The sequence below is a fragment of the Brachyistius frenatus genome, unplaced genomic scaffold (genome assembly GCF_029030835.1).
Source record: "Brachyistius frenatus isolate BFR_SWC_R1_liver_20210118 unplaced genomic scaffold, ASM2903083v1 Contig_174, whole genome shotgun sequence".
NCBI classification, from domain to species: Eukaryota; Metazoa; Chordata; class Actinopteri; family Embiotocidae; genus Brachyistius; species Brachyistius frenatus.
Window position 1 is genome coordinate 430,001 of NW_027210773.1, and position 132,500 is coordinate 562,500.

A 132,500-nucleotide genomic window follows, 5' to 3' on the forward strand; every position below is an offset into this window, starting at 1 on the left:
CTGCTGCTCATTTGTTGGACAGATATCTGTTTCAGAAAAAGTGGTCCGGAGCAACGTGGGCGATAAGTGGCTCTTCAGTGAGCTGGAAGAGATCAACACCTTTCATTTCTACCTTCTCTGATCTCACTGCTGCTCCTGTTCACATAAACCTGGAGATTCTTAAAATACTTGCCATTCTCAATTGGATCATTCTGATTCAAAGATGGTGGTCGTCATTAAATTCTCTTCTGTTTTTTTTTTATAGACAGTGCTATGATACACAATGTCTTCGCTCTGTCCTCAGAGCTTTTAAATGGAAGAAGACTCTAATAGACAAAGAGGGAATAGTGTCATAAGGGTGTGCTTGATGGATTATTGCAATATTTTTCCAAGGCAGGTTCCAGAACTCAAGACCACTTATTGGAAAATTAAAATGGGTTATTCAGTTAATGAAGTATAGACTGCTCACCACTTACTTGATCCAAATGAGCTCCGGGGGGCAGAGGGTCTAATCCCACCTGGCTTTATGGCCTATTTCTCCCCGGCCATAACGGTAAAGAAGAATAAATGGGATTCAGTCCGACTAAAGGCCGTCTGCTCGGAGGAGTGTTCAGAGCTCCTCTTGGGTCTTTGGTAGGTCAAACAAACAAGATTAAAGTCGGGTGGTCTCGGTGTGGAGGTTAGAGAAACACGCTGCGACTGAGCGATGCTCTCCTGAATGCTGATTCATTGCACATACCTAAACGTTCTGCATGACTTTTACTGTAACTTAATAATATAATCCATTTTCTATTAGAATAATTATTTTATTTCTATGTCTGTTTTCTCAGCTTGTTTCCCTTAAGACGCAGTCGAAGCAGCGGCGGTGAAGCGCATCCATCCATCATGTACACCAGCTTTATCCTGAACATGATGGGAGGGGAGGCGACCTATTCCAGCTGATCTTCGGTGAAGGCGGGTTTCACCCTGGACAGGTAGGGGACGTTTTTATCTGTGTGCCTGCCGGGACGTTTTTCGTGTTCCTGCTGGCAGCAGAAGGGCTCTTCAGGCCTCAGTATGATGCGTCCATAGTGCAAAATAATATAATATTAGTTTTTAAAGAGATAAGACGGAGTCCTCTTTTCTTTGTGTTTATTTTGTACTGTGAACCTGATCTCTATAGAATCACAAAGATTGATTGAATCAAAAATGAATCAAAATGCAACACATTTTTATTTTTAACTTTCTTTAACGTGTGAATCAGTTTGCATTTAGTTGAATATGACAGAAATGAAAATAGAATAATAAATCACTCCATGCGGGGTGTTTTAAAGTATCTGAATGAGTCCAAATCAAAATGTCGCCACATTTGGACTCTTTAAGCGACGAGTCCTTTCAGAATTTCAAGTACATCTCACAATGGATGTTAAATAGTGCAGTTCCTGTTCAAAACAGCCTGTTTGTCATGATTTCCTGCCTCGTGGTATTGCTGTGTAGCTCACTGCAGACGTTGGTGATGTTTTCTGGAACTGCGGCTGCACGGTGGAACTCTGCTGCAAAGAGCGCCAGTTGCCTCTTTAATAAAGCTGATTAATATTAAAGGTATTGCATGTTTAAATCCCGCCAAATTTACCAGTGCACCTCCTCGGGTCCTCGGCAATACGCTCAGCAAGTTTGAAGCAGATGGAACAAATGGTTGTCACGATACGCGTGGGACAAACAAACATACAAATACACAGACAGAGATCTCTTGAGTTGTATATAGTAAAATAAAGCAGGATTAATGCAGCAGGAGAACCACTCAAATTATGTAAAAAATAATGTGTATTGCAAAATATAATTATTACCTGCAGGGCCTCAGGAAATTATGTTGATATGTAACAGCAACTGCATTTTGAATATTTATGTCAACTAACAGTTTTCTACATTATTGCTACTGGAAGTATCTTACATAACGTGAGCTGCAGCATTATGAAACTTTTTTTTTTTTTTCATGTTTAGCGTTTGGTTAAGGGAAGAGAAAAAACGGGTTGAAGTTTAATGTAGAAAAATCTAGCTTGAGACATTAGGTGTACAATATAATAACAATTAATGAAAACTTCAGGTATTCAATTCTTGGCCTTAACCAAAGCCTGACTCGACCTCGATAAGAGACTGGATGTAAGTCCTTGACGCTTTAACAATGAAGTAATATATAAACATAATTAGGTGACAGCTTCAAGGATGCCTTATTTATTTATTTATCGAGACAACGATCCAGTCTTAATTAATGTCTGCTTTTTTACACTTTTAAAGATTTCGACCCTTTTTTCTCTAAAAGCACCAGCATGTGGTGACCTGTCGCCTGGTGATGTAGAGCAGGGTGATAATAAAGGGGAGTGCTTAGCTCACACATTTTTGTCAGTTCATCAGTAATTCCTACTTTAAACCTTGTGGCTACGTTAAACTACATAAATATACTGTGAGGTTTTTGTGACACCAAATGCCAACGGTGACCAAGCTCTGAGTGAAGGCGGCTATTTGCTGCAACAAATGATCCTGTAAGTCGAGAGTATTTTTCTCTGCTTTCAGTGTGTGAGGCCAAATCGGAGCGGCTATAATGAGGCCTGCTGTTTACGGAGGTGGTGAAACCTCTCTGACACAACAGCAATCGGCACAGTGAAAAACAAAAGAGCAAAAAAACAGATGAATCAGACGAGCAAACACTCAAATATGAAGGTAGTCTGTTAGGTAATTATTTAACCTCGCAGATGCTGCTGCTTTTCTGAATAGCCGTTTTTGGAGTCTGCTTGTGAGGGTGACTATTCATGGAGATGTGCAGAGAGTGCAGAGTGCTGTAAAATGAAACATGAGTGTTTTACACAATGAAATCACCAGACATTTAATTTCTTTTTTTTTAACTGAAACCCATTCCAGAGAGCTTTAATGTGACAGCGTAGAGCCGCTATTAATTACCCACAAGTTACATAACTTTAGTTATAATTTCCTTCCTAAATGAAGTGAACAGTGTATGAAGAGGCTGGTTCTTTCTTTGGAAAGGTTCTATCGTAAAAAGCCTTTTATTCCTTCAATTACACCAGAGGATATCGACTCAACAATTTCTTCCTGCGCTTGTATTACACTTAGACTTGAAAACTTCCAACACAACCAGGTTCAGCGGGGGGGGGTGGAGCATCTGCCTTTGATTGCCTTGAGAGCAGAGAGAAAAAACAACAGCATCGAGATACAAGACAATGAACTGTTGGTGGGGCCAGTAATGGCAGACCAGAGATATTGTTTTATTTTTCTGCTTTTATTGATGAGTCGGTAGACATTTATTGGCAGCCTAAAATTGGCTCAAACTTAAAAAAAATTGTGTTGTTTTTGTAGCAGCCATGTAACTTACTGATATGACATGTTTTTTATTGAGGTAAACTATAATTTTACATCGGTGCCCAATGCTCACCGTAGCCTGGTTAAAATCTACTGGCCTCCAGACAGACTAAATTAGATTAAACAGTAGAGAAATCTTTAGATCCACTGATACAGTGTCGGTCCAGATTTATATAAAAACAAAATAAGGCAAAAACTACACGTGATATTGGCTCTTGCAAGTTGTTTTCTTTTCCTTCACATTTCATTGGGAAGAAATTCGCCGGGTCAGCTAATTATGTCAGTGCTGGCTGCGTTCCATGTAGGTCTGCCAAGTGTGCCGTCGGACTTCCCCGTTAGCGCCGGCGTACCTGATTGTGACCATTTGGCATTTCTGCTCGGAAAAAAGAAGGAAAACTGAGTGAAAACCAACTGATTTTCTGATCTTTTTGTTTGCATTTTTCCACTCCAGTAAGATGCCAATAAGCTAGCGTGCATGGTAACAGGTTGCCGCTCGCTCTGGCACACCTGAAGGGAATGCAGCCACTGATGTGATAATTGCAGCCGCTTGACAGAATTTCGGCCTTGAAAAATAACAAGATGAGCTGCTGCGGTTCATCGAACTCCGATAATGAAACTTGATGTTTTGATCCCATCGAAACGTTGAAACCCGACAACGCAGACGACGCGGTGCAACGTCGTCGGGCTTTATAAAAGCCATCAGTACGATGCCCAACGTCATTAAAATGCATTTCAACTCTCAGAAAAAGACTCGTATCGATTTAAGTCGGGACTCTGTAGCCGTACCGGATCATAAAAAGCTGCTCATTGATTACTGCCAGTGTATGAAGGAGGTTGAGTGCTGCATGACATTTACTGCCGTTAAACCCAAGACCTCTGAGATTTCTACAACATCGTCCGTGAATAAACCAGAGTTCCTTTTGTTTGTGGTACTTTTTTGAAGTCATCCTCTGTTTCCCCCTCCCCCCTCCTCCTCCTCCTCCTCCCCCTCCCCCTCCCCCTCCCCTCCCCCCTCCTCTTATCTCCCACTGATTTGCATGTTCTTTTTGTCTCGTTCTCCTTTAAGGCCTTTTTGTCTTCACAACTTTGTGTTCAGTCTTTGAAGAACTTCCTAAAAGCTTCATTCACACAATAAGTGCGCTCTTCCTCTTCTCTAAACATCCAATAATCTTCTCGGTGGTTTCAATTAAAGCCGCCAAAGTCCTCGTTGTCGTAATTCATGAGTTATAAGTTGCTTATCTGAATAAGAACATGCAGTTTAAACGAGGCATCTTTCACTTCTCTACGGCGACCGTTCATCTCGTATCCCTCCGTCATCTCCTCCCTCCTCCTCCTCCTCCTCCTCTTCCTCTTCCTCTTCCTCTTCCTCTTCCTCATCCTCTTCCTCTTCCTCTTCCTCTTCCTCTTCCTTCCTTCTGCAACCCTCGCAGACGAACATCCGGCGGTGTGTATTAAGTTGTGGGTATTTGAGGATGTGACGGTGTTGTGTTTTAATAACCTTCGCTTGTCAGAGTCGATCCCGATCTCGTCAGAGCGAATGGGAAGTGACGTGGAGACGGAGGGAAGCAGGCGGGTGTTTACGGCTGTCTGGGAGACGTCCAAAACAATTCTTTGAACCGTCCCGGGTCAACTTCCGCCTCATTACATCTCCGCCTCTCTCCGACGTTTCTCTCTCCGTCTCTTTGGATGAGCAGTCGTGTTGCGCGTTGTCATTTTGGCCTAATTGTTTCTGGCTCCATTTCACCTTTTTTCTTTTGATGTGCCGAAGCCAACAGCAAATTGAGCGGATCAAATTGTTTTTGTTGTTGTGCTAAATAGAAAAGCTGAAAGAAGACAAACATTTCAGAGGTGGAACTAATGAGTGTTAATCATGATTTGATTTGGATGACCTGAAACTGTGGAGATGCCTGAGCTGCTGAAGTTGGCTCTGAGGTTACAAACACTTCACAGCCCAGCTGCCAGTCCTCAACTTCCCATTTGACTCATGCATCGTTTGTGTTGAGATGTTCTCAACACAGGAACATAAAAACATTGGTTGTTTGTTAAATGCATGAAATGACAGGACCAGTTTGGTATGGCTGGAAGAGTTCATACAAAGACAGGCTGGTTTTCAGTGAATGTTTCCCCTCAGAAGGTCCCAGTGGAACTCAGTGTTGACAGTCTGACTCTGGGGGACAAATTCAACGGTGCACAACTCTGCGAATGTCAAAGAGAACCACCAGCATCTTGGTCGAGCTCCTGACCCGACATGACTTTTTCGGTCTTGGACAGTGCAGTTTTTTCCGCCTCTTAAAAAGCGAATGCCGCTTAACACACCTCGCCCGGCTCGTCGCTTCATCGCCGTGGACTTTCTGAAGCATTTCAAGCATCTCTGTTGACGATTTCCAAAGTTTGAAACAAGATACGATGTCCCCTCTTTGCTCAACGGTGAAATACAAAATGTTCACACACCTGTCGTCACAAAAACACGTGCAACTCAGGAATACTTAGTCATGAACGTTGTTACTTCCTCCTGCTCCTGTAACATCATTTCATCCCAGTCCTTAACTTGCCAGCAGAAAAACACAGAGGAAACTAAAGTTAGTTTGGATCCTAAGTTGTCGTGCTGTGGAAACAGCATCAGACAGCTCTCACCTTCGACCGGGAACCGAAGCCACCTGTTTGTGACACGGACGGCTAATTTCAGTGTGACTTCGCTGTAATTGCAGCTGCCATTATCACGGAGGACCGACTCAGTCAGGAGCCACTTCCTGACTTGTTGTCACAAAGATTACATTAAGATTGTGTTTGAATTTAGGGGATACAGATTTATTTATAACCTTTCAGCGTCTGTCTAGAAAGCGTCTCGGCAGATCTGCTCACTATCCGATCCCATCAGCTGACAAAGTGTAAAATGCTATAAATGCAATAGCAGCAATCTTTTATTCTGTCTCTGTCTCTTTCTTTGCTATTTTTCTATCAACAGAATCTCATCTGGGTTCAGCAGCAGGAAATCATTTTATAATGCATTTTTTTCCTTCTTCCTTCTATACGTCGCCTTTCATTTCTTTGACACTTTGACTCGTGGGAGCAGCAAAACACACACCGCCCTTCCTCCATCCCTCTTTCCTTTCACAGTAATCCCATTTGAGTTGCAATAATAATAATAAAAAGAAGCTCTTAGTTTTGGTTTTTCTCTGCCCTCCTCTTTCAGTAAAACACTCCTGCTCTTGGAGTTCCTACGTCTCATTCAGCCTGCCTGAATTACAGCAGTAATAAACCTCCCTCCGTCAGAGACAACTGCCCACTCACCCTGTTGTGCTTTTCAGTTTGCTGCCATCACTTTTTGGAAAGTGCAAATTAAGTGCATGTTATGGGTTATATTTACCCCTGAAAACTATTTTAACTAGTAAAATGTTCTACTCTGTCGTGTTCTACAATATTATAATAGTTACTGTGATTTTCTACAGTAGTTTAATAGCTACTGTGATTTATTTTATGATTTTAAACCTCTTACACAGTACTATACTGTAAAAATACTTTTCCAACAATTAACTGTTCAGAAACACAGTAAATTACTGTGGATTTCACATCTGTTTTTTTACAGTGTACCTAAATCACAATAGCACCAAAGTAGCTTCCCCTATTTCCCATGTTTTCAACCATTATACAGGAAAGGCCTTTATCTTACTTTATCTTTAATATTCTCTTTCCCCGTCAAGAACAATACAGAAAGGTACAAGTTGTTATGTTTTGTCAACAACTTACACAAACCTTTAAAGAACAAACAGAGAAACCAGCTCTATTTCTCTTCTATTGTTCTCATTAACTGACTTGTTATCGGAGTCATAACAGACATTATGTCTTTTTCTTCTCCCAGTCTGCTGAAATCTCAGCGTTATAGCCAGAAAATGCTCATGTTTTTTCTCTCCTATCCTGCAGAGCTATGGGAGCAAAAACCTTGAAAATGTACCAAAATGCATGTTTCACATGTGACACAATCACATGTGAAAACCATGTGTTGTTTCCATAAAGGTGTTCGTTTTTCCTGCTCAAAGAACTGAGTGTTTACTTGAGACTGTTTAGCTGCTATCTGATCATTAAAAAGTATTAACAGAAGACAAGACATGAATAACATAAGAGCTAAAGATTGGACTAACGTAGAGCAGCAACAGGAGAAATACAAAGGATGAATGAGTACATAAGTGTGTGTGTGTGTGTGTGTGTGTGTGTGTGTGTGTGTGTGTGTGTGTGTGTGTGTGTGTGTGTGTGTGTGTGTGTGTGTGTGTGTGTGTGTCCCAGTATGGTAATCAGTGTGAATGTTGAGGCATCCCAGATAAATTTAGCATCAGTGCAGAAGGAACGCCCGGCGTCTCCAGGCTTCGGGCCGCTCTGACAATTAGCGTCTTCACTCCACTCTGCTCCGTCTCTTCTTTTTCCTCTCCGCGCTTCCTTCCTCTTCCTCCTCCTCTTCCTGCTCCTCCTCTTCCTCCTCTTCCTTCTCCCTCAGCTTTTGCTCCCATTTTCATCTATTTCAGTGTTTTTCCTGGGGCATGTTTACCACCAGATATCACCTTTATTCTCCTTCTCTATTTCTTGATGTCTTATTTATGACAGTCGCGATAAACAAACACAGATCGCGGCTCAGAACGACGGCGGGACTGTTCGCCAGGCGCTCCACATTCTAACACCACCAGCTACCAGGTGTCCTCCATGTTTCCACAAGAGTTTCTCGCTGTAACAGATGGCAAAGTGAAAAAAATCTATTTCAGCGTGTTTAACCTCATCGGAAAGGCAAACAGACGATAAAGCGATGACAGTTGGTGAAGTTTCATCTGTGCAGGAAGAAGCGAAAGGAAAGCATGGCGATAAATGTCACTGTTGATAAATCAAATGCATCTCATTAAATATACATTTTTATACGAGGCCATATGGACTTTACATAAACGATCATTTAATGTCCACTAGCGTCTGTTTTAATCTGGTATCACGGAAAAGCGTGGAATAGACACGCCCGTCCACTACAGCACAATGTGAGATAGCCACGCTTTGGCCTTTCTTAGGTGTAAAGGTTGCACGTTTTGTAAGTGTGAAACTTACACGCAAGTAAATGTCTTGTCCGTTGAGACCAAGTACAAAGGACCATTTTGTCTATTTCACGCTTTGTCATGAAACCAGTTTGAATAACGGATGTAACTGGTCTTCATTCAAGTCCAGTGAACGTAAACCCATTATTAAAGAGACAATATTCTTATAATGTACATTGTCTGATTCAGGATTTATTGCAGGTTTCAGTTGAAGCTGAATCTAACTGCAAACTGTTGCACAAGTAGATTCAGTTCATTCAAAGCACTTTAAAGATATGCATCACAAATTTAACATTCTGCCTTGAAACCGAGAAAAAAATGAAAAACTGCAGCACCATAGGTTCCTCTGATGATCGTGCATCAACACCGCATTGACTTCTGTTGTTCATGAACAGAATGTGCAGGTTTAAAACCAAAGCAACTTAACCAGCCATCAGACTGTTCACCACACTACCTCCCTCTGCCTTTGGTTAATGCTGTTATTTTTTCTCTCTGTTTCTCATAAATATTTTACACACTGAAATAAACATAAGTCACTGCAGTGAAATATATTAAAGTTCAGGTTACAGTGCAGTTTTTTAGCTGCAGTGAACGGTCAGCTGAGCAGAATAATAAATCATGTCTGCGTTACAATGTCAGTTGCTGATAAGTGGATGTCAGTAAAGTCAGTTGACTGCAGATCTGCATGGTTTGATTTGAATGTTTAATGTTGTTTTGTATATCTTAAACTGGCAGTTTAAATATTCTCACAACGTAAACTGACACATGCTTTGCCAATGGAAGCATTTACATGTTGTCACGGCAACAACTGTAAAAAAAACCATTCTGTAGGTGTTCAGGAATCAGCAGACAAACACAGCGTTGATGTTTAGAGTTTTTTGTTTTTTTTGCTTTCCTTTGGGATTTCTGTGTTTTTTGACTTCGGGACTCTCGATGACCTCCATCTTTTGCATCCTTTTTATAACTCTTGAATTGTCCTTGAGCAAAGATTGGATTTCTTCCGCGTGCTCCTTTTGGCACTTTCCAGATGTTTTTAGAGCCTTGGCAGAAGTGAGGCTTGAAATTTGTAATTTTTCGGGGCAGCACTTGAGGACTTCCATCCTTATAATCAACAGGCTTCATCTACTCGTTAGACTAATTGAACTCACTGAGCTGTCAGCCCAGTATATTTATGAGAATTTTTCACTCTAAGAATAGCACTATAGAAAAGCTCATAAAGTGTTCAAAATTAAAAGGGTTCATCCTGTGGAGGGCATGAATCTGTTTGGTATAACTCCTGCTGGCAATTACAGGCATGGTTTAGGTTTGACGACCGTTGACTGTATATAAAAGTGGACGTAGCTTCCTGGTCTGAAAAGTTATGCCAGTGCAGAAGTGCCTTAAACTGTAATAATGCCGAGGGCCACTAGGGGCTCCGGCTCCTGTTCCATGGACTCCCATTGGACTTCTCTCTTGAAATACAAAGTCAATAATTTTTTTACGGAAGTCACAATAGTATTATCTACTAAAGTTACTCCTTCTTATTAATTTTTGGCGGTCCATCTGAAAATAATCCCATCAAATAATTAGATATTAGGCCTAAAAAAACTATGATTTTGGGGGATGTTTGTTTGACTGTGGGCGGGGTTTGTGTCCAGCTTGCCCAAATATGGTCACTTCTGGCAATGACTGATATCTAGACTCGAGGTCTCATAACAGCATCACACAAATCAATGTGTGACGTCACCGTTGGTGACAAGAGCAACGATCTGATTGGTTAAAGTTAGCCTGTGACAGACAGTAACAACGAGATGGTTTATCCAATCACGTGTCAATCAAGTATTTTTTGAAAGCGCCTGCCCTTTTCTGAGGACAAATTCTCCGATGGGTCTGTGTAACAAACCATCAGTTCATATGACTGTAGCAACCAATCAGAATCAGTCTTGTACTGAAGGCAGGAGCTGATGTCTCCTTGGAGTCCTGATGGTCCGTAAGGTGAGGCGCTGTAAGAGTACTTCAGTGAACAACCAACAATAAGTGTATCCTTCTCTACAATATTAAAACTGATCTGATTCATCATCAGAGAATTAGCATCTCTCAAACATACGAGGATAAGTTATTCTATAGTTCCTGAAGCAGGTGATAAAAAGGGCCATCTTTAATTAGATGTAAATGTTCAAGACATTTTCCAGCAGTATTCCTGAGGCTCCATTAGCTCTATCGGTGAGGACGGCCTTTTCCTGTTCTTGCTGCCGAGTCAGTAGCCTGTTGAGTCCAGAGATTGACGGACAGACTGACAGATGAGGTCTTCCTCCTCTGAGTGGCCCCTGTGGCTGAAGCAGCCAAACACTTTCTCAGCCGGAGTAATGGAGTGGAAACGGATCAGATGGGTTGTGTTGTTCTGTCAGGCATGATCCATTTAACACACAACATTCAGCCTGGGGAAGAGATTTATCTTTTTCTTCTTACAGGTAAAATATATTGTCTTAGTGGCCGAGACATTTCTTGTTTCAAACATCATCTTAAAACATTAATATAATCTCAAATACTTATACATTTTGCATCTCATATTTAACACATTTATGACTTGTATTATAATTTCTTCTTGCACTGAGATGGTAATTAGCACTCCTGCAAGCTGTTCCTTCCAGATTTTTGTAACCAATGCAATCTGTTGTTCAGTTTCAAATGATAACCGGCCATTTTATTAGGCCGAAGTTCAAAGAGATGCTGCAGCAGCTCTAATTTTACTGGAATTTGTTTCATGAGGGTCATAAATATAAACAGAAGGCTGGTTTCAATCAAGCAGCATCCAGCAGTGACGTCACCCGTCAGTTTGTGAATGGCCGTTATGATGCTTCGAGTTCGGAATTTGGCTGCCGTCATCTTGCTAGTTCAGAGCAGGAAGTGACCAATTTTGGGCAAACTGGGGGAGGAGCCAGCGGTGGATCTGACCGATCTGATCGGAAACCTGACGATACTACGTCCCGCCCACCGATAGCTGTAACCTGACTGCACCACAGGCCTGTCAATCAAACAGACACGCCCCCAAAAACAGGTCTTCTTGAATCTTCTTTTCTAATGAATGAGGGATTATTTTCAGATGGACCTCCAGAAAACTAATAAGAAGGAGTGACTTTAGCTAACAACACCGAGATAACTGATGGACACATTTTATTCACTTTGGATTTGATGAGAGAAGTTGAATGGGAGTCTATGGAGCCGGAGGCTTTTTGGAGCCGACCTCTAGTGGCACTCGCTGGTATTGCAGCTGAAGACACTTCTGGATCAGAACTATTTTACAGACCTGAAGCTACGAACACTTTTATAAACAGTCTGTGGTTATAACGGATATCCAGTAGAGATCATTGGTGACTGTAAGCTGAAGGACAACAACCAGCACTCGTAAAGTTAGACTTCCACGTCTGGTTGTGGCGCAGTGGGATCTTTCAAAAACAAACCGTGGTAACTTATTTATGCACCAGTTGTTAGTAAAAAGATAAACAGTCCCACATTTCCTAAATCCCTTTGTTAAGCTGTCTTCTTAACATGTAAAACCAGTCAATAGTGCAGCTAAGCAAGTGTACTTTGATAAAAAAAAAAAAAAAGATTGTGTTCAATGGCCCTTCAAGTTGTTGACCTTCAGTACTTGTAAGGTTTTCTCTGCTAGTTTCTGTATTGTGCGACGGCCCTGAGAGCTCATCTTGCTGCCACTTAAAGTCTTGTTCCTACAGTTCAGTTTTCGAGCTTCATTGAGAAAAATCTGCACAAAAGTTCTAAACTGGAATTTGTGTTTGTATCTGCTTCAGTGAAAATCTGATATTAAGAAGCTGGATATTTGACAAATGTTTTGGAAGCCGGTCTTGGTCCAGTTCAACTTACAGAAATATAATGTGGAGACTTGAATGTATAAATTGGAAGAAATTCTGTGTCCTGCAGTTAAACTTTAGAAATTGAGTAAAATTTACGTATTTATAGATACTGGAATTTTTAATGAGTGACAAAAAGAAGGTGTTATTTTAAGATAATTTTCATCAATCTGACAACACAGATGCAACAAGCAGTCAAAAAACTCAACCAAACACTGACACAAACAGAAAATATAAAGATAACATTACTGAAACATGCTGCAAAAACAGAAAAGTGTTCATAAGATGATCATCAGCATAATATTGAATATATATATATATATATATATATATATATATATATATATATATATATATATATATATATATATATATATATATATATATATATATATATATAGACACCTTAAACTTGTACTTGGGTACATTACTTGAGTAAATGTCCTCCCTTGCCACCACTGTTGACCACAGAGCTATGATTAGCCAGGCAGAGCGCTGTGGGTAATTTGAGCAGGAGATGATTAGCTCTTATTAAAGTGACTCATCGAAGTTCCTGTTGCCTCCGGTCCGACCCCCCGGCTGGCCGCTGGTATCACAGAGCGCCGTGGAGTCCGGAGGAGTCCCAGCTGGAGCGATGAGGTGAGCCGACTCAAACAGCTCTTCGACACGCGTTAACAAGGCGGAAGCCGGCAGCTTCTCCACGTTGTTTGACCCAGTAGAATATATTTCTACCGCGGCGTTGTTCGTCCCCCAGAAAAGCAATCGATTCAGGTTTATCCCCCTCCCCCACCCCCCCAAAAAGGAATTGGGGTGAAATTACAGCCCCAAAAATAGACCGTGGTGCTCTGTAATGAAGAGGAGCCATTTCAGATGCAGCAGTCTCACAGTCCATCCGGCACTTTTACACACCAGATTAAAATACACTAGTTTTTCTTTTTAGAAAACTTCAGTTGCTATGGTTACGTCTACTTTAATATGTGGTATATAGGTGTTTCTGTTTTGTAGCCTGAGCCAACTGATTAACATGGGGCTGGACAAAACAACAGAAACACTTGGCAATATAACCTTAATGAAGATATTGCAGGACAGTTACATTCTCAGACTGGATATAAAAGTGTTCGTAGCTTCAGGTCTGTAAAATGGTTCTGATCCAGAAGTGTCTTCAGCTGCAATACCAGCGAGTGCCACTAGAGGTCGGCTCCAAAAAGCCTCCGGCTCCATAGACTCCCATTCAACTTCTCTCATCAAATCCAAAGTGAATAAAATGTGTCCATCAGTTCTCTCGGTGTTGTTAGCTAAAGTCACTCCTTCTTCTTAGTTTTCTGGAGGTCCATCTGAAAATAATCCCTCATTCATTAGAAAAGAAGATTCAAGAAGACCTGTTTTTGGGGGCGTGTCTGTTTGATTGACAGGCCTGTGGTGCAGTCAGGTTACAGCTATCGGTGGGCGGGACGTAGTATTGTCAAGTTTCCGATCAGATCGGTCAGATTCACCGCTGGCTCCTCCCCCAGCTTGTCCAAATATGGTCACTTCCTGCTTCAAACCGCTCCGAATCAAGATGGTGACGGACAGAATCTGAACTGGAGGATTCATAACAGTCGTTCCCTTACTACTGTTCTGAAAGTGCCTTTGAACCGTATGTGTTCATAAAACTATTTAGCTTAGGGGGGAAAAAAAGAAAATATATTACACAGTCAGTGGAGTTTGGAAAGAATATTGACAACAGTTCATCACATCTTCAGCGTTCTGTTTGTTTTGTTTTGCGATATTGGAGAAATCCCTCTGATTCTTTTGGCAGTTACATTGTTGGCTCGTGGAACAAACTGGCAGCGAGGCTGTAGTGTGCTCGACATCCAGCGGCTATGTGTGGATTTCCACCGGGCACGGCTCCCGTGTTGGCCCAATGATTTGATTGGTACCCCGCCTCCACCAACCAGGATAAGCTCCACCCCCTTCCTCACCATTGGTTATCGATAACGATTGGATCGCTGCAATGACCGGTGATCAAATACAGTTTCTTTTACACAAAATTCAGGCTGTTAAAAAAATGACTTTTTATTTTTTCTCCTCTTCACTGTCACCAACCGTTCATCTGTCTACATGGAATATCTCTGTACACACAGAGACATCATTAGTCTTTCGAGACTTCTTCAGAGACTCTTAATTATCCAACGTGGCTGAGAAGCACATAAAAACAGGAGCAGCAGGTCGCCCTCTGCATCTTTCCAGTCTTGCTGTGAAACCATCTGTCAGCACGCCGCCTGCAGTGTTCAACTCGGGTTAGTTACACATAAACCAACTACTCCATCACTTCCATGTTTCCGTGTCCATCCCCTACTTGATCATTATTCTTGTGAATGCATAAACCACCCTATCCGATCGTCCATCTCTTTCCCCCTTTCATCCCACTAAGGCTGAACATTAGCGCCCCCTATGTCCAGTACACAAACAGTAAATCTCTTTAGGTTCCAGCCTTTTTCTCCTCTACAAGAGTCCCTCGTTTTTGTTTTTCCTGTGCTGCAGTTGAAATGTCGACAGGACTCCTTTATCAGTCTTCGCTGGATTAATGGCCACTTCTGATGCATCACTCGAGCCCCTCACACATTAGAAAACCCCTCGAGGGTCATAAGGCCAGCTGATTACTGATTTGTATTTCAGTCAGAAGGAAGCACTTAGGATCCTGATTTTTTTTCCACAAAATAAAATGATAGTTTAATTCTTACAGCTTAAAGACAAAATTTGTACATTTGCATTTTATATCTACATCTGAAATGTCATCAATTTGGAGTCTATTGTTCTCTTAGATGATACAAACTGAACTGCTCGCTAAAGCCTCGTGATATAAACCCCAAAGCTCTAAAGCCTGCAAAAAAACAACAAGAGGAGATATGCTGAGAGACTGGAGCTGAACATGATGTTTGATTACGGTGTGAGTCACTCTGGAGCAAAAATGTCTCAAGTATAAAATGTGAAAATGTTTTTATTCTTGCTTTTAAAAAAATTATATGTGATACACACGAGTCCTCGGGGGTATAAACAGGGATATTGTGGGACCGTATTTTTACAGTTTTGTTCGGTGTGATTTATTTCACCCAGTGGATAAAGAGAAAGCCCACAGAGGCACACAGTTAATCTGAGGCCAAACAAATGGGCACCGAGGAGAGTTTGTTTAATGAGGATGGTAGAACAGATAGAATCCATGCAGTTTATCACTTTAATTTAAGATTTCTTTTTATCAGACCTTCATTAGAACATACAGAGAGCACAGGAGTGGTTTTGTCCAACTATGTGTTGAATTAGTATGATTTAAAAGAAAACTTGAAATCCCTATTTTTACATATGATCTAGCCTTTATGTTCAATATTACAGTCACAGAGTGTTTTGCAAAGCTTTGTCACTTTTATAAAAAAAAATGTTTTAACTGAGTTCTCTAAATTCAAAAATTTCAGAACTTAAATATTTTTGGGATGTGCAGTTGATTATTATCATAAGATTCAATTCAATTCAATACAAGATGTGATTACATAGGACCTCGAGGAATTCCTTTCACACATAACTTAAATGGCTACAGTCCTGTTTTACTCAGCTCTAGCTAATGTTGATTCTGCAAGTTGTTAAAGAAAGTCTTGGCTGTCCGTCTGCACAAAAGATGTTAATAGACTGCAATATGCAAGCCTTAATTCATAGAAAATAATTGCAATTTAAATCCCAGCTGCCATCCACTGACCCGTTAACACTCTGGGGACCCGAACCTGGGCCACCTCCACAAGTGCTGACATAATGTGTACAGAGCATTACTAATCCATGTTTCATATTCGGGATGACAATGTCGGAGCTGCTTGGGGTGGTGGGGACGGGGGTGGGCTGAGGGGGTGGGCTGAGGGGTTTGGGCGTCGGGATACGATTTGAGTCAGCAGAGGTGATCTTACAAAAGAAGTGTGTTTAATGAGCCTTCTGGGATCCGTTGGTTCCTTCAGCCTTCAGAGTCTCTGGAGCCTTCAGACAGCACCAATAAATAACTGACACTGCAGAGTGAATATTACCCTCCTCGCATATCTGCTTCTTCCTTATCTGGGCATGATTCACTGACTGTGTGTGCGACTTACTTCATAATAATACTGAATCTGTTTCGATGAGTCGAGACGTTACTTGAAAACTAAACTCTGAATGTGTTTATGTTCACTGTTATTTCTTCATTAATCTGCTGGCCAGCGTTCCTATTTTGCATGATTACTACTTTAGCTGCAGCTGCAGAGAAATGATGCTCGTTATGCTGCGTTCAAATGAAACTCGTGGTTACAACATGTAAGCTTACCGTTCAAGTTGTAAAGACACCGTTGCTAGGCAGCGGCACCATGGAAGGCGTCTTGAAGCCACAGAGGCTAACAATTTAGCAAGCCAAAAGATGAGGCCGTTGGGAAGATCAACATTTTCTTCAGATGTAGGCTGTTATATAAGTTATGAAGAGAAACTCTACATGACTGGAATTACAATATATTTGCTTAACATCCAACCAAACAAAAACCTCCACGACCACATTTGAACGCAACACAAGCCTCAGCAGCAAGGTGAGAGTGGGCAGAGTCTCACCGGGGTTAGCGGGGAATGACTAGCATATACGCTATAAGCAGACAGCTCAACCTGCAGCCACTTTTCTTTCACCACCTGAGATGAACTCCATTAAGATGGCAAACGGGTTCATGAGTGTTTTTGAGAGTTGAAGGACTCCGTCTGTTCCCAAAAAAAGTTACCCCAGCAGAGACCTGAGATTACTGCTTTGGCCCGACATCAAACGGACAGAGTTACAGCCCTGAAACACACACACACACACACACACACACACACACACACACACACACACACACACACACACACACACACACACACACACACACACACACACAGTAGTTCATTACCACCAATTTGGCTGATAAGTTGACTGGTGTCACAAAAACAGCATCTGAGTTGCAGAAGGAGAATTCCACTTTAAATTCTGCGAGCGTTAATAAAAAGACCTGATCCCCGGTTCATTTTCTCCTTTGGTTGTTTTGTTTTCTTCTGTGAATATATGGCGACTTTGAAAACAACTTTGAGTTTTACAGAGAAATATTTTCAGAGTCGGTTTTAGTGCAACTTTGGTTCACGAGTTGCGATGAAAAAGCTTATAAAAACTAAAAATCCTACCTGATTTAAACCCCAGACAAATCGTCCCTTTAAGCACACTTGGAACACTTCAAATCAAATTTACTAGCCAATTTCTTCTTCTTTTCTTTTTAAATATAAAGGTCAGGTTTTCTTAAGGGTTGAAAATACGTCACAATTTCTATTAAAAAAAACAACTAAAAAAAAACAACTAAAAAAAGACTTTCTGGCCTTGAGTTGAGAAGAAATGCTGATTTAAAATTTCTTTCATGATTTTCATGTCAAACAACTGAATGTGAAATGTCCAGGCACATCCTCTACTGTTGGCTTTTTGGGAGTTGTGGATACAAACTAAGGGGGAATATTAGGATGTGTAGTTTGAAGGGTACACCTGGAGGATTGTTTACACTCGTGACTGAAGAGTTTGATTTATTTAAGAGTGACTTTAATGTTTCAGATGTTTAATCCAGGAGTGACATGTTAAAATGACCTCGAATTACATCAGTAAACACAGTTAGAATAGGAAACGATTACATACTTTTACTTAAATGAGTATTTTGACGGTCTGGTATTAGTACCGTTACTTAAGTAAAGGACCTTCCGGATACTTCCGCTGCTCGGTGTAATATAAGTTAGCGGGATGTAACTTTGAGAAGATAAAGTTTACTATACTTTATAGTGTGAAGCTTAATGTTAATGTCTTTTTGCCAAACATCAGATTTTTTTTTGCCGTCCAGCGTAAAGAGCTCTTTTCTTCTTCTCCATGTTTCTTGCAGCTGAGCTTGTAAAAAAAACACCACTGTAATCATGAACTGATTGCAAGTGCTGCGTCGGTGCAGCTATCAGACGGTGCCATCATCATATTATTTGTTGGTTGTGGATCTGGGCTCTTTTGTGTTGGTTGCAAAATGTTGTTTATTTTGTGCAAATGATGCCTTCAGATCCTCCAACAATAAAACCACCTTCACTTCCTGTAAAAGGTCTGAATAAGTGCCTGTTTCACACTAAAGCGATACTTTATTAAAGGTCATATATATGTAAGTATTCGGAGCCGTTCAAGCGTGGTTTCCCTTTTTGTGCCGTCTGTGTTCAGACTGGGTCACAATCATTCTGCCAGTCTCACAATGAGGCCACACAAACTGCAGCACTGCTCCCACACTGTTTAATCTCTGTTCTAAAGGCTCTTCATTTATTACATCACAACAATGACATCAGACTTTTTTTTAAATTTATTTATTTTATTTTATTTTTTTTGGGGGGGGGGGGTGCGGGGGGACTAAGTATGGGAAAATTTCATTGCACAGAAAATCCACTGCAGCTGTTTCCTCGTTAATGGGAAAACATAATGGGATTACAGTCTCACAGGTTGTGGTGCGTTGACGTGTTCCTCGTGCTTCATCATCATCATCCTCATCCTCCTCCTGGGATAGAGAGCAGCGAAAACACAAGACTGGTGCCGTCTGCTGTTGCACAATGTATAGACTTGCAGGGTGCGCGCGCGCACACACACACACACACACACACACACACACACACACACACACACACACACACACACACAGGAGCGCGTGCACAAGCAAATTCAAATTGCGCATACGAGATGGGTTACTGGCGAAAGGATGGAGAGGAGAGGTGTGGGAGGGAGGGGGAGGGGGGAGTAAACCTTCATCGATCTGTCAGAGAGAGAGGGAGAGAGGAAGAGGAAGAAAGCGCAGCGCGTGCTGCCTGCATCTTCATCTCAGCCAACCCCTCCTACCCTCCCTCCTCTCCCTCTCTCCCTCCTCCTGCCAGCTGATGCTGACTGGAGGTGAAGCGAGTTTTTTTCCCTCTCCTCTCCTCTCCTCTCCTCTCTCCTCTCCTCTCTCCTCTCCTCTCCTCTCTCGGCTCGGCATCCCGGGAAAATCCGGACGGGCTGTTTTTGAGGTTTGGGATTTTTTTTGGGAGACACTACATGGCTACTACTACAACTACTACTACTACTACTACTACTACTACTACTTGGTGATGGCAGCGGGAGGGAAACTGTCATTTTAGAGTAAACTAAACGAGGCAAAAAGCGCAGACTGCTGCACAGTCGACGCAGAGAACTTCCAGCCTGCGTCCTCGGGGCGGTCCGGATCTGTTAATTGAAGGTAGGACGCTGCCAGCCTCCAAAGCAACAACCCCCCCCCCCCCCAGCATGTATCCACACCTACAAAACACGCGTGTAGACGTGTATAGCCTGTTGTGTATGCTGTGTCCCCTTGGACCTCAGCCACGGCGCGCTGCGTGAGAAAAACACGCCTTTTCGTCCGTCTGTAGTTTGTCACCGTGTTTATGTTACGCTTGCCATAACACGCCGTCTGGATATGGATGGTTGCGGCGCGTGCGTGACGTACTTCATTTAAAGTATATGCGCATTTATGCAGCATCTGTGTGTGTGTGTGTGTGTGTGTGTGTGTGTGTGTGTGTGTGTGTGTGTGTGTGTGTGTGTGTGTGTGTGTGTGTGTGTGCAAGGGCACGTGGCGTATTTCAAGTGTGCCTTCGCACTTGAAACATGCTTTCAGCTCGTGCTGCGTTCACGTGGCAGAGAAAAGGTGCAAGTTTGGTGCATTTTAGGTTGAACCAGATGCTCAGATTGGACCGCAGCATCGCTGGTGTCTGGTTGTGTGTTGTGTGTTGTGTGCGGCAGTGGGTTTGTTCACGCAGTGTGTCTATGTATGTGTGTATGTGTGACGCTTGTGTTACTAGTTTGAAGAAGATCTGCGGGATAAACAAGAGAAAAATCTTGGTATTTGAAGCATTGCAGCAAAGTCCTCTTCAATCATTTCACAGGATGACACCAAACTCCTGATGGGAGAAATGCAGAAGGTCTATTCGTATTTAAAAGAACACGTAAAATCACAGTTTCTGACTCTCACATGCTGAGTTTCTTTTAACCAAAAGTTAGATCGATATTCAACCAGAAAACTGTAACAGACAGTTTTCATTTGTTAAGAACCTGTATATAGTTCAACTTTCCATGATTCTGATCAGCTTATTGTTTTTGTGGAAGGATACGTGTTGTCTCAGTGTCCAGACCTCCACAGACGTCCGGTGTTGTCGTCCCCTGCGAGACGAATGCAGTCACGCGGAATCATCTGTGAGTGCTTATTAAAGATGAAAGCATATTTGTAATTAGCACTGTGACTGGACTAAATGGCTCGTTACTAATCCCACAGAAACACAATAACTTGGTCACGAAACAAAAGGAATTTGTCGACAGACCCGAAAACGCCGTCAGCTGATGAACAGAACAGTTCTGAGCAGCATGTGTTCTCCACTCATGATTAAAGAACAGGAAGAGTTACCGCACAGCGACTCGGAGGAAGAAATGTGCCTCGGCTCTCGAGTTTGTCGTCTTGACTCGTGGAAGCAGACCTGTTGCTGACGTAGAGCCCGCAGAGGAACCGGTCCAATACCGACATGTGCAACAAGAATGTAACACAATCCAAAAGAGGAGTGTGTGTCAGCATCTCTTCATGAAACCGTAACCCATAAATACCCACGATGCACTGCTGTATGTTTATCTCCTCGCTGCATGCGTGTCTGCAGTCGTAGACCTTTAAAGGGAAGCGAGCTGCTGGTTTAATTTACGAGTAGAAATGATGTTGAATAACCAACCTTGTTCTGTGTATATATGGCCTGTTTGTGTATTTTACATTCATGAGAAATAGAGATGATTATCTACCAGAGCAAACTTGTCTGTTTATAGGGCATGCCCTCTCAACCAATCTTTTTATCTGGACTTGGAGCGGTGTTATTATCTCTGCCAGGTTTGCCTTGTAGTTTATTGCTATTTCAACGAGGAACGATCATCCTCAGAGGAAAACCATTCATTGAAGTAACAACAGTTGGAGAGTTTGAATTTTGGCGGTTAGACTCCGATGATGAGAAGTCACTTCGTTGAGCGACGTCTCAGATGGATGTAAGAACAGGACAGGACGTCTAGGAGACCAGACGCTGGGATGTATGGATTTCAAAACTTGTGTTCATGTCGCACCAAATCTTAACATAAGACATCTCAGGGCACTTAAGGAAGGAACCAAACAAATCCCACAATGAGCGACAGCTGGAAGGAAAAAAAACTCCCTTTTAAAATGAAGAAAAACCTCCGACAGCATGAAGGTGGAATGAAACCATGACGCCAAGTATGAAATGTGTGTAAAAACCTTATTTACAGTGTAACTCTAGAAGAGGCCTTTGGTGTTTCTGCAACCAGAGCGTTGAAGCAGCAAACTACAGCGAGACTCTCGAGCACATGCAGCATCAACATCCCTTTACAACACGTCATATTTTTGACAGTACAAATCAAAAAGTAGCAGATATCAACTGTATTATTGGTGAATAAATGTCTGCAGCTTGTTCTGGGTTCCTCACAGACAAAATGAAAGCAGGATTGTGTGTTTTTATGTAACTGTAAGTTGTTGGACAACCGTGAACAAGCTGGAAGCTTGAAAGTAAGCAGAGACCTGTGGAACTTCCTCCCGACCGAACTGTGAATTTATGAAGTACTGTTTGTACTACGGGTTTCCTCTGAGGAGCCGGCAGGTATCCAGCACCAAGGAGAAAGCTAAACTAAATCTCAGAGAGTCTAATGCAAGATTTGGAACAATTTAAACCATACTTGAATGGAAACAAAAAAAGTTTAAAAACGAGAGAATCAAGTTCAGTCATCTTTAAAATAAAGACAAGGAAATTTATATCAGGCAAAAAAACTTTCCGGGCATCAACTTTGCCCTAAAAGTTGTTTTGGTGACCAACAAATATATTCAAGTGCACATTTGTGACAGTTAACGATGTCTATTCCTACCAAATGTCATTAGCACACACAAAAAACAATGTTCGGAGTACTTTTAGTAGATTTATTATTTTACGTCATTTCAAATCATTTCAAATCTATAAAGTCTCAGTTTGACTCCAGTTGCTGACACTTGTTGACTCTGTCACTGTTTTGGATGATAGAAACAACAGAACATAAATCAGAGAAGACAAATTCTTTCATTAAAATAGCGTGAATGCTATCGGAGGTCGGAAACAGTTCCTGCTCTTTAATTTAATCAATGAAATCAACTTGTTGCGTCCTCTTGCATGTGTTCATTATTGTAGTTAACAGCACAGGTGGACGTGATGCTCCGCCACTATTTCTTTCAATTGAGGAAATAAGATGTTCACATTTTTCTTGATTCGGTTGAAATTCACATATTCACAGTGTTTGAAGATCTGAAGCGTACGTCCTGCTAGAGAGTCAGTAAGAACAAATGAAATGGTCAAATTTGTCTTAATAAAGTTACTGTATTACGCTTTTATTAAAAAAACTTAACACTTTCTGTATTATTTCAAATTCGAAGCCCGATAGCGTTTTATTAGAAAGAAACCCGTCTTAAAAAGGCTTTTATTATGAAACATTTGCAGGAAGGTGTTGCGACTGAAGTTGGACAATTACAGTTTAGATAAATAATCCAGAAAAAACGTTGAAAATAGCAGAATTCTCTTGTTGAGCGATATAAATATACATGATTGACTCACCAGCGTAGAAACGATCTGTCGGCGCCCCACGTCGTTCAGAGTTTTAGGAAATTTACTTAAAACTTGACATTCGGATGGATGCATAATTCTGACATGAGGTACCATAACTTGCGAACATGGAGACATTGAAAGTGTAAATATTAGCTGCTGTAGTTTATTTGCCTCCATGTGCTGTTGGAAGCAGCAAACAGGAGTCTCATTAGTGCTTCTGTCCTCTTGCGGCGCGGCGGCCTTACATGGACACACACTCCAGCCTCTTACGTTTTAACTGCTTATTCATCAAAAGCTCAGGCAGCCAAAACACACACACACACACACACACACACACACACACACACACACACACACACACACACACACACACACACACACACACACACACACACACACACACACATGCTGCCGCAGAGACTGAACCTGGAAAAACAAACTCATGTTGCGATGAAGAGTTTGGATGTCGGGAGGAGAGGATGAAGAGCTGTTCACAGAGATGGAGGGAAAATGAAAGGGAGGAAGATGAGATACTAGAACGTATATGAAGGCTTGCAGTGAAACAGGAAACTCAGCAGCACAGTACAGTTCCTTTGCTGTTTTGATTTGATGAATATTCATGATTATGCAGAGAGAGGGGGTTCGTGTTTTGTTTCTTTCAGGGGGTTGCCCTCAACAACGGGACATCCCGCCCTCCCAAGACAACAGTAAGGGAAACACTGATCCACATTGAGGGCTAGAATGTAGCTCCACCAGCACAGGGAGAGTTTTATCTTCATATGAGAACCGATGCAGAACCAAACCACCTGTCAATCTCCCCGACTCAGGAACAAGAATCTTCACCTGGCTGATGGACCTGCTCCCGACCCGGAGCGAGCAATCCTCCACGTTACAGCACCAAATCCAGGCGTCAGACTCCGAGCTGTCGACTTTTTATTCCTGCAGTTTCACACTTTTGATGCAAACAGCTTCACAGTCTGATGAAGCCGAACCAGCAGGACGAATAACTAACGTACCGAATGTGAGCACGGCTCCAGATCTCTGAATCTGACCGACGCCCACTTGTTGGGCTCAACAACTTAAATAAGTCTGCTTCCTAATTCATTACTGTTACAGCCATTAAGAGGTGGGATGAGGAATAGAGTCATCATCGTCACCTCAGAGAGCGCCCTCTAAAGGCAACTGAGGAGTTTACGGTGTGAGTCGGCTGAAGGGAGGATGTCTGGGTTGAAAGATGGGTAAAGAAATAACAACTAACAACAGTTAGTTATAGCTGATAATAAGAACAAATATAGAAAAACATATCATCTTCTTTTAAATGTAAAAAACTAAACAACGTCTAATTTCTGCTTTTGAAGTACTCAGATAAATAACCAAGTATTCAGCTGCTGTTTTCTCTCTTTTCTCACCACATTAACACCCATAAATATTGATGTGATCTCGCCGCCTCTCTTCTTCCAGTCTTCCTGGAATCTCTCGCTCTTCTCTTCCCGTTGATAAATTCCTCACGTGGCGTGTTCATGGAACACAATGTTCTCCTTCATCACTACTTCCTTCCTTCCTTCCTTCCTTCCTTCCTTCCTTCCTTCCTTCCTTCCTTCCTCCATCTCTAAAACAAATGGTTGCCGTATTGGTGGAAGTGTGTTTTGTTGTGACCCTAACCACGCCCAGTAGTGATGTCACAGGGAAGTACACCTGTCCGTCCACACGAGGTCAGCAAAACCTCAGATTTTGCAGTGGGTTGAGTTCCTCTTTGGTTCCAGGCTTCACGATGTTTGTTGATCGCCCACGTTTTTAACCATGCTTTCCTCGTCTGTCAGGTGGGTGTAAAACTGCCCCCCCCCCCCCCCGACCTCGGTCAGAGATGGAGTACCCGGACGACTTCCTGATCGCCGAGCTGCAGCTCTACAACGAGTCGTTCTTCAGGAACAACTTCAGCAGCGGCTCCAACGAGACCGACGCGTTGCTGCCGACCGGCGTGAAGGTCACTATCGTCGTCGTCTACATGATCGTCTGTGTCATCGGGCTGGTGGGAAACTTCCTGGTCATGTATGTCATCATCAGGTAAGAGGAACTGTTTCCTTAAATCTACACGGTACACTGAAAACAGTTTCCAATATAAATCAACAGGCTTCAGATCCACAGATCAGAGGCTCATCAAGATGACATGATCTCTTTCATCTTTTATTCAAAGAGTTATTATATAACTCTTTAAATGATGGTACAAACAATCAAGTCCAAAAAAAAAAATGTCATTGGATGTTTTTTTGGGGGTTTTTCTCTGCAGACTGACTCCTTTTGTCAGGACTTCAGTTTTCCTCTTCGCAATGGAAGACACGTCCATAAATCAATACACAGATTAACAGAACTTTATTCGCTGTCAGTTTTTGGTAGTTATTGATCTAATTCAAAAAAATTACAAACGGAAAAACTCCAGCGAGCCTCCAGCCAACAAGCCTCCAACGAGCCTCCAGCCAACGAGCCTCCAGCCAACGAGCCTCCAGCCAACGAGCCTCCAACGAGCCTCCAGCCAACGAGCCTCCAGCCAACGAGCCTCCAACGAGCCTCCAGCCAACGAGCCTCCAGCCAGCGAGCCTCCAACGAGCCTCCAACGAGCCTCCAGCCAGCGAGCCTCCAGCCAACGAGCCTCCAGCCAACGAGCCTCCAGCCAACGAGCCTCCAGCCAGCGAGCCTCCAGCGAGCCTCCAGCCAACGAGCCTCCAACGAGCCTCCAGCCAACGAGCCTCCAACGAGCCTCCAGCCAACGAGCCTCCAGCGAGCCTCCAGCTAACGAGCCTCCAGCTAACGAGCCTCCAGCCAGCGAGCCTCCAGCTAACGAGCCTCCAGCCAACGAGCCTCCAGCTAACGAGCCTCCAGCTAACGAGCCTCCAGCTAACGAGCCTCCAGCCAGCGAGCCTCCAGCTAACGAGCCTCCAGCTAACGAGCCTCCAGCCAGCGAGCCTCCAGCAAACGAGCCTCCAGCTAACGAGCCTCCAGCTAACGAGCCTCCAGCTAACGAGCCTCCAGCTAACGAGCCTCCAACGAGCCTCCAGCTCATCTCTTCTTTTTCATGCTGAACTCAACGGCTCTTCTTTTTTGCTGTACATAACTCTTCATTGCTTGCTGGTATTCACTCTTTAATTTATAGTGTTGATTCAAAATTCTAAAATTAGCCCAAGAGTAATTTTGGAGTTACAATTGTGAAGCTGTTGCTCACTGAAATGAAGTGTGTTTTCCTTATAATTGGAAATTTCACCAGTTTATTTGAATAATAAATCATGTTTGCAGCAGACTCAACGTCAGGAGGTGAACCACGGCTGTGTTTGTGTGCGAGTCGCGATCTTCCTGTGAAATGCCTGGCGGGGAACTGTCTGGTCATGTATGGGTCATGCAAGCCACTGTGTGTGTGTGTGTGTGTGTGTGTGTGTGTGTGTGTGTGTGTGTGTGTGTGTGTGTGTGTGTGTGTGTGTGTGTGTGTGTGTGTGTGTGTGTGTGTGTGTGTGTGTGTGTGTTTGTTTGTTTTCGGTGCACTCCTTAGCTGTATTTTTGCTCTGTAGTAAAGCCCAATATTTCTTTGCTGATGTCGAGTGGTCATGTTGGCTCTAAACACCTGAGGTTGGGAGGGAATTACTATAGTTTGGATATTTTGGTGTGTGTGTGTGTGTGTGTGTGTGTGTGTGTGTGTGTGTGTGTGTGTGTGTGTGTGTGTGTGTGTGTGTGTGTGTGTGTGTGTGTGAGAGAGAGAGTTTGTGTTGATGTTAGTGTTACGATCTCGTCTCCATATTAATCTCCTCTAACCCGTTTGTGGATACGTCCTCTCCTTCTTCCACTTGCTTTCACTCTCACATCTTCATGGACTTACTGACAGAAATATGACTCACACACACACACACACACACACACACACACACACACACACACACACACACACACACACACACACACACACACACACACACACACACACACACACACACACACACACACACACACACACACACACACACACACACACACACACACACACACACACACACACACACACTTGAAAACATTCCTTTCTTTCAGTGTTGACATTTGCACCCACACAATCAAACAGAAAACATGGACAAACACAGTCGTGTCGAATCACTTCACCCTTCCACTTGTCAGCTCTCAGCAGGTGGCCTCACTATAGATACCCCCACCTCCCCCCCACCCCCCACACACCTCCCCCACCCCCACCCCCCCACCCCCACCCCCCACCCCCCCCACACACCTCCCCCACCCCCCCCACACACACACCTCCCCCCCACCCCCCACACACCTCCCCCCTCCCCGACACCTCAGCCTCATCAAAAATGTCAGAAAGCGACGGACTCCATCTTTTAACTCCATCAGGTTGGATGTAAGGACGGACAGGTTTCTGCCCTCGTTAGTGATACTGTTACTCACACAGCTACAGGTTCACCAAGGTTTACCAAGGTTTATCAAGGTTTATCAAGGTTTACCAAGGTTTATCAAGGTTTACCAAGGTTTACCAAGGTTTACCAAGGTTTACCAAGGTTTATCAAGGTTTACCCAAGGTTCACCAAGGTTTATCAAGGTTTACCAGGGTTTACCAAGGTTTATCAAGGTTTACCAAGGTTTACCAAGGTTCACCAAGGTTTACCAAGGTTTATCAAGGTTTACCAAGGTTTACCAGGGTTTATCAAGGTTTACCAAGGTTTACCAAGGTTTACCAAGGTTTACCAAGGTTTATCAAGGTTTACCAAGGTTTACCAGGGTTTACCAAAGTTTACCAAGGTTTACCAAGGTTTTGTCAAGGTTTACCAAGGTTCACCAAGGTTTATCAAGGTTTACCAGGGTTTACCAAGGTTTACCAAAGTTTACCAAGGTTTACCAAGGTTTACCAAGGTTTATCAAGGTTTATCAAGGTTTACCAAGGTTTACCAAGGTTTATCAAGGTTTATCAAGGTTTACCAAGGTTTACCAAGGTTTATCAAGGTTTACCAAGGTTTACCAAGGTTTACCAAGGTTTATCAAGGTTTATCAAGGTTTACCAAGGTTTACCAAGGTTTATCAAGGTTTATCAAGGTTTACCAAGGTTTACCAAGGTTTATCAAGGTTTACCAAGGTTTACCAAGGTTTACCAAGGTTTATCAAGGTTTACCAAGGTTTATCAAGGTTTACCAAGGTTTACCAAGGTTTATCAAGGTTTACCAAGGTTTACCAAGGTTTACCAAGGTTTACCAAGGTTTATCAAGGTTTATCAAGGTTTACCAAGGTTTACCAAGGTTTACCAAAGTTTACCAAGGTTTACCAAGGTTTACCAAGGTTTACCAAGGTTTACCAAGGTTTACCAAGGTTTACCAAGGTTTATCAAGGTTTACCAAGGTTTACCAAGGTTTACCAAGGTTTACCAAGGTTTATCAAGGTTTATCAAGGTTTACCAAGGTTTATCAAGGTTTACCAAGGTTTACCAAGGTTTACCAAGGTTTATCAAGGTTTATCAAGGTTTACCAAGGTTTATCAAGGTTTACCAAAAGGTTTACCAAGGTTTACCAAGGTTTACCAAGGTTTACCAAGGTTTAGTTTCAAGGTTTATCAAGGTTTATCAAGGTTTACAAGGTTTATCAAGGTTTATCAAGGTTTACCAAGGTTTATCAAGGTTTACCAAGGTTTACCAAGGTTTATCAAGGTTTACCAAGGTTTATCAAGGTTTACCAATGTTTACCAAAGTTTATCAAGGTTTATCAAGGTTTATCAAGGTTTATCAAGGTTTACCAAAGTTTATCAAGGTTTACCAAGATTTATCAAGGTTTATCAAGGTTTACCAATGTTTACCAGGGTTTATAAAGGTTTATCAAGGTTTACCAAAGTTTATCAAGGTTTACCAAGGTTTATCAAGGTTTATCAAGGTTTACCAATGTTTACCAAGGTTTACCAAGGTTTACCAAGGTTTATCAAGGTTTACCAATGTTTATCAAGGTTTACCAAGGTTTACCAAAGTTTATTAAGGTTTATCAAGGTTTACCAAGGTTTATCAAGGTTTACCAAGGTTTACCAAAGTTTATCAAGGTTGATCAAGGTTTACCAAAGTTTATCAAGGTTTACCTAGGTTTATCAAGGTTTATCAAGGTTTACCGAGGTTTACCAAAGTTTATCAAGGTTTATCAAGGTTTATCAAGGTTTACCAAAGTTTATCAAGGTTTACCTAGGTTTATCAAGGTTTATCAAGGTTTACCGAGGTTTACCAAAGTTGATCAAGGTTTATCAAGGTTTACCTAAGTTTATCAAGGTTTACCAAGATTTATCAAGGTTTATCAAGGTTTACCAATGTTTACCAGGGTTTATAAAGGTTTACCAAGGTTTATCAAGGTTTACCAATGTTTATCAAGGTTTACGAGAAGTGTTGTTGATCGAGAAGCAGCCAAAGAACAGTGTAACGTTGTGGTGTTGGAGTCGAGTTATTTGAACTCAAAGATAAGTTGACTGAGAAAAATCAGAGCCCCTAAATCCTGAGCAAAGACTGTATATAAGAGAAAAGGGAGGTAGAAACATGTGAGGTGTGCAGACTGTATGAGGATAAGTGCTAATTGGTGGATGGAAAAAAAGAGATTATTCTTACATGAACATTCTCTTTCATATAGATGTGTTACTTTGATAAGATAAGATAAGACTTTATTAATCCCGCAGTGGGTAAATTTAGTTGTCACAACAGGGAGAAAAAAATTAAATACGCACGCAATAAAAAGGAATAGGATAAAAAAGATATTTTAGAAAAACTGTAAAAATAAATAAAAAACCACGTATAAATACACACACAAGCTATTTTACAAAATAAATAGATACACCTTTATATGTACAGTGAAATGTAAAGAAAAACGTTAAACTATTGCATGTAGGTGATAAAAAAAAGAATATTGTTCCCGTAAACTCCTTCGATATATTGTATATTGCACAGAAACTGCACATCAGTCATATGGATTACTTTATGAGTAATGTGCATCATGTCTTGGTCCTTTTAATATAGATGGGTCACGTTCTATATTTCTGTTTGTTGGCAGTTCTGGTTAAAATCTGTTCTACATGGTGTATTTCTACCATATACTTTTGTTGTCCGGCCAATCAGAGACATTTTTTCTATCTGCAAGTAAACACCATAATAGTTGTGACCATTTTTTTCATTTCACACCATTTGTTCTCAAGTGAAGCGTAAGTGCTCAAAAATGTGTTTTTTAATTGGCGGTAATCGATGCTTCGACTTCACTCCGTATGAAAAGTGTTTGTTTACCAACAAGGAAAAGCAGGAAATGATGTGCAGCTGGAGTTCTCGTGACTTTGCATAAACCTGGTTCATAAAGTGTATGAGTAAGACAAGTGTTTTCTGCTATGTCGACGACTCATACTGCCTGACATCGCTCTACACCCTCATTACTGGCTGCTTGTGTTATTAAACTTATATAGCTTGTGTCATGTTGGAGATATAAAAAAACACCCAAATGAACCTCAGTTCTTTACATGTGAGAGCACCTAAGAGAGTTTTTCTCGTCAGCTGGTAACTTCTGTTTGCAGTGTTTACTTCCTGTAGAAAACATGATACATACTGTACAAACTTAAATAAATACCTTAACTAACTCGAATATATAAATTAAAGTAATGAATGACAATTCTGGTACTAATATAAAAACATAAATTGGTGCTTCTATTAAAAAAGTTGAGGTACCAATCTATCAAATTAGAACACTATATCAAAAACCAATCTGAATATGTGTATTTTTTTGCTTTGCTTTCTTTAAATCCAAGATCTATAACTACATTATGTATACATCAACTCAACAGCTGAGTTATACCGGCTGTTAAAGGCGCCGTAAAGAGCTCGGAAAGCATGAATGAATAATGTCGGACTCGGTGCAGGTCAGAGCGTCAGCCGAGTGTTTTGAATTTAAACGTGTCCAATTATGCCGAGGACTTAAGGAGCGGAGTCCGATGGGGACTCTGCCGGACTCGGTATTAAGGTGATGGATTGTGGGTAATTACCTGGGATAAAGTGAAATCTTATCCAGGACATGGAGCAGGTTTCTGGGAGTCTCACAGCGGCGGGCTGCCAGACCAACTCGCTAATTCAGAAAGATGCTGTGAGAGAAAATATGAAGAAAAGAAGAAGAATTTAAATGCAGTCTGTGTTCAGTGCGCACTGGATGTGACATTTGGATGTCATTTTTAAGAAGTACTCACAGCTACGAGAGTCTTTTATTTTAAGTAGATGGGAAGTGGTGACATTTAATCTACACATACGCCCACACACACAAACACACACATTTCTTTTTCACCACTACGCCCTCACAACAAGGTTTTCTTCAACATAAAAGGCAAAACTATAAAACTTCATTGGTTTGTTTTCTGCCCGAAAAACATTCCAAAAAAAAAAATCCAGCTATAGAATATTCAAGTGTCTGAAGGTTTAATAGTATAAGAGCCGTTACAGTGGCTTCTTAGAGACCCGTCAATCAAGCAAATGTGACACAAAATATACTTTGAACAATGGTTAAGACTTCCTGTTGCGTGGAAACAGATGGCAGCAGAGCGCTGCAAGTGGAGCAGATTGAAGCAATAACTTTCATGATCATGTTTGCCAAGTTACGTCACTCGATCAACATCAGCACCTGAGTTACGTCCATTTCTGTGACCGCTGGTACGTGAACATTTGTGATTTCAACAGGGACGTAAAACGTTCAAATTTAGAGTTGAATCTTGGAAATTGACCCTTAAAATGCTTCAAAATGTCGATTAAGCAGGTGAGATGTTTTGAGTGAGTCACGTTTCAAAAGAAACAGAATTCCTCGAAAGGCAAACGTTTCGGCTTGACCTTCCTTTTCGGGGAGATGACGGAGAGCTAAACCTGGCGATGTCGGAGAACCATTGCGTCACTGTTTGGGTCGTTTGCGTCGAATGTTTTCCCTAAAATGCCTCCGAAGCGTCCCGGTAGAACTCGGTGGTGACGGTCTGACCCGGTGGGGGACGAATCGATGGCGCTTCGGACCTGCGGGGCCTTTTTTGATCTTGGACAGGTTGGATTTCTTGTGTGATGGAAGCTGGTTACGAGAGGTGAAAGGTGCTCTGGAGCGCTTTAACAAAGAACTTCGAAAGAAAACTTCTAATGCCAGACTCGGGATTTTGTCCTTCATCTTGTGCTGCCCTTATGTAAAGAAGGGATCACGTCAGGGCCAGTATGGACAGCAGCCAGTTCAAGGTACAGTTGTGTTGAGAGTATTGTGTTAAATCCATGCGGTAAGTGAAGTTTTCCAGCACCAAAGGTTTGTGTATAATGAGCTAAACTTTGTCTGCAGGCGAGCAGGTTTCAGTGATGAAAACCTGAAAGGTAAAAACAAAACCTCTCAACATTCAAATTTAGTTAACTTTTCGAGGAAGGAAGAAGTAAAGATTTGTTTTCTTGCCGCACACATATTATCATTCAAATGTTACCGACAGATGGAAAACGAAAAAGCGACACGCAGTTATGGTCCAATTTACCATCTTCCTCGTAAACAATAAAAACGTCAACGATTAAAGACGCAGAAGAGAAAGTCATCAAAGCAGCATGAGACTGCTGGGAATCTCTTCGCTCAGCGTTTTTGTTTTACTTTTTGTTTCTCCCACACAAACATCAGCACTTTCTTTTTTTCCCCCGACATCGCTGCGAGTGTTGCAGCGCGTTTTTTTTTTTTTACTCACAACAACAACAAGAGCCACGAGCAGCGATTCCGACGAGCATCTGTTTGAATGCTACGAGCCCTTAAAGAGCTACAGGGAGAGACACATCGTGCTGAATCCAGCGCCGAGCAGCCGGCAGGCCGAAGCTGTTCCTCTCTTCTGTGAGGGAAAAAAGTGCCTTCAGCGATTTTTGGGAGAAAAAAAAAAAAACGGTTTTGTTTCCATGACAACGGACCGATCCACGTTGTACCGTTGAGAACATTGTCAGCCCTTAGCATCGGTTTGAGACATCAAAATGGCATCGTATCTTAGAGGGAAAAACGCTGGGCAATAAAAGAAAACATAAATAATCAAATCTATCTTGTCGTACAGCTGAACCGACAGTTCTGGGAACAAACGGGCTCAGGAAGGATTCAGGACGTTTTAATGACTGTTGGAGCACTTTGAAGACTTCGCCTGAGATGAATCAGCAGATGAGCAACTGTGTTCAACTTAATCAACTCCCAGGGTGCACTTTGGTAGAAAAAACAAAAAAGAGCTCCAATCACAGAGCTTGAAGTTCTGATGTGCATATTTCTAATAGCTAGCTGAAGCAGAAGATTACCGATGAACTGAATGCAAATATTATAGAAAAACAAACAAAACAAATTCACTGTAATGAATCTAACCCAAGGTTTCATGAGGGGATATTTAAGAAAGGATTAAAACTCAGGCAAACTGCTGCTTTTAGATACCAAAGTAAAAAAACAAAACCAAAAAAACCTCTAAATGAACACTGGACACACTTATTGCAATTATTTTAGATTATTATTTCCAATGTCGTCTCTCTAATGTGGCTGTTTAATCGGCCCGTGTTTGAATATTCGTCTGCCAGCTCTGGAGGAGGGTTTTGTTTTGACACATCTTGTGCCTCAACAACGATGACATGAAAAGAGTTTGACTATGACAGCGCTCTGAATGGATTTGTCTTTTTCACTGGATAGCCTCAACAGTTTTTTTTTTTAATTTAAAATGAATGAATTAAAAGATGTTCAGAGTTGAGTGGCGGAGCTTTGATTTAGTGGGTGTGATGGGAGAATAAGAATCGAGGGACAGTGGACATGTGTCGCATATATTTTTCAACTGCATCATTATTGGTTCATGTCAATGAAGTACAAATATGTGGAGAAATATATTTAAAATAAAACAGTTGAGGATGAAATGAAATAGAGAAGCCGGGATTGTGAGACTGCACACAGAGAGAAGTGCAATAAGCAGTGAGGAGGGACGGCGAGTAACTCTTCACTGTCCCCGCAGCCACCGAGCCAATTAAGGGCTGCGTTCTGATTGGCTGATGAGGTGAAAACCAACGTGGATGTCGCTGTTCTTTCATTAGAATCCCCAGACGCTCTCCGTCCTACACACATGCTGTAATGTTAATGAGAGGAGGAGGGAGAAGAGGAAACGAGCACCTGAGATGAGGTGAACACCTGTTTCCTCTTTTAATTCTATAGCTTTCCTTCTCTCCGAGGTTTTCATTATCAATAAATCTTGATGAATGACACCCGTGAACCCACTTAAACGCGGTCCTAAGAGCCCTTGAAACACCAGAGTGTCCGTTACAGAGCGTCGGGGTCTGTTTCTGTGTCACCATCTGCTGCCGAGCTCATTTGGCATCTGACCTGAGGTTCTGGTTACCAGAGGATGTGATTAAGGGGCTGAAACAGCCCAGAAATCTGAACCTCCTAATGGTGAACAGGCTGACAGTTCTGGTTTATTTATTTATTTATTTCAGCCCATCATATTAAAGGATTATAATATAAAAAACAATAAAAATTTAAAAAAAGATAATTGAAAGCACAAAATGACAGCAGGTCTTGGTTTTCAGCTGATAATTGAGGCTGAATGTTTTTTTTTTTTTATCTTTAGTGTCAAATTAATTTACCATCATTTGGAACTACAGTTTATTTCTTTGACTTGTTTTTGTTTGACTTGTTTGACTTTATTTCGTTTGAAAGTGCACAAATAATTAAAAGAAATCGTAATCATTCACAACCTGACATAGTTAGTGAAGTCCAGATATTTTAATACTACTGAAAGAATCTTTTTTACACACCATACTCAACAATAATTAATTAAAAAGTCACCATGGAAACCAATTTCATATTTCTGTCTCAAGGCAAGGCGGCATTTATAATGAACGTAATTCATTTCTCAGATCAATGGTGGATGTGACTTCATTTCAGAATTAATTTTGCACCCTGTCTGGAAAGACATTTTAAAAAAGATCTCCTATTTTTGCATCTTGGCTCACAGCTGATCGCCGTGTTGTGTTTTCTGGTCGGACCCCTAAAAAGAGGGAAACATCAAACATTCATACTTTGGCTTAAAGACGTGGAGCCGACTGAATAGTTCATTATGCACAGATGGTCTAAGTGTGTGTGTGTGTGTGTGTGTGTGTGTGTGTGTGTGTGTGTGTGTGTGTGTGTGTGTGTGTGTGTGTGTGTGTGTGTGTGTGTGTGTGTGTGTGTGTGTGTGTGATCTGCTTTTATTATTCCCCTCCTGATGAAATCTGTTTATTCGTTAGTTTGTTCCTTCATCCGTCACACCGGGTTATCTGCAACATCAGCGCTTGATTTTTGGCAAAATTTGCAGAATAATGTGTCTGAACATCGATGTTTTATGTAACAAGCTGGCATCAAAGCAAAGCGTGAAATAGACACGCCTGTCTGTCCACGAAAGCAAACAACGTGAGATAGTCACGCATCGGGCTTTCCGGGCGTGAAAGTTGTACATTTTCCTAAAGAGGACGAAAATGAAACCGACTGCGACTCGCCGGGAGGACGAGAGGGTTGAAAACGGACAGCCAGCAGTTTGAGATGGAAAAGAAAGAAAGAAAGAAAGAAAGAAAGAAAGAAAGAAAGAAAGAAAGAAAGAAAGAAAGAAAGAAAGAAAGAAAGAAAGAAAGAAAGAAAGAGCTGCTGCTGAAAACCAGCAGAGAAGAGAGACAACATGTCAGTGTGCTCGTCCTCGACCCTGTGATCTGAATCCTCCGGTGATTGATGGTATGTGTGTGTATGTGTGTGTGTGTGTGTGTGTGTGTGTGTGTGTGTGTGTGTGTGTGTGTGTGTGTGTGTGTGTGTGTGTGTGTGTGTGTGTGTGTGTGTGTGTGTGCTGCAGAGTAATGAGTCTGCCTTCCTCCTTCCTAATGACCGCGTTGAATTATGAGGCCATTTACTCTGAACTGCAAATGAATCCTTCCCTACCGAGAGCAGTGTTTGCCTGCATCTGTGTGTGTGTGTGTGTGTGTGTGTGTGTGTGTGTGTGTGTGTGTGTGTGTGTGTGTGTGTGTGTGTGTGTGTGTGTGTGTGTGTGTGTGTGTGTGTGTGTGTGTGTGTGTGTAATGAACACCAAATATAGCTGGTCGTCACATGACTTCTCCATCTCTTTGAAATCAACACACTCATTTGCATATGTTGAGAACATGTCCTCCTCATCTCGTCTCTTTCTGTCTGCTGACTTTCTCCTTTTGTATTTTTTATAAATTATTAATTTCAACTCACTTTATTGGTATCAGTGTTCAAATTAACAGGTTAATCAAAGTGTCTACACACAACTGAATGAAATTATAATGTAAAATACCAATATATGAAAACAGTTCTTGTTTTGGTGCTGTGCTAAGCTAAGCTATAACGGTTCCTGTCCTTCATCATAGAGATGTAACTTCAAAGACAGAAAATTCCTTAAATGTGGGACTGTTTCTTTCAAAGTTACAATCTCGAGGATCTCCAGCTGAATCTTCATCCAGTGAAAAGAAGTCCGTTTTGTTTTCTGCACCTGTTCGGTGATCTTTTGTTATTTTCAGAAGACGTTTGAAGCGAGTCCCTGCAGACATTTAACACCTCACAGAATCGTTGCTTTCAGTCAGACCTCGGCGGAGCGCCCGGACCTCCAACGCTGTTAGCTCAGCTGTCCTCCGGTTTAAACTTTGATAGAGACGGATGGTCTTCCTCTTTCATGCTCCCACGGTTTTCTTTTCGTTTTCCTTCCAAAGAGGGTGAAGGCAGCCTGAGTCTGATGAGAGAGATTTCCTTCAACCTTTTTTTCTGAAAACCTGGTCGTTCTGAATTAAAACAAGCTGGTTCTGGTTCTGGTTCTGGTCCTGTAGCTTCCTTTTCTCCGACTGGATCTGAGTACCAGGCAGTCAGCGGTTGTTCCGAATACCCTTAACTGCCAGTTGATGATGAAAGAGTCCAAAATGACATTGACTTTGACGCCGCTTACGAGCACCAGAGAAAGAACGCCGGATGAGTGCTGAAGATGACGGACGGTCGATCAGCATGAGCTGGACTAAAGTCAAGAAATCTGGAGATTCCATCAACACTGGTTCATTGAGTCCTCATTGTAAATCAGTCCGTGTCTGATGGTCACCAAAATGTGACAGAAATAAAAAGTCTAAAATCTTTTACTTCAACTCATAAAAAATGGGAGCGATAGCACAAAGCGTTATATTTTTATCGAGCGTTCGTACCTGCATTCGTACGGATAGTTAAATATAAACTGTCTGTGGGACCTGCTGAGATTTTAAGGTAATTTTTATTGACTTTCTTGTTTTGAAATGTGCTAAAAGCTTTTTTGTGTCCTTCATTCATTGATTGTTTCTCGGCACCTCTTGTGTTTCTATCGATCCCTGGCTGGTTGAACAGTGGAACATAATGAGATGGAGGTCATTAATTAAAGCTTTATTGAAATGATTTTACCAAACTGTTTATCTATTGTAAACTGGAAGTGGTTCTACAGTAAGCTGGTTTAAGAGTTTGATTTTTAAACTCTTACTCTGCTCCAAACAAATGTCCCATAGTGTTATAATTCAGTCTGCATGTGTCTGTTGGCAGAATTCAGCTTCAGGTGACGCTGCAAGAAATAACCTTTGATATATTCAAACAAAAGGAATCGAAAAAAAATAGAATTTCTTCCACATTTTAAAAAGTTGTATAGCTTTTATAGGAGAATTGAGAGGACACATCTCTCTGTACGAGGGGTCACTGAGAGGTTTGAATATGAAAATGATGTGGACCATATGCTACAGCCTTCACAGTCACCGGATCTCAACCAATCACCGTCATCATCAAAACACCAACTGGGCAAATTCCTTTTGAAGAAAGCTGCTCGTCCCTCCGGGGTTTCTACGTCAAGGAGGATTAAAGTCTAAGATAGCCCAACGTCCATGTTGTTTACGAAGTTTTCAACCAAAAGTCTTTTGTGGCCTTCCCCAACGAGACGGATCTGCTTTGTTGTTCGAGGCTCATCGCAGAAAACAAAAACCTTATAAAGAGAGTCTGCGATGTTTCTTGTTAAAAAATACATTTACATATTTCACTCCCCATTTCTGAAATTGACAGATCGAGTTTTAAAAATTCCCCCCAATAGTAAAAAAAAAAATCCATCTGACAATTTCAGCTGATTAAAAATGAAAAATTCTCAATAATATTTAATTGAAGAATGTTTGAAAGAGTCGGTTCATATCTGAAAGCATTTATTAAAGCCTAAACTCTTTTAGAAATGTCTCTTTAAGGACATCTTTCAGTGTCGATTGAATAACTTGACATAAATAATTTTGTAAATGTTCAAGTATTTATTTTTTAATCTATGATGCCGAACTCTTGCACAAAGGTTTTGCTGCTCTGGTTTTGAACAATAAGACATTCAGTCAGATTGTATTTAGTTTAAATAAAGTTTTGTCTTTATAAGTCTACGACAGAATGGGGCGACATGCAAAGTACAAAACCTGGAATTTGAATGAAATAGTACAAACTAATGTACTTTTCACAAACACGTACACCCTGCTGTTATAATTGCCGGAGTTCCTTTCCCTCTCGTTTCCTGTGTGGTTTTCTGTTCTTTTTCTTTCTCGCCGTCCGTCTCGCGGTCATAGAAGAGGATTAAAATGTGCAGGTGTTTGCCTGTTAAAAGCAAATCGGACGAGCTGCGACATATTGGAGTAGTGAGAGTGAAAAAGAAAAAGAGGGAAGAAGAGGTGTGATGGAGGGGAGAGGAAAACGGAGAGGCAGGAGAAGCTATCCCGCCTTTTTTTGCTCTTCATTATCTATTTTCAGGCTTTGATCTCGACTGTCATCTTCATTCTTCATCATTTTCCTCTCCTGTTTTTTTGGTCTTTCACTGCGGGTTTAGATTAATGAGTTTTTTGGACTTTAAGGATCTCTGCAGGATTATAGATGTCTCTAGGAACAAAACAAAAACTTTCTCCAAATGTGTTTTGACATTTGACCTTCATTGAAAAGTTTAATAGTGTAAAAAATGACTCCAGACCAAAAAGCTAATTTAATGCTAGAGAAAGACTAAATATTAAACTGCAGGAACTTTATTTGCTGGCTAAGTAGCGTAAAAACTGAAAGAGCTCAGTACAGATGTTGAAGTATCAGAATACCAACTGAAGACGATCTATGAAGGAGTACCGATGCGCTACGGAAAGTCGGTCCTCAAACTTCACAAAATGTGAATATTTGGTCCTGCTAGAAATGACCCTAAAAAAATTAAGCTTTTGGAGGATTTTGTATGTTTTATATATCTTGTTAGGCAACTTCATCAGAGTCTAGCTCTGGTCTCACTCTTTCTCATTAGGAGCCATTTGTTGCACCTGTGATGTTTTCCCTCACCTGGTGGGAATCAGCCTACAGAGGCTGCTTTCATGGTCCGTCGGGTCCGTTGGGTTTGTGTCTTCGGACGGTCAACGCCTTCATTTGACCGTCTGCTTGGTTGTGTGTTTGATTATCTGTTTGAGTATTTGTTTGAGTATTTGGGGGAATTGAGTGTTGAAGTGTTAAGAGTTCTTTTTTTTCTTTATTGCAACAGTGTGGACGGTTTCTGCCTCCGACCAACCTAACATTTAGACTCTGTTCCCCTTTCCAGTGACTCTCAACTTTGGTTTTGTCTATTTGGGTCCAAGTCTTTGGTTTTTCTATCGTTCTAGCAGATAGAAGTTGGCAGCTTTGGGGAGTTGTACTCCCATAGAAACCTTTTCAGTACCCAGAGCTTTGTATGTTGGGTTTTAGGGTTGTTGTTTTTTTGTGGTTACGGACGGTTGAAAGAACAGCTCCTTGTGTAAAAAGATCTCATAAAAGACCAAAATAAATTGCATGATCCATATCTTCATTAAATCTTTTAAAGCCCTTTTGAGTGTGTAGATTGCTGCTTTGAAGCCGTTGTTTTTTTTCCTGTTGTGATGGTAAATTGGTAAAACAGAAAGGGAAGGTTGACTACAGTAGTTGACCGATGGCAGGTTTATTCCAACACTCGACATCTTAGAGTCAGACTACCTCATCACGATGTACCTATGAAGCCAGATCCCTCAGCAGGTGTCTAGCTCCAGTTTAGACGCAGTACAATTATCACTTTAATATTAACAAAAACATTAAAAGTTTGAGAGTAGGTCCGGTGTTTAAACCCACTGAGAGCCTTTTGACTTTTGGGTCCTTTGGAACAGGAGAGAAAATTAATCAGGACTGTGGTGTGATTGTTTTGGGATCAAGAGAATTGACGACATCAAACCTCAGCGGACGGTAAAAACTTAAACAGTTGTTGGTGTATTTTAGTACCTGACTGTGCTGCTTATGTTTACATATGATGTACTATTCATATGAATCTTGTGTTTCAAAGATGGGAACGTTCCCTCCCTGAAAACTGTGTTAAATGGAGCCTCTGAAATTCCCTCTCTTGCATCACTACGATGAAACGACTGAATTAGTTTCAGAAAACAGAAGCAGAAAGTAGGAAGACATCAGCAAGTGTTTCACCTGTGGTGTGACGGAGTCGTATCATTTCTTCACACTAGCAGCAGATTGGATTCGTCTGAGAGACAGATTTGTCACAAACACACACACACACACACACACACACACACACACACACACACACACACACACACACACACACACACACACACACACACACACACACACACACACACACACAGGCCACGGTCTTAGCAGGATTAACAGCGTGTGCAATCATCCTTCTCTGGACCTCGGCGAGGCGTTTTTCTTAATGAGGAGCTCAGATGGTGAAACAGAGCTCGACCATTTACCGTCATCACGGCTGAGGGAGTGTGGGAGGGGGGTGGTCTCCCCCCCTCCCACACTCCCTCCCCTCTTTGACCCGCCATCACAGCCTCTGTACCGCCAGGCATCTGGACTTTCTCCTGATTTTCGAACAATGGAGAGGCGGTTTGATTTTTTGACCAGAGAGTGCTTCATTTGCATTACAACCTAAATTAGACTAATTGATTTTTTTTTTTTTTTTAAGTGCAATTCATTAAAATCCAATCAATGGTGTTTGTGTGGCTGCATGTCATTAACAAGATCACAAACAAACAAATCCGTCTGCCTGCTGATTCATCCTGCAGGAAACAAACAGAGGGCTGAAACCAGAAGGGTGAGAATAAAGAAATCTAAAGAGGAGGAACAGAAAGGAAACTGAATAAGAGGGAAGGTTTCTGAAGGAGTGGAGGGGAGCGAGACAGCCGAATGGAATCTGGAATAATTGGATTCTCGTTGGTATGAGCAGGCCGGCTATAGAGACACGGTGCAGACATGCAACAGCATGTTTTCTACTGTTTGACGTAAGAACAGAAGATGGTTTCTACTGGAAGCGAGAGACAGAATATGACGGAAGATAATTGACGAGAGAGAGAGAAGGCGTAAATGTAAAAAGGAGAATTTACTGGATGAACTTTGAAAAGAGAAGACGCAGTGAATCAAATGTTGTAATCGACTTTTGTTCGACAGTAAGTCCATCGATTATATGAGCTGCACTGAATTTAACAAAAAATACAATGTTAAAGTGTTTTTGTGTAAAGATGATGGCAGCAATGATTATAAATGAGCACAGTTTCTGACTGTTAATCCACTCGGCTCTCTTTCCTCTACTGCTCCACTACTGGCTGCAGGGATTATAATTATCTTTAATAAACTCAATTTAATTTAGTGTATCATACTGTCATTTTCTGTCTCTTATGAAGACACAGAAACACAGAAATAGTCCCATTTATTGAAATATTCTCCGCTTTTACACAGATGATGTTGTCATATGTTTAGAATTACACTACTTTTATCACATTACTTTTTCTGAGCATTGGGACCATTTTTCAGGCACAAACTTCTGACTCAGCAAATCAGGTCAAATTGAGCCCACATACAGAAAAGCATATTCAAGGGTGTGAAATTGAATCTCATCGATTATTTTAACAACAGAAAAGAATGGATAGCAAAAGGCTACAAACGCCAATGCTTCTTGCACAATACTGTACTTTTTTTTTCTTGTATTTTTTTTATTTTGTATTGTATTTAACTATTTCTATTCTTATTGTTTATATTTCTTGAAGTTCTTTTTAGATTTTGTAAATATTATACATATTTAAATTTTTACGTGAGGGAGGACCAGCAAAGTAAGACTCCCATTGTACGGTTGCCTTCTTAAACTGTGCATATGACAATAAAAATCTCCCTTAATATCTCTCAAATTGATTAGCGGGAAACACTTTAGAAAGGAAAAAGAGTAAAAAAAAAAAAGAAAAAAAGAACAATGTAGCATGTTAGTAATTGAATTGTTGACATAGGAGGACAGAAGTAAGATGGTGAGGTGGAAGCAGGCGGGAGGAAGTTGAAGAGGAAGTAGATGAGGAAGGAGGAAACGAGGAGGGAAAACGACAAAAGATGAGCTTTGATTGAGAGCATAAGAGAGCGCTGATCACTGAAGGGTCGAGCTGTTGAGTGCTGGCGGGCGGAGAAGAGAAACGGGGAAGGAAGGAGAATCCGTCATTTCTTTTCAATGACTTAAAAAAATAAAAAAAATAGATGACTGTCGTGTGCGAATCAAACGGAAAATGAAGAGAATCTTTGAAGTGAACCGAAGTGAGTAAATATTGAAGTGCAGGAGGATTATGGAGAATCTGAAGTAGCAGCTCGTGATGGAGTTTCTCTCGTGTTCACGTCGTAGAAGTAAATGAGCTAAAAAAAAAAAATTAGAAGCAAGAAATGAAGAATAAGATGAAAAGTGGTTGTTAAAGGACCGTTGTTGTACACTTTCTGGCTATTTTATTTGCAATTTTAATATTCATAAGAGGATATTTTTTATAAATTTGAGTTACAAGTCCCAAAAAACTCTCAATATAGTTCAGCTTTTTTCTGGAGCTCCAACAACCGTCTGTTTTGTGTCTGTTTCTTTAAGGCGTGTTGATATCAACGACCCTCTCTTCTGATTGGCTGACTCTTTTCTGAAGACCAGTTGTCGTGGCCAACCACAGGTCGTCGCTTGCTAAGTCAGAATGACCTTTAAGACCTTAACGGTTGGACAAGAGGCCGTGCGGCAGGCGGACATGCGACATGAGTGTGTGTTTGTGACATCACAAACTCACGGAAATACAAACGGCTTGTTTAGACAACACAGTTGCTGAATACAGTCTTTGTATGGCTCCATCAGCTGAGTATTTTGGCACTTTAACAGGATTTGGCACCGAGACCTGCTTAAAAATCATAAAATAATAGGAATGTACACAATATGGGACCTTTAAAGGTGGAAAAAAAAATGGAAATGTTGGAGGATTTGGCTAAATTGAGGAAAGAGGAGGTCGACTACACAAGAGGGCAAAAAGTGTGGAAACGAAGGGACAGAAAAAAAGAATAGAAAGACATGAGACGAATAATTTTATTTTATTGGAGGGTGAGAAGAGACGTGGGAGCATTTGGAGAAAAAACAAGCAAGAAGAAAAGGTTATGAAGAAGTGTAAAAAAAAAAAATACCCCAAAGACGAAGAGGCCAAGAAAAGAAGAAAACAACAGGTGAGGAAAAGAGGAGGAGACGGAGATGAAATACGAGGAGACGGGAGGCGAGGTGGGAGGGAGAGGAGGGACGGACAGACCGAGGAGATGAAGATGTGAAGGGACGGAGGTGTAATAAATGGAGAGGAGCGGATGCCTCGGGAAGGTGAAGAGATGATTCACGGCCTCGCACGGAAGCTCTGAAACGGGATTTAGTCGGGACGATGAAGGATGAGGCGGCCGAGCAGGCGGACTTTTCTTCTGTAGGACGGAGAACATCAGTTGTTTGTTCCAGACATAATAACGCTCATTTACCGCCATGACTTCATGACGGTAAACGGCGGTGAATCGTGATCGGTTAAATGATGCTTCAAAAGCTAACCAAAGATCTCAACCCGTTAGGATCCAACGAGCGGACTCTAGTGGAGCGTGTCCGGACCTAGACTGGATATAAAAGTGTTCGTAGCTCCAAAAATGAGGCCCAATGCAAAATTGCCGTAAGCTTTTTTAAAAAAATTTTTTATTTTATACACTTTATTAATCCCCGAGGGGAAATGTCTTCACTACAGCAGGGGGGCTCTCAGGGGGGGCTCTCAGGGGGGAGCTGCTGCAGCAGGCTGCCACTAGCGCGGCGCCAGGTAACCTGACCTGAGGTGCATGTTTTTGGATGATGGGAGGAAGCCGGAGAACCCGGAGAGAACCCACGCAAGCACAGGGAGAACATGCAAACTCCGCACAGAAAGGCCCAGGACCGGATTCAAACCCGGAACCTTTTTTGCTGTGAGGTGACAGTGCTAACCACTGCACCACTGTGCCGCCCTGTGCTGCAATACCACCGAGTGCCACTAGAGGCTCTTCGCTCCATAAACTCCAATTCATGTTCTGTCATGGAAAAAAAAAATCGATGCATTTTTTTCTGTTGTTTCATCTGAAAACAAACGTATCATTAATTTGATCTGGACGCACCGATTGCCTCTCAGACCTCAGATTCTGATGCAAACTTTGAAATACTGAGAACCCTGATGACAAAAACATTTAGATATTTTATTTTCTGGATCACCATGAAGATTAACCTTGACTTCACCTAAATGCACCAGCTCTGTTTTAGTGAGGTGCGACTCAACCAGCCACGACGAGCCAATCAACATCTTCTGATAGCAGTGAAGCACATATTCACCTTCAGCGACTCGGTCATTCGCGGCCGTTATTATATACGATCGTCCGTCGTGATCCACAAAGGAAATGTGCTGAAATGTATTTGAATGACTTATTTTTGGACGTGTTGAAGAGGAAACGCGGCTTTACGGCGTGTTAACGTTGGAAACGGTACCTGCACCATTAAAGCCTGAATTCTTACACAATTTGAAACGACAGTTTTGATAGTCGTCCTCCTCAGATGATCCTCGTTAGCAGCAGATCTGGCGGGCCACAGGTTCACCTGTCCCTCCCGCTCCCCCGCTCCACATCCTAATTAGACGGGCTTTGAGTTCATCCTTCAAGACACGGAGCGCCGCCAAACCCTATCCAAACTAATTTCACACACGATTACACCCACGCCCTCCGAACAATGGCGACGATAGGAATATGATGACTTGCAGGGATTTGTGGACTCGACGGGAGATAGTCGGGTTGATAGTGCAGCTCGGATCCAACGCGAGGCTGACTTCTCGAAAACGTTCGCTCAAAATTTAATCAGAATGTTTGTTGCACAAAAACAAAGGAAATAAATCTCAGTAGAATCTCCTGCTTTTTCTTTCCTTTTCTGAATTGTTCGTATCCAGTCGAGTTCAAAGCGCATGTACAATAAATCAAGTGATAAAAGTTTGAAACACCTTAAATCTCCTAAATGGCAGATATGAGAAAGACAACAAAATGAGTTGCATGCTACTAAATCTGAAATATAAGTTGAAGAAAACTTGTTTCATTTAAGACCTTAAATCACATGAATTTACGCTTCCCGCAAAAGGAAACGTAACTGGCGAGAAAAGTATTACTGTTAGATAGAAAAAGGAACATTTAAAGGAACTAATGGATAAATTTAAAGCCTGTAAAATGACATCACCCTCCCCCAGCCCACCTTTTTTTCTCTGTGATTTTCACTCACTGATGCAAAACCTTCTTCTGCAGCACTCAGTTGGCGACAACAATCACTTGTCTTGTTTGTATAAATTTCCATCTCCTGTCCAATATAATCTCACATAATAGCACCTTTAATATATGAGCTCACGTCATCGTACCAGCCAGCAGCGTCAACGAGGTCCTGCAGTCGGTAAATCATCTCCTGCAGTTTTTAAAAATGGGAGAATTGGAGTCGAGTGCGGCGGTTCCTCTGCTCTCAACCTCACCTGCTGCCATCATGAATAAATGTATAAATAAATAATATCACTGCCATCAAACTCTTGTCAAAGTTGTTTAAAGAAAACTTTTAAACCTTTGCAGACTTTAACGTCACTGAAAGGAAACTTTCCAACTCACCCTTCACACGCACAGAAGTCAAACAGAGATCTACAGAAAAGTGATACCAATGCAGAAGTAACGTAAACTGTAATACCACTAAGGGCCACTAGAGGTTGGCTCCCAAAAGGCTCCATAGACTCCCATTTAACTTCTCTCATGAAATACAAAGCCAATAAACTTCTTTCACAATTCATTATGTTTCCCTTTCCTAAAGTCACTTTTTATTAGTTTTCTTGTGGTCCATCTGAAAGTTATTCCATCATTAATTACATATTATGCCTAAAAAAGCTGTATGTTTGGGGGCGTGTCTGTTTGATTGACACACCTGTTGGTTTTTGCTATAGGTGGGCGGGGCATAGTGTCCTCAGGCTCCCGATGATTTTAGAACAGCAGTTCACCAACAAACGACTGACCTCACAGTTGGTTGCCGCTGGACAACAGCATGGCCTGATAATGTGAGATGAAGTCAATGTGTCAAACTGACATGTTTTTTAACGGGTACATTGACGTAACGTAGGAACAGTGATAGACGTGTTTGTTCTCCCGGTTGGAAGAACTTTTTGTGAGGACGACTAACATTTTTGAACACCAAGATTTTGGTGGCCATTTAAAGGTAGTCATATATTAAGTCAGACTTTTTTCTTTTTTCTATTTTTTTATGTAAGGTCTGTTACAATTACCTGAGAAAATGAAAATTTGAGTGAATGCAAAAGGCTGGAAAAACAATATAAAATAGATGTGAAACAGACTGAATTTGTAAATCACCATTAAGTATATTAGAGGAGAAAATAGGGGAAATGACTGAAAACACGGCGTTCGGCAGGCTGGGAGAGAAAACAGGCAGAGAGGTGGAGGTGGAGAGAAAAATGAGACTAGAGGACGCTTTTAATGGCAGCGGCTTCAACACAAAGGTCACTGGTTGGTTCTCCGGCGGCCGCCAGGTATTCATCACCCGGCGTGGACGAGGAGCGCTGACAAAACACCTCGGACTCGTAATGTCCGCGGGAGTCGAAAGGTTCTGTGATAATGCACAACATTTGCCAGCAGACAGCAGTCAGCAATCACACGGCAGGAACCTTAATGCTTCTGGCAGAGCTGGCTGACTGGCTGGCTGGCAGAGCTGGCTGGCTGGCTGGTGGCGGCGGCCATGAGGAGGAAAAAAAAGCTGTCAAATGAGGAGATGCCGGCTGAACGAGCACTGCGGAGCGCTTCCACATCCCCTGCTTCCATTTTATTGAGAAGTCATTCATTATTTTCAGGCTGCAGGATGAGGGGGGGGGGGGGGGGGGCTATGTGATCGTGTCGTGAAGTTGAGCAGATGGAAGTGAACTATGGATTTTGGTGACGATCACGAGTCACAGTTAATTGGTTGCTCATATTTTGGGTTGTCGGTGTGTTCAGGTGAGAATTATTTACGAATAATGAATTTTTAAGCATTTCAGCCACGCTTATTTTGTCGTATCACGGGCATCTGAAGGAAGAATGTTTATTTATTTATTTAGTTAACCTTTATTTAACCAGGAGAGTCCCACTGAGATTAAAAATCTCTTTTTCAAGGGAGACCTGGCCAAGACAGGCAGCAACATAAGAAACACAGTTACAGACAGATCTACAGATAGAGTCATGCAGCTGAATCTATCTGCTGCTGGCGTAACACCATCGGCAAACACGTTCTTCTCTATTTAATGCGCTATCTTTCACCACACTCATCCTCAACCGTCTCCAGACAGAAAGCACAGTCTACCAAGGTTGCATAGTTAACGTTGCATGAGCCATTTTTCTTCTGCTCATTTGGACTGCGAGTCTTTGGATTTGTTAACATGTGAAGTTTTAAGCTCGTGAGCGCTGCCAAGGTTCAGCAGTTTGATTTACTGTCGAGCTGGAGGAAGGCTGCCAATAATTCCGCAGCCACTCCGGATAAAAGCCTCAATTAGAAGAAAAATCAACAATTTAAAAAAACTCGCGCAGCTGATTTTCCTGCTGAATTACTTTGCTGACTGCAGATTGGAAACCTTTGAAAAAGCAGATTCATTGTGATATTTACGTCCTGAGGAAAACACCTGACCTTCTTCAGATGGAAGTGACCACTGAGTTTACTGAAGCTTGTCATTGGAGGCAGATTCACACGAATGGCTTTCAGAATAACGTCGGTTATATTTTCTGTGTGAAAGACACATTATCAAACTACAATTACTTGACCTCAAAATTAGATCCTGTCATTGTAGTTGTAGTTTTGCTTGAATATAAACTCCAAAACCTTTTTTTCAATGCAGACTTGTTGACAGATCATATTCAAACTCTTTCGAAGTGATGAAGGCGTGTTGCCGCGCTGACATCATCCACAACTGGTTTGACACTTTCCGTTACACAACAATGAATGTTGCATAATGAATGTCTTCCAGTGATCACATCAGCATAACAGTCATATTCTGTCTGTTTGTTTTCTTTCATTTTAGTTATTAAATAATACTGGTAATGTCATAAAGTCTCGCTATAGAACTACCAAACGTACTTAAAATGCTGATTTCTTTCCCCAGTGAGAAGTGGAGGGATGAAGAGTAGCATCCAAACATTTCATTTATCTTGTTTCTTGATGGATTATTGAGCCGCTGATCGTGCGCTATGCCTCTGGTGTTTTGAGAACAGTCTGCAGAAATGTTTACCTTGAAATACTTTTGACGACTGATTTTCTTTTCACCTGAAAGCAGCTGCTGCCTTTTGAAAAAGACAAATCTGAGTGCATCACTTAAATTTGACTTTTTTTTACACCATCAGTAGCAGAAGTATTAAAGAAGAATAAATGAAGAAGTTTTGCTTCCTGTATTGCTTCATGCTTATTTTTATTTATTTTAATGTGCTGTAAGAGACGAACACCCGAGTTTCCCTTCGTCGTAGTTTGCCCGTGGAGCTCCACGTCGTCCTTCGCTGTCCTGATGATTTTCCGCAAACGGGGAACCGAACAGATGCGACAGAGTGTGTACGTGATGGTGAGGCGACGGAGAGGCGACGGGACAGGAAAGGGGTTTAGTAAAAGAGACAACCGCCTCAAACAAGAGAAACAATGAGCTTGAAAGGGAACGAAGGCAGAGTCACAGCTGTGATGGTGTTGAAGGTTAACAAGCCACAAGTCACCTTCACGTTTGTAGTCCGGACACCGACAGATGGTTGGCGGTGGAAATGTCTCCCTCAGGACTCAATTAATCCTTTTAATAATGAAACTGGGAATTCAAAGAGTGAAGCCTAAATTTTTCTCAACACATGGTTTTTAAACATTTTGGCAAATAACTAAATGACAGGTTTATTATATATCGCACATTCTTATACATAAGTGCTGTTTAAAGTCTTGTAAATAATACAAAGGAACTCTTCAAAATAGTTACCCACCACCTTTATGTGTATCATTAAGCAGAGTTGAATTCTTCACTGTTTTCACCTCCTGCTTCGGGGGCCAAACGTTCCCGTGTCCTCATCCGACATCAGAATCAACGAGGCTGAGCAACCTGCTCCATTTACCGCCGTCCTCCTCCAACCAAACCGATAAGGTCGCTTCCTGTTTTATTTTGGAATCACTCACCTTTATTGTCTGTGCTGGTTTTATTTCCTGCGGTAGTTTCTGTGCCGACCAGAGTCTCATTATGCAGATAGTCGTGTATTTACGAGGGTGGATCAGAAACTGAGACTTCCTGTAACTGTGCAGCTACGTGACCTTCGTGAGTAAGTTCACCAAAGTTTCGTGACTTACATCGTTTTGTGAAGTGGTTTCGGTGCTTCTGGGTCTTTTATTTACCTAAAACTTGCCCAGAGAACGCACATATACATTTGCGACAAATTATTGGGAACAGAGCGATTAGATTGTGAGCAGATGCACATCACAGTGGAGAAGTACCATCGCACCAAAGTTCAGGTGGTTCACGGCGAATGTTTATCCCTCAGAAGGTCCCGGTGGAACTCTGTGTTGACAGTCTGACTCTGGGGAAGACATTCAAGGCTGCACATCTGTCAACAGGAAAGAAAGTCGGCAACGTTCTACCCGAAGGTTCAGTCAACTTTCTGAAGTTGTTTAAGCTTCTCTGTTGCAAATATCCAGCGTGTGATGCCTTCTGCTCGTCACAGCACTCATTTTCTTCAGCCTTCCTTACGTCTGGTTCACCAGACATAGATAGATAGATAGATAGATAGATTGCATAGATTTGGGTCCTTCTTGTGAACTGCAACACTTTTGTTGTGTACATGATAATGGCTGCTTGGAATATTCACAGCATGTTTTATCATAAAATGTAATTGGAATCTGACCATTGTAAAGACATTGAGTCACGGACGTGGATGAATCGTATGAATGAAGTCGCTTCGTCCAAATCCACCGAGTCCTTTCTGGGATTCATACTGACGCTCTTCACAAACGCGACAGTTCCTTGTGTTTACGACATGTTTCAGTCCTTTTGATAATGTGTGGGCGCATTTTATGGTGTAAAAAAATACATCCCATGAAACACAATGAGTCCCCCCTCCTTCCCTCTCCTCACAGCATTAGATCACAGCATCGAGGGAAATCACTTTCAACCAATCTCTTTCAAGAATGCATTCCTCAGAAGGAAAAATGTGTGTGTGTGTGTGTGTGTGTGTGTGTGTGTGTGTGTTATGAGGTGGGTGTATTTTTCCAGGACCCAAATGCAAGCACACAGACTCGAGGTATAAGTTCCAAAAATACTGTCTTTATTGTCCCAAAAAACAAACGAAAAAACTACAAACCAAAAGGTGGCACCGAGCGTGTCCACTTTACGTCCAGTCGGGAGGGCAACTCAACCGACAGCTCCAGGGGGACACGGGAAACAGGGCAACCGGCAGACCAGCGGAAGGGACGGCGTCAACAATCCTCCAAGCCGGGAGGGCAACTCCACCGACTGGTGATTTTGACCGGGATTTCCGCAGGAGACACAGAGGCCGGAGGAACGGGAACAGGAACAGGACTGACAGAGAGCTGACGGGGAGCGGACGGAAGACGGACGGGGAGCGGACGGAAGACGGACGGGGGGCTAACAAAAAATGAACCGACAACCCGAGTTGTGCAGGGGCAGGTTACATATAGTCTGGGGAGGTGATCAGGGAGATGCAGCACACCTGCAGGTGGTGATCAGGGGTGAGTGGCTGCATCTGCTGGGACCGGTGAGGGGCGTGGCCACGGGAGGTGAGGGGCGTGGCCACAGACAAAGACAGGGGACACAGGAGGAGAGGTGATCGGGGGCAAAACGGAGGACAAAACTGAACTCCTGACAGTGTGTGTGTGTGTGTGTGTGTGTGTGTGTGTGTGTGTGTGTGTGTGTGCTAAACACAGAACAAAGGACGTCAGTAGTTACGATGCGGATGTACAATCTGAACAATTACCAGGTGATTATTGGATTTTTTTTTTTTGCACACAAAAGGCCTTTTTAGATCCGTACAATTGATTCAGCTGCTGATGTCATGAATTAGGTGGCACACAGACACAATTTAAACAGCCAATAAATCCTCCACTTGAGGAGAAGTTTTTGCCCGTGGTTCGACGGTCATAGACGTACAATCAAATAAGACGTGGAGCTGCAAATGTAATTTTTGGAATCCATAAAGAAATGCCTGGATCCGGTTCGGCTTTGTATTTTATCAGTCAGTGCATGTTGTGCTTTCAAGCGGGCGTTTAGCTGGAGAGTGGTGGTCATTCAGTAAATCAGTAGGAGGCACGAGGTCCAGAGACCAGGTGAAGCCATCGCACATTAACCACAGAGCTGGCAGATTACATAATTGTTATATTGATCTTTATGTCCTTTGTAACCTTTTAACGGGCTATTTTGGAAAGCAAATTATTTTTTATTTTTATTTTTAGGAGGTTTTTCAACCTGAAGGTTGGTGTTTTTGTTACGTTCCTTCCAAATTACAGTTTAATACTTTCCTCGTCTCCCGATGTGTTACTATGACTAATTTATTTTACTTCTTTTCCGTTTTTATTTTTTATTTTTCTATTGTTTAATGAATGTTTCCAGACCAGTTTGATCTGAGTATCTAAAAAATTATGCTGCTTCATATTCCTCCCAAAATCCAATCCAAATTTACACTTTATGAAATGGAAAATCATATTTTAAGTAACAATTAAATCTATAATATAAATATGAAGAAAAAAAAAACGTAGCTGCATTTCACATTCTTTATGTTTTACATTTACTTCACCGTTAATTTTTTTTTTATATAGTATAACTGCATATGGAAAATATGCAGTTTGGCGTCATGATGTATATACAACATGACGTATATATACAACATGACGAATGTATACAACATGACGTATATATATAACATGACGAACATATACAACATGACGTATATATACAACATGACGTATATATAAAACATGACGAACATATACAACATGACGTATAAATACATGACGAATATATACAACATGACGTATATATACAGCATGACATATATACATGACATATATATACATGACGAATATATATACAACATGACGTATAAATACATGACGAATATATACAACATGACGTATATATACAGCATGACATATATACATGACATATATATACATGACGAATATATATACAACATGACGTATATATACAACATGACGAATATATACAGCATTACGAATATATACAACATGACATATATATACAACATCACGTATATATACAAAGTAGGAAACAACAACAATGTCACGTGTGCGACGCGTCTTCAGTGGAAAATGTGGATTATGTTATTTTGAAACCTGATTGACAAGCTGTGAAGTTCACAGGATCTGATGAAAGCTGACATTTTTTTTTAAATATCACCAGACCTTTAAAAATATTTCTCCTTTGTCCGGCACGCTTCCCCCCCTCCCCCCTCTTTATGATGTTGACACAGAAAATGAAATCATGTCACCTCTGTTTTTAAGAAGGAAACAACAGGCTCCATTTTGGTTTCCCGGCAACAAAATGTTCACAAGTTTTAACAAGTTTGTTAAACTTAAATACTGTTCCAATATTCAGCGGTTTCACTGTGAGAGCAGAATTCAGCTGGTAATCAAGGCTCTTTGTCTGAGCACCTAAATCCTAATTTTCATAATACAAAGGTGGATAGAGATTCTCATCATAGTTTTCCCCTTTACCTTAAATTTGCATTAAATGCACATTTTTCTGACCCGTGAGCAAATGATGAAACGATGTCTGATTTATAAAAGAAAATCCCAACAAAAATCTCTGGTTCTTCGACATGATATTTTTGCTGCTTTCCTCAATTTTATTTCATTGTAGATTAAATACTAGCTGAGTCTATTGATTGTAATAGTTTCCCTGTTGTTTAATGTTTTATAAACCAGCCCATTTATTCATCAGTTGTAAGTGTCAGACCATTAAGAAATTATTTGGGATGCGGACTCAGGTTGTTTAAAGTTAGCGGTTATCAATTTAATTAAATCCAATCTCATATGAGGCCACTTAACATAGTAAAATCCTCACAACAGTACCCTACATATAAAACATAAACATCATGCATAATTTAGTATAGGTATTATAGAATAATACTTGAAGGCGCACACTCAAACATCGATTAAACCATGTTTTTTTCACAGCAGTTGATCAGAGCTCCTCAGTGACTGTTCGTCTAATAAAATCCTGTCAGAATCGTGAATCCAACGTGTGATAATCCCGACGGTGAATCCTCCTGATGGTGTACGTGTTTGTAGTATCCACTCATGTACTTATCGGTGCTCCTCCAGCCTCAGTTTTTCTTTCTGAATTGAGTTGTGATTGGCTTAATAAAGTGTTGTTGTTTTTTTAAATTCTGCGCGAGTAAGAAAGATAATGTGTTTGAAGTGTGTGAGTCTCGCTCTCCATTATCAGAGTGACCTGTGGGACTGCAGAGAGGAATGACGAAGCTGTGCACTCACTGAGCACTGAAGTGATACTTTAAAATGAACACTAGAAACAATCGGAATGATTTAGAGCCAGGTAGACCCTTTTAGAAATTTAGCTCATTGTAATTTGAAGTAGAAATGAAATGGACGCCGACATCTTCAGCTGCCTTTTTAAGGGCGATTTGGAAACCGAGGCTTCGTTGTGGTGGTGATAAAACTCACCTAAACCTTTAGTAGTTCCTCTGGTAATCAGGTTATTATATAAAATACACGATTAGATAAGTTCTTGCAGGTGAAGATTCCATTGTTGTTCTAAGCTATTAGACCTAAATGGAAACAAGTGTAAACAAAGCTCTTATTAGCAAACCGAAGACTCCTCAGAGGTCCAAAGTGCTTTTACGGCGCTACATAACCCACTTGAATCGATACTTATATGTACCGTAAGCCAAGAGTGAACATCTTTGTTCAACATCAAATACCACCTCCTCTCTTTCTCAGGCCCGAAGAAGAAGTCGATGTTTCCAAATGACGAGATGCATTCAGCAGGAAAAGGACGGTTTCATGAAAAGATGCTGCTGAGCTGCACTTTTGTAAAGTGCGGATTCAGAGTTTGATTCATATTTCTTTTGTTTCTGAATTTTTGTCTCTCTCTGATCAATCAAATTTGACAACTTAATGTGTTTTTTTTTTCCGAGTCAGTTGGCCGTGCGGGCCGCTTCATGTCTGACGGCTCAGACTGCGTTCAAGTAGAACTCGTGAGCTCGTAGTTACGACATGGGAAGTCGTGTGCACCATATGCTCGGCATTCAAGTGGTCGTAAAAACACTGTTGCTAGGCAACGGCAACATGGACATCGTCTTTCTTTTGTCCTCCAGTAATCAAAGGGCATCTCCAGATATTCATGACTGAAGTGTTTATATTAAAAGGTGCATTTCAATTCTTACAATACGTATCAAAGTCCTGGATCGGGAACGGGTTTGTGTGAATGTCATCGAGAGGAGGCTTTTCTTTCGAGAGCTATTCTCTCTAAAGACACACAGGGATGTGAAAGATATTACAGTGCAGCAGGATACTGATAAATAGGTCTTTATGAAACTGTGCCATTAGAGCGGAGAGGCAGAGAGAGTGGATGAGAGACAAAGAAGGACGAGAAGGACGATGTTTATCCAGCGGATGTGCTCGCTATCGGAGGCTTCCGCTGGGCTTTTGTACCTTTCTGCAGGTTGCTATGAAATGTGAGCTGCGTGTTTCTGATCAGCGGTTACCAGCTCGTCCAACCTGCGCAGTATTTAGTGTTCGTAGTTTCTCAAATGCCGCCTGAGGAAGATGGTCAACCATCTCTGAGTCTGGTTCCGTCGGAGATTTCTTCCTGTTCAAAAGTAGTTTTTACTTCCCGCTATCGCCAAGTGATATTGGATTTCTCTCAATGATATCGGAAGCTCTTGACCTTTTTGTGTTACTATCAATGTGACTTCTGCTGGGATTGGTGTTAATTGAATTGAATTGGGCCAGTGTTAGCATACAAGGTACAATCAAAAGGTTCAGAGACAACCAAATGCCATACTGGATTTACATGTGGCCATGATTCCCTTCAGAAGTTGTCTTCTTGTAGTATCTCCCAGAAGTCCTGCCGTGCTTGAAACGGTCCCTGGAAGTCTTGTTTTGGAGGCGTGTCATCTGTGGTTTGCTGCCACAATGTCAAAAAGCTTCAAATGAATTTTCGGGAGCAGAAAGAAGTCACGCGAGTAGGAGTGTGTTGATTGACAATTGTGTTGTTGCTGGTGAGGAATGTTTTCACCTCACTGAGCGGCTGCGTTATCATGTTGGAGAACCAAAGAGCCGTCCTGTGTTTTGTTAGTTTGGACTAAAAGTTTTTTAACTAAAAGTTCAACATTGTTTTTTTTTTTCAGTGCACAACAACATCATTTGTCGCTGTTGTTTACACTTTGAAATAAATAATTCTCTGAAACCTGTTTTTACTTGTTCAAATCCGCCGTTCCAAACTTTTACAACCTGGTTCCTCTAAACATTCTCCCGGTACCGGCTCCCTTTGTGAAGCTGAAAGAGCAGCGTGGGCACTCACTCTGATCACATTGAACTCTGTATTATTCTGTGTGTTCGGCTCAGGTCCGATTCACACGATATCCTTTTATCCTGCAAATTACAGCTCTACTCTAAAAAGAGTTTTTTTTTTTAATGTTTCATGGCAGCAGAAGTTGTTCTGTTATTAACGTTGTAAAGACGCATTCAGCTGCAGTAAAAAACATAACAAGTGTAATCTGAGTTTTACTTTCCAATATCTACGACTCAAAAACAAAATAAAATGTCCCATTTCATTGTTTTGGTGTTTGAGTCCTACATTTCACAGATAGTTTCTTTACTTTGTTCACTGTGGTATGTTGATTTTAGTATCCGTCTGTTCTGTCCTATAAAACGATCCCTCTTCATTATGAGCTGCTACACACAGGCCTATAGTGTGAGCTCACAGTCAAAAATATATACACACACACACACATTTGTGCTGGCATGTGACAGCTCATTCAAGCCGACACTGTGCAGACCGGCAGCGTGTGAATAATTCAAAGTGATTATTAATATTTGAAATCAAACAGCTCGGAGGATTAAAGAGTCATCAGATCGTCTCCTTTCATCCTCCTTCCTCCTCCCTTCATTAATGGAGAGAAGAAGCAGTGAGAAATGATGAGAGAAAATCTGTCAGTGATACACTTGGAAAGAAAAGAAGAAAGTTGCTGCAATTAAGTAGAAAGCGCAACATCATCTGCAAAGAATTAATATGACAACAGAACATCACGTGGTGCAGCTACTATACCATACTTTGTTTTAATAAAAAATAGTGTTTTTATACACGCAGACTTAATTGGTTATCTGTAAAATCATCACGCAAGATTTATGTAGATTATTAAACAATCAGATATTTAACATCCATAAATAAGAGAAACACAGAAATGAGGCCAACTACTGTTGGAAACATCTTGATAAAACAAAGTCATTCAGGTAGTAGTAAAGTTAGAAATGCATATTTTCTTACCATTCCACGGACATCACAAAGTCAAAGCATTAGAAATATTAAAAAGTAAATGAAAATCAGAATTTTTGAGAATTTTTGGGTTATACTGTATTTCATTTTGGAAATGGAATGAAATCACTGCTTAAACCTTAATTATATAAATGTGTCTAAATTGTCATTTGATTTGACTTAATCAGGGGTAGAATCTTGGAATTATTTCCATGTGTTCCTGGTGTTTAAATAATAATATAGGTATAAAATATGTATTTAATATTAGTAATGTTAACCTTATAAAACGATAAACCAAACTTTCCTTGGTGCCATTGTTACAGTGATATTCCCAAGTCACTGACTGATCTCGAATTCAACTACAGTCGACTTGTGTGTCACTGAAGTGCATTCTCTGTAGTGACAGTGTTAAAAGACTGTTGTGATTTTTCTTCTTGTGCAAATATAATCCTCTCGTGATGAAAAAAATGAATAAATAAGGAATCCTTAGTGGATGTATTGCACAATCTTGCCTATATATCCCTGTTATACATCAGGCAACAGCAAATTCAATTATCTGTTTCCAATGTGTTTGGCTAAAAGTTCAGAGGTGTAATCCAGTAATTGCATTCATTAACAAGATCATAGTCCGATGCAAATAAAGGTGAGAGGTGAAGATGAAGGTGAGCAGCAGGAGAGAAAAATGGAATCAAGGGATGGAAAGAGAAAAATAATGTGGCTGTGAAAACTGGAGAAATACAAAGCGAGATCATTTCATTATTGTGCATCACTAATTTGAATTGATATAAAATATGAATACAATTATCTTAGTGGAAAGCATCATTGTCAGTTCAGTTCCACTGTTTTATAAACAGAAAGAAAAAATAGACAAAGTGATTTTGACAGCGCATGAGAGCTTTAAAATAATACAATTTACAGAAGCCATGTTGAAACAGTGTCAGTGAAATTACTTGTTTCCCCGCCGGTTCAGTTTGTTTGCTTGGATGATGTTATCTGTCTCATGTGGCACAATAGGAGAACATAATCCATCTTCTTTGTTCTAGGCGTCACAATGCAATTTCATAGAAGTGAAGGAAATGAGCCAAAACAACACGAGCAGCAGAGTGAAGAGTCGGTTATAAACCCTGCGATAGCTTCTGCTGTCAGAAGCTGCAAAATGAAGTCCTTTTGTGTTCTTGAATGAAGATCTAAAAAACATTTCCAGGTGTGATCACAAGCTAAAGTCAGTGATGCAAACATTTTTAACAATTGTAACAGGCTAAAGACTGAAGAGCTAAAAACTTGAACATGATGTATTTGTGGAACTCTTTGTTTTTTGTGTTCTATGAACTTGAAATTGCATGTCATCTAACTTGAAGTAGCTGCTCTAAAAATCTTGTTTGTACTCATTTGTTTTGGACAGAACTAAATGCATAAAGTATGAAGTACATACAAAGCATTTCAGAGTGCAGACCGGTATTCATGTTGGTAGGTTTAGGCTACAATAATACAACATTAAAAAAAAGTGACAAAGACCACATAAGAAGGAGGTGAGGGGTGGATAGATGGACCAAACACAGGACTTTCACTGCAGTATTCGATGCTCAGGGACGAGATCCGGTTACGATAACAGTACACGGACATTCACATTGAATGCCAATGTTCATTGAGACAGAACATGAGGATGGGGAGGTTGGGTGCAACCCAGTATCACGGCAAAACGTGAAATAGCCATGCTTTAGCCTCTCTAGGTGTGAAACTTACACACAAGTAAATATCATGTGATGCGTGGTCATGTGACCAAGTTCCAACAAAGGGCATTGTTCAAAGAAGAAGGAGGCGTGGCTTGGGGGCATTGGTAATTTTTCCTGTTAATCACACGGCTGTACGCATTCATGAGGTTTCATTTTCGCCCACTCCAGGAAAACGTGTAACCGTCACGCCTAGACAGGCCAAAGCGTGGCTATTTCACGCTTCATGTCCAATTCAACAGGCAGTGTTTGCTTTTCCAAGCACAACCCTGATCTCACTACACTTCCCCGTAACGGAGTGTTTTACCTGTTTTAGTCTATTTGTTTGGAGAATCCTACGATATGAACTCTTTGTCTGATGACTGGTTTGGAGCTGCAGTCAGTATGCTGACATTAGCTCGCAGATTGGATTGTGTTCGGAGGATAATACCGGCCTTATTGTTTGGATGAGGATACGGAGGAAGACAGAAGTAGTCAAAAGAGAATTAGAGGAAGAGAACTGAGGAGCAAGAAAAAAAAAAACAGAGTGAGAGAGGCATGAAGCTGTAAACCTCTTTAATGGATGGTTAAATATTTCATGCTTATTTTGGAGATTCCTTTAGTGCAGACAGACAGTGAATGCTAACACGGCCGAGTGCGAGGGAGCAGCACGTTTCGGCTGCATTTCAGGAATGTAAGTAATACGCTCTGGGGGGTTGGGGGGAGTGTATGAGGGGTTGGGGGTGGGTGGGGGGGGGCTATGAAAAGACTCCAACTCTAGAAAGTACCCGCTTGATTAAACTAATTTGTACCTGCAACGCTACGTATTAGCTTCAGCTGAACTGGAAATAGAAATGGCCAGAGGAAGAGATTACCTCACAGCAATTAATGACTCTGTCAGGGTGCATGTAAGCATGTGTGTTGTACTAAGATTAAACAAATCTAAGCTGTCAAATGTTCACTTGTTCATTTATATATATTTTTTTCTGTTCGTGTATTGTTGCATGTTGAGTTTGTTTTGGTTGAAGGCAAAGCGTGTAATACACACGCTCGTCCACTAAACCAGAACGTGCAATAGGTACGCCTGCCGCTGTCCAGGTGTAAGAATGACATGCTTTGCTGTTGTGGACGAGCGTGTGTATTACACGCTGACAGGAAACAAACTCGTGATTTAGGATTTTTTTTCTTTTTTTCTTTTTTACAAAAAACATAGGTGTGTTTATTACACGCTTTGCCATGTTACCGAGCCATTGAGGGATGTTGTTCAACCAAAACAAAGTGTTTGAAGTCGGCATTCTGGGCTTTCACTGTTTTCAAGTATTTAATTGATGAATGAATGAATTGATTAAGTGGAAAACAGAAAAATGTTGTCTTCACATTCAAACTTTGCCAGTTATTCTAATCTGGTGTTTAGCTTCATGTTACAAAGTTTACTCTTTTTTTTTTTTTCTTCTTCATCTTTTTCATTGCATTGATTACAAATAGTGGAAGATGCTGTTTGGTTTTCATATTTAAGCATCAACAGTTGTCGTTGTGTCGTTGTGTGCAGTATTTAGTTGTTTGGTTTGTGTTCCTGTCAATGACTAAAAAATCTTTGGCGGGAACAATATTGTTGTGCGGTTGTTTAATATTGAGTTTGTCCAAAGCTTTACGCTCAACTGATGAAAGTAGTTTGGTTGTTTTGGTTGTTTTTTCATGGGAATCACGTCATATTTGATGAAACCACACCCACAAAACTTTAATATAATCACTGTTTTATAACTTAATATCTTATTTTGGCAAATTTGCATTTCTAGAGACAAAAAAATAAGAATTTAAACCAGGTTTTTAGAACTTATGGGTTCGAATTAAGGGTTTATTTTTACTTGTTGCATGAAGCAAGTTTTGGCTGTATGGACCACAAATATATCCAACACTTTTTTTAAAATTCATAACTAATTGGGCTGCAGCATCAGTCAATCATCAGTGCATCCTCTTCTGTTTTCTGGCACAAAAACATTGACTGAGCGTATTGATTTGTTTCTTTCTGTGTCTGTGTTTCCTCCTTCTTTGTGAGAAACACCTTAATTATCCTGAACGACTCATTTGTCCTTTTCATACTTTCCATGCTTTCTTTGGTGTGTTAAGTAAACAAGATGTAAATCTGTATTATCAAAGCAACAATGGCGACGGAGCTTCTTGCATGTGACCCCTTTGGAACCGGAGCGAAAAAGATAAAGATGCTCACATGGAATACGCTTCCTGTTGGAGGGGAGCAGTAAATGCTTCCAGAGCCTCAACCCACTCTGTCCTCTTTTATTTTTTTCTTCCCCTCTTCGCCCACTGCTGTCAGAAGCTTTGAACTCATAATTAGAGCGCAATTATAGTTTCACTGAATGACAGAGAGGGAGAAAAAAAAGAGATAACATCGGGGACATTGGTGAATATTGGAAGACTCAGTAGAGATAGAGAGGCAGAGAGACTGTTTTTGTTTTTTTTTGCCAGAAGACACAGAGACTTTTTCAGAGAGAGAAGATGAGATGTTCCGTCGAGAGAAACACAGCGATGGAAGGTTTGGCCGGGCAGACTCGGTCCCTGATGTATAAAATGGGAGGGTAGCTGAACAGCCATGAAATATTCTCTCTAAAGACTCTCAGCTTGCCTCGCAAGTCCTCGGTATGCTGAGAGAAGGAAGGAGGAATGGAAAGGAGGAGGAGGAGGAGGAGGAGGCGGCAAGAGAGAGATGTGGATGAGATGGAAGAGGGAATGAAAAAGAGGGGTGAAGGTGGAGAGGGAGGGAAGAGATGAGGAGAAGGGGAAGGACAGAGGTGAGAGATTGAAAGCAGCTGAAATGTATTTGAAAAAAGGGAGGAGGGAGACCTGGGGGGGAGGAGGGGGAGGTATAGGGGAGAAGTCGGTGGAGAAAGAGAAGGAACGAGTAACAACAGTGTGGGAAGGTGCAAGGGATGTAACGGAGAGAGACCGTCCTGCTCCTGTTAGCAGCTTATTACGATTTACAATGACGTGTTAAAGCTAACAGCCCCCCTAGTGGTCGAATAATTAACTGCAGTCTGGTGTCTCGGAGAAGTGATGCATTTCAGATGATGTTTTTATGAAGTCATTTTTTTTTTTTCCTGAAGAGGAAGGCAGGTTGGGCGGATGGTTCAATGCGATGGTGGTTTCGCTTCCCGTATCTAACCGCATTTGCTGTTGCCGTGACAACCAAGGGTGCGTAACTTTAGCCGTTAACTAGCCGCGCCTAAAGTTCTCTCGCGCTTCCCAACACTTTTCTACTACTGCGTCTTTAAAATGCATTTTGCTTTTTTTTCTCTATATTTTAAATCTATTCTATTTTATTAACGTCTGGTGTTTAGTTTTTATCCGTTCTTTTCCTTTATTTTTTTTAAAAATTACATTTGAACTCATTTTTATGTTCCTTTATATCTGCATTTCTTCTTCTTCTTATTAGTATTATAATTTAAAGTAAGTATTAATGTTAACACACAACACAGTTTAAGTGATCATTTCAAACCAAAACATTTATTCAGTAAACACTCTTGTGGGTCGTATTTGAAAGAAGGAACTAAAATCCTCTTTGTTTTTTGGGGGGTTGAAGGACTTGTTAAGTGATGAACAACAGTTAAAAAGTTAATGATGGCAGAGACAGAAAGGTATCTGGTAATCAATAACAAATATATTTTTTAAAAATTTAAAATTCCCTTTAAAAGAATCCTTTAAAAAGTGTAAACTGATCCAAATACAGCTGTAAGAACTGCATTAACTCCACATGAAGTAATACATAGAGTATTAAAGTGAAGGGTAGGTTCAAATATTTTATAAAAATGTTCTTACACTATACTGTAACTGAATGAGCCGACTGGCCGACGCCCCGATCTCTACTTGTACTTGAAATCCTGCCGATGTGACTGAGAATACCTTCTGTGGTCCTTTCAGTGAAGGATCCTGTTTCTGCTTTTCAGAGTGAAATCACCTGAAATGACCCACAGATGGAGGTTAATATTTAGATGTATCTGGATTGATACTATGAATAATAAACCATCCGTTCATTTTGTCTATCTTTCACGAGCTCAGACTTTCCATCAGCTGTTTCTGCCTCTGTTTTGATCATAAAGGGTTTTATATTAACTGTGGCTCTTATAGAAGTCTTGGAAACGTTTGAAATTCTGCTTCCTGGAACCGGCTGTTATAATAAAGTCAAAAGACAAAGAGAGATGAGATAAATCAAGACGGAGCCGAGGGACAGAAGTGAAGCAGAGGAGACGCGGCACGGAGAAGCAAAAGTCAGAGGAAGGTAATGAAGAGGTATGAAAGGATAAAAAGCCTGAAAGACACAGATGTTGAGATACAAGGGAATAGATGAGTGAGAGACCGTAAAAAAAGAGAGAGAGAGAGAGAGTTGAGTAACATCTAAAATGGGAGATGAGGAAAAACAAAAAAAGACGAGAGGATGTGAAGAGCCAGAGGAGAGGAGACGCAGAGAAAGGGTGAGAGAAAGAAGGGGATGTGTTGAGGAAACAGAAAAGAGAGAGAGAGTGCAAAAGAACCCCGAGGCCAAACTGAATGGGGGGGGGGGGGTATTTGACTGCAATGCGTTTTTGTAAAGTTTTATTCAGGGCAACCGAAGCAGAAACGCTTTCAGTTTGTTCTCACGTCAAAGAGGGGAAAAAAATCTGCAGAGTTATGACAGCGGACACACCCAACGCACACGGACGTAAATGAGTTCTTAATGACTTCATCAGTGTATTCATTTTTTATAATTAGATATAAGAACAACACAGAATTGTCTCTGGATATAAACAGATGCCAGATGATGTATTTGATATTATAACCTCAGACGGGCTCATCCTTAGAGGTCAGAGTTAAAAACCTCTTTTCCCAAAAAGTTGGGAAGTTGGACAATCCCTCTCCTCTTTCCTTAGTTGCATGGTAGAGATTTAACCTGCATTTGTGGACGCAGCGATGAACTGTGTTCACAGACGATGGTTTTCACAAGTGTTCCTGAGCCCATGCAGTGATTTCCACTCCAGAATAGTGTGTTTTTAATGCAGTGCTGCCTGAGGGCCCGAAGATCACCACCATCCAATATTGGTTTCCAGCCTTGTCCCTTGTGTTCAGAGATTTCTCCAGATTCTCTGAATCTTTTAATGATATTATGAACCGTAGACGATGAAATCCACTAATTCTTTGTAGTTTTACGTTGAGGAACATTATTCTTAGATTGTTGAACTATTTTCCAACACAGTCTTTCAGAGTGGTGAACCTCTCCCCATCTTCACTGCTGAGAGACTCTGCCTCTCTGAAATCATCTTTTATACCCAATCATGTTACTGATCTGTTGCCATGGTAACCTGATTAGTTGTGAGATGTTTTTACCAGGTGTGTTTTTAAAAAAATCTTTACACAACATTTTTTTGAAACGTGTTGTTGCCATCAAATTCAAAATGAACATCTATTTTTTACTAGAACAATAATATTTATCGGTTTCAACATTGGATATGTTGTTTTTGCTCTATTTTCAATTCAATTTGGGTTTTCAGGATTTGCCAATATTTACATTTTACACAGTGTTTCGACTCTTTTGGAAACAGTGTTGTAGAAGGCATAATGTAAACACTTTTATTCATGTGTCTTGGTTGTGGGTGAAACCCTAAAATAATCAAAGTGTAAAGCATCAACCAAAAACCCCAAAAAGTAGGTTGAGAAAAACCGTCAGGATGAAATAGGAATAAGGGGAATCCTCAAAGCGGACACTGGAGCGTCGACCCGGCGGCGCTGCCTCCAGTCCACCGACAGATCACCGAGAACTAAACCTGACAGAAAGAAAGCAGCGGCACAAAGCGAAGGGTCACATCAGGCTGCTGCTGAGCCCACACCTGCCCACCCTCAGGGGTCGAAGTCAGATCCAGACCGAAGCCACAGATGCCCAGCAGAGGGGATAGTTAACATCCCTTACCTTCCTGGAAATGTCAGTCTAAAATGTCAGTGCACCACACATGATATCTTAAATATTTTTTGGATTACTGCCATAAAATGCAACTGTTTCTGTTCCCCTGAGGATGAACCCTTTTTCATGTTAATGACCTCATGACTTTTACTGTAATGCCACCCTGGGGAAAGACATTTAAAAAAGAAAATTGAATTCGTTAGTTTGCCTTTTGTTCCAACTGGTGAGTTCACTGAGACACTGCGACTATAGTTGCTTTTAACAAAACAAGTCTACGGCTGCCGAACGGTTTTTATCCCTCCTGAAATAAAACTACTCACTTACAAGCGCACCAAACAAAAAGATGCACAACCGACATGCCTTGTTTTTGTTTTTGTTTTTATTTGTTCTACTTACGTCTGTTATTCCGATTATGTTTGTTGTTACAATTGTTTTTACACCATTTTGTTCAACTCGAGAACCCCACTTGGTCCAGTTTTAAGTATTACGTCTAAATGTTAATTACTTATATTGCACTATAAAAACATGATTAATGTTCAAAAATAAAAAAAATTTGGAACATTAATAAAACATGCAACACAGACCTGGAAGTAGAAACTACACCTCCTGCTGCTTTTAAGACTAGGAAATGTAAATGAACACGACTTAGGCTTTAGTAACACCTGTCGGCCTCCGATGGTACCAACGTCCTCCCTCCTGTGACTGCAGCTTGTTTCTGGATAAAAGCATCAAACCAAATCTCATGACAACCGGCAATTTTAGCAGCAGCAGCAGCTCACAAAGACTCTGCGAGCATCGTAATAGTACGCCGCCACACACAGTGTCTCTGTTTGTTCTGCAGACTCTTGACGAAGGTGTTGACGGATGTGTGTGACCTTCAGTAAACTCAGCTGCCCATCTCTCGTCTTTTTTTTTTATTTGACTGAACTTGTGTGTTTCCTCTCTCTGCAGATACACCAAGATGAAAACGGCCACCAACATTTACATCTTTAACCTGGCACTGGCCGACTCTCTGTACTTGGCCACGCTACCTTTCCAGGTAGGACTTTATCGAGCATCACACTAAGTATTTCAAATCATTCACTTTTTACAGTGTTTTTCTTGAACGAGAAGGAAATGAAATGTTGTTCTCTCAATCCTGAGCCTGCACTAAATCAAAGTCACACATCGTCACGGAAATATTTGAAACTTTGGGTAACACTTCATAACTCTTCAACAGATATGAGTAATGTATTGCTTTATGCCTCATCATGTAAATACCGCTGCTTCATCACCACATTACTGCGTCTTCTAATTCTCCACAAACCTACCATGCTGATACTTTTGTAATTTCTTTGTAAATGAGATGTAAACATGTGTCCGGATAAAAGTTTTGTCTGTTTTTTGTTATGTTTTCTACGTTTGAGTGAACACGTTTTTTGGGGTTTTTTTGCCTCCAGCTGTATTTCTATCCTCAGTCTTGGATTTCTGGATGTTTCCGCAGGGCACCGATGTGTTTCTGGGTTTCTGGCCGTTTGGGAACGCCCTGTGCAAGGCGGTGGTGTCTATCGACTACTACAACATGTTCACCAGCACCTTCACCCTGACGGTGATGAGTATGGACAGGTACGTGGCCGTCTGCCACCCTGTCAAAGCGCTGGACATGAGAACTCCTCACAAGGCCAAGGTAAACAAACAAAACAAAAGAAATACGCTTCGTTTCAAAGTGACATATTTACCATGTTTCAAAACCTTCACACCTCCTTTGCGCTCACTTAGAGCGACCACAGTGATGCCGCTCTGCACTCAGATGGTATTCTGGAGAGAATACATGTTATAAATGAATATGAATGAAGTGAAATAGATATTATTTGCTGTCACTGAAAGCCTGAAACACAGAAATTGTTTTTTAGTATAACTGCACAGTGATGTGCATTTGCAGTGATGCAAAGCAAACAAACTGTAAATTAAATCACTTTTGTGTTTATTTTTTACTATTTCACAAGTAAACTTTAACAATGATGATTTACTGAAAAGTTTTTTATGCCCTTGTGCTTCAGGTCCTTTCAGATCTGTAGCGATAAGGGTTATTAAATGATGCATCTCACTGTCACGTCGTGGTGTGTTCAGGTGGTGAATATCTGCGTGTGGGTGTTGGCCTCTGCCTTCGGTGTGCCGGCGATGGTCATGGGAAATGTAGAAAAGGAGCATTACAGTGAGTAATTCACACAAACACCATATGCAAATAAATAAACAGTACACTGTACAAAACTGTAACTGACTATAATAACTAAATAACTCTGAATAAATAAGTAAATATCAAGTAAACAAACAAAAAGGTGAATTTTTTGACAAAAACGGTAAGAAAAAATTCAAAGACAGATAATTAGCGGCACAAAAACAAAACCAATGGTGCAAAAATATTCAGTAAGGTGAGGCTTTTTGGAGACAACCTCTAGTGGCACTCGGTGGTATTGCAGCTTAAGACACTTCTGCATCGGCCTCGTTTTTCAGACCTCAAGATACAAACTCTTGTATATAAATTCTATGCTTTATAAACATGAATTCAATGAGAATTTATTTCCATACACACATTGAACCCACCATGGCATCGTACTGGTGCTGATCAGAGGCACAACTTCAATTCTCTTGTTTTATTCAACAGTTCTAATTATTTGTGTAAACTCAGACATCCAACAGAAAAGTCCAGAAACCCGTCTTGTGATTTTGCTCATGCTGAGTGTCGTATTTTTTAATATGCCAGCACATGTTCAGAAACCTTCACGCCAGGTGCTGAGCTCAGCCTCGAGTACGTTTTCCAATATGAAGGATGTGTGTTCGTGTTATTTCACCATTTCAAGTTCAGATTTGTTGATCTGAATCTGTGAGGATTCATTAAAGATGGATGAGAAATAATAAACAGTGATTCTGAATACATTTTCTCTGAACTATAAATAGTCCAAAAGCACGAATATATTTTGCTCAGTGAAATATCAGGATGCTGCTGACTTTGTAGGAACATGCTAACAAGGTTCCCTTTTTACCTCACAGACAATCAGAGAGGATGGATTCTTATATAACTTAAGTGCTAATACCAGTATTTAATTCTTTATAAATAATTTGCTCTCATGGCCTCCAGGTTTTAATGTTTAAGTGATGCCGGGCTTTGATGCTTTCCCAGAGTGGGATAAAGGATGTGCTAATGAGACAAGTATTAATAACCTTGTGGGCCTGCAGCCCCAGAACACTAAACCCCATGTAGAGTTCCCATTTGGCTGCTACTGTGCCTGAAATTTCAAAGATGGCGGTTGGTATGGAAGCGGCTCGGCTCTGTCTTTCTTGCGTTCTTTGTATTTTAGTTGTGCGAGTTAGTCTGTTCAGTAAAGCAGTGGGTCTCGTCACATCTGATCAGTCCCAGTTTATCTGTATCGGAGGCGGCTGCACAGGTGCCGGAGTTGACTCAACTTTCTTCCCCTCAAAAAAACAAACCTGTGTTCCCCGAAGAAGCAGAAAAAGCCAGCCGGGCTACTAGCGAGGCTAAAGGCTAACCCGTCTCTCTCCAACAAGACAGATCCGATCAGAAGAAGAACTGTGGTCAGCAAACCGAGCGAGTCAGTCATTAAACACACCTCCGCCCTCCTCACCTGAAACACAGGTAACCCTCAGTGTCCTCACTCTGCACCATCGACTGCACCTCCATCAACTCCTTCATTAAATTTGCAGGCGACCGCAGTAGTCGGTCTGATTTCAGACCTGAAGGTAGATCATCTGACGGTGTAAAGACGGATGCTGCGTTCAAATGTAACTTGTGATCTCGTGGTTACGACACGAGAAGTCCTTATTCACCAAATGCTTGGCGTTCAAGAGGTTAATTGGTAAAAAAAAAAAAAAAAAAAAAAAAATGTTGCTGGGCAACGTGGATGGCGTCTAGAAGCCACAGAGGCTCACAATTTAGTGAGCTAAGAGACGGGTATTGAAACGCAGGAAATACAAAGACACAGAAGGAAGAGATGAGGCCGTTGGGAAGATCAACATGTTCCTCAGCTGTCGGCTGTTATCTAAGTTATGAAGACAAACTACAATATGTCAACTGAACATCCAACGATAAATTAACTTCCATGACCTCTGAGCTTTCTGTAAACATCAGCCAACACGTCACAACTGGTGAACTCGAGGCTGAGAGAAGATTAAGAGTTCCGAGGTGGTGAATACCACAAGAGGGCGCTGTTCAGACAGACTCTCCTCATGTACACGATGAATACGACCCTGTTTGAACAAAGCAAATGAGCTGGTTCAGAACACCAGACCAAAGACATGAAGAAAAGACCCAACAAAGACTCGTCTTCCTCACAAAGCTGAAGACGTCCAAACTCTTTCTGCATGAGCGCAACTAAAACCCTCCCGACGAACTTCTCTATGAGCAGAAAGACGGCGGCATCGTGTGGTGACGGCGGCCCGGCGCCGAACCGGAGACACCGTCTTATCACACACCCTGGCAACTTCCTGTTTGAGCAGCCGCCGACTGCCAAACGATTTCTGAACCATAAAAATCCAGAACCAACAGACTGACGAGTTTCTGTACCGGAGCCGAGGCTTTCATCACAACCCTCCCACAGAGAAATGGAGAAGCAGACACACAAATACACAAAACCATGAAGGACTGATGCACTGAAGTCACCCACAACCAGCTGCTTTCACTCCTGTGCTCTCCAAAGCTGCTGCAACACTTTACGCTTTATTCTGATGCAACCTAGCGTGAAATAGACACGCCAGTCCACGACAGAAAAATGTGAAATAGACACGCTTTGGTCTGTGTAGGTGTCGCAGTTACACATTTTGAAAGTGTAAAATAACATGCGTGTAACAAAAACGTGTGCCTGAAGCCCAATGAAGTTTCTAACAGTTGGAGAGTTTTAAGTTCCTGACGGTGTCTTTGATACCCGGTAACACCGACCTGAGATCAGCAGCTTCATTCTCATATAGACTCCTTTCATTTGTCTTCCTGCAGACGGTCTCTGCTGAGTGGATCCACCTGGGTCCTCCTCTGTCTGCTCACTGACTGAGTGTGTGTGTTTGTTACAATGAATCATCTGGCTCAGGCACTGATGTACTTTAGTGCAGGTCACACACACACACACACACACACACACACACACACACACACACACACACACACACACACACACACACACACACACACACACACACACACACACACACACACACACACACACACACACTAATATTTATAGGTGGAATATTAATGGAAGAGTCTTGCACTGGAACAGATTCTACTTTACACATATTGAGTCGTGTGTGTGTGTGTGTGTGTGTGTGTGTGTGTGTGTGTGTGTGTGTGTGTGTGTGTGTGTGTGTGTGTGTGTGTGTGTGTGTGTGTGTGTGTGTGTGTTTGTTTGTCATGTAGGGCTGTGGGTGAGTGATGATGAGTGTTTATGTGTGTTTGTGATCTGATTGTGTGCTCGCAGCGCCGGGATATCACCCGTAAACTTTATGCTGCTCACCAGATGGCAGCTCTTCTCCTAAAAAGGCCAAAATATTCCAACAATTCGTCTCTGTTACTATGGCAACATGTGCACAAAGACTTTCAGCTGACCTCTCATGAACAAACACATTTTGAGTTGAAACAAACACAAAGATGGAAATGAGCGAATCGTGTCATCAGCAGATAAACAGCCACGTTTTAAAGGGTTAGTTTGTATTTTTTTGACGTGGTGTTATTTGAGCTACTTATCCTTCAGTCCGTGTTTATTATATCATTATATTATCCCGTTTCCTTGGCAATACATGTTCTTTTTCCGTATTCCTGGACATAAGCACACCTAAGCCGCCCTTTGTGTTGTTTGACAGAAAGAAAGGTCAATAAAAATATTGTAAATACCGCAACATACACTTAAACTGATATTCTGGTAGCTGTTAGCTTCCTTACCCAAAATAACATGTGAATTTCACGTGCAAAAACCCAAATGATAACATGTGACCCTGTATGCATGTTGTGCACAATGGAAACCTGTATTTTGCACATGGGAAGCCCATTCCACGTGAAGACCTCTTTCCTTTGACGCTTTCCTTCCCGGTGTTACAGCCAGAGAAATATCTTCTGCCGCTTCTCGAGCGGAGAGCTTGTTACTCCGATGTTGCTCGTCACCGCCTGCCTCTCAATTTTACAATTGATTTTGCTGCTTTATTTTTATTTGTTTTAAGTTTGCATTGCCAAGTTTTCACTTCTGTCTGATTACAGACGGGGAGCCTCTTCTGGCCTTTCCCAGATCTGTCGGCGACTTCCTATTAAATCCATCCTTGAATCCCAGTTTAGCGCTTTTACACTCTATTATTGTGTTATCTTTGTTCGGTATAAAGATGTGCAAATGTTTTTGAGAATTATTCAAAGAGCTGTTGGAGACAGAGAAAGAAAAACTAATCGATTCCCTTTTAATATTTATGTTAATGGAAAACATCAAATCTTTTGCAGACACATGCCTACACACAGTTCAGTTATTATCGGGGGCTGTTTTGCAGTTAAATCGAGTAAAATGCTGTCGCTAGCAGGGAAATGGGGAGGTCTAGTGGTTATATTGATCCAGTCTCAGCCTGCAGCTACAGTCTAATCCTAGAATCATTTTTATTAGTCTACTCTACAGCTTAGCAACATCTCAGTTCTCTTCTCTCTTGTGTCTGCTTTGCTTTCTAATTTATTGTGTTTTCTCAACTTTCTCCCTCCCATATTTTGTCTCCTCGACTTCTTCTTATTCACTTTGTTTCTTTTCATTTAATTCCCGTCTCCTTTGGATTTCAATCTAATCTCATTAATTTCATTTGCATCTCCTCGATCGTCTTATTTCATTGTTTCTTTTATTTCCATTTTAGTATCAACCTTGTTGAATAAATCGTATCTTTTTATTCTCATCTCACTGATTTCATTCTCATCTACTTCATTTCATTCTCATTTCTTTTACATCTCATTGCGACCCGGTTACACAGCAAAGCGTGAAATAGCCACGTTTTCCTGGAGTGAACGAAAATTAAACCTATACTGGATGCATACAGCCCTGTGATTTACAGGGAAATTATACTTTTAGGAAAAACACATGGTTCGGGTTAGGAGACTAAAAACAACTCGAGAACATCGTTGTCCTTTGTACTTGGTCACATGATCCTATGTCACGTTAGTTTTGCATACGTTAGTTTCACGCTTACAAAACGTGAAACTGTCACGCTGAGAGAGGCCAAAGCGTGGCTCTCACGTTTTGCTGTAGCAGACGGGCGTGTCTATTTCACCCTATGCCGTGATACTGGGTTTCTCATTTACATCCTTGTTATTTCATTCTCATTCTTCTAATTGTTCTCTTCTTATCACCTTCACATCATCTCCTTGTTTGCATCCCCTGACTTTCCCCTGAGTTTCCCCTCTCCTCCCTCTTTCTCTGTCTTAACGACAGTATCTCTAATTTGGTCATTCTCATTTAATTGTCGTCACATTCACGCATGATTCTGACCTTTATTGCATTAACATCACCTCCATTTCCTGATCGTCTCTTCCCTTGTTTCCGTCTGATTTTGTTTTCAGTCTGCCCATTGTCCTCTTCCTCCCGTCGCTTCCTCTCCCTCTGGTCGTCCTTATGACTCTGCTTGCTGTGCAGCAAATTGGCATTCAGGCATAAAAAACAGGGTTCACGCGACTCCACTTCTCCTCGTCTCCTTTCTCTGCCCGTCTCCTCCAAACAGAACCGAGAGGGGTCAGAGCGACTTCGTAACCCGACAGCTGCAGGGAAAGTCATGGCGAGCGGCTCGCCGGTAATTGGGGTCAAAAGCGTCACCCAAAGACGCAGTGGCGGAGAGGAAGCTGTAATCAGGAGACACCCTGCTGTCACCAATAGACGCGCTGACTAATCCATTCAGAAAAAACGTTAAATGTGTCATCGTGTTTTTTCTGGTACCATATTTGTGTCAACAACACAGCGGTTACACTGTAAAAAAACAGTTTCTTACATTTTCTTTGGAGTGCAACCTAAAACTTTTCCTTCAAAGCAGTTCTGTTTTAGAGAAACCTGCAAAGTATGATTTGTTTTGGTCCTTGGTTATACAGCAGATCTCTTCTTTGAAGCACGCTTTCATTGCATCCTCTCCTGCAACAACATGCATATACAAGTATAATTTTGGGCCAACAAGTGCAACTGACTGCAATTTGAAAATGATAAATAAGGAAATATCTTATTTGCATTTCTAAAGATATACCATTGGTAGCTAAAACAACATAACTGAAGGTTTTTGCTGATTTCTTTGGCTGTTGACAGCTTGTTTGCCTAAAACTAGCATTCAGACATGTAGAAAACAAGCTTTAGAAATGGAAAAGGCTGAAGAGGCTGAGAGCTGGTGTTATTGGGTGTTCATCACGATTACTTCCATCTATTTAAGACCAAGAGTCTTCAACCTTTTTGCCTCTGAAAAAAGACACTTTTCACTTTCATTTTGTCCAAATAGTTCTCAGGAAAACGGTAACATTTATTCACATAGCTGAGCTCCACCCAAACCAGCTGAAAAAAACTCTAATAACAAACCGATACTCAACACACACATATTCAACCAGTAGCTCGTGAGCTATTGCTTGGAGACCCCCGATTTAGACCAATTAGCAGCGTCAAAAGGATCGAATTTGATGAAAATTTTACACATTTATTAAGTAAATGCATTATATATCACATACAAACAAAAAAAAGGAGCTGAAAACAACTTTTAAAAGACAACAGTCTATTTACCAAACCGACAAAGAGTCTTCATGGTGCACAATGAAGCACCAAAAGTCGTCCAACAATGACAGGGTTGTAAAAGAGGTGATGAAACGTTCGTCACAGACCCTACAAATAAGACAGAAAGTGTGTTTGCGTCTGTCGATGTACGCCTCGGTGCTCGTACCGTGTCGAGGAGAGTGTCTGCGGTGCTGCAACACAACTCTGACAGGTGCAAATGGTTTTGGATCCGGCGTGATGAGTCGGGTGACTCCAGCGGTGCAACGGCCCAGCTGTCGCCGTTCGGATACTGTTTGATGACTGTTCCGCAAAAGAGGAGTTTTAGACTTTACTTTCATTTAAAGCAGAGGAGATATTTACAAAATGATCCCGGTGGAAAAGCTTTAACAACTCATAGTTCTGGCTATGACAGAGCTTCGCCCGGCGTTTAAAGGATTGGCTCATGTCGGGACACCTGTTGTTAAGAATTTCAGCTCCATTTGAGTAAAGACCAAGTGACACAGGAGCTTCGATCTGTTTCTGAAGGAATCCTCTTGTGATTTTGGAGATTTCTCCACCCTGAAATCAGACGCTAAACACGGCTGAGACACTGAACCTTCTTCTTTCCCTACTGAGTGACATCAAGGCCTTCATGGAGTCGAGGAAGGAGGATACCGCTCTGTAGTCTGAGGCCGAGTGGCCACTTGATTTTAATGTTCCTGACTGACGTAACTAAGAACCTTAATCATATGAACCTAGTGCCGTTCAAAGTAAAACTGTCCACTGGTTGGTAGTGGGCGGGGCTTAGAAGATAGCCTGGTAACAAAGGTGTAAAAAAAAAAATGGCTGTGGTTCTAGCAAAAAAAGCAGCTTTTTTTTGTCAATTTTTGCCTTGAGAATTGAACGCTGCATGCTTCCAGCTTTGTCTTCGGTTTTTTGACCACCAACCAAAAAATAACTTGTTACAGACACCATATGTCGGGTGGTGCTCAGCTGGAGCTAAACACAGCTGCTGAGCTCGACTCCCTTTTTTTTTTTTTTTTTTTTTTTTACAAGCACACTTTATGTTTGGCAATGAAATTGGCTGAGAAATCACAACCTCCCCTGTCAGTTTTTCTCTGAACAATTACAATAATATAATGTAATAGTGTGAATCTTACACACTAAAACTGTAAGGAAATGCATAAAAGAGAAAAACTCTGCTGAATTTTAGAGGGTTTTAATGTAAAATGTGAATGTTGAATATCAACACCTGTTTTGTGGGTGGATCTCAGCAATGTGAACAAATGTTAATACGAATATAAAACACAGGTAGCTGTTGGCCCACTTTCATTGAGTCAAATTAACTCTCAGAGGGAAAAAGGTTAGCGACCCCTCGTGCAAAGTAACGCATTAAAATGGAGTTTTCTTTAATGAAGTGGAAGAAGAAACCTTCATGGAATCACTGCGGTCCTGATTTATTACGACACATTGAAGTTCAACCCTTTGTGAATTCTCGCTGTTATTTCTTCATCATCCAAACAGCAGGAAGTAAACTTCAATAAATGAGCAATTATAAAGGCAAATAGTTATGCTAATATGATTGTCTTACAGTAACTGTATAATTAAATCTGCCTCATTATCTATGTTGGTTCTGTATCTTTTATGAGTTAGTTATTGTAAAAGCAGTGATACATACAAGTGTAATTTGTGACGTGATTGGTGTATTCAATTCACATTAGGCCTTTTTAACCACACTACGTTTATACTTTACACATTTCGTCACCACCGTGAGTCAGACGTGCTAACATAGGTGAACATCTGCAGGTTTCAGAACGTCAAGGTCGTTCCTTCGCAGCATTAGCTTACGAAGGATTGTCTCAATAGAGCTCGAACAGCACTTCCACCAATGCTAATAAATCACTGCTGTTTCTATATTTATCTCCTTGTCTTCTTTTGTTTCCCGCCTCCATGTTGCACATATGTGGCAGCGAGAATATTGTGATCTTATAACAGAAGTGCGGCTGCAGTTTTTTATTTCCCCCAAAAAAAGAAAAGCTTCTGTCACATTTCTGCCTCTCGGTTCATCTTTGCATTCTGTGTTCCGTTTTATTTTGTAGTATTTTATCTTTGTCATTTCAGTTCCTGTCCTCTGACCAACTGTTAGCACGTCAGCGTGCTAAGAATGTTTTAGTGTAATCAAGCTGCACCACTACAAAGTACAGATACAATCAAAGAAAATGAATACTTACAAAGGGATATACACACTGTTTATATATACTCATGCAGTATCCTGTTGTGGACTTATGAGTGTATTAAAGGCTTGAAGAACCGGGTTGATGGCAAAATATTGAATGTGGAAGGTGGTGTTCAGCTTCAGTTTAACCAAAGTAAAAAGTTTCCAGGTGTTCAGGTGGGACGGCATCGGGATCCAATCATGGCGATGGTCCTCCGGCAGAAAATGAAATGGAAGCTTTACGGGCAGGAGGGGATAGAAAAGGAAGAAACGATGAGTGAAACTGTTAGCAAAGGTGAAAGGGAGATGGAAAAGGAAGCCGGAGAGAATGCTGTTGGGCTCTGATTGAAAATGAAAGAAGGAGGTGCAGAGGAGATTAGCAATAAGAGAGAGGAGAAAGCAAGAAAATGAAAAGGAACTTGTAGAAAGGAAATGGGAAGAACACACGAACAATTTATTTAATTCAGATAACAAAACTAGAGTAAAAGAATATGAAGTTGAGGAATGACCAAGAGAGTAGAAACTGGAAAACGTGAGAAGAGGAGATGAAAAAAACTAAGTTGCAAAGTGGAAAAAGAGAAGAAAAAAAAAAACAAACAAAAAACATGAATATCTGGAAAAAGACGGTAAAGGGCAAAAAAGTTTGATCAAAAGGCAAATCTATAGGTGAAAAAAAGAAAAAAATGGTAAGAGGTTTAAACAAAATGAACAAAATAGGTTTGAACCAGAGGTAAAGCGAGTAAGAGAGGGAATCAGGGAACTGAAAGAAAATAGATGAGAAGAGCGATGGGAAAAAAGAAATGGTCAAAGCTGAAAGGAAAAAAATGAAAAAACAAGAGGTCGGCAAAACGCAATGGAGGAGAAAGAAAAGTTAAATGAGAGGATCGAAGGCAGAGGTGGTGAATCATCAAGTGTGAAATGGAAACAAGGATGAGGAACAGACTCCTGGTTATATATGAAAGAAATAAAGCTACACAGAAAAAGGTATGAAGAGATCTCAGGAAAAAGAAAAGATGTGAAACACAAAAACCTTTTATATGAGAAAGAGTTAATGGCCCCTGGAAGAATAGCTGCTGTAATGCAACATCTAATGTGGATCTTAATGAGCAAACTATGGTAAAGAGATGATTTAAAGTAAGAAGAAAGGAAAAACAAAAATAACGGATAGTAGAAAGAGATTAATATAAAAAAAAAAAAAAGCAAAAAGAAATAAGTTTAAGGACCAACTTCCTGTATTGAAGCTAAATTTCGTGTCTGGAGGCTTAAGGTTTTTAATTTTTTATGTACAATATGCTCTTTGAGATCCGTCTTTCTAGAAGAACTCTTGGTGTCTTAGATTGTCTTTAACTGTCACATGTTAGTTTATATTTAATAATCATATTCTCAATCTTTCTTTAGCCTAAGCCGAGTGTTTTAGTTGCTTACAGTAACATTTTCAAGTTATTTTTTTCTCCTTAGTCACTGGCGACATTTTCAGGAATGACTGACTTATAAAAAGTGACAGTTTCTTGTCTGTTGATAGTATAGACTGTAAAGTGGAGGTAATCGCAGGGTCTGAAAAGTGAAGCCAATGCAGAAGTGCCTTGAAGTGTGATACCACTGATGGCCACTCGGGGCCGGCTTCAGTAAACCTCCGGCTCCCATTCAAAAAAAACTTTCATGAAAGTCAACACACTTTTTTCTCTGGTTGGCTTTATGAAAATAATTCCATAAATAATTAGATAGGAGACCTTAAAGTATGTTCATAGGGGTACCTGGTGTGATTGACATCTGTGAGGTGAAGTCAGGTTTCCGGTGTAGGTGGGCGGGTGTTGGTGTCCAGATCCACCGTTTGTGTCCAAATATGGTCACTTCTGGCTCCAAAAAAACAAGATAGCGACAGCCAAAAGGCCAAACTGGAGGCTTTATAATGACAGTACAGAAACCAATGGGTGGCATCAAGATGGGTTTCCAATTGGTCAATCGACACTGACTATTAATCAAAAGAGTTCATGTTAAATTAAGCCTATCGGAAGGGATTGACTCCTGGTGCGTCCGGCTTGGTCGAGCATGTTGGACTTTCCAATGTTGGAGACCGCAGATACAAATCTGTAGAATTGAATTTGCAAAAATGTATAGAATTAAGAAAAGGAATGCTGAGAAATGCACTAAATTTCTCAGAGTGGTGACTCGTCCTCATTTGAGTTGAAGCATTGAGGTTAATCTTTGGCTAATTGTGAATACTGTTTCACTTTATGGTTTAAAAAAAACCAAGATACAACAACAGCGGTTTGTACAGAAACAGAGGGGAGAGAAAGTCATCCAGTGACATTTTAAAATGAGAGATATTTCCGAGTAGTCTTTGCGTTATTTCCGCTAACAGCTTTGGAGTGATTGACCTTTTTTCTTGCATCCGTCGCTGCCTAAAAAAACCTCTAATGAAGCAGCAGAAAATCGAATCTCTGAGATTTCTCATCTATCGGACGTCGGAAAGTTGAGAGATGCGGCATTTAAAAGTCTTCTGTCAACATACTTAGAAAGTGCACGTCAACATATTTCTGTGCGTTTAGTACTTAAGTATTTTGGTGTTGTAATACAGATTTTGGTGGTCAGAAGATCTCCGAGTGCCTTGAAACATGTATTCACACATCATGGATTTGGGCGTCCGAATGTTAACGTGTGTCCGTAAACACTCTGCGATGCAGCAGCTCGTGGTGTCTGAGGCCTGAATGCTGCGGTGGATGTAATACATACATGTCCTGACAAGCTGAGCCGTCTCTGGAGGAGCAAATCGCAGGGTATAAATTGAAGCATCCGGACGGTTCGCTGTCAAGAAATGTCGGCACTGACTGAAAAATAAATAGATGAGCGGCGATCCAGAGAGAAGAGAGACGGATGAAGAGAAGCATCGGCACGCTTGGTTTTTCTCGGGTTTTTTCGTTTCAACACGCATTCCTTTACATATGAAACCTCAGAAACTGCGCCTATGTTTGCCGTTCCATTTGACCTCTGACCCTGCGTGAAGAGGGATTATTACCCTAAAAGGGAACATCACCTTTAATCCCTTTGTTGAGTGTTGTTTACCTTCAGGTCCAGATCCGTCCACGGCATTTTTTAATACAACACACAACCTTCACGGCCCCGCCAAGCATGTTATCAGCATTCCTGTCCTTTCACACCGACTTCTACAGTCTTTGGTCAAAGGCCGGCGCGTTGGCAGGAACCGAGCCGGGACCAAAGCTTCCATTTTTTACCGGAGGACACCCAACACGCGAGATGCAGCAGATAAAAGCATCCACCAAACACAATAGATCACCTGTTTCTTTAAACACTTCCTGTTCCTATTTGTTTGATCCTGCTTCACCTCGAATGCTAATGCAGTTCATTTTTGCAGTGTGTATTTTCCAAATATTAAGCATTTATCTCATAACTAAAACACTGCATTAATGTCTCTTTATAAGCAGAGACGCAACATCATAAGTATGAAAAGTTACTTGCTTGGTTGAGGAAAAATGACATAAAAAGAACACTGGATTGATTACTTAATATTTCACGATGCCGGAAACTATTCCAGCTAAGAGGACTCTTTCAGAGATAAAAGGTTTTGAAGTAGAAACCTTGTGGTTTTCCTTTTTGTTAAATACATCGGAAAACAGGCAATGTATTTGAAGCAGTGCTCTCGGGGGGAATTGGAACATTTTGGTAATTCATTAAAAGTGCAGGACACTTATTATAATCAGAGCAACTAGAAGGCACTGAAAGAGTAACGAGCTGAAGTGTTCTCCAGCTTCCTCTTTTACTTACAGGCATCATCGATATTGCTTAAAATTCTAAGTCAGACTGATTTCTCGTCCTTGTAAACAGCCTCAGGATTAAAAAAAAATTGAATTGAATTTGTAAACGTATCCGTCCTTGGGGTTATGACTAAAACATGAAATCTCACTAATGGCAGAAATCCCAGAAGCAGCATATTTCCTCCAAAATGTAACCTGTCATTGTTCGGACCATTTGTGTGTTTTTTTTAAATTTTTTTATTATTGATCAAAAAATGTGCATTTCCAGGAGATTTCTCCTCCTTCCTTTCATCCATATCTGTGCTCTGCAAAACTCAGAGCGTGTTGTCAATTCAACAGACTGACCACGCAAAATAAGTGTTAAACTGCTGCTATGGGAAGTTCAATACTTCATACCAAAACTTTTCGAAAGCCATGCAAAAGTTTGATTGTTAAATTTCAATCGAAATGAAAATTGGAAAGACATGTTCAAATGAAAAAAAAAAACAATTACAATCTCTTAATAGTGACTTTGCAGAATGACTCTGAAAAATTAACCAGCCAATATCTTGGTATTAATTCAGGTTGAAGAGGTTCCTCACTGAAGCAATAATATTGTGATTATTCAACAAGTTACCATCTAGATAAAATATGTAATCAAAATATATTCATATTGTGGAGCAATTCGCTCTCAAAATACAAAACCTTTTGTTAGCGTGATCCCATTTCCATGGCAACACATGGGGTACGACTAACAACTGGAAAACAATCAGTGACATTTCTAGTGATGTCATGCCGATTTGAGCAGGTTCCAAATGTGCAGTTGACCAATCAGATCGCTGGGTCGGAACTACTTCTCAGTTTTCCTCTTCACTTTCTGATCCATTGCCTCAGCGGGGTTTTTTTTTTTTTCCCAGTAAAAGGTTTTTCTTCCAACATCTGAGTTCCATCTGGACAAGTGAGGAGAATTTATTCAGTCTCATCAGGAGAAGTGAGATGAGGTTTAAAATGCAGGTGTCTTTTAGGGAAAGCACAGGTGCGTTAATGATGGCTGCATTCCACCATGGGGGGGTCTCAGTTAATGGAACTGAGCCACCGTTAATACACCTGTACTTTCCCTGCAATAACATATCAAAATGTTTGCCGTGAATATTTGAAGCAGCCCACCAGCTTCTATAACTCTGCAGCCATCGTTCTGTTTCTTCCTTTCCATTGTACCTGCATCTACTGACCTCCTTAAAGCTTCAGACACATTTATCTTCCTGTCTTCCTTCTCCCCACCCATCCACCTCTTTCTTTAGCTGCACACTGTTTCATGTTTAAGCTGATTAAACCGGCCTTCTTGTTAAAAACGGACTCTCCTGTCACTGTTCATTTATCCATTTGTTCTTCGTCTCCATTGTAGCGCCATCATCACGCCCTCCCAAAGACGCCTCAGTGCTATCCGCTTGTCTCCTCTTATTAATATCCCCTACATAATCCACATTTGCATTTTTCAACAAACACATTATTATTCAGATATTACACACATTGTTCCCCGTAATACGAAGCGGCTTTTATCCCGTTTGATTGCAAAAAGAGTAAATAAAGGTTTATTTTTGGAGATACACTTCTCGTGAGTAAACTGACATTAGTTCGTTTTTTCCGTGAATCAAAAGAACAACTCAAAAGCTGCCGTGTTCAACTTGATGGAAAATCCAATCAAAAACAGAAACACAGCCAAAGTCTTAAATCATGATCCACTTAAGTTTCACCCTCACTGAAGCAAGACGAGCACCTTTCCTTCCAATTCAAACCAACTCATGCTAAACACAACCTGTACCGACTGTAGTGCCGTCCTGGGATGCACCCGAACCCTTTTTCCCTCTTTTTTTTTCTAACTACAAGTTTGATATTCCTTATTTCACGTCTCTTCTTCTATTCCTCTTTTTCACACGTAGGTGTTGAGTGCATTGTGTCATTGCCTGAACCAAGGAGTCACGGGTATCCTATCTTTGGCACCTGTGTCTTCCTCTTCTCCTTCCTCATCCCGGTTGCTATCATCAGCATCTGCTACAGTCTCATGGTGAAGCGCCTGCGCAGCGTTCGCATCCTGTCCGGCTCCAAGGAAAAGGACCGCAACCTGCGGCGCATCACCCGCATGGTCCTGGTGGTGGTGGCGGCCTTCGTCGTCTGCTGGACCCCCATCCAGATCATGGTTCTGGCTCAGTCGCTGGGCTTCAACCTGAGCAGCTTGTCCACGCTGGTCCTGATGCACTTCTGCATCGCACTGGGCTACGTCAACAGCAGCTTGAACCCCGTCCTCTACGCCTTCCTGGACGAAAACTTCAAGCGCTGCTTCCGAGAGTTCTGCCACCCGTCTCCGTTCCGCCTCGACACCCAGCAGTCGGGCAGGATGAGGAGCATCGCCAGGGAGGTGGCGGCGGCCTACAGCTGCAAGGCCGGAGATGACGGGGGGCCCGGGAGAGGGACGCCCAATCCGGCGTGACTAGGCGTGGAGCTCCCCTTGGTGGGGGTGGACCCCAAAGAGCGGGAGGAGAACCATGGAAAGGGGAACTCCAATACAGAATTGACACAGATTACTGCTCTCTAGCGGCACGAACCCTCCCGCCCCCCAACTAGGAGGCTGGCCTGGGGCGGGGGGGAGGCAGATGAGGAGGAGGGGGTCGAAAGGAAACGGATTTAAATATATTTGTATGGGTGCTACGACATTAGATAGCCGGAATGGTGGTCGTGGCTATCTGGGTTGAAGATGCTGGTGTTGGTAGCTCCACCCACAGCCCTACAGACGGACTACGACTCCAGATGAGACAAAGTGATGAAATATTTTGGAACAGCACCAATAATTTTTGCCGAAAGGATTCAACTATCCGGTGAAAAACGGTAAATAAGGACTATTTGACTTCTAGTTCAGCTCCAAAAATACGAAGAGCCTCATGAACAGAAACTGGATCTTGCGAACTGAGGCTGGTACCCAGTTGCTGCATGTCTAGAAAGCTGCCAGGTTCTTTACTTGGGTATGAGACGGCATGAGCCGAGACATTTGGAGTAAGTGTACAAACAGCAGGCGGAGCTTCTGATACCAAATCTGTGAAACGACTACATTGGTGCTCAGAACAATATGAAAAGCATTCGAAGCTCGGATTGTGGCTTTCTGGTGATAAGGACCATGGAATGAGTAAAGCGTCATCAAAGTGTGAAATGGACAACAAACACTTTTACTACATTTTAATGTATCTTTATCACTTGATGTTTCAGAAGTGGTGGTTAAAAAGACCAGTGTCCTGTACTCATCTCAATACGGGGCTTTTATTGTCATGGATTCACCAAAATGGGCTCTAAATGGGTACACAAAGTATAATATAATATGAGTTGTAGACAGGAAGTTGGATATAATATCTGCAAACAATAGCTTGAATAAGGAAAAGAACAACGTGCAGGAAGGAACAATATTCCTGAAAATGTGTCTATGGACCCAGTGTGGGTCACATGAATGTTATTTCTCATTGGAGCAGCATTTCTGAAACAAAATAAGCCTAAGAAATCCTGTCCTGAAACAAGTTTCTTAACAGTTTCAGTGATTTCTGAAAACTTTCTACAATGACCTGTGGGGTGCTGGGAAGTATTTGGGGTGGGAAATCAGACGGGTGGTGGGTGGGTGTTAAAATTTAAAGGACAGCAAAACCTGAACAAACAGAAGTCACGTTTGGCCACAAGGTGTATACACATTTTTTTTTCTTACACAAAATGAATGACGGCGACTGATTGTGCTGTTTATGGTGGGTCCATTTATGAAATGTCAATTCGCCTCCATCCAAGGGTTGATGTGTCCATTTCAAATTTGCAGCTAGAAGAATTGATGTTTGCTGAAAACAACCTTAACGTGACCTGGTAAAAAAAAAATACAAGTACCAAAGTACAAAATCGAACAACAAGGGTGAAACTCATCATTTCGCAGAGAAAAGTGTTCAAGGATTTCACTTCTTAACTGGGATAAACATTGAAAACCAATCTTCATAAACATGCTAACCACACGGTGTGTAAAACACATCTGTAGTTGTCCTAATAAAACTTTTGAGGACAATTTGTAAATTGGATATGTTTAAAAAGTTGATATAAAGAAATATTCATTGCCACCCAATCTGCCAACAGGATGGCTGACATTGATACACGCTCCTGAAAAGAGAAAAACGAATTCTTGACCTTCATGAATGCTATGAATGATCAGTGGAGTTTTTATCAGTTCTGATTCGGCTTACTGACTCGGACTCTCATCGAATGTTGCTTTTGATTCTGTTCATGTTGTTGAGTTCAACTCAGAAACCAAAAGAGTGAAATTTGTTGAAGGTAGGATCTAAAAGTTCATAGAGTGTTACAGAGCAGGAGGGAAACAATCCATTTCGTGAGTGAGTTTTCCAGCTTATGTTGCAACAGGAACAACCTTCGAACTTGTTGATTGCACCTCGGAAAATCCAAATACAACTTTAACGAAAGTGGAATTGCAACACTCAAACAAGAGAGATTTAGGTCTTAGAAATGTGTTGATAGTTGTTATTCCAAACTTGTTCTTAATATCCGGCCCTGATGATCTGTTAGGGACTTAACAGGCAACTAGCCAACCATTGAACAGGACCGACCACATTTTCACCAAAACAAATGTACAAGGATTCATTTTGATACATGTTTAGAGTCAGTGCCACTGAAACTCAGCTTTACTTATGCTAATAAACTTAATACCCACTTTTGTAATGACAAGCCTAAAAGGAAAAGAACATTAGATACCACTGGATAAACAGTTGGGTGGGAAGACAATGCCACCTAACATCCTTCTTCAAACACCACAAGCAGGCTTGGAGCTCATGATCTAATTTCACTGATACCCATCGTGGTACGTATAGATTTTGAAAAGTCACAGAGGTATTATAATCACAGATGTTTTTATGATGCCACATATGTGCTGGGTTTTTTTTTCCAGATCTGTAGCTGCTGTCAGGTTTGTGGATTTTGAAGCTGTTGGAGGGGTTCAGGTTGGGTTTGGGAGTGTCGCTGGTGAACTCTAGGTGTAAGATATGTTAAGGTGGAACGTTTTCATTGGGCGGGGGTTGGGTCGGGGTGTTACCAGCGGAGGCATTTTGACTCCCAGCACCACAGTGGCAAAGCAGGAGGAAGGGGTCACAATAGCTTGGCCCCCCTCCAAGGGACAAAGGGGCTCTCTCTCTTCTTAGTGTCTTAAAGTGGAAATCAGCCCTGAAACAGAAGTCGCATAACATATTCTCATCATCCTGGACCGTTTCAGAACTAATACTGACGACATTGGACCAGATACAGTTTGTCAGTGGGAAGTTTTTGGTCCACAAAGTTGACATTTTGACTCACTAGAAAGGGAAAACAATTTTAATGCAAATATTCCAGAATGTAACTGGAAACTCTAACAGGGATGATTTTTATCTCATTTTAATGTAGTTCCTCTTTTGTTTATGGTAATTTGTGGTGACATTTCATAAAAAAAATTTTTTTGGATAATTTTGCGATTCATACTTTAATCTAAGAAGTAAAAAAAAAAAAAAAAATCAGTTTTTATTGTTAGAGCTTGGAAATTTAACGAGGTTTTTTTTATTTATTTTTTAATCAAAATAAAAGCAAATTTTCTTTCTTTAAGAGTGTCTCGTTCAGAAATATTTATAAAAGTTCTTGCTTCCATCCTCCAAACTGTAAGAAATTAACCCAAATGGAAATTTTGCTTCTTATTTATCAGTCACATAATGTCACATTTTGATGTTCCCAATAGTTTCCACCATTTGGCTGTTATTTCAGCAGGTCAGTTCAAGGTAACTGAAAACCATCCAGGCTTTACGAATATACACGTGCTTTCTGTTTTAGGGTTGGTGTCCCCTTTAATTTTATATTTGTTTGTCTTCATATAATTTGGTTGAGTTTTTATTTGTTAAAATGATTCTACTTTGAATTGAAAACACATCTGTGTTTCTCTTTCATTAGATTTTTTTTCAACAGACTGATGAACAGAATGTCAGGACGGCAAATTTACACTGTTTGCTGTCGCATCAGGTTTTGATCTGCTGTTAATTGTCTTGTTTGCACAAACCCGTTCGTTTGCTGCAGCTTCTCTTTGCAGCACATTGAAATCAGGTTTTTTTTGGTATTTCCTACATTTTGCCTTTTTGTTGTTGTTGTTATTTGAGAGGAACAATTTATGAACTTACATTGCCTTAAATACCAAGTGAAGTCTGTTACTGAAGCTCGCTATCTGGCTGGATAAAACGTGTTCTAGTTTTAATGGCGCTTTGCTGTTAGTTTATACAGACCTGTATTCATAAACCCTCCGAGGACGGTACTCATTAAGCCAGAGAACAATTTCAGTCTGTATTTCTCAAACTGCTTTACTACTCTTTGGCCTGAGACTAACGATTTAACAGTTTTGGAAATCACTATTAATGAACTTACATCTAATTTAATGGACACGGACATCTTTTTGCCTTCCTCTCCCTTAAACTTGGTGCAATAAAACTGCAAACTGGCTCTTTGATTCTCACTGCAGGACAAAAGTAACCCCCACAGTGAAATGTAATGTAAGAAAAATGATGGATATGGAAACCCCAAATATTTGCTGGACATCAAGAGGTTCAACTTTCCTTTTTTTCATTCTGCATCTGCAACTGAAAACTCAATATTTGTTTTTTGTCACTGCAGTTAACTGTAATCACGTATTGGTAAAGTCTGGTTTGTGCCATTGCTGCTGATAATACTTCTTTCTGATGTTGCATATCTGCTGCACAATAGCTGACTGACAGTTTTAGGTAGGTAGGTAGGTAGGTAGGTATTTACTTTATTAATCCCCGAGGGGATTTTTTTTTTTTTTAATTTTTTTTTACATTCAATAGGATGTTTCACAACTCATCTATCACCTTTTGTGGTCAAATTTAATCTAAAATATTCAAAGGAATAGGATGAATGGAGTATATCTATTCTTTTTAGTTCTATAAAAAATGTGTTTATGTAATTTAAACTCTATGAACGAAACTCATTTTAGACTGACTAACGTAGGCTGCTGTATGTTTGGTAAAAGAGTTAATGGGGATGCCTTACCATATTTTCCAGTCAACTATTTAAGCATTGTTCTATGACTGGTTACCATGGTAACAATACTCCTTGGTTAAACAAATCTTATCAGGAGTTAAAACTGAACACTGATAGCTCAATTTTTATTTGGGTTCAGAAGAGCACTACAACACAAACCAAGTCTTTCTGATTTGTATTGTCTTGCCTCCAAGTTGTAAATTGTGTTTATTCACAAATTTATTCAAAAGTTTGGGTTGAGTTTCAAATCATCAGCAGTGAGTTTAGCTGTGAGTCTGGTATTTCAACCGGCTGTTGGTTTTCCAGAATCAGGGAATATATCATTTAACTGCTGTTACCAATGTAAAGCCTGCCTCACGCTATATAAATATAAGAAGGCTACTTTTAACTGATTTTAATTGGACACCGTTGCCAATCACAGCTGTCACTCATAACAGGTCAACTCTGTCTGTTCTGTCCGGAGGTCGTTTTATGAATACTGGTCACCTTTTGTACAACCTAGCAGACTTTGTGTAGGAAAAATAGCCGAAGCATCGAGAACATCGGCTTCGGCACTATTCATCTTGACGAAGACGTGCTGTAACGCAGCTGTGAGGCTCTTTGTGCTTAACCGTCACTGTTATAACTGAAGATGCAACAGTATTTTGTATAACTGTTTGGTGTTGTTTTGTAGCACAAAACTACATAGAGAGGACTCGAAGAGGGGGGAAAAAAATCCTTCTGTTTAACAATGCAGTCAGCATAATTATAGCGTCTGTTAGCTCTGTATAGAATTTTTTTTTTTAAATATATATAAGTATACAACTTGATCTGATCATCATTTAACATCTGACCTCTTTCTCTTGTTGTTCTCGGTGTAAAGATAGAAGCTATTTCTTGCCAACTGTAATGGTACGTATTGTCGCCTCCTTGCGGCCGAACCAGCGAGGCTACTTTCATTCGTTTACATTTTACAGACCACATGAATGTCCAAATGAAAATGAAAATCCAAATGTAAGAAAGAAAAAAAACATACGATGTTGATGTTGTTAATTACTCTTATTACTATCAAAAGAGAAAAAAACTGTGTTGCATTCGTGTTTCTGTTGTTTTTGTTTTGCCTTTTTTTCATTTAAAATTGTTCTTATGCGCGGAGACTGTCTGGTATATATGTATGTATTACTTGTGTACTGCATTTTGCTCACTGCCTGAGTCATAAAATGAAACAGTTTTTAACGTTTGAAAATCAAACAAATTTAGTTGCTGTAAAGCCCCCATTTTCTTGGTCTTTTCTCAAGTTATGGACCATAAATCCACTCAAACAATAAGATTATGTGGCAAATCTTTGGGTGACCAGACTTTTTAAAGGCATCACATTAATCACCACCCATCTTGTATCTTTTTAAGTATCACATGGTGATAAAATCACAGTTTACGAGAGGGGTCTCCAACTTTTTTTCATCTGAGAGCTACTTTGACAAAATTACAAGTTATATTAACACAATTGATTTAAGTCAGATATACCTGAACATCTGATTGCTTTCAAATCAACAGTTTGCATTAGTACAAATTACTGAAAGAACAACAGCATGTTAAGGGAGCAAGGTGTAATATTAAGTTGATATATGTCACAAAAGTACACAAAGTGCCATCACTAAAACAATAAGTGAATGAGACTCTTTCAAAATATTTGATATTACACGGACACCAGTTCTCTCAGATCAGATAAAAAATAGATTAAAAAAAAAATGCTGAAATTGATCGCAAAATAAACCTGGTCAGCCCGCCCAAATAAATGCATGTGTGTGGAAGCACTGCATATTGTTCGAACCTTCTGCTAGCTACTCAAAAACGGGTGACGAGCTGAGGTTTGGAGACCCCTGGTTTACTATTTCTCATATTTGGAGAGTCCTTAGAAGGCAGAACTGTTTGTACATCATGACTCAGGCTGTAGCTTTATACACTTACCTGTTCCTGCTCTGCGTACGGCAGACTGAAACGATCGTGCTAGCTGGCTTGTTGTCAATGCATAAAGAGTTTTTGCTGAAGCTTGAATTTTAAATTGTATATTTTTCTCTGCTTATGGAACAAATAAATAAATGATGACCATGTATGATTCCCAGTTTTCACCTTTTTCTTTTTTTGCAGATGCATGTGAAATGGGACCAAACTGCTTTTTGCAGACCATTATGGCCTTTTGGATACTCAAATGTCATCATTTCAATATTTGATCTTGCTAGACTTGTGTATGAAAGTTTGTTATTATGACTGTATGAATTCTTGAGCTTTGGCCACAAACGTGTTTTGTGAGGTCACAGTGACCTTTGACCTTTGCCTACCAAAATCAAATGAGTTCATCCTTTCATTTCTGAGTTTACCTCGTAGGAATGTTTTATGGGGAGGTCTCCTTTTCTTCTCCGTCAGTTTCTTGTCATTTATTGTTTTGACAATCAGCTTTCCGGCATCCATCAAAGTGGACTGAAAAATATGAAAAATAACTAACTGGAGGAGGAGGAGGAGGAGGAAGAGGAAGAGGTTCATGTGGGAGATCCAAATGAGTCAAACATGCTTACAGCTGCGGACATCCATCAGAGAAACACACGACATCAATTTTTCCTGCCACTATGTTTTGATTAAATATCCAGTGTGCAGCACTGCCTCCAACACTGCCATGGCAACAGGTTGTTTAACAATCATCCATTTAAAATTGACATATACGGGACTATTTCTACAGTCTTTCATGTAATCTTTGGTGTGTCTCTTCCTCCAGGCAGCAAACAGAAGGTTCCTCCATAAAATGGTAAAACTGGAGAGAAGTGCTGTTTTCAGAGTAAAACTCAGGGAGAAAATGTTTTTCCGTTTACTGTCGTTCCAAGATCTGAAGGCCTCGTTGGATGGGTGAGTAGAAAACTTTCCATATGACGTTAACACCATAAACTGTATATAAAAGTGTTCATAGCTTCCAGGTCTGACAAATGAGGCCAATTCTGAAGTCTCCTAAGGTGTAATACCACCAAGCGCCACTAGGAGTTGGCTTCAAAAAAGCTCCAGCTCCATAGACTCCCATTCTTCTTATTAGTTTTCTGGTGGTACATCTGAAAATAATTCGTCATTATTTATATATAAGGCCTCACAGTGACCTTGAACTTTGGCCTTTGATCACCAAACTCCCATCAGTACATCCTGGGTATCAAGTGAATGGTTTTGCCAAATTAGAAGAAATTCCCTCAAGGTGTTCTTGAGATATCGCGTTCACAAGAATGTGATGGACGGTATACCTGAAAACATGATGCTTCCAGCTCTGTGTATCACCGGAGGCATAAAAACAATCAATCAGTTATCAATAAGAGTTCTGTACTGCACCAGCGCCGGCTTCCTTTTACTGCCAATACTTCCAGCAGCCAGCGGTGAGGAGGTCGAAGGTCTCCGAGTGCTCTGTAACAGCCGGAGTGACGAATATGCTAACGACGCTGCTGCGTGAATACAAATCACGGCGGATCAATCTGGCAGCGTTCCGTCGCGCTCATCAGTCAGAGCTGAAAGAAAATAAATTGAGAGTTCACGACCCCTGCGGAGGTCAGAGGTCAAGACGTTGTTGTGGAAAGTTTCCGTCATAACGGCAGATGATTGAGACGTTTCTGAATGTGATGATCGCATCGACCTTCGGGAGGAAATTCTAATGTGTGAGAGGAAAAACAACGAGTGCTCGGTTTATTATTAAACATGCAGTCGAGGGTATTTAATGTCACACAAAAGTCAAGATGATGAGTGCTACTAATCGAAATATACCTTCACGGAAACTTTCCACAGCAACGTCTTGACCTCTGACCTCCGCAGGGGTTGTGAACTCTCAATTTATTTTTTGTATATTTATTTATTTTTCCTTTGGATGAAAATGGTACTTTTTTAGCATTTTAGATGTTTGTTTTGGTTTTACAGCAGAATTACTGCAGGACTCACTCTCAGTGGCCGTGAGCAAACAAGCAGCGATAACAATCCTGTACACATCTAACCCCGCCCACATCTAACCCCGCCCATCTATAACTCCTGTTTTGTCGGGCTGTTTAGACCATATCAAATAATAATATCAAAATAATGTTGTAGTGTTATAATATACTCATACCTTATTGTACTTTTAGATAAATTCTGCTTCTGCTGCACTCGTCTTCTTTTTCTTCATATTTATTGGGAGTCTCCATTGATCTGCGGTGCCGGGTGAAGTGGGCGGAGTTAGAGGTGGGCGGAGTTAGAGGTGCTACAGACCGAGTTAGCAGGTGATCAGAGGGGAGCATGTTAACATGTGTAGCATCACAGTGAAAGGTGTTTCCACAAAAAAAGGAAAATCCATCAAATGTGCTGAAAAATGAGTGAGAATGATTTGAGGATATTCAGATGAAGACTTCAGTGAAGTTAAAGTAGTGCTCACACTGTGGTTTATTTTCAGGAGAAGTCCCAGTGTTCATTATGTATAAACTTAAAAAGCGGGCACTTTGGATAAAAGCATCCACTATGAGCGCAGCAACAGGTGGATGAAAAAGTGAGCGGAGAGGTAAAGGAGAGCTGCAGAGCCCTGAGTGCACAGAGAGGCTTTCCAAACGCAGAAAAGAGACGGAGACGAGAGCTCTCGGGCGGGAAAAGATGCAGGTGGAAACAATCGGGAGGCGAAGTGAGGAAGACGAAGAGGAGAGTTCGGTCGGTGTAAAACGTTTGGAGGGGAAGGCAGAGAGGTGAGATGAGGACGGAGCTGAGCTGTGACGTAACCGAGGGGGAGGAGGGCGAGGAAGATGAAAGGAGGGAGGCAGATAAATAGATAGGAGGACTTTTCCCTGGAAAGTGAAGACGAGGACTCAAAGTCCTGACAGGATCCGAGTACATCTAAAAAGCTCCAGCTGAGGACGGGTGGAGAGAAAGCTGAGAGACGAAGGATGGGAGGACGAACGAGACAAATTTAAGTTGAAAAAGAGCAAAATATTCTGAAGGTGTTGTTACCAAAACGAACGTTTTACGAGAGACGTCTCTGATTGGTCGGACGGCGCGCAGACACTCAGATTTAAAGTTCCGCAGCATCGTTCTAATTTCAATTTAAATCCTGGGAAATTTGTCGTGGAAATTACGCATCGATGCTCAACACTTACTTCGATCATGTTTTTTAGCAACTGGAAAGTTTCTAATGTGAAACGTATTGGAGCCATTTTTGTTTGACCCCCCGTACGAAGGACCGCATTGTTTTTCCTCTCACACGTTAGAAGTTCCTCCCGAGGGTCGATGCGATCATCACATTCATAAACGCCTCAATCATCTGACGGAAACTTTCCACAGCAACGTCTTGACCTCTGACCTCTGCAGGGGTCGTGAACAAAAACCTTCACTTCATACCCAGGATGAACTGATGAGAGTTTGGGGGGCAAAGGTCAAAGTTCAAGGAAAAATCAGGAACTTTGACATTTTCATAGGATTTTTTGACATTAATTAAGAATTTTACCAGAACTTTAACATAGCGCCTGTGTACACAGTTAGGATCAGCACCATGGACAGCACCTGGCCTAGAAACGGACTCTTTACATAACATATTTCAAAACTCACCACCTTACAGCCCTGTCCAGTTTCCACCTTATAAAGTAATCCTTCTTGTAAATAATGAATTTATAAACCCGGTACGTACATGAATTATCAATCAACGAAGGCGATAAGTGAAGTTCAAACAGCGTTTTCACAGGCAGCAGCAGCAGCAGCACCGCGCCCTCCTCTGTGATTTACGACATCAACGTCTTCGTCTTTATACCCTCATTCTATCACTGCAACGGGAGGCTGACTCCGTGGGCAGGAAATCTTTTCAGGCCCACAGTGTGACGGCACTATATAGTATCAAGGAAAAGGTTTCCCCACTGTGGATTTATGACAAGACGATGATGAGCGGCGCGCTGTCACCACGCAGCAGAGCCGCCTCTCTTCCTCCTGACGTCCCCCACACACGTTTGAAGTAGAAAACCTATGAAATAATCTTTTTGTAATGACTACTGTGCTTCTACAGCAGAAGAATGTTTTTGAAAACCAATGAAAAAAACATTTCAAGGCCACGTAAACGTTTTTTTTCACTCAAATTTCAAAGGCAATGAGACTCCTTTTCTAGCAGCTTCGGTTTTGTCCACAGACTCGTTATAAAAGTGTTCGTTAGTTTTCTGGAGGTTCACCTGAAAATAATTCCTCATTCATTAGAAAATAAGATTCAAAAACACCTGTTTTGGGGGGGGCGTGTCTGTTTGATTGACAGGCCTGTGGTGCAGGCGATGGGGGATGAGGGGTGCATTACTCATCCCACCTCGTGCACCACAATATTCATCACCTTCGTCATCATGCGGATGTTTAACATTTAAAAACAGAAATACTTCGTAGATTGTCACTAACGATGCGAAGCCCTCTTCTGTCTTCCACGGCGTCCTCACACAAACATATAATTAATTAGCAGCCGCGGTCGACTCGTCTGGAAATAAAGCAGAAGGATAATGAACGATAACTGGTGTCGGAGGGGGAGACGTGATTAATGATGAAAACGGGACGAGGAAGACAGACAGATATTCAATCGTTACGTTTGTGATGTGTTGATGTCACTTTTAATTTTTATTAAACACTGATTGCCCGAAGAAATTTGCAATCCTGTTGTATTACTATATTACTTGTGTTATTATTAACCCCAAGGTGTATTTATTTATTTATTGTTGTGTATATAGTTTGTGTGTGTATTTATACATGTCTTTATTTTTGTATCTATCTATCTTATTTTGATTGTTCCCGTGACCTTTGACAATGAGACAAACACATCTAAGACCCTCCACATTTGCAGGATTTCAACTTCACTCTCGAGCTCTCTGTTATTATTCCATTTATTTCCATGACTTTTTAATGCGTGCAGCAGCAGACCGTCTGAAAGTGTCTTTATGATGACGGACGTTCAACCGGCGTCGAGTTTAGTCACTCAGAACAGCTGGAAACACTTTTTAGAGCTTTTAGAGTCGTCACATTTAGCTTTTCCTGCGTTACTCTTCTCCTCCGACTTGTTTGTTTTCTTGCTAAACGTTGGTCTGCAGCTGCAGCTCCAGTGTTTGGAGGCACTGAATGCACACAGGGTCACAGAGGATCCAAAATGGGAAAGGTTCATCCTCTGGGGACAATTAAGTACTCGAGAAGCTTTCTGTTTAATGGCAATCTTTTTACTGTTTTTCAATGTCTTGTTTTCAAGAGAAAACATTTGGGCATAAACTAAAAATCTCTGGGTACCATAAATATCCAAAGAATATTTCATGACTTTCTATATCTCTGAGTCAGATTCTATAACAGACCTCGCTGTCCTCGAGCTCCGGTAGCAGTGGGAATGTAAATCTCTTGGGGATCAGACCAGCTGGGAAATGTTGAGGGTTGAAACATGAATGAATAAAACCCTGCTCCTCCTTCCAGCAGCTCCTCTTCACTGCCCCTTTGACCGAAGCCGCTCGGCTGCCGGCTGCTCCAGTTGAGCGGCTGTGCGGCCGACAGTGGACGTCTGTTTTCGGGCGCTGCGCTCCCAACTGGACCGGGTGGATATAACCGAGGGTGTTGCTGAAAGGAGTCCTTGGTTTTCGGCATTCAGTGGACTGAGAGAGGCTAAAAAACTGAATGAAAACTGGTGGATGTTCAACATGAGAGCAGGGCGGTCCTCACAGAAGGAGTTTGCCGGGTTGTGCTGCTGACCTCGGGCACCTTTTTTGGGGTTTGGACAACAACGTTCACCTCATTGGCTTTTTGAAGCATTTCAAGCATCTCTGTTGCTGATTTCCTGAGTTTGACACTCAGTTTGATGGGCGCCTTCTCATTGAGTCCATGAGGAGTAAAACTCTATTTCATCCTGGAGGTGTTTGAATTCGAACTCTTTCACGGTGTTAACAGTCAACACTTGAAAGTATTTATTATTTGACACTTACAGAGTTCAAATTTCATCATACTGTAAAGGTTTAAGACTTTATGACTACAAAATATTCATCATAAATTTGTATTTGATTAATATATGCAGTGTGATGACGTGTAATGAAAAATGCAACATGAATATTTAGCTTGGGTTGCGAGCAACAAGCTAATCACAGGCTGAGTTTGAGTGACATAAATCATGTTTCTAACTCGTACACTTCTGGTTTTGAGTCAGAGCCCCATTTTAAGTATCATTCTGTCTTCATTGAAATGGTCCAAAACAGCCTGTTTTAACTAAAGCAAATATAATTTGATTTGATTTGTTTTTGGCATCCATATCAGATCTCCTGATTATCGTATCCAACACCAGAACTTTAGTTCAACATATTTATCCTCAGTCCACCAGACAACGTTGTCTGAGACCACCTGACTGAAATGAATGGCCGTTGCTTGAGCTTTCTGAGTTTGCCTTCAGACTCCTGTTGAATCCTAAAGTGCGCTCGGAAGTAATAACAGCGAGGTGGCGAGAGGACAGATCGATGGATAAAGTCTGGTAGTCCAATCCGAAGTCTTATTAAACCCTGCTTTAAAATGCACACACAGACAGGTGAGTGCAGCGAGTGTGTTCGAGCAAACACTCTCATGAATAAAAGATGAGGACAAGAAGCGAGTCTGAGAGAAGGCAAACTTCAAACAGGCAAAAGATGAGATTCTTGTTTCAGTCTCATTTTCCTAAAGGTTACAGGAAGTTGGTGTTTTTAATAGATGAGAACATACTTGAATTGATTTTCTACCTTCGTTGGTTTCAGTTCTGTGTGAAACTCGAATTGCAGAGATTCGAAGGCTGCTGACTCATCTTTTATTACGAGACAGAGGCACAGAGATAATGAAGAAAGGTATTTTTGGTGATTAAGGTGTTTTCTGATGACTTGACTTTTTGTTAAGTGTATATATATACGACCATACTGTATTTTAGCAAGACTGTCCCTCGACGATGAACAACAGCGTCAAATCTCTCCAATCTCCTGTATTGTACCATCAGTCAACACCGATCTCTGACCTTCATCAAAGTCTCAAATATTGTTGTACCGCCCAGTAACACATCCATCAGGAGGATACGGCGTCGGCGTGTCACGGTTTTGTCTCGCGTCAGCACAGACAGCACAAAAAATACTCACACTGTATGTCCAGGATCAAAGGAAGCGATCATGTGACTAAAGCCCAAAGGAGGATGTAAGACGGCGACTTTCACCCGGCAGAAAAGGGTTTGAGTCCATGAGAAAGACGCATAAATGTTTCATAAGAAATCTTTTCCAACTCTAACCTCCCTACGTTGTTTTGTTGGTGGCTCAAACTTGCCTTGCCTTTCTTCACTTACTGAATTGGGGTAACAGCAGGGTGGTATGGGGTTTTGTTTTGTTTTCACCCAATAGCTTTGTCTTATCATGAAGCTGATTTGTTCGTGAAGTGATTCGTAAAGGTTTTGGGAGGTGCTTTTACTTTAAAGAGAAGTGAGACGTGTCTGAAAGCTCCAGGACTTTATCTTGTTGAGCATTGACAGCTCTGCTGGTGGTGCATTCAAGGACATTCAAGCATCTGAACTCTTCTTGAAATGTTAACATGACAAAAAAACATTTTTACGACTTTTCCAAGTCTAATGAACATTTCTTAACAGTTTACGAATTGAAAGGTAGAAAGGTAGGAAAGGTAGAAGGCCATTTTTTTTTAATTAAATGAGGACTTTCCTTCCAGATTGAGATGGAATTTAGGCTAATTGGGAAATCCAACTGGGATGAAGAGGAGAAATATGTGCAAGAAAAGTCAGGTTGCATATTAGATGTAATTACATTAAACTTTAACACGGGAGTAAATGCCAGTTAAATAAACATGTCAGGAGGACGTCGAAGGGTTCTGGAAACACAGTTTGGTTGAATGGGATATTTAGCAGGACGGGAACAGGAGACTGGATGGTGCAGAGGAGGAAGACGCTCAGAGGAAGATAAATATAGGAGGAGGGGGGGAAAAGGAAAAACGAAGTAGTGAAATGTGTTTGATGCTTGAATGAATGCAATGATTTTATGGATGAGATGACAGAGGAGGAAAAGTTGAGGCTGTAAAAAGAGAAGAAGGACAATAGAGGAACACCAACATGTTTTCGTACCTGATAGCTGAAGGTAGATTTTGGAAGCCTCTCCGTGACCTAAAACACAGATGGAAAGATTTGAAACTGTAAATTGACAGTTAAATGTAAATAATATAGTTACCGCTCTGTTTGATCCAGTAAATATGTTCATATCGGATCTGTTTTTCATCGACATTCAGGTTAACTTTCGAGATGTCGTCAAGCAGAAATTATGATCCACAGTGATGATTTTAAAGATAAATTGACCCCTAGTGGTCATAAAGATAACGACAATCTGGTATCGTAGAAAAGAAGTGACAGTTCAGATGACGTCTATGTAGTTTGTGTTTCTCTGTGTTAGACAGGTTGAGTGAATCGTTCTGACCTGCGAACACCAGTTTACATCACGGCCTCCTTTTCTTAATCCTCCATATTGTGTTTGTAATTCCTCCTGACTGGTTTTACATCACTGCCTCCTCTAATCACGATAAACACTTCTTTTAATGAATCGTGGCGTATTGCGCCGACACACGTCGCTCTTATGAGTGTTATTAAAAACCTGTCAGCGTGTATTTGTATGATATATTTATCAACGAAATTCTGGCAGAGAACATACAAATTCTTCATTGTTAAATCTTAACTAAAGAAATGTTTGTTTTTAATTAGTGCTAAATTAAAAATAAAACTTTTGGAATCATTAAAAAAAATCAACATGAGAGTGCGTCTGCAAAAAAATGTATCTTTTTTTTTTTTTTTTTTTAATCTCCCACTCAGAAGTGACAGTCAGGTAACGTTTAGCAGCCCAGGAGGCCCGTCCATCTGCAGTCACAGATAAACGCCGTGTTGGACAAATTGCTGACAAGTCCGAGTAGTGTCAGTTCATAAAGTTCAAGAATTACTGTGCAGCTGAAGTGTCGAGGCGGGAGGAGATATTACAGCACGGCTCAAGGACTTCATCATGCGCAGGACTCCAGGTCTGAAGTAGGGCTGCATATATTGTTCTGGGTTTAACTCCTGGACTGACTCTGGAGAGGCTGTTTAAATGCTGCAGGACTCTCACCTTCTTACACCGTAACACTTCAACTGATGATTCAGTTTCATTTAAAATATACAAACCACCATAAGAGCTGGTTTAATACAGTAATATATCAGTTCCAGTATTACAGCAGTCTTAACACGGGCCAGCGTCCACTCATTTAAACAAACTTCAGTTCACATCTTCTTTTAAAAAGCACGTAACACATCTTAACAGAAGAGTAGAGCAACAAATACTGACTTTGGATGCTAATATCATAAAAGAAAATTACTTTCTTTTGTCCCTTCATTTTCTTTGTTCCGTTTTGTGCGACAGGAACTAAAACGAGTGCCTTTCAAAATTAAAGCTTCTAAAATGAAAAACAGGAAACGAGACTGCAGACTCAAAAGATGGAAAAGTACAAAATGAAAGAGCAAAGTTAATTGTTTAACATGGCTATATTTAGCCAAACATACATTGGGTTATTTATTTAAACTGTCTATGGACGCACTAGTGGTGCCACTTTTTTCCATAATTTTTTGTTCATTGGATTTAGTTTTTCTGCAGATGCCCCTGTTGACTGTATATAAAAGTGGACAGAGCTTCCAGATCTAAAAAATGAGGGCGATACAGAAGTGCCTTCAGCTGGGTCGTATGCCAGTTTGTTTTTATCACTTTAACCAAGAAGGAGTACTTAGTTTGAAAATGTTGCCCGATGGTGGTGATTGAAAACACCAAAAAACACGGGATTCATGCCTTTAGACATCAACCACAACTAGATGTTCTGCGAGCGTTGAGTCAGACAGACTAACGGACCGACCATCCTTGATTACGAGAATCGAAACGCATTAAATTGCACTTTGCTGCTAAAAATAATTTCCCCCGTCTGGAGGAGGACGATGGAAGAGCGGGCTGAATGGGACATTTGGCGACTTGCAGCTTTTAATGGACATTTTTTGTGAGAGTATCAGTAGATGATCATGGCAGGGGGAGAAATGTCGGAGCACTCGGTGGTATTCAAAGTCCAACGCCCTGAATCGATGCTATTACCTGGAGTCAACAAGTGAAGGAGGCGGGGACAGACGTTGTGGATGGACAGCTGAGGCCGAATCCAGGTTGTGCTTTTCAGATGGACTTTTTTTTGTTAAGAGAATTAAATGAATGGATGTTTGGGAGCAACAGGCTTCTGTCGCTTCAGAGAGTTTCCTATACGTACTGTTCATCCCTCGCTGGTCACGAGAAGTTTACGTACAAGTACAGACCGTCGGGGACTCTGGGGGAGGACATGATGGGACGGCACTTCAGACTGTGGAGAGCTGCAAAGAGACAGAAACTGCATGAGGAGAAAATAGTGCATAACACTCCTCGGAGTCATAAATACAGACGTGGAGTGACTTAAATTTCCAGAGAAATACAATTATCTCGAATGTCCCGGCATGAATAGATGTCCATGAGTCATCTGTCTTATACGTTATAATAATAGCACACTCTTCATAACTCCAGAACCTGTGTGAGAATCAGGCAAATTGTCTTTGGTCACAGTAATTCAGGAAAACTTATTTTTTTCTTTATCTGATTGAAAAATCATGAACATCTTTAATGTGTTTGAAGATCCAAAAGAAAAGTGTCATTCAAGAAGGCCAAATAAAAACAAATGGTCTCCCCATGAAATCTTACACAGAAAAAGGATTTTACTATATGAAGGATCCTTTCTAACTAGTATCAATGGAACAAAAAGCACAGTATGGGATCAGTGACACATTATAGTAATTATTTTTACTCCAGGTTGGGATTTTTGTTTTCTAAAATGAATCTGCTGTTTTGAATTAAAGCTGAATTTAATTTTGTCGATAAAAAAACGATAAAGTGTGATCAGAAGTGTTTCCCACTCTTAGTTAGTTAGTTGGTCATCCTGCTGCTCTCACACCTTCACTAAACATCCACCCTGAAACTACTGCAGTTCGTGTTGAAACACACTCACACACATGCAGGAGATAATCCTCCAGCCAGAGCTGCCAGTTTACATCATACGAGACTTGTTTGTGTCTGCAGGCGGAAGTTGTTGAGCAGACGCGTTGTGTTGTCTCGCTGTGCCGGACGCCCGAGGACACGCGAGCTGCTCCGCTGCTCTCATTTACTTACTGCTTTATTATATTACAACCACGACTGCTGGCGGCAGTGTTGTAGGTGAAGTGGGGGATGAATGAAGTACACGAAGCAGCTCGCCTCATCAGCAGACACTGAAGAGTGAGACACTGAAGAGGGAGACACTGAAGAGGGAGACACTGAAGAGTGAGACTTTGAGGTTTGAGCTGCGTGGATGAAGGTGCAGGAAGACGAGTAGAGCAGGTCGACAGCATCCAGAAAAATGGTGCGTTGTGTTTAGAAATGACCTCCAAAGATCTCACTCACTGGGAAGTGGTGGAATAGAAGATTTGCAGTATGCAGGTGCTACTGAGGTCTTTTAATTTGAAATGAATTCAGTGTAACTTCATGACTCACTCAGTGACCCTCATGGTTGAAATGCACTTATTGTAAGTTGCTTTGGATAAAAGCGTCAGCTAAATGTAATGTAATGTATGTAATGTAATGTATGTAATGAAATGTAATGAAATGTATGTAATGAAATGAAATGAAATGTAATGTATGTAATGAAATGTAATGAAATGTATGTAATGAAATGAAATGAAATGTAATGTATGTAATGTATGTAATGAAATGTATGTAATGAAATGAAATGTAATGTATGTAATGTAATGAACGTTTGTGGTGCAACAAAATGTTTGTAATGTCTTGTTGTCTGTATTGACCACAAACAGCTCACATCGTTACCACACAAATTAAACAATTAAATTAGATCAACAAGAAATGATGGGGATTTTTAATAAGAATAATATTTTTACTTCATGAAGAGAAAGAAATTCAAAGCTAATGTAGTCAGAGAAGCAGTTTTCTATTTAGATTTAATGAGTCTGGAGCTGAAGATGTTTGTGTTGACGACAGACGACTGTTCCTCAGTGACATCATCAGATTCCATGATTTGAAAGTAACCAAAGTTTCATTCTTCAGATCTGAAATAAAAATCAAACAGCTGAGTTTTTCTCTGAGAATGTGTTGAAATATTGCATCGAAATTTGATGCTTTTAACACCCTTCCTCGTCCTCGTCCTCCTCCTCGTCCTCCTCCTGCCTCCAGAGCTGCGGAGCTACGAGGCTGAGGAGGACAAGGAGGACGTGTTCTCCCAGAGAGCCTGTCCCGCTTTCCTGACCTTCAGCAACGCCGCCTTCCTGGCCGGAGTCACCGTGGAGCTGCCCTGCCACTGCAAACAACAACAGGTAGAAATATAAGTGTCTCTATGGAACATGAAAGTCATGACGTCACTAGCAGCTTTCAGAGGAAAAGGAAGAAAGTCCAACACTTTCTGGGTTATGTAACTCGTGTTCCTTAAATGTTATTACAAAATAGAAAATTGTCTCTGAAAAGATGCTCTGATGTTTTATTTCAGTTTATATCAAATATAGAAATATAGTCAATTAATGTGTTGTTCATGCATGAGATAGTGAATGAAGGACTTTGAACTCATGTTACTTATGAGGTATTAATGCATGAAGTAATTGTGTTGCACACTTGGACACAAATACAGAAACACAAGCAGGTGAGCTGAACGCGGCTTCATCCACTTCATCAGGGTGCAAATAGAAAAATACAAGGGTGGTGTCCATTATGTTCAACATTACTGAGGCTCCCATTAAAGATTAATTCATGATAATTCATGTGACCTCACCATGAAGTGTCACCGATCTGTTTCACCTTGATTTTAAGTATTAAAACAGTTATATGCCATCATGTCATTCACAAAAACTCCCCTCAGGACCACCTCTAGTCCCGTTTTTGCCGACACCTTTTCACCCACTAATTTGTCCTGCGTGGTTGGTTACTAAGTGCATGATGCTGAAGGGAGTAATCGTGCACAAGTAGGGGTTCACATGCAAGAAAATTATGGGAAAAATGCCGCAACACAAAGCAGACTGAATCTTTTATGTCTATCTGTAAGAACAAAAGTCCAAGAAAAGAAACGGAGGTTTTAGAGAAGATAAGATAGTTAAATGCAGCTGAGTGTAACAGGAGAGAAAAAAAACGATTTTTCTCCCAAAACAACAACTGGAATCCATTTTATCGATCAAGTAAACAACTTTATTGACTTACAGCACATCTTTTATCCTTCTTTTGCTCCTCGTGTCCCGCAGGTCCAATCGGTCGTGTGGTTCTTTCGGAAACATCTGGGCAGGTCCGAGGAGACCCAAGCCCTGACCGATCACCACGGCAACAAGCTGCTGGACACCAGTAAGGTGTCTCACAGCAACGACCTGCGCAGTCGGTTCTCCATCCGCCTCTTCAGCCTGCTCATCTTCAGAGCGGGAGCCAGCGACTCGGGCGTCTACATCTGCGGCTCCGCCCGCAGAGACTTCTTCTACGGCCACGACCTGGACATCCAGGAGGCTCGCACGATCAGCTTCGCTCCGAGGTGACGAGGTTACTGCGGCCTAAACGGGAAATCGGATGAATGCGTTAAGTCCAATCGACTCGCGCATGTTTTCTCTAAAATCTAAGAGAAACCTCCTGAGCAACTACAGACTGGATATAAAAGAGTTTGTAGCTTCAGGTCTGTAAAATGGTTCTGATCCAGAAGTGTCTTCAGCTGCAATACCAGCGAGTGCCACTAGAGGTCGGCTCCAAAAAGCCTCCGGCTTGGAGACTCCCATTCAATTTCTCTCATCAAATCCAAAGTGAACGTAGTATCGTCAGGTTTCCGATCAGATCGGTCAGATCCACCTCTGGCTCCTCCCCCAGCTCGTCCAAATATGGTCACTTCCTGCTCCAAACCGCTCCGAACTAGCAAAGATGGTGACGGACAGAATCTGAACTGGAGGCTTCAGAACGGCTGTTGACAAATTTATGGGTCACGAGTGCTGCTTGTTGTCGCTTGTTGTCGGTTCCTTCTAACCCTCGACTATCCGCTGCTTTGCTCCCAGACTCGCTCCAGAAAATATGATGAGGAAAAGAGAACAGAACAAAACCCTCGGCGCCTCTCAGCCGCTCTACCGGGTCTTCACCAGCTTCCAGTCCTGGTCAGTGTGCGACCGCTGCGGGACGCCGGGGGAGCAGGTCCGCGTGGGACTCTGCTACGTCCACTCCCGCTTCCTGCACGTGCGCTACAGACGGTCCAATCAGACGGTGGCGTCGTGCGGCTCGGGGGCGGTGCCCCGGGCTTTCGGCCAGCTGAAGCAGAGCGGAGCTGGAGCCAGGTTGGAGGTGAAAAGCTGTCAAGTGCCTTGTTCTTCTGAGGCTCTGCTCGCTTCCAAAATACAGTCTCTGATGACATTTCTCGGGTACAGGTGAGCAGGTACAATTTTAATTTAATGGATGTGTATTTTTAGGTTTAAGAGAGATGAAGCCTCACTAGCATCACTTGGAGGATGCAATATTGTTCACACCAAAACCATACAAGAGTGCTGTAGGGAATAAACAATGGGTTTTCTATTTGACAAGACAAGAGTTGACAGCAGTGCTTGTGGCTCTCTGAGTTTTGCTTGTAAAGGACCGAAGAGTTGTTCAAATAGAAGTTTTGTCCTGACAGAGACATTAAAAACAGGAACACACAAATCATCATAAATCTGATCAGAACTCCAGCGTTTGTTGGGTCACTGCGGTTTTCAGTTTCAAACGTAATCCGTCTCTGATATAACGAATCTCTGTTTCCTGTGCTGTAGGCCCACCTCCCTGCCGGAGAAGATAAAGGTCTCCTACCTGACCCACCCAGTGGACACAGTCCTCACCATGGGGTGCCCCGGAGCGCGTCCTGACATGGCCGTGGGCTGGGACCGGCAATCCAAACCCATCTACCGACGTGAGCACTTAGCGGGGGGCAACCTCAGCGTCGCGACCCCCCGGCTGACGATAGACGTGGGACATCACCTCGTCTTTCAACCGGCAAAACTTGAGGACTCAGGTGCTGTGATGACACGACCTCCATTAGACATGTTTGATGTTATTCTGCTGTCCAACTTCACCACATTACTTTAAATAGATATATAATGCGTTCAAATGTTGTCGTATTTACTGCGTACATGAGAAGAGTCCGTATGAATGGCGCCCTCTTGTGGTATTTACGACGTTGGAAACTCAAACTTTTCTACCAGCCTCGAGTTCACCAGTTGTGACGTGTTTGCCGACGTTTACAGAAAGGTCAGAGGTCATGGAAGTTCATGTTTGGTTGGATGTTCAGCTGACACGTTTTAATTTTAGTCACGTAGAGTTTGTCTTCATAATTCAGATAATAACCTACGTCTGAGGAACATGTTGATCTTTCTGACAGCATCATCTTTTCCCTCCGTGTCTTTGTATTTCCTGCATTACGTTGCCACCCCCCGTTAGCTCGCTAAATTGTTAGCCTGTGTGGCTTCTGCCTAGCAACGCTCTTTTTACAACTTAACCTCTTGAACGGCAAACATGCCACAAGCACGACTTCCTGTGTTGAAACCACGAGCTCACGAGTTCCACTTGTACGCAGCAGTAGCCACGTTACATCATCGGCATTGTGTCGGTCTGATTTCGTCCGTTCACGCCGCTTCCTGTTTTAATTGTTCGTGATGTCTCCTGTTGTCCTTTCAGGGAAATGATACAAAACCGATATCCTGGTTTTACCCGACTCAAACTGTCCAGGTGGATTCATGTGTCTGTCCGCGCTCCATTGAGCTTCCTTCCAGTCGTTGCATCCTATTGGTTGTGTTCCCTCGGGGTGATTTAGAAACCGTCGGAGCAGCCGTTGACCAATCGACATCGACGACCGTGTGATGCGTGTTGTGCAGCGAAGCTCATCCAGCCGAGACCAATGGAGACGCTCCTCCAGCGTGAGCAGAGTTTAAACGCTGTGTTGGTTCATGACCGCTGCAGACATCTTTTAAAAAAAAGCTCTGAGCTTTACTCCGGCTTCAATTCCTTAATATATGCCAGCGTTGCTCGAACTACTCGTATGGCTTCATCTCGTTCTACTGCCGCCGTCGTTGTAGCTTCATTACGAAACAAACGCTTGACTTGTAACGTCATCGTACTTATCTACGTCCGCCGGTCACTGATTGGTTCGTCCTTCGATTCCTTCAACTGAGGCTGTGAGCGACGGGCGAATGAAATAAAGCTTCTATGCAAAATATGTATCTGCATCGACTTTTACCAGAATACGCTTCAAGTTTGGTCTGAACACACCAAAATTCATTTGTGGAGCCTTCATATTTCATATAACAGGATTTTTATATAAATATTATAATATATATACTCAACCTTTTTGTAGTTCAATGCAGTTTATGTTTTCTAATTTATCTAATTTATCCTGAAATACATATTCAGGTACCTACTTCTGCTGGCTGCAGGGTCGCCGGGCCTTCCAGATCCAACTTCTGGTTTACGCCCACTTGGGGCGGGGCCATTCGGTGATGTCACATCCTGACTTCCCGATTGCTGTCAAGATGGTGTTGAACACGTACGCCGGCATGACGTTTTTGTTTTGTCTGCTGCTGCTGGGTCGAGCCCGATGGAGACACCTCAGAGACAGCCAGGAAATACACCACGAATAAACTCCGTTACATCGACGCTGTGGAGTTACTCTCAACAATATTATTCAGTAACAAAAACAGCTGATGAAAGGTAACATGAGAGGAAACAATAAAAGTTAGAGAGAAAGATAAGCAGAGGAGAATATGGACTGTTTGGCAGTTCTACTGTCGTAGCTTTAAATGATCAGTGACGCTGCCGGAGAGAAGATGGAAGAAAAAGCTAAATACTACATTTCCATGTGCATAATTACAGTATACACTTTTATTTTGAAGGTCTAAATGCCGGCTTGAAGCATGTATTCAACCGCCTTCTTCTAGACTTTTTTTTTATATAGATATAGATATAGATATAGATATAGATATAGATATAGATATAGAGCGTACTTCCTGCTTTGGAACCAAATGTTGTCCATGTATATATTCTTATTAGTTTTCTGGAGAATCTGAACTGGAGGCTTCATAACTGTAGTTCATAAACTACTGTTGGTTGACCCATGATTGCAAAACATATGATTATAAATGACATCATTTAAAAAAAAATATTTTTACTTTTTCCTTTGCATATATTTATGACATCTTTATCCGTATTATATTCGGTATTGCACTTATATCCACATCTATAGAATGAAACATTTCAGTTTTCTTTCATGTTGTCTAGTTCCCCCCCCCCCCCCCATGCAGCTCAACATGAAGCAGGCCTGATGTGTCTCTAATGACTTGTCACACCTGGAGGAGCTGCTGCAGCACCTGCAGGTGTTAATGCGCCTCTCGAAAGCCTCGCGGCCGAGAGACGGGCGGATGGAGAGGGACAGATATCTGGATTCTCTCTCCAGCCTGAGAGCCCAACAGACCACTTGTTCTCCTCTTCAGTTCCTCTCCTCCTTCTTTTACCCTGTTCACTGCTGAACCAGCAGCTCCACTGGGAACCCAGACACTAATTTACCTCTCGAGGATCTAATCTGATTTCACTTCATCTAAAATCGAACATATTTAATCGATAGATAATCATACATCAGAAACCGTTTAGGAAAAAATCTCTTCTTTTTCTTTCATCTGATTCTGTTCCTCCTTCTGCCTCGAGGCCTGCAGGGTTTCACCGTTCCCTCCGATTCAATAAGGGATTGATTTTACAACTGGGATGAAACGGGGGAGGGGGAGGGGGAGGGGGGCACGGATGAAACTAGCCAACAGGCTGTGGGCCTTTAAGGAGTCGGTACGAGAAGCTCAGAGATCACGTCAACACGAAGCAGGGGGAATTCATAACTGAACCTTTTTGAGGAAAAAGGACCAAGAAAATGTCCTCACTCCGATGGTGGTTCACGAAAACTGGTCCTCTCAAAGGTAGTTGAACGAGTACACACACACGAAGTCATAAAAACCTTAGTCGTTCTGAACCCCACCCCCCACCCCCCACCCCTTTAGTTAACTTTCCTTCGTAGTAAGCTGATTGTAGCTGGCAGAAGAGGGCAAAGGAGGGAGGATTTTTTTGGACCCCACACTGCAGTCATTAATCAGCCTGTTAGTGCATCCAGGCCTGCTGCTGTCGGCGGGAGATAAATGAACACAGACTTAGTTTCTTAACCTTGTTTTGCCAGACGGAATATTTAAAGCACTGTGCAGCAGCAGCAGGTATCCGCCCGGCCGCCGCGCCGCTCCACCAGATCGATGAGGAATGATTCGTGAATTCTCATTTGCTGCCATCTTGTTGATTAAATGTAATTGACAAAAATGTGAGCTGGCTCGTCGCAGCGCTCCCGCGTTCCTCTCGACTAGCGGGGGAGTGCTTTCAATTTGGCCTCGGGGAAACAATTGCAGACTGTTCCCTGTTGGAGGTTTGAGAGCAATTGGGGAAGCTTTATATGTAATTACATTTTTCTCCTTTAACATTTTATTGGTTTTGAACCAGGCGAGACTTTTGATCGTGTCCTCAGAGCTGAACGATATAAGCTGAAGGACCTATTGGCAGCCTGTCAAATAACCAGCATGGATTTCTGATGTGAGACCACTACAGCTGTTGTATTTTCAAGATGTGAAAACTTTTCCATACATTTCTACATCGACATACAGCCTGGCTTCGGTCGTTAATCTGAACAGCTGAAACTGGAAAGTACAGAAAGGCAAAGAGGTGGAAAATAAATCTTTACAGCTGGTGCTTTCAAACTGAAATGACATAAAGAGTAGACGTGATTATCAAAGGCAGGAACTGTGGTTCAATGTGCTGATGGGAAGATCTCCTCAGCTCGTTAGAGGAAACCACCTCTAAAGATAACAGAACCAGCGCTGGTCGCTTCTCCTTGCTGCTATTTAAGGAATGAATCTTCTCCCTTTGCTTTTATCAAACATGACAGATATATGTGGGAGATACATGTGCAAATATGAACAGGAATCCCTTTTGAAAACTCCAGGTGATGTTACATATGTAGTATTTCTTTCACGGTATCTGTGAATCCACGACTTTTTATGTTTCCCCGTGTTACGTTTTTGTTCTACGGAGACAAACGGGCATTTCAGAAGCACCGAGTCGGGTATGAACACAGGAACGAGGTACCGAGATCTGCATTTATTTCTCCTGCTTTATTCAGAGGATGTCAGTTGAGTCGGTGGTTCCACGGGATCAACACCTCCTCTGAATGAGGCCTGAGCAGAGTTCAGACCTGCATTTTACCTGGGAACAGTGGACCAGGTTTGTGTGTGTGTGTGTGTGTGTGTGTGTGTGTGTGTGTGTGTGTGTGTGTGTGTGTGTGTGTGTGTGTGTGTGTGTGTGTGTGTGTGTGTGTGTGTGTGTGTGTGTGTGTGATGGACCGTTATTGATTAACTCCTTTGTCCCATTATGCTAATGAGTTCCCTGATGCGGGAAAAACAAACATAATTCATTTTATAATATTCGTTTGGTTTCATGTGTATGTTTCGCTTGGCTGCAGATTCAGACGAAGTTTGAGCACAAAGCGTCGGTTTCCTGTTTCTCGATGTTCAACTAATTCATCAAAGATCATCTGTAATTCTGTTTTACCCGTTTTTGAAAACTGTTTGTTCAACTAATGATATCTAACTTTTATCTTTTTATGTTTGCCAGATATGTGCAAGAAATACAGATTTTTCTACAGAGATTAAATATTAATTTACCTATATAACTCCCACTGCTTTCTTTTGGAACAATTCAGCAACATACAGAAGAGCAAATTTAATTGGTACTCTGCAAAGAAATATGAAAATCAATTTTGAGCAGAGAAAATGACATTGTTTGTTTGCAGCAGTGGAGACGGGCAGGGCGGGAAGGGTCAGGCCTCGCAGCCCGGACGAGTAATTGGATCCTCGCCTGACTTCATAACGCCAGCCGCAGATCTGAAAATCTTAGTGACGACTTGGATATTAGTTATATCTCACTGGGATGAATCTGCAAAATAGAAAAACTAATGTAGTGAGTAATGAGAAACCATTTTTTTTCTGCAGGGCTCGGGGTTATCCTTCCCAAAGCACGAGTTCAAATGTGAGTCGAATGACTCAGGAATGATGTCTGGAGTTCAGATTTTCTAGCTTCAAAACATTATTTTAATTTTTTTTCAATCGGGCCACTGGAGTTTCAGACATGCTGAAGTTCTGCTGAGATAAATGCTAGAATTTATTTTGGAGACAAAATGGAGCAAGAGATGTTGCTTTACTTTGCCTGTTTTGGGGGAACTGTGCAACACAGTCCAGTACCCCACAGAATAAATCTACATTGGACCATTAAGTGTCTTAAGGTGCAATACCACCAATCGCCGCTAGAGGTCGGCTCCGGCTCCATAGATTCCCATTCAACTTCTCTCATGAAAAAAGAAGTCAACATTTTTTTTCCACGAGTCAATTTGGTGTTGTTAGCTAAAGTCACTCGTTCTTAGTTGTTTTCTGGAGGTCCATCTGAAAATTATTCCATCATTAATTAGAAATTAGGCCTCAAAAAGCTTAATTTTTTTTGGGGGGGGGGTGTCTGCAGTCACATTTCCTCCATAAGTGGGTGGGGCATAGTGTGTTCAGGCTCCCAATCAGATGAGCCTTGAGTCTGGTGCATGACTCCTGATACGACGTGTTAAACCTTCAGAGATGTGCATGTAATCGAGTTAAATCAATATATTTGCTGGCCTGTGTTTGCCAATTCCAGCCGGTGTCTCACCAACCCGAACCCTTACATTTGGTTGGCTACTGAATTGGTGACACCAATCTTGGGTGTCCACCTTAAAACTGTGTTGATTGTCGAGATCTTCCGTTCTGTCGGGTTCAATGTGTGAAGCATCCACATTTTAGAATCTGCAGCTTTTTTACAGCAACATCCATGTTTGAAGCTTCGTCTACTCTCATGGCCGCATTTATTTTACCATCAGAATACGTTTCTTAGCCAAATTACTGCGAAGTCTGTCCTACAGATATTATATGATTCTGGCCAGACATGAATGTAAACTGCAGCTCGACTGGTTGATGGAGCCATTCAACCGTGAGTCTGTAATTCTTGTTCTTAATTATTCTCTGCCTTTTGGGATTTATCATTTTTATTACATTGGATTCAGACAGTGAAATGGACGATGCAGGAGCAGGCAGGAGATTCTGAAACGCTTCCAGGGACTCGTGTGTTGAATCATCAATGAAGTCGCTCAGTTCTGAGTCTGAACTGAATCCAGATTTATAATACGTTCAGATATGTTTAAGCGGCAGCACTTCAAGATACATTTGACTGATATGTACTTTATCAATAAATAAATTAACACAAATTATTCAGATTATAACACTCAAGAGCCCTTCAGGTAATGTGTACATTTGTTGCCATGGTAATGATAAATGCTGCTGTATGGTAATTCAATTAGGAACGAGTTGTGCTGAAGGATCGGCTGATTCGTCCAGTTAAATTCGATGTGATAACAGAAGGGACCTTCGAAGTTTACAGGCAAAATACAGAATTTTCAGCAGAATAAAAAAAAGCTGCAAGAAAGTGCTTTTTGTCACCAAGTGAAATAAAACTGTTTCAAATAACATACATTTTATTTGATTTCATTTTCCTCACAATATTTCAGCCTAAAGAACAATTTACTGTTCTACTTCTCATTGCAGCATCAATTTCAGTTTTTTTCTATGTTTCCAAAGCGAGATGATTAATAGGAGTAATTATTAGTCCCTGTCTTTTCAATGGTTCATTGTATTCGGATGTTATTGTCTCTCTTTGCCGTGTTTTCTCTGCTGCGCTGCAGAAGCAAAGTCAGATAATAAATAACGAGGAGAGCGGCGCTCAGCAGCAGGATGTAAAGGAGATAAATGACTGGAAGAGGAGCGCCTGTTCTGCTGAGCTAAAACGCCACGTTAGTAAAACTAAAAATCATTTTTAATGCTTTTGGACTTTTCTTGCATTATAACTCCTACTGTTACACTTGAAGAATTTCAACAGGACAAACATGTCATCTTTGTTTTCAATTTATTCAGTTTGTCTGTCAGCACATTTTCATTTTTCATTTCCTCAATCTCACTTTATTTCCATCTCTGTCTGAAGTTGTTCGTCTGGTTTCTCTGCCGCTCCGTATCTTTATCTACTGGCTCATTTTTCCCATCTCTGCTCGTTTTCATTCTTCTTACTTGACTAAAAGTCCAGTTAATGAAAAATGATCCGTCAAACACGTCCATTTCTTTCTCCTGTTTTTTATTGTTGTGTTTTTTTGTTGACGCCTTCGAGCGTCGTCTCTGTGATGTTTAAGTAATTCCATTATTTTTCCGTGTCCTTCCTGACAATTTGAATCTAAATTAAACATCCTGATGAGGTAGTCACTGACTACACTCCTGTTATCTGATGGAAATACTGACTACGTAGAGATCAGGGGTTGAAGAGGAAAACCACAGCAAACGGAACATTTCTGTGACCTCCAATATCTGAAATACATGTGAAAAGGGAACCATCAAAATGTTGTCAAATTGGTTTTGGATGTTGTCTTTCGTTTTCTTGTGCTTTGTCTGTTTGTGTTGTCCTGAACTGCGGCATTGACCTCTCTGGGCCGTGTCGATTGTTGTGGTACATGAAGATGAGTTCTTTAAGGCTCAAGATCAGAATAAATCTAATTTAAAGGACATTTTAAAGAACGTAGAAACCCAGATGTGCGTGACCGTCGCTCCAACACAACAGAGATAAAGCCAGCCATCGATGCCATCGCATGTATTAAATTCCCATTTGTCCGAATTGTGTTCGCATGTTCCACAGCAAAGTATACTGAGGAATAAATCAATAGCTGATAAAGCTTCATGAAAATGTGCCGTGTTCAGGTTTGGATGTATTTACGTCTGTTTATCTCCCAGTTTAGAGACAACAGGGAAACAACAAGTCAACAGAACGACCCACAAAAACCCGACGAGTCTGTTGGTGCTCTACTTCCTGCTGACGAGCAGACGGGTGGTGACATCTCTCACCCGTCCGTCCCGTTCGTCCCTCCGTCTCTCTGTCTGGTTTTCCCCCGTTTGGGTCTTTGCCCTCGTCGTCTCCTGTCAGTCACGGCGCTCCGTGGAGTCCTGCTTCGTATTCATGCCGAGTCACGACTGTCGACGCGCTCCATCACAACCAGTCGCGTGGGCGGCGAGAACTGACGACTCACGACTTATCTTTCCTAACGTAGGCTACGAATGAGACCAACAAATACAGACAGGCATGCAGCCACGTCCCTAGAGATAAATACAAAGTCGGCAATTTACTGCTCTGAAGTCATTACGGGTAAATATCATTATTAGATGTATTAAAATAATACAGTGAATGTCGTGTATTTGCTTCAGGTCGAAGTCTTGGTTCGTTCTGACAGGATTCGTTTCCGATTCAAACGAGCTCAAATTAAAATACGTCAAAGTTGGTGCAACTACACAAACGTGTGTGTTTATACTGTATATGAATCGACTTGATAATAAAGGAGATAAAAAGCTCAATATCCTGCTGACACGTCAACCCACCGTGACGTCACCTGGTGGTTGGTTCGTGAACTGCCGTTTGGAAGCCTCGTGTCTGGTATTTTAGCCGTCGCCATCTTGTTTTTTTCTCGATGGAGCACCAGAATTGTATTCAGTGAATTTGTGTGCGTGATTATCCCGGCGAGCCTCGTTACTTTCAGAAGGACTCCATGATGACGTGAAAAAAAATGGATTGACTTTGTTTTACATGAGAGAAGTTGAAGCTTTTTGAACGTGAATCTATGAGCCACAACCTTTTTTGGAACCAGCCCCTAGTGGCCCTCAGTGGTATTACACTTTAAAATACTTTCAGACCTGGAAGCTAACGTCCATCTTTTATGAACACCAATTTCTGTTGTTTCTGTTGACACATTTTTGAAGTTGCGCACATTAGCTGGATGATTGCACGATGTCTACCAGACGTGGGACACAAAATAAATTAATAATAATGTGCTGCATGTGGAAGATATTTCGAGAGGCTAAAGTTGACCTTTTTCTTTTTCCAACAAACTGAAAAATATTTCCAACCGTGTGCAGTTAATGATCCAGAAGTGAAAGAAAATGTCTGTTTTGTGTCTGTTGGTTTATTGTGTCATCAATCAGCATAATTTACAACATTTATAAAGATATAAACATTAATGTTTCATGTGGTGTAAATCCTGTGAGCAATTAGGCAGCAGGAGGAAAGGATGGGAGGAGAGGGAGGAGAGGCAGGAGAGGAAGGAGAGGGAGGAGTGGGAGGAGAGGAGGAGAGGGAAGGAGTGGGAGGAGAGGAGGAGTGGGAGGAGAGGAAGGAGAGGGAGGAGAGGAGGAGTGGGAGGTTGAGAGGGTTCAAACTGGAGCGTAGAAGAGACACAGAAATGCAAATATTAAAATTTCATGATGCAATAAAAGACGAGAAAGCTGCAGGGAAGTGTGAGAGGGTTCGTAAGAGAAAAGCAAGGACAGAGCAGGAGGAGGAGGAGGAGGAGCAGGAACAGGAGGAGGAGGAGCAGGAGGAGGAACAGGAGGAAGAGCAGGAGGAGGAGGAGGAACAGGAGGAAGAGCAGGAGGAGGAGGAGGAACAGGAGGAGGAGGAGGAGGAGGAGGAGGAGGAGAGGTGGCAGATGTGACTGCAGGCAGCATAAAGCCGTCATCGCCTCGTCGCTCCTTCCGTCTTTACAACCTCTTCTCAAGCTGGTTTCTTTTCTCCCGCCGGGTCGCTGATCTTTTCTCCATCACACGATCACCAATAAGAACGTGATGATCTGAAATAAGATGGAAGAAGAAGAAGAAAAGGACGGCAGGAAACCTTCGGCTTTACTTCCTCAGACGATTTAAGCAGACGTGCTGTAAAGCGACGCGGTTACCGTAAACTGTTAAAGATCCCGGAGGATTTTATGGCGCCGTGTCGTCATGTCACGAGCTGAGAGCGTGAATACGGCGGGAGGCTCCTGCTGAGTGGAAGATGGAGACGGAGACAGACTGACGGTGGAGACGGAGACAGACTGACGGTGGAGACGGAGACAGACTGACGGTGGAGACGGAGACAGACTGACGGTGGAGACGGAGACAGACTGACGGTGGAGAGACAGACTGACGGTGAAGATGGAGACAGACTGACGGTGGAGACGGAAACAGACTGACGGTGTTCCAGGGTGGTGACGGTGTGATGAACATGTCCTGACAGCGTTTTTGACCCCGACTCGTGTCTTCGTCACCAGCAGTCGGAGCTGTCACTCATCTCGCTTTCAATCAGCGGCGCAGACGGCACATGTGAGCCGTGTAGGACGCAGTTTGATATATAAATAGTCTTCACGACGGACGCTTCAGAAAATGGAACGTGACAAATGGTCTGAAAAATGGTTCCGATCCAGAAGTGTCTTCAGCTGCAATACCAGCGAGTGCCACTAGAGGTCGGCTCCAAAAAGCCTCCGGCTCCATAGACTCCCATTCAACTTCTCTCATCAAATCCAAAGTGAATAAAATGTGTCCATCAGTTATCTCGGTGTTAAATGAAAAAAACAGCTCATTTCCTGTTGCTGACTTGATGTGAAGAAGAGGTCTCTTTCAAAGTATATCCAATTAACATTAGCATCATTTGAAATCCCAAATTGGATCCACAGACGTTAATTTGACTTCAAGGCTGACACGTGTTGCAGCGCGACATCGTCTAGACGTCCATTAAGTGGCGGCCGACTGCACCGTCTGTCAATCTGAATCCAGTCTGTCTCACTAATTAACTCTCGCTTTGTCTCTATTGTCTCTTTTAATTCATTTTTTCCATCTCACACTTATTCTCTCTCTCTCTCTCTCTCTCTCTATATATATATACATACATTAATTTGATCAGAGTGAGTCACATTGGAAGCTCTTAGCTTAGCATGGCGCTGCAGGTGGAAGCTGTTCTGTCCAGTCTGTGTTTCCGTGCTGCAGACTGTTATTATCACGATGCATTTATCCTGAACATGTTGCAGACATTCAACTAAATTAGATACGAGTCCTTTATTTTCTGTCAGCTAAAAAACAGAACAAAGTGTTTCTCACACAACAGTTACGTATTTTTCATGTTGAGTTTAAACTAAATCATTTTGGCTTTTAAAACCTTCAGGTGGTCAAATTCATTATTATCAATTATTGATGTCATCTTCTGGCGTGTGAAGTACGTGAGACTTTATTTGTGACTGTTTTTTTTATTGTGTGCAAAATGATTTAATTTGGTATCAATCAGCTGGATTACGATATAGTCAGATATTAAAGTCTTTTTGTGTGCTGCGGGTAAGAGGCTACTTTTCGTTAACTTAGGTTGCCTCTTTAGAGAATAAATTTAGGGGTTGCCATAGCGACACCAACAGGCATCGCGTGCTTCTCTGTTTGACACCAACCGCTTTGACAGAACGACATTATTTGACTTTGTTTCCGTTTGATGCGCTTTGATAAATCTTCACGTTGCCGCTAGCTGTTGTTGGAAGCAGAATATAATGACCTCACCAGTTTTAAAAGTTAACGATCTGCTGACATTTGAATGTTGCTGCTCTGAGGCAGCAGAGGGGTAGAAGACAGTTTGGTGTTGCTCCGCTCATCTTCGGGATTCGTGGCTCACATCTTGCACAACACTGATAAACTCTCGAAGACGCCGCGGAGACGTCGGTGATCTGATGTGTCATTTTGTGCCACACCGTGAGCTCCATTCAGACGGGATTAGTGTCTGCAGGGGGGAGGTCAGGTAATTTCATTTCTGCAGCGGAGATGTTAATCCGGTCCGTCTGCATTTGTTTCACTGACAACACTCGAGATATTTCAGCCCTGAACACCGGCGGACTGCAGACGGAGTCCAAGGCTGAGTACGATTATAGTCGTAGGGACACAACCTGCTGCACACCTCCACTGGTTCCTCACTTCATCGTTTGTCGATGATTTACGTGGATCAGTGGTGAGTTTCTTACGGTCTGATCTTGGAGATATGACTGTAAATATGAGACAGCAATAACCAGCAAGCCACCGTACATTTTTCATTAAACCACCTCAGTTTTTGACCGAATATAACCAAGCGGCATCAATCAGTGATGTCATCATCCATCAGTGATGTCATCATCCATCAGTGATGTCATCGTTGGTTTGTGAACTTTATGAATCCTCCAGTTCAGATTCTGTCCGTCACCATCTTTGCTAGTTCGGAGCAGTTTGGAGCAGGAAGTGACCATATTTGGACGAGCTGGGGGAGGAGCCAGCGGTGGATCTGACCGATCTGATTGGAAACCTGACGATACTACGTCCCGCCCACCGATAGCTGTAACCTGACTGCACCACGCTTACATTTTAAACATCAAACTCATCATCCAGCAGCTGGAGCCCATCCATGTAAAAACAAGAAATATAAATAATTTATTGCCCTAAAGATTTTGGTTATATGAACCAGAATTTTACAGCATGTTTTACCTACTTCTATCTTCTGTTTCTGAGATCTGCACCCGGCCTCTATGGGGGGTTTCTACACTCTTTCATTCAACCCTGCAGTATGCAGGGTTTTGTTACTCTCCTCGGTCTTCTGGTGATTGTGAGTCTGCTTGCAACACGTGACACAATCTGATGTCGACATTTAACACCAACAGAAAGAGTAAGAGAGAAATGACTCTCGCTCTCTTTACGGAAGTTAAATCACTCATCATTCACGCCGTTGATTTTATTCGCCCACCTGACCCTTCAAAACGGATCCAGCCCGAATTGTTCAGACTGACCAACTCTGTATTTCTGTCCATATTCCTGTCTGTACATTAATTCAGTTTTCAAAGAGTTTTTGTTGTGAGAACTTCGCAACTCTTTCATCTGGGAGATTGGATGGTGAACGTTGGTGGACAGCCATTTTCAGGTCTCTCCAGAGATGCTCCATTGGGTTTAGGTCAGGGCTCTGGCCGGGCCGGTCAAGAATGGTCACAGAGTTGTTCCGAAGCCACTCCTTTGTTATTTTAGCTGTGTGCTTCGGGTCGTTGTCTTGTTGGAAGGTGAACCTTCGGCCCAGTCTGAGGTCCAGAGCACTCTGGAAGAGGTTTTCTTCCAGGATATCTCTGTACTCGGCCGCATTCATCTTTCCTTCAATTGCAACCGGTCGTCCTGTCCCTGCAGCTGAAAAACACCCCCATAGCATGATGCTGCCACCACCATGTTTCACTGTTGGGATTGTATTGGGCAGGTGATGAGCAGTGCCTGGTTTTCTCCACACATACCGCTTAGAATTAACGCCAACAAGTTCAATCTTGGTCTCATCAGACCAGAGAATCTTATTTCTCATAGTCTGGGAGTCCTTCATGTGTTTTTTGTCAAACTCTATGCGGGCTTTCATATGTCTTGCACTGAGGAGAGGCTTCCGTCGGGACACTCTGCCATAAAGCCCCGACTGGTGGAGGGCTGCAGTGATAGTTGACTTTGTGGAACTTTCTCCCATCTCCCTACTGCATCTCTGGAGCTCAGCCACAGTGATCTTTGGGTTCTTCTTTACCTCTCTCACCAAGGCTCTTCTCCCACGATTGCTCAGTTTGGCTGGACGGCCAGGTCTAGGAAGAGTTCTGGTCGTCCCAAACTTCTTCCATTTAAGGATTATGGAGGCCACTGTGCTCTTAGGAACCTTGAGTGCTACAGAAATTATTTTTGTAACCTTGGCCAGATCTGTGCCTTGCCACAACTCTGTCTCTGAGCTCCTTGGACAGTTCCTTCGACCTCATGATTCTCATTTGCTCTGACATGCACTGTGAGCTGTAAGGTCTTATATAGACAGATGTGTGCCTTTCCTAATCAAGTCCAATCAGTTTAATTAAACACAGCTGGACTCCAATGAAGGAGTAGAACCATCTCAAGGAGGATCAGAAGAAATGGACAGCATGTGAGTTAAATATGAGTGTCACAGCAAAGGGTCTGAATACTTATGACCATGTGATATTTCAGTTTTTCTTTTTTAATAAATTTGCACAAATTTCTACATTTCTGTTTTTTTCTGTCAAGATGGGGTGCTGAGTGTACATTAATGAGAAATAAAATGAACTTTTTTGATTTTAGCAAATGGCTGCAATGAAACAAAGAGTGAAACATTTAAAGGGGTCTGAATACTTTCCGTACCCACTGTATATATATACACACAGACATAAGGCGGTTGCACTGTTATTGTGTTATGTCACATTCTGGAGGAACAGTGTGTTCATGTGATGTGCATACAGCACATGAACTTTATTCATCTGGTGAGTTCTTTTTATATTATTGTTTAATTGTCTGCAATGACGTGCAGCTACATGTACACGTGTGTGTGTGTGTGTGTGTGTGTGTGTGTGTGTGTGTGTGTGTGTGTGTGTGTGTGTGTGTGTGTGTGTGTGTGTGTGTGTGTGTGTGTCCTAACGAGAACCAAAGTCTGGTCCTGAAGAGGCAAAACGACATTTCTGACATGCTGGTTAGGTCGAGGGGAAAGGTGTGAATTGAGTTGAGGTTCTGGTCATGGTTCTGGTTTTGGTTCTGGTCATGGTCATGGTCATGGTTCTGGTCTTGATTCTGTTCATGGTTCTGGTTTTGGTTCTAATCATGGTTATGGTCATGGTCATGGTTCTGGTCATGGTTCTGGTCTTGGTTCTGTTCATGGTTCTGGTTTTGGTTCTAATCATGGTTCTGGTAATGGTCATGGTTCTGGTTTTGGTTCTGGTCATGGTTCTGGTCATGGTTCTGGTCATGGACATGGTTCTGTTCATGGTTCTGGTTTTGGTTCTGGTCATGGTTTTGGTCATGGTCATGGTTCTGTTCATGGTTCCTGTTTTGGTTCTGGTCATGGTTCTGGTCATGGTCATGGTTCTGTTCATGGTTCTGGTTTTGGTTCTAATCATGGTTCTGGTAATGGTCATGGTTCTGTTCATGGTTCCTGTTTTGGTTCTGGTCATGGTTCTGGTCATGGTTCTGGTCATGGTTCCTGTTTTGGTTCTGGTTTGGCTTCTGTAGTTCAGCTTGTTTGACAAAACAAATAAAAATGTGAAATTGCGCAGCAACAAAAGTTTCACTGGAACGATAGAATACCTGAAAATTAGCTGATTCTCACACGATGAAATTTTGTAAAAACCTCACAAACAATGAGACTGTTGACTGTTGTGATTTTGGGTTTGTGTTTCACGTCCTGGGTCCACATCCGGTCCTGGGCCTTTCTGTGCGGAGTTTGCATGTTCTCCCTGTGCTTGCGTGGGTTCTCTCCGGGTTCTCCGGCTTCCTCCCATCATCCAAAAACATGCACCTCAGGTCAGGTTACCTGGCGCCGCGCTAGTGGCAGCCTGCTGCAGCATCTCCCCCTGAGAGCCCCCCTGCTGTAGGGAAGACATTTCCCCTCGGGGATTAATAAAGTGTATAAATTTTTTTTTTTTTAAAACGTGCACGCTGCATTACTCAGATTTTGACCACTAGGGGGCAGCAAATCTCGAATACAAGCTGTAAAGTCTGCAAAAGTTAATGAAGCTAAGACGAGCGCTGAAACTGAGAAAGTGTGCCGTAAAACCGAAGCAGTGGCCACAGAAGGTAAAACAGTCAGTCAATATAAAATATGGATTATTGGGCTTGATGGGATTTTTGTCTTCAATATTTGAGAGTCTGATGAGCAGATCGGATGCACGAAACCTGCAGGAGAGATTGAGAGTTAACTCTCGGATGATCCGCCTGCAGGTGCCTTCAAGTGTGAATAACTCAGCAAGCTGCTGCCGCAACCTTTGTGCAAAACCCGAGGGGTTAAACTAATGCTGCAGACACACAGGACTCCATGAAATGAAGGTAAAACCACAGCAGGTGTGCAAAAAGGTGCTTTTCAGCGTCTTTAAATATTGAAGCATAAATGATAGAATAGTAAAGCTGTGCGTGGGCGTGTGGTTTGTGTTTCCTGTTTGGCAGATGGATGGAAGGTTTCACTTCCTCCTCGGCACAATCAGCGCAACAAAATCTGAAAAAAAAAAAGAGACACAGAGAAGATAAACTCTCGGAGCATCGTTGAATTCAGCTTCTTTGATTTGAGTTGATGGAGGCTAACGTTTGGCCTCGAGCTTTAAAGAGAAAGCACGATTTATCTTCTGTTCTCACTGTCGAGTCGGTCCGACCTGAACGGGATGTTGTAGAATATAAACAGCCGAGTAAAGTTACATCACATCTCTGTGATTCATCACTGCAAAGAAGCTTTGATTCTTTCTCATTTAACTATCTGAACTGACAAAACTCTTCTCTTTAATTTACTCTGCTTAACACGTATTTTAAATTAATTTGCATATTTATTTCTGTCCCTTGTTGTTTTATTGAGCTGAAGAATCTCTTGCATGTTGTTCTGGTGATGAATCCGATGTGTGAAGGGTCTCCCTCCTCTGAGACCTACCTGTGACGAAGAGGGGGAATTCATTTGACCCTTTAAAAGACCAACCCTATAAAGCGAAGCAATTAAGCCCTGATTCCTCCGGTGGAACTAATCACTACCAGATTGTAAAGGCAAGCAGCGAGTGAAAGACTGACTGCTGTCGGGACACGGAGGACGGAGGACGTCACTGAAACAATAAAAGCGGCTCATGTTCTCTGAGGACGAATCAAACATGGGAGCAGAGAGAGCAAAAATACTGCTGATTGCTACTGTTAGTCAATATGTTGTTGGAAAAAAACGAGAACCAGAACATAACCTCTGCTTCACTCCAAAAGGCTGTACGGCTCGATATGCAGCTACAGTGCCCTCCTGTGGTGACAGGAAGAACTGCAGAGGACATTCTACAAGTGGAAGGTTCAGTGTATGTAGGACAGAGAAGACAAACTCATGTTTGCATCGTCTTAAAACCCTATTTTAGTGCATTTCACACAAACTAACACAAGGAATTATTTACATTTGGTAAAATGTACCTCCACGCTTTGCGTTTTTTGTCCTGTGTTGTTGTGTTATTATCATAAATCAAGAGTGTTTTCATGTCACACACTCACAGCAGTAGATTTACAGCGTGTTCAGGTGAAATCCATTTTCACACCCATACTGGAGGAGGAGGCGTCTGCAGCCAGATATGACTCCGATTCATATCACAGATCAAAGGTTGAACTCTCATATAACAAACATATGGTGACGGACACGAAAGCTGCAGCTCTGCTTAGAGTCAGTGACGGCGCTCCAACAGGTGGCGCTCTGCCGCAAAAAGAACATTATCACCTTGAATATTTTAAAGCCAAAGGATGAGAATTAGTCTAAATTCTACTGTTCTCACCACCAACATTACATCCTTGGTTATTATAATTATTGTTTTTCTTGACCCCTGGATGGTGATTTATGACAATTATGTGTTTGAAAAATAATGAGAATCAGAGCATTTAACTTAAATGTGTGATGATACTTAATGTTTAAAGTAAAAAAAAAACCACATGATTCGGTGAATTCAACATACATCAGTAGGTTTTAATAATCTCATTTTACACAATAAAAGACACATTTCTACATGTTTTATACTCACGTTGGAGTGGAAATTACACAGGAAGAAGACATTAGAAATATAAAACATGACTTCATAGGAGCTGTACATATTTGACAATTTCAGTTATAATTTGTCATTAAAATGTCGAAGAATAGTTTTTCCTTCGGTCGTATAAATATCAGGTGTATCATGTATGAAGTGCTGAAATGTAATTTTGTTCTTAAAAATGTAAAACCTCGTTTTAATCCTTTATTGTGGTTGTCCTGTCCGCTCTCTCTCCTTCTCCTTGGTGTATGGCGCCCCCTTCTGTTTCTGTTGCTCCACCCACAACGTCTGAAGCAGTCACTCAAAATCTAAAACAGAACAAATATTCTGCGTTTCACGAGAAAATCATCCTTTTCTTATGTTTCATGACCACACTGGGTTTCAGAGTGATGTCTAAACTCTTTTACTGTTGTCTTTTTTTTCTTTTTTTTTCCGTTTTTTTTGACATTTTACGCGTCACTTTTCACCTCGGTGACATCACACAGGAAAGTTGAAGTATTTCCAACAAATTATTTTACATATAAGAAATCCAAACTGAGGCGTCGTATTATCTTCTTAGAATAAACTGCTGGAGAATAATGGGAGTCGTTGTGGTTAATTATACTGAATGTCAGCATGTTTTTGAGGACCCGTAAACTTTGAATAAATTCATAAAAGACGCCGAGTGTTTTTATCCCTCACCTTTCCAGGTATCTGTTTAACTGTTTTGTCAGTTTTCTCCTGACGATCTGTTTTTGATTGACAGACATGTGGAGTGGTGTTAAGATCACTGTTGAATCAGTGCAAAAATGATATATTGTGTTATTCCATGAAAGAATAGGTTGGAAAAACAGCAGCTGGTACCCTTAGCACATATTTACTATTATAGTTATGCCTATATCTTATATAAATTAATAGGGTTTTTTAGACATAAAAATACACTTATGGGTTAATATGTTTATGTTATGTGCATAAAATAGCCATATAAAGTTAAAATAAATATATTTTAGCATTAATCATAAATATAAAAAAAACTGCAAAAATAATATTGTATGAAAGTAAGAAGGTGGATAAAAGTATTTATCTTACATTAAATCTTTTATTCTGGTATTAAATTATAACTATAAATGATACTGTATAATGTTTGATAACGTAACATAATACTGTATGTGTGACGTAAATAAAATAAAGGTGATTAAACAGCCAATCTAAAGTTTTATTAGACTCCGGGTTTCCTCCTGCTTGGACGGACGTGTGGCTCCGCGCATGCGCCCTGCCGCCTCTGTCCACCAGGGCGGTGATCTCTCTCTCTCTCTCTCTCTCTCTCTCTCTCCCTCTCTGGGAAAAACCCGAGCAGGAGGAGCGCAGCAGAAGGGGGGAGGAGGAGGAAGACTCCTTCTTCTTCTTCCAGCGGCGGCGGCAGGATATTTAGAAAAATTAATTTAAGAACAAAAAAAAAAGAAGACAAAAATCAACTCCGTCGGTGCGAAGCGGCGGAAGAAGAAATTCAACAAAAGCACACGGATGTGCCTCCGAAAGCGCAGCAGACACCGACCTCCGGACCGGTTTCATGCCCACATAGTGAGTATCTGATCGGCTGCTGGAAACCAGCTTGAACGCGGGGAGGGAGGGGAGAGGAGGAGGATGGGGGGGGGGGAGGGGGGGGGGGGGGTTGCTTTCAGTTTGATTTTTGTTCTCCGGTCTCCGGTCGGGCGGCGGGGCTTTTCCTCGCTCCGCGGTGTTGAGGAAAAGGTCGGTCTCCGTGATCCCCCCCCCCTTTCCCTTTTACCTCCTTTCCTTTCCTTTCCTTTCCTTTCCTTTCCTTTCCTTTCCTTTCCTTTCCTTTCCTTTCCTTTCCTTTCCTTTCCTTTCCTTTCCTTTCCTTTCCTTTCCTTTCCTTTCCTTCCTTTCCTTTCCTTTCCTTCCTTCCTTCCTTTCCTTCCTTCCTTCCTTTCCTTCCCTCCTTCCTTCCTTCCTTTCCTTCCTTCCTTTCCTTCCTTCCTTCCTTCCTTTCTTTCCTTCCCTCCTTCCTTCCTTCCTTTCCTTCCTTCCTTCCTTTCCTTCCTTCCTTTCTTTCCTTTCTTCCTTCCTTTCTTTCCTTTCCTTCCTTTCCTTCCTTCCTTTCCTTCCTTCCTTTCCTTCCCTTCCTTCCTTCCTTCCTTTCCTTTCCTTCTTTCCTTCCTTCCTTTCCTTCCTTCCTTTCCTTTCCTTCCTTTCCTTCCTTCCTTTCCTTCCTTTCCTTCCTTCCTTTCCTTTCTTTCCTTCCTTTCCTTCCTTCCTTTCCTTCTTTCCTTCCTTCCTTCCTTCCTTCCTTCCTTCCTCACCTCCTCGGTTCCTCCTCTGGGAGGTTAAAGTTTCCTTTTTCAGCGGTTTTCTTCATGACATCACTGGCTGTTTTAAGTCTTTGCTGTTTTCTTGTTTTCTTCCGGTAACATGAAACACAAACAGGAAGCTGAGGACGAGTCTAATTTGCAGTTTTCCTCGTGCGCTCTCGTTCTTCACGACGTCCTGCGTTGAGTCGGTTCGGTTTGTCGGGTTCACTTGAAGGCGGGTCGCTGCAGGTCGCTGCAGGTCGCTGAAGGTCGCTGCAGGTCGCTGCAGGTCGCTGCAGGTCGCTGAAGGTCGCTGAAGGTCGCTGTGAAGGTCGGTCGGTCGGTATTTACTTTATTGAAGGTCGGTCAGACGAGCGTCCCGTGACAACCGCAGTTTGGAGGAAAACCCATTTGGTAGGAATTGAATAGAGTTGTCGTCCATATTGTCCACGTCCGTTGTGTTGGTCACCAACCGGAGGTTGTCACGAACTCTGTTCACCAAACTGGAAAAACCAAAAGGAGACTTGCGGCGTTTGTTAGCTTGCAACGTAGCTAGCTTAACAGGTTGTTTTTAACGGAACTTTAAAAACAAAAAACGCAGCGATCTTGTTCTTGTCGGCGATGACGTCACTCCGATGTCTCGGCTTCGTCCAATTAAAAAGCAACTTTTACGCGCAACACTCCCGAGGCCACGTGACATAACGTTGCTGGACAGCTAGCATCTTGTGGCTAACATATGTAGCTTGAACTCCGCAGCGAGTCACCGACTCAAATCTTCAGTTTCTGTCACGTCCAGGTCGGATTTTAAAGTCTGAACAGCAAAACAACAACAACAACAACACCTCAAACAAGATTTTGTTTTTTGGAGGTGGATTGAAATATGATTTTTCTTTTTCAAAGTCAAAGTCAACTTTATTTATGTACAAAACATACACAGATCCAAATATTGTTTCTCACGGTATATATGGTATATATGGTATATACAGTATATATGGTATAAACTGGTATATATGGTATATATAGTATATATGGTATATATAGTATAAACTGGTATATATGGTATAAACTGGTATATATGGTATATATGGTATATATGGTATAAATGGTATAAATGGTATATATATATATGGTATAAACTGGTATATATGGTATATATGGTATAAACTGGTATATATGGTATATATGGTATATATATAGTATATATGGTATAAACTGGTATATATAGTATATATATGGTATATATGGTATATATGGTATAAATGGTATAAATGGTATATATGGTATATATGGTATATATGGTATATATTGTATATATGGTATAAACTGGTATATATGGTATATATGGTATAAATGGTATATATGGTATAAACTGGTATACATGGCATAAACTGATAAATATGGTATAAACTGCTATATATTGTATATATAGTGTATATGGTATATATGGCTTATATGGTATATATGGTATATATGGTATAAACTGCTATATATTGTATAAACTGGTATATATAGTATATATGGTATAAACTGGTATATATGGTATAAACTGGTATATATATATTGTATAAACTGGTATATATAGTATATATGGTATAAACTGGTATTTATGGCATAAACTGGTAAATATGGTATAAACTGCTATATATTGTATAAACTGGTATATATGGTATATATAGTATATATGGTATATATGTTATATATGGTAAATATGGTATAAACTGGTATATACAGTATATACAGTATATATTGTATATATGGTATATATGGTGTATATGGTATAAACTGGTATATATGGTATATATAGTATATATGGTATAAACTGGTATATATGGTATAAACTGGTATATATGGTGTATATGGTATCAACTGGTATATATTGTATATATGGTGTATATGGTATATATTGTATATAGTATATATGGTATATATTGTAAATATGGTGTATATGGTATAAACTGGTATATATGGTATAAACTGGTATATATTGTATATATAGTATATATGGTATATATTGTATATGGTGTATATGGTATATATTGTATATATGGTATATATGGTATAAATGTTATATATTGTAAATATGGTATAAACTGATATATATATATATGGTATAAACTGGTATATATGGTATATACAGTATATATAGCTTATCTGGTATATATTGTATATATGGTATATATGGTGTATATGGTATAAACGTATATATGGTATAAACTGGTATATATTGTATATATGGTATATATAGTATATATGGTATAAATGGTAAATATGGTATAAACTGGTATATATGGTATAAACTGGTATATATTGTATATATGGTATATATAGTATATATGGTATAAATGGTAAATATGGTATAAACTGGTATATATGGTATATATGGTATATATGGTATAAACTGGTATATATGGTATAAACTGGTATATATGGTATACAGTGAACCCTCGTTTTTCGCGGGGGTTACGTTCCAAATAGAAACCATGATAGGCGAAATCCGTGAAGTAGTAACCTTTATTTTACAATTGAAATAGATAGAACTGGACATTAAATATATCTACGTTACATATAGTCGTAATGTGATTTCAATGCACGATGCAAATCCGTGAAGCAGCGAGACCGTGAAAGGTGAACCGCGTTATAGCGAGGGTTCACTGTATATATAACTGCTGTACGACTTCAGCAGTATAAACCGCAGCACTTCTAGGACTCTCGTATGATTTGTTCAAAGCGTTGCTGCTGGTTTTGGTCGCTTTCAGGAGGAAGAGACCCAGAAAAGCAGAAATGAATTTGTTGCTGTGTGAAAGTGAGCACAGATGGATTTTACAGCCGATCCCGTCTTAAAGGTTTTTGCATTCGAAGATGCTTATGAAATAAAAGTGGAAGGAAGTTTCAGAAACGACGCATTTCCTCTGTTTTTGTTCTTAGTTTGGTGTCGAGCATGTTGAACATCCATCTCCTTTTATCCCCATAAATTCTTGTCTTTTTTGGGGGGTCCTTTCCTGCAGTCGTTTCAAATTACAGACTCGGATCGGAAACAAAAAAAATTCTCTTAAAGGAGAATTGAACTTTGTGTTTTGGTGTCACAGCGAAGTTTGTAATGTTCCAGCTTGGGGAGGAAGAGTTTGATGAAACACCGTATTCAGTGTGAAAATGCCCTCAAAAATCGAAGGCATCAGCATTTCCGCTCCGTATGACCCGTCGTTCGAAGCAGCTGTTGTATCCCGCGTCACCACGGAAACCGGGAACAATATCAGCTCTCAGAAATAAAAATGTCTGAGGCTAATTTTGGGAGTTTGAACCCTGAGATTAAAAACAAACCTCCACCTCTGATACGTCAGGAGTCTAGAAGCTCTTTTCCTTCCTCTTGCTGCCAGTTGGTGATCACTTCCTCTTCCTGTGTCTTTCTTCATTTTGTCTGCTGCTTACTTCCTCTTTTTTATCGAGATGGTCATGTCCTTCCCTCCCTGCATCTCGGTCTACTTCTATGTTTCTCTCTTTCCTATCCAGGGTTTCTGCCCGTCCATCTTTCATCTCTTTATCTTTTGCTGCTGATGGATTGTTAAATGTTTGTCTTGGAAGTCAAACATTTGTTTTGTTTTTGTTTGACCAGCACACATTTTGGAGATCATCTAGTGGGATTTTCAGAGTATCCCATCAGGAGATCTGGAGTTTTCTTTGGAAAACATGAACTCACCAAAAATTCACCAAAGTGGAGGTTTGGGGATGTTGGTCATTACCTGAAAAATGACTTAAACAACAACTCCAAACGGTTTGAGATGAACAAACTGACAAGTTATCAGTGAGTGAGCAGCGGAGAGGATTCTTCTTTTTTCTTTCCATTAAAACATCACACGTGGTTTCTAGATGAAAATCTTGTTTTTCAGTCTGAAAAAAATCTGCGTATTTGGACGACAGTTGCGTTGGCAGATATCAAATGGAAATATCTCTGTGGCCCAAATCGCATCTGATAATATCAGAGTCCAAAGAATACATTTACACAAACAATTGTGGAATATATCAGCTGTCAAGTAACAAAAATCTCAACCGTAGAAAACGTCAGTTTAAAAACACGCAGACCGACAAGATTCACGTCTTCATCCCAGATGGGAACTTTTATTTTGTGCCTCTTGTTGTTTCCTGTTTGATCTTCTTACAGTTGAATTCCAACTTATTGCTCCAAATTATTGTTTTTTAAAAGTCCTAAAGTGGCTTTATGCTTTGTCTTTGCTTTACAGTCATAAAGGGAAGTTCTCCTGGTTTAATATCAACAAGTTCAAATCTACTTTGAGCAGCTCATTGCTTAAATGGGGATAATGATCTGAATTAACAGTAACTGTAAATCTCTTGTTGAACAGCCCGTCTGTTTCCCCACGACGACTTCCTCGGCATCATTTTCTTTCCTTATTGAAACTAATTGGCGTGATGAGCAACAACTGTCCCGCTAATCTCTATCTCATGGTTTCAATGTGCAATACAAGATACTCACTCTGGATTTCAAAGAAAAACGAGCCCCGGAGGTAAATCTGGAAACGGCAGCAGCTTTTTAAAAACCGCACAACTCCAGACTTCTTAACTTATTTATTAAGAAAAGCATTTATTTTTCTGCTGCTTTACGAATTATATTTGAAACAAAAGTACATTGTTGTTTTTTCCAGTGGATGATATTTCATATGCGGCAGTTCTGATACATTTGATTTGCCATTCAGCATTCAGCCACATTTTAAATGAAACTAGTCTCATATTCACAAATGTTATATTTCTGGTTTTCTCCAATATTTGGTGTTTTTTCTGAGTCTAATATTCACCTGTGTTTTGGTGTTGTGTTTAGTCATGTTGAAGGTCTGGACTGGTCCAATGAGCCCGTTGGTTTGGTACCGAGTCAATGGACAAATAAAAACGAGACGATGCTTCTGTTGTAGTGAAGCTAGTGAAGGTACAGTCAATGGGAGTCATGTGACAACAGCGCCAACATGTGGAGGTGCAGCTACAAGTCTGCTGTAAAAAAAAAAACAAAAAACAGGTTATGTATGAAGATATTTGGTGTTTAAGTGTCAGGAAGATGATGCCAGTCCTCTATTTTCCCCACATCTCTACGTCCTATTGCATTGAACTTGTTTTATGTACGGCACGGGGGACTTATACCCAATAATAATAATACCATTAATATCAATCATTTGCTTCATGCAGTTTTAATGTGTGAAAGTAACCAGAAGCAGCGTAACCAACGTAAGAAGACTTTCTGAGTTTCTTGATCAGAGCTTCTTGGTAAGACTTCCTCAGAAATGTGCATCGTCGTGGAAACACACATTGATTCTAGTTTGGAGTCATTGTTGGGAAATTATTGTATAATTTGAGCAGAATATGAAGTTGAAAATATTTTTTTCTATTTTTAAATGTGTGCCTTTCTCAGAATGTTGTGTAACAGATGGACAATCCATCTCTGATGGAGGACACTCACTGTGGCCTTTTCTCTCTCCTTGTGTGTGTGTGTGTGTGTGTGTGTGTGTGTGTGTGTGTGTGTGTGTGTGTGTGTGTGTGTGTGTGTGTGTGTGTGTGTGTGTGTGTGTGTGTGTGTGTGTGTGTGTGTGTGTGTGTGTGTGTTTGCTGCATTTTGTGGCTGCTGTATGCTGCTTCGTGTTGTTTTGGGATTTCACACATTAATGTATAACTGTGTGTGTGTGTGTGTGTGTGTGTGTGTGTGTGTGTGTGTGTGTGTGTGTGTGTGTGTGTGTGTGTGTGTGTAAAGGAGAGGTCCGAGGCAGAAGGGGGGATGACATGCATGTGCCCGGCCTGCTAACATCGCTGACAACTCGTGCACTAACCGACTGCCCACCCTCACAACATGGCGGACGTGCTGGTAAACCTCCTCCTCGCTCTTCTTTCCCACAATTCCTTATTTCCTGATTTTCCTCTGTGTTCATGTCTACGTGTCTGAAGTTGTGTCACACTGAAGTGGAATTACAACACCTGTCTGCCAAAGAAACAAGCTCCCATGGTGAAGTTTTTAACCACTGGTAGCGCTATCGAGCTATATTTTAATTTCCGGTGTAATTTTTGTCCTACAGATCAGAAGTTGTTGGTGATAACACAAAACACAGATATACACCAAAGTATTAAAGAAACTGTCTTTTCTACGTTATGGACTAGTGCGGTCAGTTTCTCCAAAAATTGCATTCAAACGAACATCGAATGACACAATTCGTACAAATGGTTAGAGCCCCGCCCCCCCGTGTTGTCAATCGACCCCCCGCTGGTCTCTTGGGTGGGTGGTGATGTCACAGCAATGTCTTTATTACTTTACCATCTATGGTGTAGAACCTAAAATACTCACCCACACTGGGGTCTTTTGGATGTTTTTGTGTTTTTGTGATGGTGATTTGTTACAGCGCCCTCTGCTGGATAATAACGCAACTACTTCAAACGGTCTGCTGCACATATAGACTTTACATTTTTAATTTGAACGGGTCATTACAGCTCCAGTGTGAATTGAATAAAACGTGAGGACCGTATCATAGACACATGGACACATAGACACATGGATGTCAACGTACATAATACGACAAAAAAACTATTTTGACACAATTTTTTATTTAGACTCTTGAAACTTCCGTTCAACTTCCAAAAGAGATTATATCTAATTAAAGAGACATCAGACATCTTGCAGAGATGACTGTTTGTGAGCGTGGCGGCGGACCGGTCGGCCATCTTGAGAGCCTGGCCAACATGTCTTCATAGCTCCAAAAAATGTTGCGGTAATTTTTTTAAAATTGGCATTATTTTGACAAATCCATCAAACGTTTGAGATCTAATTGGGTCTTTGTGCCTGAAAAACAATATTAATATCTCAGTTTCCTTCAGAAGGAGGCTGAATATGACAGAAGTCCGTTGTTTTCTCACATCAGCACCTGATTGTGACTGATGGTGACATTTGTCTTGACTTTCCAACATGTCGAACTCGAAGGCGTTTCCTGTTCCTGACATTGTGAGACGTCTCAATGAGTCATCAAAGTTACTAAACGACAGTTACAAGAATTTCCTCACTTTTTTCTCCAGAAGCTAAAGTACCGGAGTCCCCATTGATTTCAGGCTCTTTCCTTCGCTGCTGGAAACCTTCACCTCCATCTGATTCTTCAACATCTCATTCCATGAAACCACCAGCTGTAATCTGCTGCTTCAACGGCCTCCATTCTTCTGAGAGAAGCTCTCCGTGCCGCTGGGATTCTCCGTCCTAGTCGACCGCCGCAAGAGCATGAAGGAGGTCGGCGGCGGGGGGTCGTCGTCGGTGGGGGGGCGGTGGCGGGGGGGCGGCGGCGGGGGGGTGGGAGAGACGGAGGGGGCGACGAGGCCGGCTCTCAGAGTAACTGGGGTTCCCACTTCTCTGGATCTGGATGTGGTGACTGGACTTCGTCATGTTGGTGCAGGAAAATGGGAATTCCCCCGGAAAGTTTGAAGCACGCCGCCGTCTGAAATGTTTTAGTTGTGGAAGAAGGTTCTGCTGGTGTGGAGCTGAAGAGATGTTCACATCCGTTCCTGCAGCTCGAGGGATACGACGTCAGATCTGTAAAGAGCTGGTGTTCTCGTGAAAGCGAGAGACGTTGACAAGTCTGGACGGGACTCACGTCCACGTTCAGAGAGAAGGAATGTAAATGTGTGTGTGTGTGTGTGTGTGTGTGTGTGTGTGTGTGTGTGTGTGTGTGTGTGTGTGTGTGTGTGTGTGTGTGTGTGTGTGTGTGTGTGTGTGTGTGTGTGCGTGCGTGCGTGTGTGTGTGTGTGTGTGTGTGCGTGTGTGTGTGCGTGTGTGTGTGTGTGTGTGTGTGTGTGTGTGTGTGCGTGCGTTGTGTGTGTGTGTGTGTGTGTGTGTGTGTGTGTGTGTGTGTGTGTGTGTGTGTGTGTGTGTGTGTGTGTGTGTGTGTGTGTGTGTGTGTGTGTGTGTGTAGACAGCAGATCTGATTCATCAAGTTTTCAGAAAGAAACCGAGAAGCTCCTGCATGTCACAAACACTCGGACTCGACTTCCTGTCTCTCTCTCTCTCTCTCTCTCTCTCTCTCTCTCTCTCTCTCTCTCTCTCTCTCTCCCCCTCTCTCTCTCCATCTCTTTCCTGTCTCCTCGCTCTGCCTCTCGTCTCTCTTCCTTATTTTTCTACCATGTGCGAGGCGTGTTGATTGATGGAATCAGTGTGTCCGTTCAGCGACGGCAGCGAGAGGAAATAAAAAGCAGGGAGCGGTTTGTTTAGTCGGTTCGGTCGCCCGTCGTCGGTCCTCGATCGAAGCGCCTCGTCCGTCCGGTGAGCTGCTGAATGATTGTTCTCTGTGTGCTGAAAGTTGAACGTGACTTTGTGCGACTTCACTTTGATTGGTCCTGTAGCTGCTCAGCGAACAGCGACGGTTGGAGTGTTTCTCTGTTTGCAGGGTTTCTTCAACCCTCTGTGGCTCGTTCAGGAAACTCGTCTCTTTGATGAAAGTCTTTCAACACTCGATAAACTCAAAAATGCAAAGTCATCAAGCTTCCAGCGACACCGTTTCTCTCAGTTCCTGAAAAGAGTGGACGTCTCGGGGTTTTGAAGTTTTGCATGTTTTGACTGACAAACGAGAAATAAGCGTTTTACATGTTTGAAATGAGACAATTTCAGATGGATTTCTTCTGAAAGAATCAGTTGGAGGTTATTGATTCATGATTCATTCCAGATTAGTTGGTTCGGCAACAACTTATGTATAAAACATTTTGAAGAATCAGCAGTTGATGTGTGAATAACAGGAAACTACAACTAACTCGTTTCTAAAATCAGTGTTTCCGTTTGCTGTGTATCTTAATATCTGAATAAAACAAATGTCAGGAAGGAGCTCTGGTATCTTCAGCGATGCTCCAGATGTGCCGATATTGTTCATGCAAAAACTCTCATTATTCTTTACTTGTTCCAACTTTCCGATCATAAAGCACAATTAACATTTTCAAAGTGAATAAATCTGCATCGTATTTCTCCAATTGTGAAAAATACCCATCATAACATTCAAAACCCCTTTTTTCTTCTTACGTATGAAGCTTCAGCTGATGCTTCTGTGCAGAATTTGAGTTCCAAAAGGTTTGATTTTATCATGTTCACCTGGATTCGAACCTGCGAGCTTCAACTTGACAACAAAAAGTCTTTAAACTGGGACTTCTGTATTTTTTCTTGTCGTATCTGCATTTTTTTCCTAATTATTTTAGTGGGATGTCAACATCCGTGTGTGACTGAGGGAAATCCTCTTGAGACGGGCGTGTGGCCACTTGTATGGTTGTAATAGTGTGTGTGTGTTGTGTGTGTGTGTGTGTGTGTGTGTGTGTGTGTGTGTGTGTGTGTGTGTGTGTGTGTGTGTGTGTGTGCGTGCGCGCGGTTGCGGTTTGATTAGAAG

The 132,500-nt window shown here is 41.4% G+C and overlaps 3 protein-coding genes across 6 annotated transcripts in view; all 3 read left to right on the forward strand.

The window, feature by feature from the left end:
- The first annotated feature begins 19,078 nt into the window (after window positions 1-19,078).
- Window positions 19,079-84,778, forward strand: oprl1 (opiate receptor-like 1). The gene is made up of 6 exons (XM_069717389.1): window positions 19,079-19,518; window positions 24,745-24,988; window positions 65,418-65,505; window positions 65,950-66,132; window positions 66,576-66,660; window positions 81,097-84,778. Exons 2-6 carry the CDS (start codon window positions 24,789-24,791, stop codon window positions 81,642-81,644), a joined length of 1,104 nt encoding a protein of 367 aa, XP_069573490.1. The 5' UTR covers window positions 19,079-19,518; window positions 24,745-24,788; the 3' UTR covers window positions 81,645-84,778.
- A 15,664-nt stretch (window positions 84,779-100,442) lies between these two features.
- LOC138632097 (Ig-like V-type domain-containing protein FAM187A) lies at window positions 100,443-104,936 on the forward strand. Its single transcript, XM_069717388.1, has 5 exons — window positions 100,443-100,640; window positions 101,553-101,830; window positions 102,339-102,701; window positions 103,077-103,315; window positions 104,710-104,936. The coding sequence occupies exons 1-5, from the start codon at window positions 100,443-100,445 to the stop codon at window positions 104,934-104,936; spliced, it is 1,305 nt and encodes a 434-aa protein (XP_069573489.1).
- A 17,210-nt stretch (window positions 104,937-122,146) lies between these two features.
- rgs19 (regulator of G protein signaling 19) overlaps window positions 122,147-132,500 on the forward strand; it is a 26,891-nt gene continuing 16,537 nt past the window's right edge. For 2 of the 4 annotated variants that reach the window (XM_069717390.1, XM_069717391.1), the window contains exon 1: window positions 122,147-122,380. In XM_069717390.1, coding sequence (XP_069573491.1) covers window positions 122,324-122,380 — 57 coding nt within the window. In that variant the 5' untranslated portion in view covers window positions 122,147-122,323. Of the gene's footprint in view, window positions 122,381-128,857; window positions 128,969-132,500 lie in introns of all 4 variants that reach the window. The other 2 variants (XM_069717392.1, XM_069717393.1) reach the window with 2 other exon arrangements.

Coding starts and splice junctions, on each gene's coding strand:
- oprl1 (XM_069717389.1), top strand. CDS start 24,789: ATGGAGTACCCGGACGACTTCCTGATCGCCGAGCTGCAGCTCTACAAC. Junction 24,989..65,417: donor GTCATGTATGTCATCATCAG/GTAAGAGGAACT, acceptor CTCTCTCTGCAG/ATACACCAAGATGAAAACGG. Junction 65,506..65,949: donor TGGCCACGCTACCTTTCCAG/GTAGGACTTTAT, acceptor ATGTTTCCGCAG/GGCACCGATGTGTTTCTGGG.
- LOC138632097 (XM_069717388.1), top strand. CDS start 100,443: ATGCTTTTAACACCCTTCCTCGTCCTCGTCCTCCTCCTCGTCCTCCTC. Junction 100,641..101,552: donor GCCACTGCAAACAACAACAG/GTAGAAATATAA, acceptor CGTGTCCCGCAG/GTCCAATCGGTCGTGTGGTT. Junction 102,702..103,076: donor ATGACATTTCTCGGGTACAG/GTGAGCAGGTAC, acceptor CCTGTGCTGTAG/GCCCACCTCCCTGCCGGAGA.